The sequence below is a fragment of the Primulina tabacum genome, chromosome 11 (genome assembly GCF_025594145.1).
Source record: "Primulina tabacum isolate GXHZ01 chromosome 11, ASM2559414v2, whole genome shotgun sequence".
In the NCBI taxonomy this organism is placed as follows: domain Eukaryota; kingdom Viridiplantae; phylum Streptophyta; class Magnoliopsida; order Lamiales; family Gesneriaceae; genus Primulina; species Primulina tabacum.
In genome coordinates this window covers 5,353,978-5,465,206 of record NC_134560.1, presented here as the reverse complement: position 1 = coordinate 5,465,206, position 111,229 = coordinate 5,353,978, and the positions used below count along the sequence as shown (strand labels likewise).

The window sequence follows — 111,229 nt, the reverse complement described above, 5'->3', positions numbered from 1 at the left end:
CGAATACCTGTAATTTATTTTAGAGCTAATTCAAGTAAATAAAATAAGTTCGTGAATACCAAAACTTGAAAGGTCTGGTCTCTTCAGGTCCACTTGACATGGTACATACAAAATATCTTTTATAGTTGGAATGGCCATATCAAATTTAATTAGAATTCTAAAATCTACGGCGATGGTAGTTGATAAAATTTAATTCTTGGAACATAATAATAGAACGATGATATTTCAAACACACCCTCACTAAAATCACCAAATAAAAAGCACTGACTTACGTTCCGGAACATTTCAGCGGAATGAAACATGCACGTTGCGTGTGTGATATATAATATATGAATTATATGTCGATAATTTGAATTTTTTTTTACAAATTTTGTGTGTTGTGAAAGATAATTGACAGTATATAAAATAAATAAATATTGGGATGTATTGATTTAATTAGGAAAACATTTTTATTACAAAAATCATGAAGACGCTTTTTGAAACAATTTTTTAATCTTTTTGTGGCTTAATCAATTTTAACGTGGCTAGAAAATGTAGGAAATAGCTGTTTGTTCAGCTTTCGAGACGGTAAAACAAATCAATTTTGTGTGATAAATATTTTATTTAAGTTATTCATGAAAAAAATTATTTTTTATATAAAAAAATAAAGCTGCTCCAGTTTTTCACGACCGTGTCAGTTTGGGGACAGCCTGACCCAACTGAGAGTCAAACTTTAGGGCCATAGGCCCATAAAGAATATATGGACTTCGAACTATGAGTAGATTCATGCTAATAGAAAATGGTCGAGTCAGAATCTGGCGCTACTCGAGTTAGAATTTTAAACTTTAACTTTTTTTAATATTTTAAATTGATCTACTCAGGCTAATATCAAATTTATCCAAAATAATATAAAATTTTACATATAATTTTTTTTAAAAAAAATGGACAACCCGGGCTAAAGCCCTGGTACAAGAGGCTGTAACTCCGCCTCTGCTAGCTAATAGAGATATTTAAATTATAATATATATTTGGAATAATCGAAAAAAATTATACATATATAATTGAGACGAATGAAATATATATTATAAGTGAAAAAGAAAAAACTTATATACCCAAATATAAAATTTGAGGAATTCGTCGCTTCATTTGTTAGTCTCGTTGTCGTTAGTATATTTGTGAAGCACTAGAAAACAATATTTCAAATCACTTATTTTATTGCAATTATTTATTTTTAAATTTTAGGTTTGATCTTTTGATGAAAATATTATTTTTAGTTAGGTATGTAACATTTTTAATCAAACTTTTTTAGCCAATATACACAACAGTGCGAAATTAGTTATTAAAAATATTATTTTATTTTAAGAATAGATTAAAAAATATTTTTAATTGCACGCAAGAATTCACTATGTTGTCTCTGATAGTGAAATTGAATTGATTACGTAGAATGATTTTCAAGATTAAATGATTAGTTAATTAATATTATGATGTATAATATTAAAATAGTATACTTTATTTTGATTTTTTTCGAATCATTCATTTAAAATATTAGATTTTTTAATTTTTTGTACCAAATAAATAAATAATTTATAGTTAATATAACATTTTACACTTTTTTGAGATTGTTATCATCTCAATGTGTCACATAGGTGTCTACACTGAGTCTTAATAAGATCAAATAATATATATATATATATATATATAAACACACACACACACACACAAGTCAATATTTTCACTAATTTATTTTAAATTTTAGCATTAGGCTTCATAAATTTTGATGTTTCAACCCACAAGCTTTATTATCATGTTTGATCCATCAATAAGATCAAAAAATTCAATCCATTTCACTAATCAATTCCAAACCATTGACTTTTTTGAAAGATAAAAAATAGTGTCATTATTATATTCATGTTTCAAGCACATCAAGATTCTCAACCATCTATTTAAAAGTATTAAAGAGAACAACTCGATCTCGAATTCGACATTTTAAATAAATACCCAATGAATATGTTAGGTTAAGTGTGTATGATTGAGAGTAGTAATAAGATAAGTGACATCTTGTAAAATTCTCATGCGTCAAGTTGCTGACATTGCGTCGCTTGATTTGGTTGACTAAGTGGAACGTAAAAGAGTAGAGTCAGATCTTAACGAATAATATTATTTCTGTTGAGAACATGACTAACGGCAGAAAAAATGTAATACTGATCTCTAAGGAATATGAGACAACACCAGATAGACACACATCATACCAGATTTATGTGTAACAATCCGGCCCATTAACACTAAAGTAGGTGCACTTTGCACTCCGACAAGTATAAGGAAATAAAATAGTGTCTTGGCTAACAACTATAGCTTTTTATGATCTAGTGATAAGCGATTGATCATCACGCTCATGGATGAAATTTCATAAATATTCATCCACAACCCAATTGATAAAGTTTAAACTTGAACCAAGCATAACTCAAATTAATCTCGATTAAAATAATAAAGAGCAGGTGCAATATATTTTTACCGGTGAATCTTGATCTGAAACGCTCGAAGAAGTCATTAAAAATCATGTAAAAACATCGTTAGAACATTTTTTCAGTGCGCCTTGTTCGTTCGATGCTGGATCTATATATAGGCTAAGAGTTTTGGGATTTCGGATTTGAAAGTTTAGATTATAACTTTTCCATGCATGTTTCTTAAGAACATTTATGATACGTGAACTGGAGTACAAGCTTATTGCAGCAACATTTAAGATATGTGAGCTGGAGTACGTTTTTGAAAAGTATGATGCTATTTATTCTGGATAGGAGTTCATACCAGGAGTCTTTTATCTTTGTGAAGGCCGAAACCTCCAAGAATTCAAACAAAAAAATTCGCATAATGTTTCAGTAAACTTTTTCTTAAATATAACCTTCCATACTAAATATCTCAAACCTCGTCGTCTCATCTCGTTAAAAATCCTCAAAATAATATATCATTTTGACAATTTAATCACGAAATGAAAGTTTAAGTTTAGAAAAACAATATCTCATCAAATAAATTCATGAACCTCAAAATGTTAATGCGGAAAAATAAAATTGTTCGAATAAGTATTCTCTACCACAAACTGCGGCATCGTTAGATAGCACAACTTCAGTCTTCATCATCTGCATCGATGAAAACTAGTGAGACAAGAGGAAGTAAAATACCTATATTTAATCTCAAATATAACCATCAACATAAAATTCAACTTTTCTTAAAAAATTCATTTATATATATGTGTGTATATATGTGTGTGGGGGTGTGTGTGTGGGTAATTAAATAAGAATTTTCGTTAAAATATAATAGTACAAATATTTATTAGTTCACTAAAACAAATTTATTCGAGAAACTTAAATCTACAGTAACACGTACAAATAATAATTACGAACTATACAAGTATTTACAATTATTTTTGTAATTAATTTAAATAAATAAATAAAATTATAAATAAAAGTAATTATTTGAAAAGAAAAAAACTATTTTAAAGTTCGTTAGAATATATTTTGAAGAAAAAATACTAATAACATTATTATAAAACATTATTATTTTAAAATAACGTGTTATGATACTTAAAAATATTAGAAATCAATCATCTAATTAAATAGTGTGTCAAAATATTTGCGGAAAATTACTCAAGGTAGAAAAAAATAAATTTACCTAAATTAGTTTGAGTAATTATCTGGCAGGACGATATCACAAATCTATATTCATGGGATAACTCGACTTGATCCATATATTGAGTGAAAATAATAATTTTGACATAAAAAAATATTTTTCATTAGTCGGATCGAGCAGAAGATCTGTCTCATAAATTGACTAATAAGATGATCTCATAATTTTTTTTAAATTAGTTTTAATATTTTCTTATATTTAATAAAAGAAAATTGTATAAAAGACATTGTATTTTTATCTCAATATTTTTAAAAAAATATTTGAGGACATAATAGAAATTTTAGAGTAAAGAAATAAATATGAAATGGTATTTAAAAAAAACGGAATGGAATAACACTCTCTTAAATGTTTATATTGATCATATTATTTCATTTAATTTCGATCACGATTTTGAGTTTTGTGTTACTTAGCTTATATATATTTAGTTCTCCACACTTTTTAAAATATTTAATAAACCATAATTTTTTATATAATATCATGCTTTTCAACTTTTTAGTTATGAATGTTATCTTTAATTTTTGGTATATTGATTTTTCATATATCTATATTGTTATTATTATTCTTTAATTTGAACTTTAATGTACATATTTTTTAAAAAAAAATCAAAAAATAATTAAAATGTTTAATCAAAATTTTCATTTAATAATTTTTTTTTGAAAATATATATTTATTCTTTAAACAGACAAATAATATATGATTTTTTAATATCTTTATAATTTTTTTTTTATTAATAACAGTTTCCCTCAATCAATATATCAAATGCAATGTTAAATAAATCAATTTGACGACATGGTTGTTATCATATTTGAAAATTATCTCAAATGGAATAAATTTTTTTATATAATAATAAAATATATTCATTAAATTAATCATTTTAAGTAATTATTTAAACGTTAATACTTACTAATTTTAATATTTTGTGTGTCACACGAGTGAAATATTAATAAAAATAAAAATTCACTTGTCATTCTAAGAATTTTTTATTTCTTGTTTTCCTTTTTTGTATTTTTCTCTTATGATTTCATTGCTCACTTTTTTTCTTAATAAAGAAAGTGTATCAATAACCAAGTATTAATAATTTTCTAATATTTTTTTTTTCAGTGATGAGAAATTGATCTCTAAAGTTATAATTTTCTAATATTTTCAAAATTAAAAGTTATTTTCTTTATCAATTATATAACTGAGACCGAAAATAAATGTAAGGACCGTGTATCGTATTATCGTAAATCCTATGTTGATTATCGATAATTTACGAAATTATCATGTGATTATGTATATGATGTATATCATGACAATGAAAATGAGAAAATAAGTATTGGATATGAATTGACGTTGTAAGAGCTCGAGTGGCGAAGCCGGACGCCAATACAATGCAAAATCAATATTTAGACAGAACTTGTGGCGTCCGAGCGGTAGAAAATGACCGCCCGAGCGCCAGTGTGGGAAAAATTGAGGCTCGGACAGAACACTCCGCGTCCGAGCGGTAGTTTTTGACTGTCCCGAGCGCGGTGTAAGTAGAACTCGGTGACAGAATGTCTCGCGCTCGGGCGCGAGAATTCTACCTCCCGAGCGCGAGAGCGGTGAGGATAAGAATAAGATTTCTGTTCATTTCCTTCTTCCTTTTCATCCGTAGCTTCGAGGGAAAGTAAGATAATTCGATTTCTTTCGTCCGAATCGACTTCGAAACGCTGTCTAAACGCGAAACAAATTATAGATTCGGAATCTTCGCGTTGAGAGCTTCCTGTTGAGGTAAAGTTCTTCCAGTTTCAGCAGCTCTAAATATGAAAGTGATGGAATAGCATGTATTTGAAGTCTAGATTCATATATGTGGTAGAATAACCGACAAGAAACTCGTATTTGAAGTCGGAATTGAATTATGTTATGATTTTGATTTGATATGAATTTTTAAAGTTTCAAATGATATTTGAAACTTATATTATTGATTTTGGATCATGTTATTGATTGAAATGAGTATGTTATTGATGTAGATAAATTATTATACTGATATCTTCAAGCTACATCGACTGGAACGAAAAATTGAGGTATGTTGCGACCGGGATAACATACGACAGGTATCTGTATTATATGATATATGTTGGATTGGTTTGATTGATTGGAATGAGAATACATGTCTATATGCCTTATTTGTCGAGTTTATGTGGCATACATGACATTGTGATTTGAATATCGATGTATAAAATAAATGTTTTGTTAACACACATCGTTTGATGCATACATCGATACATGACATGCACGTTGAGCTATGATCCTTGGATACCCTGATATGATTTGATTGGATTCTGGGGTTTGTGAACACAATGCTATGTTTGGTATTACATGACCCTTAAAGCATAGACATCAGTGGCCCCGATGATTGATTGAGATTTGGGATTTGATGGCGCTTTGTCGACGCTATCATACGAGTATCCCTTATTGAGTCCGGTGTGCCAGCTCGAGCATTGATTTGATAGCGATTCGTTTGATTCTGACATGTGCTCAGTGGATGGGCATTTGACCTGATGCCTCCACGACATACATGCATTGCATACCATATATCATTATTTAGATACTTGTGGTATATATGATGGTTGTTCCATACGGAGCTTTGCTCACCCCCAAGGGGGGATGTTGTTGTCTTTGTGTGTGGACAATGGCAGGTACTCCAGGATATCAGAAGGCTTGAGAGGGTACTTCTGAAGGGAGTCACAGTTTGGGCTGAGGTTTTATGTTTTGTTCCCAGTATATATATATGTATCTATATACCGAGGCATGTCCCGAGGATTTGATGTGTTTGTATATGATTGGTTTTGATTATGTGTTGGCGAGTTTATGATATGAGATAAAATATCATTTTTAGTATTCAAATTATAGGAGAAATATTTTGGGCTCATTATAAAGAAAATTTAAACTCGTTTTCCGCTGTAATTAATTAACCCTAATCAGATTGTGTTGTAATAACGATTAGGAGCTAAGAGCCCCACAATAAATTTTATAATCAAAGAGTCAAATAGATTATTAGAATTAAATATTTTAGTGCGAAATTTTTTTCGTTATAACTGTCTAATATTTTGAATGCTGAATCTTTATTTTTGTTTTTATAGCTCTATTATATATTTTTTTATTTTTTTTGACATGTTCATTTGTGTACTTATTGACATATTATCGATTTTATGCATAAATTCAATTTTAACCCACCCAATTATAAAATCTTGTCCCGCCTCAGCAATGGGAAAGGGGGTACTCGGCAAGGCGACAGGCTAGGAACCTCGAGTGAGCCACTGCCGCGCAAGCTGCGCACAGCTCATGAGCACGGCTCGAGCCTGTGATCTCCCTGCTCGTGAGCCCCTCACCAAGCCATGAAATCGGTTCTCGCCTTCCCGAGCCCACTGCCCCTTCTGTAGCCCCTGCCTGCGCAACACATGCACACACCCACAGCAACCATTGCATAAAAATACACGCACAACCATCAAAACACACGCACACATCCATTTTCCAAAATATATATTTGTTTATATGTTTACTGAATAAACATATACACACACGCACAGATTCATTTATATTTATGCACACAGAGTTATGTATGCGTAAACACTTGCATACACACACACGTACTCATACATACATACAATAAACTTTCTTTATTTAGACATTTAATTTAATAAATTTATGGACTATCCGTGTTTATTTTTTTTGCCACGCCCCGAGCCTGGGCCCGCTCCTGCGTCTGCGTAATTGTACAATGGGCCCCTATAGCAACTACTTCGTGTTTGTCCTCGCTTTACGAAAATGATTAAACCAAGTTGCTATAGAAATCCATTATAAATCCATTATAAACTCATTTTAAATCTTTAATTTTTAAGATTTTGGACAAGACGTAACACAATTTTCTTGAGACCGTTAACCTAAAGATCAAAGGTTATTACTTATTATATATTTTAATTGTGTTAAGTAATTGACTTGACACGGAAAATGTATTTGAGGTGTTAATTTAATTTTTCCATTAATCATTTGTAAACTTTTATTTGAATTTTTACCTTTCGCGGTTGTAATTAAAGCATACGTTCTTTAATGTTTTATGTAACTGTATCATTTTGATCCACTATGTTTGGTTTTTTTATGCACTAAATTAATTTTTTTTTTCTTATAGGCATATTTTTCAGAGTGTTGTGTGTTTTTCGAAAAACTACTGAGTTGACATAGGAATTATTCTTGACTTGTCTGATGTCATGTCAGCAATCAAATCAAAACCACTAAAAATTAAAAGTATATGCTCCAAAACAAAACTTCTAAAATTTGATTGATTGAAACTCAGAATTATACAAGTTTGCAGACAAAAAAAATTATTTTCGCTCGATTGAATAAATAATTTTTTTCCTGGTGAAAAAATTAAAGTTCCACACGGAAATAAATGAGTACATCTATTTATGTTATATATTCTATTTTATTAAGTTTGAGCACATGATAGTAACTACCTAGGAGGACACCAACTTTTTCTTCCAATTTTACCCTTACATTATACTAATATTACACTTTTGTTTTTTTATTTTGTTTTGTTTTTTTAAATTTCAATACACACTTTTATTTTTATTTTTTTTATTTCAACAATTCAAATATCAATTTAGTCACTCCATAAATTATTAAATTACACTTTACTCCATCGATAATGATAAAAAAAATTTGTACACATGATAACTAGTTTTGATTAATTTTTAGGACACTACGTAGGTTACATCTTTATCAATCAGTGGCTTGTTTATGTTTCTACCATAAAAAAGTATATATAAAAAATAATTAAACACGTTCGGCACATGATGCCTGATGTTGTGGGGTACGTGACAATTGAGAAATTTGTTTTGCATGTATCCACCGGGTAGTTGGGAAAAAATGAACCATTTTTTCAAAATGACAAAAATTTTTGTCATATTGTTTCCTTGGTTAATTTTGTAAGATCAATTTTCTGTTCTGTTAGATCAATTTTTCTGTTTTATTTTGTTGTTTTATTAAGAGTCGTGTTTGTTCTGAATCAATGTTTCATTTATATATATATGACATCATTAGTTCAAGAATAGCATTCGAATTCTAATTTGATTTAGTCATCCACAAATTCAGAATAATTACATTGTATCCTGAAAGAAATTTTTCACATCCCTGTGGCTAAAGTGAGGGAAAAAACATTTCTTAAAAGAAAGCGTTACAAACGTGGCTCGGAATTCATTCATACACTATCCAAATTTCGAAATAATCTCTCAACATTTTCGAATCAATTAATGAAAAAGTATTATATTATGCTAAATTTTTTAAATTTTATGGTAAATACAGATTGAGTCAATCTTTTTTATAGATATAGACCCTTAAAGATCCTCAGACAAGAAACTCACTCTTCCAAATTTGCAAAGACGTATTATTCAACAAGCACAAATGTTAAATTTTTTATATTTCCTTGCTATTTTTTATTTAAATTTTCGTCATTCCTTAAATAATCTATTATAATGTTATATTAACCCACTGGCACTCAATTTTTAAATTTCAAAATTTATTAAAAAATCTCATGTACAACTAATTGTATAAATAATGCGCATGCAGATCCCATAAACATTACAAATTCATAATACGATATATAAAAATATTTTCTTAAAAAAATCAAACCAAAACACATGGATCACGTTCTTCAATACACTTTTCCATAAAAAAAAATTTAATATATTTCTCAAAAATATTTGAAAACACTGTTACGTACTACGTACTATTTTTGTATTGTACCTTTTAGGCCCTTGGCCTACTCAACGACCTCGATGTTTCATGTTTAGGTCCAGGTATTAGTAAATGAGAAAATAAAATTTGTCTAATTTGTATTTTGATCTTACAAATATTCAAATTGAGATCGAATTTCGTCGTATAAGTTAGGTTTTGTTTTGGCTTTTGGCTTTAAGTGTTGAGGTGGAATCTGTAAATGCAAACGTTTTAAGCTTCACATCAATGTTCCATCATAAAAAGATCAAAAGACAAAACACGACTTAACTTATATACGATCGAAGCTTAAATTTAATACTCACTGTACAAAATATAAAATATGCAAATTTAGAGGTCCATTTGGACTATTATCCCCTTTCACATATGTGACCGAAATAAAATAAATACCAGTCACATAATTAATTCTCTCCCCAAACCTACATTTTCATCATAGATGTTTAATTTGTTGGGCCTCCATCCAATCCAGCATTTACCACACACGATTTTCTTCTCGAGTTAACCGCATGCGCTCACCCACCATTCGTTGCAAATCTTAGGTCACACTATTAGTGCTGTTTACAGTTAAATCCACGCATTACGGAGAACTAGCAGCCGCTACTCGTAGGCACATACTGGATAAATTTTCGGGTTGGACGTAATAACATACAAACCACGTCAATCGAATAAAACTCACTAAACAAGTGGTTCTCCAACTTGGACACCCTCCTAGACTCTCTTTGCTTTGTTTTTCGACTTATTTAGTGACTGTATGTAATTAATCATATGCATGCACGGCACTGCCGTTAGTTTTCTGATTAATTCACGATGTTTGTTTATCAAATATCTTAATATTCGAATAAAAAAATTAATAATCACACGAACTTTTTTTTTTTTTTCCTTTTTTTAAAACTAAATCATCTATGTTTGGTGAACTAATCCGAGTATAATATTAAATGTTAAATTAGTTATCAATATTATATATGTGACGTGGGATTAACTCAGGCTTCATTCTTCCTCCAATTCCAATGTGAATATAATAAATGAAGTACTTAAATGGCTATTCCTGAATTCCCTTGGATCCATGAACATAATAGGAAAGATGAGCAAAATCACCCATGTATCATCACGTTTGAGCGTGAAGTTTATAAGTGACTCAACTATGGACAGAACAGGTGGACAGTGATATATGAGCTCTGATATCATGTTAAGATTGAGTCTATGACTCAACTCACTAACTCAAAGAGAGATGGTTGTTCAAGTCCATATATGTAACTTCCAGATATTTTATCTAACTGATGTGAGACAACTAACATCATATGATAAAATATATATATTTTTAAATAATTTGAATCCTTGTTTTATGGGGGTGTTGTCGTTGCTCCGGTTATTGATGTAGTATCACATCAATATTTCGACAATATCAAGAATTAAATTATTTAAAAACCAAAATAAACTAATTTAATTGGGCAAAATTCCCGTGCATTATATCTCGTGCAATCCCCAATACCTTCACTAGCAAGTACATATGTGTGTGTATATATATATGATAGAAGCCCAGTAAATTGAGCATTAGGTGACAAAAATCGTAAAACGTATGAGGGGTTGGTATGTTGCCAGCCGGCCCGATCGAAAAGTGGTTGAGATGCTAGTACTGTACACTTGCCAATAGTTGCAAAAACCACGTGAAACTCAGCTACCGTGTGCACCCTTGCTATTAATATCGCGCACTTCAGCCTTTATAAGTTTGTGGAATCAAGTATCAACATTTGCACCTGACTATAACCATTAACCACCACTTCGTGACCAACTAATCTTGCTTTATCCCCGGTGGAACATGGTGACCGTGGAGGAGATTCGTCGCGCTCAACGGGCGGAGGGACCGGCCACAATCTTGTCGATCGGGACAGCGACTCCGCCAAACTGCGTCGACCAGAGCACGTATCCCGATTACTACTTCCGCATCACCGATAGCGAGCATAAGCAGGAGCTCAAGGAGAAATTTAAACGCATGTGTAAGAGTTTCTTGATCCGCTAGCTTCTTATAATTTTATTTGATACTAGCATAATTAATGGGTTTTCGACTTTTAATTTGTACCAAAATATTCTTGTCGATCTTACTACATGCAAATTTTTTTTTTTCGGTCTCTCATACGCGTGAGACAAAGGTAATATGGTCATTTGAAATTAATTTTCTCAATGGGATGGTATCACCCATTTGGGAAATGATCGTACAAAAAGAGGGCATAATCTTCATAATATACTATGGATTAAGGATGATATTTTTGGTCCCTATTCGATATTTAATAATTCTTGTTCATGATATTAAACCTCGTACTGAAAATATGTTCTTATAATGAATCGTCGGTTATATTTAACCTAGGTTGTTAATTTGTTTTTTACTTTTTTGTCGATAGAATCTAGGAAACATTTAAATATGTGGTGGGGGGCAAGCATTATCTAGAAAAGATCACAAGAAATTCTTGTCGGGTGTATAGGGGAATATAATTTAGTCATGTTGTCGAATCTTTGTTTTGCAATATGTCACATCTAAAGACAGATTTGGGATTGTATTTGTACTCAATAAATAATAGGTATTCCTTAATTTGGCTTCGATCCATCTACCTTCAAACACTGTCCGAGAAGAGGCAACAATGCGGCTCATGTGTTAGAGATCAGTGTTGATTATCAATATAAATGAATTCGTTTCGAGAAAAAAGAGAGAGGAGGGTAGGTGTAGGATTAGGGATTGAGCAGAAGTTTTGTTAAATCAAAATAATGGATGGAATCGATTGAAAATTCGGATATGATCATTACAAAAATTAAAAATTTCTTATTCAATTCCTTTTTGATTGTTTTATATAATAAAAAAATGAATGGACTAGATAAAATTATTTTTTAAAAATAAAATTATACTATTTTAAATTTTTTAGTACAATATTTTGTACCATAAAATTGGAAGAATATAAAGTTCGATAAGTCCCATATAAGTGAAAGATCACAAAGTTTTAATTGGAAATAACGACTTTCTATTGTTAAAAGAATTTAATTTTATTCTATTCAAATTTTAAATAAAATTATATCTTTTCTGAAAAATATTTGGTCAACTTGGTTGGCTCGGAAAAGAAAAAGTTTTATTTGGTTTTGTATAGTTTAGTTTGGTTAGCAAATAATCGCCACCATTAATAATTTGGCATTTCAGATTACGAGTATGTCTCTTGTGAGATGGTCTCACGAATATTTATCTGTGAAACGGGTCAACCCTACTTATATTCACAATAAAAATTAATAATCTTAGCATAAAATGTAATATTTTTTCATGGATGACCTAAATAAGAGATTCGACCCACGAAATTGATCCATAAGACCGTCTACAAGAGTTTTTTTTTTTTTTGACAAATCGTCTACAAGAGTTTTTATGTCGGAATATTGAGTAAGATCATAATATTATCTGAATAATTTTATAAAAAAATTAAAACTAAAATTAATTAGTTGTATAATACCTCTTTCTTTTCTTTTAAAGAAAAATCGCTGATTTGTTAATTGTTATATATTGAAAGTTATAGTTATATTTTTATTTAAAAAATAAATGACAATATAAAAAGGGTTTACTTTCTATTCCGTCAACTAATTAATATTAATTGCGTAAACTAGAATACATTTACTCACGCGGATAGTTATATTCTATCATGTAATATACTAAGCCAATATATATGTTGAAAAATATTATAATTGTTGAAAATATGAAAAATATTTGTATTGAAAATTATAATGTTGAATGTTGAAAATTAGGTAAAATTAGGTAAAATTAGGTGTTGAATATTGAAAATTAGTGTGTGATGATGTATGTAATGATGAAATTGTTTTTGGATTGTTTTTCAAAGAAATCCTATAAATAGGTCCCCATTTGTAAAGATTTTATACAATTGAGTAGAGAGAAAAATATTATAAAGTGTGTAGTTTGGTAAATTTTGAGAGTTTGAGATTTTTACTTTTTACCATAAATTTTTACTTTTTCACAACACGTTATCAGCACGAAGCTCTAAAAGTCCTCCATACTTTTCCAAGCTCCAAACAGAAGAAAAAGGTAACAAAAGTAATAATATTTATTTTACTGTTATTTATTTATTGTGTATATATTTAATATATAATATAATGTTATTATTAGAAATAATAAAAATAAATTTTTCAAAAACTTGTTATAAATCCTGGGAGGATGTTAAGACGACATCCCACAGTCCCGGTAAGGGATACGACAAGTATAAAAGCCTATAAGGTTTTTAAACAAAATAACTTATGAAACTTCATTATAATAATGTGATATGATATACATAATTATTTAAACATGACTAATATTATATACACCATATTATTACCATAAAATTATACAAATACATACATTTATTTTTTTGTACACCAACGGTCATAAACGGCTAGTTTTTGCCCTATAAATATGATCTCACAAACTCTTTCAATCACTCCAACTTTCTCATATTCTCTAAAAATTATTCTTCATCAAATTTTTCGAAGAAAAAAGAAGATGGCTTTCTCAAGGTTATTTTTAATTATTTTGGTTATCATACTCACGAGTCTTTTATTTATCGGAGAATATCCTACTCGTGTGTTTTCTTTATTTTTACAAATGCTTGTACTTGTTGTTTATCCATTACTTTGTATTACAATATTCATTAACTAATAAAATGCATCGTAATTTTTTAGTACCACCATGTCAAATTTGACAAAGCTCGAATTTGTTGCGCTTGACATCACGGGAAAAAATTATATGCCATGGACTCCCGATGTAAAAATGCATCTTGAGTCATTGGGTCTAAGCGAGACCATTAAAGAAAATGGTATATCTTCATCACAAGAAAAATCAAAAGCTATAATATTTTTGCGTCGACATCTCGATGAAGGTTTAAAATGTGAATATCTCATCGAAAAAGATCTCATGGCTCTGTGGAAAGGATTGAAAGAAAGATTTGAACATATAAGGGAAGTTATACTTTCGACCGCCCGTGATGAATGGAATATGTTAAGATTCCAAGATTTTAAGAAAGTCAGTGATTATAATTTAGCGATGTATCGAATAATCTCGCAGCTAAAATTTTGTGGACATGATGTTACAGAATCGGAAATGCTTGAAAAAATATTTTCCACGTTTCACGCATCAAATATAACTTTACAGCAACAATATAGAGTGCGTGGATTTGCGAAATATTCTGAACTCATCGCCTGTCTTCTTGTGGCGGAAAAGAACAATGAGCTATTAATGAGAAATCATCAGTCCCGACCCACTGGATCAACATCATTTCCAGAAGTAAATGCTGTGAGTAAAAATAAATTTAAACCTGGAAACCAAAATCAAATCCAGAGACAAGGTTTTGGTCGAGGTCGAGGTCGTGGTCGTGGTCGTGGACGTGGAATTGGTCGTGGTCGTGGTCGAGGCCGTGGTTCTGAAAACAATAGAGATAGTTATTTTTATAACTCATCTCAAAAGGGCGTCACGAACCATCCACAGAAAAGGCATCATGAGAACATGAGTGTTAATGAAAATCACTCGAAAAGATTTGAAAGTTCTTGTTTCAGATGCGGCACTCCAGAACATTGGTCTCGTATTTGTCGAGCCCCTGAGCACCTTTGCAAGCTCTATAAAGAATCGATAAAGGGGAAAGAAAAAGAGACCAACTTCACTGAACGAAGTGACCGTTTGAGTGATTCAACTCATTTTGATGCTGCTGATTTTATGAATGATTTCTCTGGAAATGATCAATATGTTGGTGGGATAGAAATGAACAATATTGATGCTACAGATTTTCTCAATGATTTCTCTGAAAATGAATAATATAATGGTAGAATATAAATGTACAATAATTTATTTTTAATGTATTCATATAATAATATTTTATTGTACAATTATGATAAGTGTTATATTTCCATATGTATTGTCAGTAATTTTATTTCATTGCATATTTTTTTTGAAGTTCAAAAATATAGAAAATGCTATGAGCAAAGCTGAAGTTTGCATACCCGATAGTGGTACAACGCACACTATCTTCCGAGATAAAAGATATTTCTTTGAATTAAAAGCAACAAAAACAACGGTGAATACAATATCAGGTCCTGTAGACTTGATTAAAGGATGTGGTAAAGCACAATTTTTGTTACCTAATGGTACAAAATTTTTGATCAATGATGCTTTTTATTCACCACAATCGAAAAGAAATTTGTTGAGTTTTAATGACATATATTCCCATGGTTATGATACTCAAACAATGAATGAAGAGAATGAGAAATATATGTGTCTTATCACATATAAATCAGGAAAGAAATATGTGATTGAAAAACTATCAATGCTCCCTACTGGATTGCATTATACACATATAAGTCCCATTGAATCAAACATGGTTAGTTGATAATTCTTCAATATTAAACAATTGGCATGATCGATTAGGACATCTTGGTTCAACAATGATGCGAAGAATTATAGAAAATACACATGGTCATCCGTTGAAAGACCAGAAGATCTTTCAGAATAATAAGTTTCAATGTAAAGCATGTTCTCTTGGAAAACTTATTATAAGACCATCACCAGCCAAAATCCAAATTAAATCACCAATGTTTCTTGAACGTATTCAGGGTGATATTTGTGGACCAATCCATCCACCATGTGGACCATTCAGATACTTTATGATATTGATTGATGCCTCCAGCAAATGGTCACATGTATGTTTATTGTCAACTCGAAATGTTGCATTTGCAAGATTACTTGCTCAAATAATAAAATTGAGGAATTAATTTCCCGATTATAAAATCAAGAAAATTAGACTTGATAATGCTGGTGAATTTACTTCCCAAACTTTCAATGATTATTGTATGTCTATGGGAATCATTGTTGAGCATCCTGTTGCTCATGTACATACACAGAATGGATTGGCTGAATCATTGATTAAACGTCTGCAAATGATTACTAGACCAATGATTATGAAAACAAAGCTCCCTATTTCTATATGGGGACATGCAATTTTACACGCTGCTTCATTAATTCGCATCAGACCAAGTGCATATCATAAATACTCCCCATTGCAGCTTGCATTTGGTAAAGAACCAGACATATCTTATCTGAGAATTTTTGGATGTATGGTGTATGTGCCTATTGTACCACCGCAACAAAAGAAAATGTGACCTCAAAGAAAGGTTGGAATTTATATCGGTTATGATAGTCCATCAATCATTCGATATCTTGAACCTCAGACAGGCGACGTGTTCACAGCACGTTTTGCTGATTGTCATTTTAATGAGGAAATCTTCTCAATGTTAGGGGAAGAACAGAAATATACCGAAAAAAAAATTACATGGTATGTATCATCATTGTTATATATGGATCCAAGAACAAAACAATGTGAAAAAGATGTACATCAAATTGTGCACTTGCAAAGAATAGCAAATCAAATACCAGATGCATTTGCAGACACAAAAGGGGTAACTAAATCATATATACATGCTGCAAATGCCTCAGTTCGAATTGAAATTCCGAAGAAACAAATTGAAGATACTCATGATGTCATTAAACGCCTGAAGCGTGGAAGTCCAGTCGGTTCCAAGGATAAAAATCCTCGAAAAAGAAAATTCATAGAGAAACACGATGATCACAAAATAAAGAATGATGTTCCTGAAGAAACACATGATGATCACAAAATAGAGAATGGTGTTCCTGAAGAAACACATGATGATGAAAATGTTCTATCAGAACCACATACTGACGAGAATCATGAAATCTCTATCAATTATATTAATACTGGAAAAATATGGAACCGAAAAGATATAGAAAAAATAGATGATATATTTTCTTATAATGTAGCAATCGACATCATAAATAATAATGAAGATCACGAACCAAAATCTTTTGGTGAATGTAAAAATCGGCATGATTGGATAAAATGGAAAGAAGCCATCCAGGTTGAATTTGATTCGCTAAATAAACGTAATGTTTTTGGACCTATAGTCCTTACACCTGAAGGTGTAAAACCTGTTGGATACAAATGAGTTTTTATTCGAAAACGAAATGAGAAAAATGAAATAGTAAGATATAAAGCTCGACTTGTTGCGCAAGGTTTTTCTCGAAGGCCTGGAATTGATTATGAAAAAACGTATTCTCCCGTGATGGATGCAATTACGTTTCGGTATTTGATTAGCTTGGCGGTATCTGAAAATTTAGAAATGCGTCTTATGGATGTTGTTACAGCTTACTTATATGAATCACTTGATAGTAATATATATATATGAAAATCTCTGTAGGATTTAAGATGCCTGAAGCACAAAGTTCAAAACCCAAAGAATGTTATTCTGTGAAATTACAAAGATCATTATATGGGTTAAAGCAATCCGGTCGAATGTAGTATAATAGACTAAGTGATCACTTGATGAAAAAGGGATATGTAAATAATTCAATTTGCCCTTGTGTTTTCATTAAGAAAACAACATCCGGATGCGTAATTATTGCTGTATATGTTGATGATTTAAACATCATTGGAACGAATAAGGAAATTCAAGAAGTTGTGTCATACTTGAAGGAAGAATTTGAAATGAAGGATCTTGGAAAAAACCAAGTATTGTCTGGGTTTACAAATTGAACAAAAAGAATGTGGAATATTTGTTCACCAGACAAATTATACAGAAAAAATCCTTAAACGTTTTAATATGGATAAATCAAATCCTTTAAGTACTCCAATGGTTGTTAGATCATTAAACATAGAAAAGGATCCATTCCGTCCATGTGAAGATGATGAAGATATTCTTGGTCCAGAAGTACCATATCTAAGTGCTATCGGTGCCCTTATGTATCTTACAAATTGTACAAGGCATGATATATCTTTTGACGTAAATTTGTTGGCAAGATTTAGCACATATCCAACAAAGAGACACTGGAACGGAATTAAATATATATTCCGTTATCTACGAGGAACGACAGACTTGGGACTTTTGTATTCAAAAGATGCTAATCCAAGTATAATTGGTTATGCCGATGCTGGATACTTATCTGATCCACACAAGCCACGTCCCCAACCGGATATGTATTTACTCGTGGAGGCACTGCAATTTCTTGGCGTTCACAAAAACAAACGCTTGTAACAACTTCATCAAATCATGCCGAGATTATTGCACTACATGAAGCAAGCCGTGAATGTGTGTGGTTAAAATCAATGAGCCAACATATCCAAATCTCATGTGGATTATCATTCGACGAGAAGCCTGTGATACTATATGAAGATAATGCTGCATGTGTAGCTCAAATGAAAGAAGGATACATAAAAAGCGATAGAACTAAACATATTCCTCCTAAGTTCTTCGCATTCACCAAGGAGCTTGAGAAGAATAAATGTATTGATATTCGTCACATTCAATCAAGTGAAAACTCATCAGATCTCTTCACAAAGGCACTTCCTACGACAATATTCAGAAAGCACATATATAATATTGGGATGCGCAATCTACGAAATTTGTGAAGAATTGTTCATGTCAACATGAGGGAGAGTTTACGTGACTGCACTCTTTTTCCCTTACTATGGTTTTTATCCCAATGGGTTTTTCCTAGTAAGGTTTTTAACGAGGCAGTACAAAATCACGTAATGAAGACATCATCGTATCATGATCATTATCACAAGGGGGAGTGTTGAAAATATGAAAAATATTTGTGTTGAAAATTATAATGTTGAATGTTGAAAATTAGGTAAAATTAGGTGTTGAATATTGAAAATTAGTGTGTGATGATGTATGTAATGATGAAATTGTTTTTGGATTGTTTTCCAAAGAAATCCTATAAATAGGTCTCCATTTGTAAAGATTTGATACAATTGAGTAGAGAGAAAAATATTATAAAGTGTGTAATTTGGTAAATTTTGAGAGTTTGAGATTTTTACTTTTTACCATAAATTTTTACTTTTTCACGGCAATATTTTTCTTACTCGATTACTGTCCGTGTAATTAATAAGTGGAAACAAAAAGGAATTATGCTTTTGAATGTAAAATTTTTGTAGATGTTTAAGTTTTGGTCGGAGATCAATGTTTCGATCTTCACGATTTCCCTGTCTTATGTAGGCGAGAAGTCGATGATAAGGAAGCGTTACATGTATTTGACAGAAGAAATCTTGAGAGAGAGCCCTAACATCTGCGCATACATGGCGCCATCACTCGACGCTAGGCAAGATATTGTGGTGGTGGAGGTGCCCAAACTTGGAAAAGAAGCTGCCCAGAAGGCGATCAAAGAGTGGGGGCAGCCAAAGTCTAAGATCACTCACGTGATATTTTGTACCACCAGCGGAGTCGACATGCCCGGAGCCGATTACCAGCTCACGAAGCTACTCGGCCTTCGCTCCTCCGTTAAACGCTTCATGATGTATCAACAGGGCTGTTTCGCTGGCGGCACGGTGCTTCGAATGGCTAAGGACCTGGCGGAGAATAATGCCGGTGCACGAGTTCTGGTCGTGTGCTCGGAGATCACGGCGGTGACCTTCAGAGGGCCGAGCGAGACTCATTTGGATAGTTTGGTGGGACAGGCATTGTTTGGTGATGGTGCTGCGGCGGTGATTGTGGGGTCAGACCCGGTAGTCGGGGTAGAGCGGCCATTGTTCCAACTTGTGTCCGCCGCACAGACCATATTACCCGATAGTCATGGTGCGATTGATGGGCATTTGCGTGAAGTGGGATTGACATTCCATCTTTTGAAAGATGTTCCATCTCTGATTTCTGAAAATATCGAGAAAAGCTTGAGAGAAGCATTCGATCCCTTAGGTATTTCGGATTGGAACTCGATTTTTTGGATCGCGCATCCGGGAGGGCCAGCGATCCTCGATCAGGTCGAGACGAAGTTAGCCCTGAAGCCCGAGAAGCTACGGTCGACAAGGAACGTGTTAAGTGAGTACGGGAACATGTCTAGTGCATGTGTGTTGTTTATATTGGACGAGATGAGGAAGGCCTCGAAGAAGGAATGGCTGAGCTCGACAGGCGAGGGGTTCGACTGGGGGGTGCTATTCGGATTCGGACCGGGTCTCACAGTCGAAACGGTGGTTTTGCACAGTGTTCCAATCAATTGATGCGTGGAGGGCCAATTTGTTCTATTTACCTTCAATATTTATGTCTTTAATTTATGGGGTGTGATTCATTATATGTGCATTTTAAGTTGCTTGTAACTTCATATATTCAAATATCGCGTATGAAAATATTGAGGGAAGTTTGTGCGTGTTGTGTACATCAAATTATAAGTCCAATATTTAATGACCAACCTTTCTTATAAGCATAGGTGAATTAATGCTGATTTCAAGTTTTTTAGATATTATTGGGCAAAAAGTGAAATATGATAGATAAATTACATCGGTTGGACTACGATATTGAGAATTGTTTATATAGATTTGAAAAATCATTAATTTTTATCTACCTTTTGAGATTGAGTTAGGTCAATCAAGTCTCAGAGAGAATGTGCTACAACGAGACAATACATTGTACATGATCAGCAACAAAAGCTCTTGCAATTCTTAATGGGCTTAAATGAAAGTTATGCCCGTTTTTGAAGTCAAATTTTAATGACGAGCTCTCTGTAGTCTGTGCTATGTAAATCAAGCCTTTTCGATTATATCTCAAGTTGAATAGGTCCTTTCTAAGTCTGAAATAATAATAATAATAAAAAAGATGTCTTGACATGTGACAATTGTCGAATGAATGGTCACACCAGAGAATTTTGTTTTAATTAGCTTGTTGGATATCCCCTTGGCCATAGGCAGTAAAAGCTAATAATGGTAAGAAGAGATAGAATGGAAATGCTTACAAGGATAATCCTCGAAATCAGAAGCCATATGCAAAACTTGACCGATGTGCTTACAAGGTTCAATTTCTAGTTGAGCTCGTAGTCAACATAGCAGGTATATCTAAATCGAATTTTTTTTTCCTCGTTGGATAATTGGCAGTGATGCAAATGAACACATGGTTGGTTATTTATTCTATTACGAAACTCTAGATATGTTGTAACATTCCCTAGGACTAAGAGATTGCCAAATGGTAGTAAGACCCATGTGAGTAAGATATGGTCTATTTTGCTTACTTATTCCATCACTCTTGAGCATATGTTGCATATGTCAGATTTCCACTTCAATCTACTTTCAACATCCAAATTTACAAAGGATAATGGTTATTTTATTACACTTTATCCCTAATTTTGCTTATTTTAGGAACTCGATGCTAGGATATTAATGGGGATTGGTAAAGAATTCAACAGACTTTATCACCTTGACACAAGATTCTTCTCAAGTTTGAATTCTAGCCTAGTATCTTCTATTTCATTTCTTGATTCTCTTTGTAATAGTTTTGTTCGTAAAAACAATTATTTGATTAAAGATTCTGATGATAATATTGTTTGGCTTAAGTGTTTATGGCATATGTCTATATCTAAAATGCAATTGCTTCCTTTTCATACATAAATCCGTAAGTTTCCATCATTTTTCTATTTTTACAATGTCTAAGCGATCAAGACTTCAATTTCCTTCGATTAGCTTATCTAAATCTTCTTGTTGTTTTGCACTTGTTCATGTCGATATACGAGGTCATTTCCACACCCCCACACATAATGGTGAGAAGTGGATGATTTTTCTAAAAAGACCGTAGGTCTATATCGACAATGCACTCTAAATTTGATGTATTGGAGCTTATAAATAAAATTCCAACTTATCCAAACTGCTCAAGCAAGTGCTTGTGTGTTCATGGGTTATTCTTGCACTCAAAATGGGCATAGGTAATGAATCTTGACACTCCAAATTTTTTTATCTCGAGAGATTTTGTTTTCCATGAAAATATCTTTCCCTTTGACACTCTCATTCATTCTTTGCCAATATTTCCTTCAAATGGTGTTTCTCACCCTTACTCAACTCAATCAGATATTATTGGGGATATTTCCCCTACACATTTCAATCCTTTTATTAATCCAGCCCAACCTGATATCCCTCATGTTCCACCTGTTTCTCAGCCCCCAAAAAAATCACTGTGTATTCCCTGCCACTTGTTTGAACCAAGAATTATTCTTGTCCTTCACTGTCTCACAGAATCAGCCACCAACTCCAGCATATACTTACGTTGATTGAAATAAATATTTGCCTTGGACCGAGCCAATTCAATACTAAGGAAGTAACGCAAGGGTCCAAGGTATTTAATATGAATTTGGGAACGCAAGGAAACTTTTAAATCATATATAGCTTTCTCATTGCTCCCCGTGACTATATTATCATCCACGTATACCAATAACAACGTGATATAATCATTTTAGAGTTTGTCTCGTGCGCAAAGGTTACACACAACAAGAAGGGATAAATTATCATGGCACTTTTTTCCCTACGGCTAAGATTGTCACTGTAAGATGTTTGTTGCATATTGTAGCTGCAAAAAAGTGGCCTCTCTACCAAATGGTGTGACCAATACTTTCCTCCGTGGTGATTTGGACGAAGAGGTGTATATGAAAATTCCACAGCAATGAACGATCTCTTATCTCCGCAAAATTCCATTGCATTTTAATATCAGAGATATGTTCTGATCCTGGTCTAGACACACCGTTATGTGTTGGACTGTCCTATAAGCCACCCGATATGTCTTGTAAACTTTACGCTACAATTGTTTATTCTTGGACGTGATGAGGTGTGTTAGGTATCGGTTGGATTGAATCATTGAGTTATATGTATGGACTTGAGTAATCCTCTCCTGATTGAGCTAGTTTTTGAGATTGAGTTAGATTCAAATCTCAATCTCAACAAAATCCTTCAGATTAAGGCCCTCCACTGCTGCCCCGAGCCTTGTAAAGAGGAGAAAAATTAAAGTGATCGAACGGCCTCTTAGATGAGAGGTTCATTTTATCCTAGGGGAATGAACCCCAGAGGACTCGAGCTTTTTTGTTGTATTGTATTGAAAGAGGAATAGATAAAAAGTAAAACTACATTTGTCTTTCAAGATTTCATTTTTTTAAATGTCACCCTAAGATGAAATCACTCCTTAAAACCCACAAATAAAGAAAAGAAATGCACAAAAAATAAAAAAAAAATTTACCTTGAAATTTTAAACTACTATTCAAATATATAAAAACAAAAAAAATACAAAAATCTAATGCACGCAAGAAAAATCAAAGACATACGATACACAGCACAAACTCTCTTGCACTAGTTCTTGTCGTATACGAAACATAGAAACATGATTATAAGATAATTTTATTTTGTTATTTTATAAAATTATTTTCTAATAAAGTAGCTAGTAAATAATTTTAGAATCCAATAGTAGATAGTTGTGAATGTATAATAATTAAAAGCATTTCAACTTTAGGCATGTTGCTGAATCATAACTAACAATGAGAGTAATTGTGAATCCCACTTAATTAGTCACATCCGTCTCACACAGTAGATGTCGCCATAAAAGGAACTCTCTCACTTGAAAATACAACGCATTCCCATCATTAATTTTTCGAAGAGCAAATATGATGCCCAATGTTTTAAAAATTAAACTCACATACAACCAAAATCAAACACTCCCAGCATGGATGATACGTACATTTCGAAAACAAATTATGCACATATTTCGGACGATGCAATCTCTAGTTGTTGGTCCGATTCATGAACATAAACTTTATCTCAATCTTCAATCATATATTTGTCTTTTATCTTGCATAATTGAAAAACAACATCAGTCGTGTCATATCTTGAACACCTGCACATATTAGCTTTTACATAAATATCCTAATTTTTTCCATTCAATTTTTTTCCTGAATCAAGGCAGAACAAAAATGGTATATAAATTCATTCGTGGAGTTGTACTTATAAAACTAAAATTAATTTTTTTTATATAAAAACAAAACTTTATATAATCTACCCTGTGGTATACTATATTTTGATTTTTAATTACCAAAAAAAAAGGGAAAATAAAGTGAGACATGTATATATGTTTGTCGATCAATTATATTATGCATGCATTACAGCATGTTAATCGGTTTAGTCGATATTCCCAAAATATTCTAATTAATTGAGCATTTTGGTAATTGGCAAATTAAATCACTTATGTAAAAAATACCGAAACTTCATATCTCTCACATTTTATAGGAAAAATTGCAATATTAGTTACGATTTTACTCATTTATGATTTACATTATCAGATTTTACTCATTTATGATTTACATTATCATATTTTACTCTTTATCTGATTTGTAATTTTAGTTATTTTTTTGACATGACGTTGATGTGAGAACCCGAATTTCCAGCATTTCCAGCATTTCAGTAGCAATGCAAAATTTCCAGCAGAAGATAATATTTCAGAAGCTGGTACTTTTTCAGCAGATTAGAATCCAGCAGCAGACAACAGATAAAAATCCAGCAGCAGAAGATTAGAATCCAGCAGACATTTACTGGTTCAGCATATGACTTGTAACTGAAGCATTTAACATGGAGTAAAGGCTGTTAATGGCAGATTATAGCCATTAATTGAGAGGCTGACAGTCAGAATTGTTGCTTATAAATAGCACCCTCAAGCTCTGAAATTGTTGTTACCAAAATCTTGAGTTATCACTTGAAATTAGAGCTAAGAGAGTGCATTTTTCGAAGCTGTAAAATCCAGTAGCGAGGTAAGCAGATTTCCAGACTTCAACCGAAATTCTTTAAGCAAATTACGGTAAGTTGGCTTATAGATAAATATCTTGAAATCCGTTTGATAATTCTGTTTTAAAGTTCAGTTCTGTATGTTTGATTTCTGATATATGATCTTGAAGCACTGAAACTCCCTAGTGAACTAATGGTAGGAATATATATTCTGAACATTTCTGAATTCTGATTCTGATTCTGGCCTCACCCCTTAGAGGAGAGAACATATAGGGGACTGATATCAGTTTAGCCATGAAATTCACTAACGTGCTCAGTGCTTACTAATTCTGATTTCTGTTCCGAAACCTGTGATTTCTGAATTCTGATTTCTGATTTCTGTTCTGAAAATAAGAGTTTTATGCATATTACTGTTTTACTGTCCTGTTGAAAATGATTTCGAAAACTGAGAGTTATTCCCGCCCCTGCTTACTGAGTGACAACCATATCACTCACCCACCAAACCCATCTCAGATAAGAACGCTGAAGAAAAGATAGAAGAAGAAGAGCAGATTCAATTTTGGGGCTGGTGATGAAGATCGTTGTTTTCAGTTCTGATTTATATTTTATATCCGCTGCATCTGTTCAGACATTGTATTTCTGGTTTTACATTTCCGCTGTAAAACATTATTAATTGAGTTGTATCAGACATTGAATATTCAGTATTATGAATAAAAGACTGGTTTCTGAATTCTGTACTTTTGAGGCTTGTTGTTTTCGAATGTGAATTTGAGAGCAACGCCGGTGTCAACCAACCCCCGTTCCGGGGCGTGACAGTTGATCTCACACTTGTGTGGGGCCTTCGTTGTTCCAACACGGCTCCCACATCAACAATTCCAATGAAAAATGACTAAATTTATCAAAAATTAAAAGATACACGGTTAGAATCATAAAGATAACAAATATATAAGAACAAAATTACAGTTTCTTTATTTTATCCGAATAAATTTTTTTTCCTCTAAATAATTTGATTCGTATAATTTTATATGATGATGATATACGATAAAATATTTTCAAGAATCACAAATCCAACGTTTTAACAATGTATGGAAAAATTGAAGTTGCTAGAACACAAGACTTTGGCTGAATCTGTCTTCTTCTCCTTTTGCAATAAAAAAAGTATCCCATAATCCGATGACTCTTCTCCGCTCACTATTCAGTAATAAAAGTCCTGTCACATAGATAGTCTAATTTTTCCAGTCATTTTTTTTAATTAAACACATATTAAAAAGAAATACCTAAAATTCATTTTTAATATTTTTTTTCTTCAAAGTTTACCTAATAAACAATGAAAGATAGTGGATATGAATTCCATCGTCGTAAAACAATTTGAAGTTTTTCTTATAAAGTACAAAATATTAATATAATTTACCATTTCTTTTATTATTTTTGTTCGACCACATTTTTAAAGTTGAACATATTTATTTTTAACAATTTCAATATATTAATTGTACCACGGTAATCAAAAGTTTATTTCCGATCCTTCCTAGTAATAGCACTAAATAGACATTTTTCTCTGAATAATCTGATTAATAATTTCATATCATTTATTATTCAATAATACATTTAATAAAATAATCTGAACTTTCTATATTATTTCATAGTCTGGGAGCTCTAATATATTTGTAAATTACTGTTTGGTCCAATAATTGTTCATGTTGAGAAAACAATCGAAACATCATACTTGAGCTATTCTACAACTTAAAAGAATAGAATAGTGTCATTATCATCAACTATATTTTTTGGTAAAGCACTAAGTACTTGATTCAGTGAACGATATCACCAACTATTTTTTTTTTTAGTAAAACGATAAATGTTCGGTTCAATTGAAGTGAAACCAGCAAGAAAGTAGTAAAACAACTATCAACTTCTTATTCATTTGTGGAACGGAATCAAATTGTCCATCAATCAATTACGTCAACCTTCATCCAGCCATTCATTTTTTGTTCCGGTTTGAGTAGACTTTGAGTCCTAAGTCTTCCTTCACGGGGTCTTTTGCTCTAATAATACTTCAAAATTATTGTAGGGATTCCATCAATAATTAGCTTCAATTAATACGTAAAAAAGAATATTAATTGACGACTTCACGAATTTGGTATATTTTTAAAAGTTATACAAATAAAGTATCCTTAAATATTCAATTCCTTTAAACTAAATAATTAATTTCCATATCAATTAATTGGGTTTAAGATATTTTAACAAGAAACAGCGAAAATTCTGCAATTACAATTTTATTTTTTTTTTTAGCTTTGCAGCCCCAATCTTTATCCATTTTCATCATCACTTTGATGTCCCTTAAATTGTTCACAATTGGTGCCGGCACCATTGCTTCCAAAAGAAGACTTTGACTCCTACCCGGTGGTCACCAGTGTGCTATCCATCTTAGAAATGAGAATCCTTAAGATATTGTCTTAATATCAGTGCCCCAACTTCGATTACCTTAAATGATAGGTTAGCCTTGAAGTCTCTGTCTGTCGAGGACGCTTCAATTTATTGTAGGGACTGCATTAATCAATTGGCCCTTCCTAAAATGTAAAACTGATCATATCGAAGAACAACAAACCGATGATGGGCCAAAAGCCTGTGTAGACTAGATGATTATTGGGTTATGTAATTTTATTTTGTTTCTACTAGTCTCAAGTCAATCCATGTCTAGCACACTACATGAGGAGATCCAAAAATTGAGAGAGAATTTAACAACAACAAATGCACGATATGATGTACTAGAGATGTAGTTTCAGCAGCCCAAGAAAGAGAACTAGTCGTTGAGGTCTCAAATATTCTCTTTAGAAGAGCAAGTCTGCTTTTTTTTTTTTTTTTGGTAGTGACATCTCCTACCAAGCTCATGATCAGATCATATGAAAAGATCTCAAATGTACAAGTTGGACGACTTTTTTTCACACACATTAAGAATATTAATGAAAAAATAAATTTCAAGAACATATTTTTTTTTATTTTATTCTTATTTAATTTATTTTAAATTGGTTGCGCAACATTTAAAAAAGGTTATTAGTCAAAATTAGAAGAAATACAGCTAAACTTAGGAACTTAGTATAGAATCAGGACAACAAAAAAAGAAATACAATTGATGTAATTCGGAAGGATGTAATAAAACATTAAAACAATAAGATATGCACTCAAACATTAATCTGAATGATACACATATTAGTATTATGCTAACTTCAAAGTTCTCTGCATTTTAACTTGAATGAAAAATTTGTTTCACTTGGTATGCCATATCTTATCTGTTTGATTCATTTGTAGATGTGGGTACATGAGGGTGGGGATATGGTCTAATATCTGTGGTGTTTTCTTTTGTTTGATAATGATGCTAGGCTTGACGAAATCCTGAATTCATCGAGCCTTAGTGTGGTTCACACTTCACACTCAATAAATTTCAGAGTTTGGGGAGGAAAAGGAGAACTATTAGTTGCATTCATGTCCACAGTCCATACTTGGACAACTATTTGCTTGCTCTAGTACTCTGCTAGCTATGGTGTACCAGTAAGGATACGACATGATACGAATTTGAGATGCGACAATTTTCATAAAACCAGGATACAACCAGAAGGATATATACGTGTTTGCATGCATGCATATATCCAATAGTAGATAGTTGTGAATGTATAATAATTAAAAGCATTTCAACTTTAAGCCTGTTGCCTAATCATAACTAACAATGAAAGTAATTGTGAATCCCACTTAATTAGTCATATCTGTCTCACACAGTAGATGTCGCTATAAAAGGAACTCTCTCACTTGCAAATACAACGCATTTCATCATTAATTATTTGAAGAGAAAATATGATGCCCCAATGTTTTAAGAATTAAACTCACATATATTATATACAACCAAAATCAAACACTCCCAAGATGGATGATACGTACATTTCGAAAACAAATTATGCACATACTTCGGACGCTGCAAACTCTATTTGTTGGTCCGATTAATGAACATAAACTTGATCTCAATCTTCAATCATATATTTGTCTCTTATCTTGCATAATTGAAAACCAACATCAGTCATCTGCATTCTCTCTGTCGGTGTTTTTCTTGAACATGCCACTCCAATGCTTAGTATAGAAGCCACACACTCCTCCATCTTACTGCTCATGTCTTCTAGAATGAGGGGATCAATGATTTCCGTAACACGATTCGGCAAGGCACCATTGACGAAATTGTGGAGATTTAAGTTCTCGTCGAATGCTTGACTCGTTGGTCTTTTACCCGTGAACATCTCCAAGAGAAGAATCCCAAAACTATACACATCGCCTTTAACTGAGACCGAGTTACTTGTGCCATATTCTGAGCATTGGTTCAAAGGCATGCATAAAAAAATAAAAGGTATATTTTGCTCACATTAAGTTAATTACAGTATACTACTGAGAAAAAAATTACATTTTTTGTCAGTAATTTGTACATTTTCAATTTTGATAATTGATATAACCTTGTCGAATACAAGAATGTGAATGTTTTTTCAGAATTTATCAGTGAATTCATGAACTGGGTATTAATGATGTTAATATATACATAGTTAATGTGTTAGATTAGATATGAGTTTATTTGGAGATAATAGAATACATACCTGGAGGAACATAGCCTATTGTACCTTTGATCCCAATTGTACTGCTGCTAGAGCAGTGCTTCAAGGATGTTTGAAACTACCTTAGACAATCCGAAATCACCCACATGTGCAGTCATATCATCATCCAAAAGAATGTTACTTGGCTTCAAATCGCCATGAACAATTGGTGAATTAGTGCCCATATGTAGGTACTCAAGTGCATGAGCAATATCAATGGCGATTTTGATCCTTTGCAACATCGTAAGGCTCCGAAATTCCGAGTCATGTTCTTCTTCTTGCCCTCTATTGTGGTACAACAAATCTTCCAAACTCCCATTAGACATGAATTCATAAACCAAAGCTTTAAATTCATTTCTTTGGAAGTCTGTACTTTCACAAACACTGAATAATTTCAGGAGGTTCCTGTGTCTTATTCCTTTTAGTGCAATGCACTCTGCTACGAAGCTCTTCGAGGCACCTTTGACAAAAAGATTAAGCACTTTGACGGCCACCATTGTCTTTCCATCCTCAAGAATCCCTTTGTAGACAGATCCAAATCTTCCAGAGCCGATCAAGCTACCTTCCGAGAATCCATTAGTGGCTCTTAACAGATCTCCATAGGATAACCTCATGAATTGAGCGCCATCAAATGACCCCGTGGAAAGCTGTTTTTTCATCAAATGTTTTTGGCTATAAATGATAACACATAGTGTAATGCATAATCCTCCGACAACCAGTATTGGAATCATGATTTTAAGTAATGCTTTCTTAGAGGACTTTGAAGAAGAGCAAGGGGGGAGCTTCAAATCAAGAATTCCTCCACATAATCTGGCATTCCCTTCGATCGAGAATTTTGTTTTATTTCTAAATAATCCTTCTATTGGCACTTCACCTTCGAGGTTATTGAATGACAAGTCCAATTTTTCAAGATTCAAATGACTGAGAAAAATAGGGATTTTACCAGAAAAATTATTTCTTGAAAGATCCAATTCTTGTAATCCCTTCAGAGCACTTAGTGATGGTGGTATCTCTCCTTGAAGATAATTACCACCTAGATAAAGCATTCCTAAGCTAGTGCAACCACTTAGAGAGCTTGGAACAAGACCTGATAATCTATTATTCGACAAGTCTAAGAATGAAATGTGCGTTAAAGCGCCAACTTCGATTGGAATTGAACCCGTGAAGACATTGTATGATAAACGCAAGTAAATAGAAAGAGAGGGAAGACTCATAATTTGTGGAGGAATGGAGCCATCAAGAGTATTATTTCCAATATCTAAGAGTAACAAGTTGGTGCAATTACCAAGGCTATGAGGTATTCTTCCAGACAATCTGTTTTCATCCAAATACAAGTAATTTAACGAAGTCAAGTTTCCCAAGGAATGTGGCATCTCATCTATCAGTCTGTTTCCACTCAAGTCAAGATTTTGCAGATCTGAAAGTTTTCCAATGCTAAATGGAATACGACCCTCAAGATTGTTGCCATTAAGGAGAAGCCCAGTAAGACCGACGAGGTTCCCAATACCAAAAGGAATTTTGCCATGTATCTGAGTGTCAGAAATATCTATGGCATTTATTTGACTAGAAAGATTATACATCGAGTCTGGCAATGAACCCCTCAATATGTTACTACCAACTCCGAGATGCATCAGATTTGTGCAATTTGAGAATGATGAAATAAAACTTATATCATCTTGAATAAGATTTTTTGCAGCGAAAAAGTGCTCAAGATTTGAAAGCCTTCCAAGTTCTTTTGGCATTGGCCCCGTAAAACTATTGACGGCAGCCGATATTGTGTCAAGGGAGGTTGCATTTGAGAGTGAGACCGGAAGTTCTCCAGTAAATTGATTGTCTGCCAAATAAATGCCTTGTAACTTAGGAAGTGTGAGGCCTATGTTATTAGGTATGGCCCCTTGAAGTTTATTATCAGAGACGTCGAAACGAAGGAGAGTAGATATATTGAAGAGATCAGGAGGGATTTCACCTGTTAAACTATTGTTGTATAATATAAGAAATTTTAGGTGCTGAAGTTGTGCGAATGACTCCGGAATTTCTCCTCTCAAGTTACACTTTGCCAAATGAAGTTGTGTGAGAGATGTTAGATTTCCTAAGGATGGAGGGATAGTCCCAGAAATATTGTTTTTTCCTAAACCAAGATCTTGGAGTTTGCGAAGAGAATCGAGCTCAACAGGGATAAGTCCCGATAACCTATTGTCAATCATGTTAAGATACCAAAGATTTGGACATTGCGATATATTTCTCGGTATTTCCCCAACAAAAGAATTATTGCTAAATTCTACATACTCTAGACGCCTTAAAAACCCCATCTCTTGGGGAATTTGGCCATGAAAGCTATTCGTTTGGAGATTAATGACTCTAAGAAAAGAGAGATTACCTATATGAGGTGAAAGGCTTCCCTCCAAGCCTTGAGACCTTAGCATAATCCCCACAACTCTATCAGGGTGCTTGGCGCCACATCTGATGCCATTCCAGGTGCAGTAATGCTGTGTTTGATTCCAGGAGTTCAGAGCCCCAAGCGGATCAAGTATGGCGTCTTTAAATGCCAGCAGTGCGAGTACATCGGTTTCATTACTTGAGCATGCCGATGGAATCATTGCAGCACAACAAAACCACCCAAAAATAATGCAAACAACTTCACTTGTATGCTTTGCCATAGTTTTACACCACGCAATTATATCAACCACAGGGCTTTGTGATGCACTTGATATATATGTTAGCCATGTATATATAGCCATATCTTGTGCCTAAGCCCCACTAAATCCAAGAAAAGAAAGACTTCGTTTTTATTTAATTAGAAAAACAAATTCATTTCTTTTCTATTTATATTAAAGAAATTTAATCGAAAATGTTGCAGAATTTTTTGATGTAGTTCATAGTTTTGCAGTTCATTGTTCATGATCAAATCTCGGTTTTAGTCTCATATTCATTTAAGTGGCATATCCCGAACACCTGCACATATTAGCTTTTACATAAATATCCTAATTTTTTCCATTTACATTTTTTCTCCGATTCAAGGCAGAACAAAAAAAAATAATATATAAAATTCATTCGTAGAGTTGTACTTATAAAACTAAAATAAAATTTTTTTATAAAAAAATTTATATAATTACCCTTTGGTATAATAAATTTTGATTTTTAACTACCAAAAAAAAAAGGAAAAGAAAGTGAGACATGTATATATGTTTGTCAATCAATTGTATTATGCATGCATGACAGCATGTTAATCGGTTTAGTCGATATTCCCCACATAGTCTAATTAATTAAAATTGGCAAATTAAACCATTTATGCAAAAAACACTGAAACTTCATATCTCTCATATTTTATAGGGAAAATTGTGATATTAGTTCTATATATTTGTATCTCTACGATTTTACTCATTTATGATCTATGTTATCAAATTTCAGTTTTGATCTGATATATTTGTTATTTTTGCAATTTTAGTCATTTTTCGACAAGCATGACGTTGATCTGACACCTATGCGGCGCCGACGTGGTTCCGACACGGCTGCCACATCAGCGCTTCCAATGAAAAATGACCAAAATTATTAAAAATTAAAAAATACATAGACCAAAATCACAAAAACTAACAAACACCAAATTATAGCTTTTCCTATTTTATCTGAATAAATTTTTTTCCCTCTAAATAATTTGATTAGTATAATTTTATATGACAAGGATATACGATAAAATATTTTTAAGAATGACAAATCCAATGTCTGGAAAATTGAAGTTGCTAGACCGCAAGACTCTGGCTGAATTTGTCTTCTTCTCCTTTCGCAATCAAAAAGTATTCCATAATCCGATGATTTTTCTCCGGTGAACAGTTGAAGTGAAACTAGCAAGAAAGTACGTAGTAAAACAACAATCAATTTCTTCTTCATTTGTGGAATGGAATCAAATTGTCCATCAATCAATTACGTCAATCTTCCACGAAATTGGAGTCGCCCATCCAGCCATTCATATTTCGTTACGGTTTGAGTGAACTTTGACTCTTAAGTTTTGTTTTAAAAATATCTTAAAATATATATATATATATATATATATATATATATATATTCAAGTGTTGGGGGAGGCGAAAAAAACCACTTTCCAAGAGGGAGATATTCTATGAGTGACGGTGTATGGGCATGGGTCGAGGTCTATGCTGGACCATCTTAACGACCCATGATCAGTAATGGTATATGTGTATGAGGCGAAACCCATAGTGATTCAGCCTAATGATACTTGATTGTTACAAAAAAATTGTGGTATTTAAGTCAATTGGCCCTTGCTAAAATGTAGAACTGATAATCGTAGAACCACCAACCGATGATGGGCCAAAGCCTGTGTAGACTAGATGATGATTGGGTTGTGTAATTTTGTTTTGTTTATACTAATTTCACGGGTCAATCCAAGTCCAGCACACCACAGGCCCGACCAAGCCCAATATCAGGCCATATAAAAAGAGGGCTTGTTCGACGACTTTTTCACTCAGATTAAGAATATTAATGAAAAATCAAATTTCATAAACATTTTTTATTCTTATTTAATTTATTTTAAATTTGTTGCACCAGTTAAAGAGGGTTATTAGTCAAAAAATTAGCTGAAATACAACTAAACTTAGGAACTTAGTATATAATTAGGACACCAAAAAAAGACATACAATTGATGTAATTGGGATGGATGTAATAAAACATTAAAAAACAATAATATATGCACTCAAACATTAATCTCAATGATACACATATTGGTGTTAATTGTCCCTTAAAAAAAAATTTAAAATAAATGATCAGAATTGTGAGATATTTCAGGATTTGATGTCCGCAAATGTGACATTCTTAAAAACAAAAATTGCCTTATATCCTCAATCTTCTCAAATCTATTATATATATCTTACCAATTTTATTGGTTCGAAATATACATATGTGATTCACAACATAATTATAAATTTTACCAAAGATATTAACTATTTAATTACATGATTTTTAGGAAAAAAATTAAAATTGATTACACACAAAAATATATATAAGATTAAAATTAATGTTTTATCATTAATAAATTAAATATTTGACGTAATATAAAAAATTAAAAAATAAAACCCCTGTTACCCTTACATCAGCATAAGTGGAAACTGTAGACAATTGAAGGGAGTCCATTGCAGAGAAACCCTCCCACTTCTGCTCGATTTCTGAATTACCTGACTGTACATATAATAGTTTCGAAGAGTGGGAATTCGTAGGGAAAACCGAAGCGGCAAGATGACAGAGGCGATGATTAGAAAGAAAGCTGGGATGGCGAGCGTGAAGGATATGCCTTTACTTCAGGACGGTCCACCTCCGGGAGGGTTCGCACCGGTACGATTTGCTCGGCGGATCCCCAGCAAAGGTCCTAGCGCAATGGCCATTTTCCTCGCCACTTTTGGTGCTTTCTCTTGGGGTATGTACCAGGTCGGTAAAGGCAACAAGATCCGCAGGTAAATTTTGATATTATCAAGTGATTTTTTCAGTTTGTCACGCGTGTGATTTGAGAGTTTTTGTTATTTATCACGAGCTTCTTATATAGCACAGTGTTTTGTTATTTGATTGGAGAAGCTCGCTCGCTTGCTTTGGTGATCAAATTTCACCTAGTAATAGAAAGGTGTAATTTTTTTATTGCCTTTTCGATTTGCTTTAAATATTTTTTTAAAAATCAGCAAACTATTATCTGGTAAGTGTGTTAAGTAATGAGGGGACTGAATGGTGTTTGATTTTGAATATGCGAGAAAGGCTCCAGGGACTTGGTATTATCTGTTTATCAGTTTTGTTTTTATAAAATTTTATCTTTTACTAATTATTATGTTAACTTCAAAATTCTCTGCATTTTGACTTGAATGAAAAATTTGTTTCACTTGGTATGCTATATCTTATGTGTTTGATTCATTTGTAGATCTGGGTACATGAGGGTGGGGATAGTGTTTTCTTTTGTTTGATAATGATGCTAGGCTTGACGAAATCCTGAATTTATCGAGCCTTAGTGTGGTTCACACTTCACACTCAATAAATTTCAGAGTTTGGGGAGGAAAAGGAGAACTATTAGTTGCATTTATGTCCACAGTCCATACTTGGACAACTATTTGCTTGCTCTAGTACTCTGCTAGCTATGGTGTACCAATAAGGATACGACATGATACGAATTTGAGATGCGACAATTTTCATAAAACCAGGATACAACCAGAAGGATATATTAGTGTTTGCATGCATACGTCTGTTTTTTGTGTATGTGCATATTGTGTAATACTTTAATATGAATATTAATAATTATAAATCACCATATATTTTGGGAATGACAAAAGTCGTAAAATCTAAAACTAAAAAACCAAAAGTATTGTTTCGTATCACCTAATGAACGAACCAATGGTATGCTGTCATTGAAGTGGACTGTTTTGGTGCTGTATATTGGAATCCTCAAAGAAGGGCTTGAGTAGAGGAAAAGGAAAGATGGATGTTTTTGAGCCGACTCAGTTAAGGCAATACCATATGCAACTGAATTGATGCATTCAAGAATTGGAAATAGCCGTGGAACCAATCATCAAGTTTACTGCATAACTCATTGGTTGCTGATATTTGATGATATGATTATAATTTAAGATCTCTTCTTGTAACTTATGTCATTCACCATTAGTTTCATCCTAGCTTGAGTAAGCTGGAAATTTATCTGGAGTAACTTGCTAAAACATCCTTTATTGAAGCATAGAATCCACTTCTTCAATGTCTGAAGCCCCTGGTTCATAAACATCGAAGAATTGATCATAGAGACTTTGCTCTCTACACGAGAAAACCTTCCCTCTCGTCCCTAGCCTGAGTTTAAGAGCAAAAATTTTAGCCTAATATCCCTTCCAAACCCCCATCATACTTATATTCCCTTCCCGCTCCTTTTTTATGTGCTCTCATGGATTATATTTTGTAATATTCTGTTTTTCCTTTGCCATTTGTTGCAAAAAGACAGCCATCGATACCGATTAAGAGCCACACAATCCATATGCAACGAGGCAATTTTCAAGCATTGACTGATTTCTCTGTCTTTGCATAAACCATGATCTTAATTGACATGGACATGGACTACATATTCACATAAAGATGTTGAGTTATGTAGTTTGGTGTAAAATTTGTATAAGAGAATTCTTCTTCACTATCAACTTGAACTTACATGAAACAATATGAAATATATATAAAGAAAAACCTAACTGCATATCCCTACAATATCCAATTTATCTACTCTAAGTTTAAAGTTTAAAATTTAAACTTAAAACTAATATCCTAATTATCTTGTCAAAGATCTTCAACACTTCCGCTCAACCTTGGCGGTATATGTCTGTCATGCCAAGCTCGGTCTTCAATTCTTCAAAGTGCGGTCGATGGAGTGCTTTTGTCAAAATATCTGCCAGCTGCACGTGTGAGGGAACATAGTGGAGATCAACTATTCTCTTCTCAACCTTGTCACTTATGAAGTGTCTGTCGATTCCCACATGCTTGGTTCGGTCATGGTGAACATGATTCTTAGCAATCTTTTAGGCCGCTTGGTTGTCACACATCATCTCAATTGGATGACTATTTCCTATCTTCAATTCATTGAGCTGTATCTTAAGCCACATGCCTTCTCAAATTCCATTGGACAAAGCTCTAAATTCTGCTTCTGCGCTGCTTCGGGCCACAACATGTTTCTTACTTGTCTATGTCACTGTAGACTCGTAACATTTCTTTGCAGGCTTTCTAAAGAGCAGCCTTTTCCAGATGTTCCCTTCAAGTATCTCAGCACTTGGTATACAACCTCCATGTGTTCTTCAGTAGGTTTAGTCATGAACTGACTGACAAGACTCACGATGTATCCAATGTCAGGTCGAGTGTGTAATAGGTAGATCAGTTTTCCATCCAATCGTTGTTATCTTCTTTTGTCAACAAGTACTTGATCCTGATTCATCCCCATTTTCACATTTGGATCCATTGGAGTGTCAACTGGTTTGCACCTTATAATTGCAGTCTCTCTCAGGAGATCTAGAACATAATTTCTTTGCAAGAGTGAAAACCTATGAGATGATTTAGCCACTTCCATCCCCAAAAAATATGTAAGATTTCCCAGATCTTTCATTCCAAACTCCCTTGAGAGGACACCTTTTATGCAAGCCATTTCTGGTTCATTATCTCCTTTGAGAACAATGTCATCAACGTGGACAATGAGAGCATTGGTCATTCCCTCGATGTGCTTAACAAATAACGTGTGATATGCTTGACACTGTAAATACCTCTCTTTAGTCAACATATTTGTTTACCGATGAAACCAGGCTCGAGGTGACTGTTTAAGACCATATAAAGACTTTTTCAGCTTGCACACTTTGTGTTTCACTGCTTCTGTGACAAACCCTGAGGGAATATTCAAGTATACCTCTTCCTTTAGTTCCCCATTAAGCAGTGCATTTTTAAAAACCAGTTGGAATAGAGGCCGGTCAAGATTGACGACAATTGATAGGAGTACCCTGACGGTGTTGAGTCTTGCTACATGAGCAAAGATCTCTTGATAATCAATTCCATAAGACTGAGTGTATCCCTTCGCAAGAAGTCATGCTTTTTATCGTTCAATGCTTCCATCAGCCTAATACTTCACTGTGAAAATCCATTTGCTCCCAACAGTTCGTTCCCCGAGGAAAGTTTTGTAATCTATCATTTGTTGTTCTTTTCTAGTGCTTTGACCTCATCAAAGACGGCAACCTTCCAATTAGGATCCTTGAGTGCATCCTCGATTGAACCTGAAACTTATATTTGATCTAAAATGGACACAAAAACACGATATTCAGGAGATAATGATTTAAATGAGACAATGTTACATATCGGGTGTTGAGTACATGTCTTAGTTCCCTTTCTTAAAGTGACATGTCTATCATCAATGTCACAATTATCAATTATGGGAGAATTATTGTCAAGTTCAGCAGTACCTTGGTTTTTTTCATGGGGAACTGGCCTCGTAGAAGAGTCTTGGAGTGGTTAATTTGGTGCTGTTTTTTGTTGTCTTTCCATTTGAATGACCTTCCTTCTTAAATAAACCTTGAGTGGTGTGTTTGGGGAAGTTGATAGGTGGTTAGGTTCTGGATTGACATTGATTGGGTCGACAAATAAATTGGGATCCCAATTTAGAGATTCATTGTTGTTACCCTCCCCTGAATGGAGAAAGTGAGGTACAAAGGTTCGTTTTCGAATAAGGTGACATCAAGAGAGTGATAAAACTTTTTGGTGATCGCTGAATAACATTTGTAGCCTTTCTGGTTGGGCGAGTACTTTAAAAAGATGCAATTGATGGCTCGCGGGTCGAGTTTCCCATGATATTGGGAATGAATATAGACGAAGGCAGAACACCCAACGATTTTGAGGGGAACAGAGTTTGGGAGATGTGTTTTGAGGAAAATGTTCAAGAAGAACCTCGACAGGGGTTTTGTAGTTGAGGACATGAGAAGACATACATTAATTAGGTAAGTGGCACTAAGTGCAACATCACCCCAAGAATGGCGAGGAACTCTGTATGTGAACAGAAGAGAGCGGTTAACTTTGAGAAGGTAAATTGTTTCAGACTTGTTTTTCATGAGGAAAACCTACGATACGCGAGTATGATCATTCACAAACAAAAGGTACCAACGAGTCGTGTCACATTTTTTATTTTTGATGGAACCCAGGTGTCATTGTGGATGAGTGAGAAGGGCGTTTGTGGTTTGAAAGTGTTACATGTGTGTTTGGAAACTTGACAAAAATCACACTAAAGTAAACACGATTTATTATTACTTGATACGAATGGAAACAACTTTGCTGTGTACAAAGAGTTCGGATGACCTAGTCTATAGTGCCATAAAAGAATATCACTTTCTTTATTGGAATTGAAACCATAACAGGAAATTGGAAAAGACGGTCTTGGAATACTCAGTGGGCCAGTCTTGAAGTGAGCTCCGTTCGGAAGAGAAACAAGCCAGCACTGCCAATCGTCTTCCCCTTTCCGGAAAAAGACTATAATCAACAGAGAATTCAGTAGTGCAGCGGAGGTCGGCATTAATCTTGTTAACATACAGTAAATTAACAGTAAGATCAAGGACGAAGAGCACAGAGTAAGCAAATATCACGGGAAAGTTGTACAGAACCAACACCCAAGATCTTTGAACTAGAACCATTAGCAATTTGTACAGAACGAGAGCTCCCACACGGCTTGTAAGAGCTAAAAATTGAAAGACTACCCGTCATATGATCAAAGGCGCCCGAGTCAACAATCCATGCAGAAGACAAATCCCGATTCGAGGAAAATGCAAGGGGAAAATCACCTTAGTGTGCTGCATTACCCGCACTCAGAAGTGTCGTGGATGGTGCAGAATTTTGAGCAGAAATCTGGCCAAACAGACGATGAAGGGCATAAGCTGTTGTTGGGTGAAAGGTTGCTGCGAGACAGGAGAAGCAACATCGACAGTAGCGGAATTAGCACGACGGTCCCTATATGGTTTCCAATCTGCTGGTTTGCCATGAATGCACCAACACGTGTCCAAGGTATGGCTTGGTTTCTTGCACTTGTCACACCATAGGCGACCACTCCGCACGTGCTGACTGTTTGTGGATGCAGAATGCGTCGAATGGCGCGCACCACCATCGGGACTAGAGGGAAAAAATGGTCGAGTGGGCGCCAGGGCTGAAGCATCACTGGTAGGGGACAGGAAGAGCCCAACATCAACTTTCCTCATGGCGGTCCTCGGAGAAAGCTGCACGGAGTCTTGACAGCGGTTTAGTGGCCAAGACGTGGCCATGAACTTCATCGAGAGATGGATCAAGTCTGAGAAGGAACTTGATTACTTGTTTGGTTTCCACAATCTCCCTGAATTTTGTTTCATCCGTTGCACATTTCCAGTCGTGTGATTCGAACAAATCCAGAGTTTGGTGAGGCAGTGAAATAAGTTGTGACCGTGTCCTCACCCTGGCATATGTCATGAAGGCAGCCTTCCATGCTGAATAATTCAGAAGTGTTGTCACAGGCAGAGTATGTATCCCGGACTGCATCCCATATTTCTTTGGTAAAAGAATAGAAGAGGAAATTTTCTCCAATATCTGGGACCATGGAATTGATAAGCCAAGACATGAGCATGCTATTCTCGGCGTTGCAGGATTTGAATTTTCCATCAATAGTGGCCGGTTGTTTGGAGGAGCCAGATATGAGATCTTCCTTTTCCTTGCCGCATATAAACATCATGACGGACTGTGGCACGTAATGGATTGAAGCAGAGAGAGATCGGGAGTGGTTGGATGCGGCGGAGCCAGTGGTTGTTTATCAGAATCCGACGATGAAGCCATATGGCCGTATTTTGTCATGGCGGCGGCTAGGGTTTATTTTGGAACAACTAATACCATGTAGTTTTGTGTGAAATCTGTGTAAGGAAGAGATTTCTCCTTCATTATTAAGAACTTGAACATACATGAAATAATATGAAATATATATAAAGAAAAACCCAAGTGCATATCCCTACAATATCCAATTTATCTGCTCTAAGTTTAAAGTTTAAACTTAAAACAAATATCCTAATTATCTTATCTAAGATCTTCAATAAGTTATAAATTCTTGAAAACCTGTGTCAACAATGAAATATGTTATCAATATCCAGTTCTCTGGCTTATTTGCAGCCATTGGTATGTGATTATTAGGAAGTTGCTACTGCCACTGTATTATTAAGAGAACAGTATGGTCTTGTTTCTGTATCTCCTTCTTGGTTACACTAATCCTTATATTCTAGTATTTTTAGGTGGTTATAATGGAAATATGTCTAATTAATTAGTTTCCATGATATGAAATAGAGCTGAAAGGTTTCTCCATACAGGGAATTGAAAGAAGAAAAATATGCGGCGCGAAGGGCTATACTGCCAATACTTCAAGCTGAAGAAGATGAAAGGTGATCCTTGCGTTTCTTCATACCAGCCTCGAATATGATTTTACTTTTTGTGTGCTGGTCTGACTGTCACTTCTTGTTTTTTTTTTTTCCAGATTCGTCAATGAATGGAAGAAGTATCTTGAGGAAGAGGCTAGAATAATGAAAGATGTACCAGGTTGGAAAGTGGGTGAAAGTGTCTACAACTCTGGAAAATGGATACCTCCTGCAACAGGCGAGCTCCGCCCTGATATTTGGTGAATTTGGCGCTCTTTTATCTCTGTTCTTTCAATGGAATCCATTAAAAACGCTGTTTCTTAACTGAAAGCTGCGCAAATGTCCTCAGGCTTGCTTTCTTTCTAAAATAAATATGTTGAAAAATCTGTTGTCTTTTATGGGTAATCAATTTGGAGCCTTGATGGCATCGATTTTTTCGTTTGATTGCAGTTTCCGGATATGAAAACTATCAATTATATATACCATTGGATATGTTATTTGACAAAATAATTAAATATCCTGGTTAACATATGCATGACAATGGTTTTATTCTTCAGGTATCGATAAACTTAGCCATTGCTGTTAGCAATGCAAGAGAAAAATAGACCTGATAAGCCTACATAGTTATATATCCAATGCCTGACACTTTTGTAGATTTATGCTTGATTTAATATTCATGGATCCAAATACAACTCTTTAATTTATCCATGTTCGACAAGGGCTGGAATTGTTCTTGAATCCATTGTTTATATGTACATGGTATTTCAATCCGTATACCCAATAGCTATAAGCATATCGAAATGTGATTCATGTTGGCATGAGAAAGTTTTTGTTCTTCTCCTTTGTTGAGATGGTGTGCTTCTCCTCTCGGCACTTTAAAGATTAATGTCGATGCAACAGTTGTTTCGAGCAACAAAAATGATCAAGTTGTTACCTTGTTTGCTCGAGCAACCACCCCTTTTATAGTTCATCTTGCGGAATTAGAGAAGGCCTTTTTGTGGCTTCGAGTTTTGGCTGGACTCATCTTATCATTGAAACAGATGCCAGCAATGCAGTGAAGTCCATTCTTAATCTATCTCCTTTTGCGGTTGAAGCACCTATCATTTCTGAGATTCATCAAATTTCTTCTCTCGCTACCAACTGTTTATGTCCTTGCTTCTTTTGGGTTTTTCGAAAGGTTCCCTTGTGATTTTTGAGAGTAGTGTTGTAAAAAAATGACATCCCTGATTGATTCTTTATATAAAATTTATTATTTCCTAAATTTTTTATTTATTACATAATTAAAATCGAACTTGTGTATCAAATGAAAGATCTCATAAAAGCTTGTCTGATTTGAAAAAAATTCAAAGGGACGATTTTACATATTTTTATTTATGAGACGATGAAAATAATTTTTTTAAATAAGTTGGATCAGATCGAAAATTTGTCTTACGAAATTGTTCTGTAAAACAATCTCACATTTTTCCTGTTTTACAATTGTTTTATTTTTACAAGAACTTAATATTTATCCTCCTCAAATTTGAATTTATTAAACATATATTTTCAAACACGTAGATTGATAATATGATAAATTTGTTTTAAATCCTCACACTCTCGGTTGAAACGGTACAAAATATTAAAAATATAATACTAATATATGATATATGTGTATTAATTGTTTCACATATGATATTAATAGATGCTTTTTGAGTTCCCAAACATGTTTAGCAAATATTGATATTAATAAAATTATCACAATTTTATACTCAAAATCTTTCTTTTGTATCAAATCTAAAACAGCTAACACTTAAATATAATATATTATTACTATACTTTCAATATTCTGTATCGGTTTTAATCTGAAAGACAAATGTGTTATCAATATCGATATTTGTTATACATATTTAGATACTCAAAAATAATATATTAGTACTATACATGAAATAATTAATACTCAAATATCATATATCAATATCATATTTTTAATACTTTGTAATTCAAACCTAATTTTTTGATTGAAAGCAAGTTTTTGTTTGATTTCCGAAGCAATAGTTTATAATATCATATGATAATTTTAATTAAAAGTAAATAAATATAGAAACATATTATATTATGTTGAACGCCGACTCATCTCAACCAATAAGATCAAGGAGACAATCTTTCCACTTGTTACTTACTCATCCGATACTCACAGCACGCCACGTATCCTACGATACACGAGATGGACACTCTGAGCCCGACACGTGTCAGTATGTTTGAAACATCACAAAAGCAGCTTTCTTTATTTAATTTCTAAGGGTTCTCTTTCGTCCGAATCTCTGTCAAAACTTCCGTAATCACAGAAATCCAAAAAAACCTCCCACAAACATAATCCTTTAATTTCTTGAAGTAAAAAAGATTTTCATACGACCATCCAGAGTTACGCACGTGAACGAATCCTGGTGAAAAGAAACCCGATTCAAATTCAAGAATGTCAGCATCCCACACATGCACACACAAGCATACATACATAACATACGACGAGTACACAAAGGGTGAAACTGTGCATAGTAGCGATGGGAGATTTGTTCAGAAGTAGGGAGATGGAGGGTCAGTGCCATCTTCTCTATCAGCATCAGGTACGCTAGTGTAGCAGCATAGATGGTTGGAGAGTTCCCAGCTCCCGTCTTCTTTTCTCCGCACAGACAGCTGAGGCCATCTGTTTATTCTCACGTAGTGTTCCCTTATCGTCCCATCCTCCAGCAAGCCAGTGACAACGGTGTAGCAAGATTCATGGCCTCCCCACACCCCGTCGTCCGAATCGGCAGTAATGCTTCCATCCTGGTGGAAGTACCGACGCATCGGAGTTCCAGAGCCTTGCCAGTAGGGATCCATGTTTCGCCAGTACACGGGAGCTGCCTGCAGAAGATGATGGATGACGGTCAGATAACTGCGCCATGTAAGGATTCAACTTAGTAAATGCAAATGATGGTTCTTAATTTTTCTTTTTTCTTGAAGGGCGTGCGCCTTTGCTTGGAGTGTGCACATATTTAATCGGTTGATAAGACTAGTTAGTAATTATGTTTCTGTAGCTGTAAGTATTTTCAAGATGTGATGTCGAAAGTAAGTAATAAGAGGGTTTTCGAATTTGTAGGTTCGGCCGTGAGATTTGATACGGACGCAAGATAAAGATTAACTAGTTAAAGGGCTAAAGCTTGAACGGGATAATGCCTTCCAAACAGTATAAGTTCCCGTATATATGCCTAATGCTTTCCCCGGTCAGTGTTAGTTCCTGTATATCGGGTTGGGGATTGAATGAACTTTCCTGCATCTCAAATAAATTTCTATGCTATTCACCATGTTTATCCTCGAGAGTTTCATGAGCAGCACACATTTCGACAGGATCGAAGAACCAATGTGAAAGTGCCCAAATTCATTGAACAAATTATTAATCCGGCCAATACGAACATACAACTTACTTGTTCTAGCCAATGTTGCATTCTCATGAACACGATAAGGAAAATATGTTACTGGATTATTTGAAACTTTGATTCAGAACTAAGACAGGAATGGCTAACATGAGATTAATAGATGCACTAGAGCAGTGAGATTAAGGCCAATATAATGTCCTAAAGCAACATCATAGTTGGAGCTTTAACTATGATGTCCTAAAGAATGTGTGTGCAGACCTATTAGAGGTTTCATGTAATTTCTTCAGTAACCCTTTTTTAGGCTGGGCTTAAGAAGAAATTATACTCCTGAAGTACCTGAGGAAAATCTGTAGTCAAATAAGTGCCTGCCCTACTAGGATTTCTCTCATGCAAAATTCCTTTTTGTGATTTTCACGTTGATTTTGCACTTTCTTGAATTATTCACTCTCTCATGTGATCGGTATTAAGGGGTAACTAATCTAATTCAGAATAACAATTGGGGAAAATTGCACCGGGTTGGAAATAGCTGGGCGGTGCATGACAATATAAATGCTAATGTTGCCAGTCAGGAAACAAATCATGCCAAGATCACAATAACGAGAAACTGTTAAAAGTGCCTCGTTAATAATCTGCCCATTATTCGGTTTCGGAAATACCGACGCTAATGCAGAATGGAAATACTGGATCCGGAAAAACTTGTCTTTACCAAAGATACATGCAAAATAATTTTCAGTTGCAATAAACAATGGGAATGGGATGAGATGCAGCAAACCGATGAACTGATATTAACCTCGTGAAGTGATAAACAATGGATATATACTTTCTGTATAAGCTTCAATATACATCATTTCTTGATTGAAGCACATCATGACACAACGTACTCAGGGAACACACCTGATTTTCAACGATGTCGATTTTACTACTGAGTGAAGATATAGTATATCAGCCACTGATCTGATCTTATTCTCTTGCATCATATTGAGGTTAACTGCAAGACATAACTTCCTTCTCTAGGAAGTGAGGGGACTTTAAAGACTGGGATTAAACCCTTAAACCATAAGGTGTCTTGATTCGTTTCTGACTTTCCTGGAGTCCACAATTAGACTAGGTAGTTTATTTGAACATTGAACAGGTTATATAAGTTGTTCTTACAATACAATTTTTCCGTTCAAGCTGATTCCTACGCTGTGATATTGTCTTTTGCATTTCACTCTTTTTGACAAATAACTGACCGAAAGATCTCTTCATCGGGTGGAGGGGTTCTTTTTCTTTGACATCAGTTAGTTAGGGTATATAGTCTGCCAAAAAATTGAATCGGTTTATAGTTTTGATTTTTGAAACACTAGACTAGGATGATGAAAGGCAATTGGCTGACAAGAGCCAGAGTTCGTCTACAGGATGAGACAGGGAACCAAATTTGTCTTATCTAGAGCCAGAATTTGTCCAAAGAGGCAGGCATATATAGATCAGAAAGTACTCTACTTCAGTTTAATCCTGTTATCAATCAGTTTATAAAATCCAGCCAAAACAAAGCATAACAAATCCTTAATTCTTCACACCATAGAGGCTCTCAGCTGTAAAAACAAATGGATACAAATAAATGTCACCATGTTTAAAGCCTTAAGAATATGTACTAGATTTTCCTTAAAAACCACAAAGTATACATGGACCAATGGTGGAAATACAATGGATCGCATACCTCAGTAAAATGAAATACCCATACATGACTGCACAGATCATTCCGAGTTATTCTGGTCTGCCATCAGTAACTTTAATTAGAAAAAAGCAGTATGGATAGATCATATGCTTTGACGTATTACGTCACATATATATATTTGAGTGATTTCATATCTGCGTCACTCACTCGTTTATAATCCATGGAAGACAGTGAGTAGGCTGCCAACTTTGAAAGTCCTCCAACTTTTGTTATGCGAGGAATGTGTGCCTTCCCCATCCATAACTCCTCACACTGAAAACAAAGCCGGAAAATTGCAATTCATATCACATAAATTAATTTGGTTGATAGATAATTTTTACAGAGCAGCCAGTTAGAACTTCATCTAATTAAGACTATACATGTCATACTGGTAACCAGATGACATCATAAATCAACTTGAAGTAGCAACTCACAAGACCAATGTGTCACAAATCTAAGAAGTTCAAAAAAGCAAACTTTAGGATGGCAATTATTGGCAAAAGGATGACCTAAATTTAATACATAACTTTTAATGTAATTCTTCTAAAAAAAAGGATGGATTAAATTTAATAAATGTACTGTTATATTATGATGTAATTCTCAAGCACCATCATTTCACATTTTTTGATGTAACAACTTGCCTCAACTTCTGCCACCATAAACCCCCCTCCCAAACAGAAAACCAAAGGAAATGGATAACACATATATGGAAGCATATATATGATAAGATATATACATGCCTTTGCCATATCAACATTATATGCCAGAGGAAATGAAAACTTATAACTCCAAGAGCTGACGTATCTTAAGAGGGAGGAAAAAAGAGAACTAGCAGAACCTTGAAGACAAAGCTCAACCGTGTAGACCCTAAACAGTAACACTGTAGCTCTTAGTTCTTCAGTAGTAATCTTTACTTTTATAAAAAAAAAGGGCCTAGGAGGAGATCTGCAGTAAAGTTGGTCTAAAACTCTACCGCTCGATCTCATATGACTTCTCATTGGACAAAGGATGCGTTTACCAAGTGAAAATCTCTACTTTTGAAACGATCCAAACCTGTTTACAATTTTCAAATTGTTGCGATCTACCAACTATATATTTCAAGAGAACATAACAATCAGTTACATGAAGTAGTCCTCCACTGAATATGAAGTCGGACAAGGTTTTGGATTAATATGTAGGACTATAGTGCGGCACTCGTTGTGAAATTACGCCATATGTTATACAATTCTTCTTTCAATATTTAATTTGTTGCAAGTTTTCATGTTACATTTTAGGTAATTTACTAAGAGTGGTAAGTTCTTTTATGAACTCTTTCATGCAGATGGCCCTTGCACCAAATATCTGTGGGAATCCAACATTCTTACATTTTTGGTCATGTGATAGTAATTTCCAAGGCCGTTGTCTCTTTAGCTCAATTCTAATACCCCTAGTAGTTGACATGAGTGGTCGGTCCTAATTCCTAAGGAAGGTGATTTAACCCACCTATTAACTTGTCCAAACTCATTTCGACAATTCCGAGATACATTAAAATAAGCACCCGGAATTTCAACAAGGATTTGACCATAAATGATTAAACATGCTCATAGTGCCAAAATAAATCAACCACTTTACGACAAATCATCGGCCCCAAGTCCCAAGGAAGCTCATCAAACTCATCTTTTCCACAACCCAAATCTAAGATAAAATTAGTATCTTCCTGGTTAATGACAAATGATTGGCCCAAATGCTCATTGAATTCATTGTTCTCTCTGCAATCCATGTGATACATTCAAATAAGTAGGGGGTGATTGGAGTATGACAACTAAAACACACTTATACTTGCAAAAACAAATTCACATCTCACCATTTTAGGTTCAAGGATGGGAATGACTCTCAAGGAAGCTCATCCGACCAATCGATATATTAGGTCAAACTCTAATATCGAGTTTTGTGAGAGTATAAAAAATCATTTCTCATTTGATATCAAGAGAATCTAGATTCAAGTATAGTGATGAAAACACTTTCATACTTGCAAAGACAAATTCAAATTTGACTATTTTAGGTCCTAAGATAGACTTAATACCGAAGGAAGCTAATCCAACCAACTGATAAATTAGTCCGAACTATTATCTGGAGTCTACCAACATTAAAATAATCACTTCTCATTTGATATGGAGATACAATCTAAATTTATAATGCAACATAGAATAATTCTGCATATTAATGAGCATGTATATATATACATATATATTGCAAAGACAAATTCAAATTTGACTATTTTAGGTCCTAAGATAGACTTAATACCGAAGGAAGCTAATCCAACCAACTGATAAATTAGTCCGAACTATTATCTGGAGTCTACAAACATTAAAATAATCACTTTTCATTTGATATGGAGATGCAATCTAAATTTATAATGCAACATAAATAATTTTGCATATTAATGAGCATACATATATATATATATATATATATATATATATGATTTCTTTGTTTTATGGAGCATAAACCTTAGACAAGCACAATTACCTATTTGTTGGTAAATTACACTAGCCTTCAGAGAAATAAGTTTCATGGTTGGTAGCTTTATCCCATTCTATATTGGAAACAATTAGTTCTGTATAAACATCCAAGATAAGAGATCTAGCAACATGTTCTTATCATTCATGCAGTGCTTGAAACGAGCTGACTCATCAATGAATTCCCAGCCAGTCATCCTTAAGATAGACACAGTAGGCTAGGGGAGTAAGTTTAACCAAGAGCTAAGTACCCACGATGGTATCGGCAAAACTTAATGTATTTATTTCTGTATGAGGAAGAGACTAAAACCCAACAACACAAACCTTTGATTTCATTCTGTGTTTACTTTCTTCTTGGACAGCCTAAATGGTGGTATTTCCTTCAGGCATTGGATTAACTTGAAAGTTTAATTTCATTACATGCATTAAAATCAGTTTCTCTACAGGTTTCAAATATCCAAAAAATTCAAGAAAAAAAGCATTAGATCACTCATATTAACTCCAAATTATAGTTTCATTACATGTGTTGAACACCAAACCCAGTCTCTCAAGGACTTGAATACCCCATAATTTACAAGGAAAAATGTGTCAGAATTCCTCAAATTATGTCAATTTATTAAAAAAAATCTGCAGTTTGGATTATTTTCATTAAAACAATTTCCAACCATATTTATCAACTTTTCTGTAAATGGTTAAATTCACGATCTTATCACTCTTTTCTGCTTACAAATAGCTCAGATCATATTTGATAGAGGAAAACATTTACACGAGATAGACAGAAATTCAGTCTCTCAGAGAATTGAATGCACCAAAATTTGCAAGAAAAAATTTGTCACCAGTCCTCAAATTATTTGAATCCTCAATTTGGATGGTTTTTAGAACAACTCTTTCGCAATGCTTATCAACAACTTTTCCATATAAATTTCAATTCATAATCATACTGCTCTCTCGTTCAAAAATAACTCAGAATATTTTTGACAAAGGAAAGCAGTTACACAGGATAAAACAAAAATTCAGACAATGATGAATTCAATGGTTCATGAACTCCAATAATCATTAAAGAAATGTAAATTCATCACCAATGACTCAGTGTTGCATGGATTCCATTAAAATTATCCTAAACTTTTATATCTTAAATATCACTAAATAAACATGAAATCTCCAATTCTAAAAAATACAAATGAAGTCTAATCATCAACCATTTGGGTTGCATACTCTGTAGGATTATTTGATGGTAAAAAACATTTTTATATCTGGGTCCTATTTGAATAAACGGAGGAAGCAAAGTTGCAATTGTAAAAGAGTAGGTTAGCTGCATGGTGAAATAGATGATGAAGGTTAAACGCCAACAAGACAGATATGAGAGGTTCGATTACGAATGCATTTCTCTACTTCAGTACTTCTGTATATTTGTCAATTTATATGCCTCTACTGGTTGTGATGGTACATTGACATCAAAGACTAGAAGTACAACACATTAGGATAAAGATCATTCATGAATAATAGTGAAGTTAACCTATTTCTGGTACTGATAAGCTGTTAGACAAATTTCCAGGGTATGGTGTAATATTTATCAACACCAAGGTTAAAGTTGTTACAAGAATTGATGTTAAAAAATGGGACAAATAGTGAAGCAATTATAAGAGTTGTTGCAAGGTTCTTAATATTTTATTCCTGATTCTAGTATTTAGTATTTTGGAACTTATTTGTTCAAATTTAAGGGGGGTGTTCCACTTTATTCTACAATATAACATAATATTATCATTTTAATTAATAAGAGAGCTATTTTCTAAAAAGCAAAAGAGTAGGTTAGCTGCATGGTGAAATAGATGATGAGGGTTAAACGCCAGCAAGACAGATATGAGATGTTCGATCACGAATGCATTTCTCTACTTCTGTATATTTGTCAATTTATATGCCTCTACTGATTGTGATGGTGTAGGAGGCCACAACCATTGATATCAAAGACTAGAAGTACAACACATTAGGACATGAATAATAGTGAAGTTAACCTATTTCTGGTACTGATAAAGCTGTTAGACAATTTCCAGGGTATGGTGTAACATTTATCAAGCTCAAGGTTAAAGTTGCTACAGGAATTGATGTTAAAAAATGGGACAAATAGTGAAGCAATTATAAGAGTTGTTGCAAGGTTCTTAATATTTTATTCTTGATTCTAGTATTTAGTATTTTGGAACTTATTTGTTCAAATTTAAGGGGGGGAATTCCACTTTATTCTACAATATAACATAATATCATTTTAATTAATAAGAGAGCTATTTTCTAAAAAGCCAAGCTATTTTATAAATTTTAAAGCAACACGAATGCGCTAATTGATGTATTTTATGGTAGTAACATGCATTTGGAAATACAACAGAAGTAAATTTCCAATCGTTCTACTTTTGCAAAACTAGATCAACATTTTGTGAAGGCAACATATATGATCGGTATTGTTTCAGTTTCAATAATTGTTTTCTTGTAGGTGACATCATTCTTCAACAGAATACACCTATGTTATTGTTGCATGAAATGCAGAATAGAATAATAGAGAACAGAACCAATGAAGGGTTGAAGCTTGTGTCCAAAGGCAGCTTCTAGGAAATTGCCAAGCTTCTTTAGAGTTTCTGACCCCAAAATGCCTGATGCATATCCAAAGTATATACTAATGCAATATTAAATGTTGAGCACATCCAGGATATTGGTTCATTTAATTGCTCAATTAAGTTGAGTTACTAGAAAATAAATCTAAGGTTCAATACCTTTACAACAAGAAAAATGTAGTAAGAAATACAATCCAATATAGGTGTCAACTTACTGTTCCTAGAAATGAAACATAACACCAGCACTTATATCTATACAGAAACAAAAACCGTTTTAGGTTTTGGACAATGCAAGACACTTAATTTTGGGAGATTTACAAGAAACTAGAAATGAAACATAACACCAGCACTTATATCTATACAGGAACAAAAACCGTTTTAGGTTTTGGACAATGCAACACACTTAATTTTGAGAGATTTACAAGAAACTTAACGATGTCATTTATGAGAGCACATATCGAATTCGGAAAATTTGAGAGCGATTTTGGAAAACTTTTGGAACAAGTTTATTTTCGCATTCTTAAGAAACAAGAACATATTCTTTCTTAAAAAAATAAGTGTACTTCAATAAAAATATTTGTGAATCTCTTGCGATTTATTAAGTTTGGGCTTAATAGAACCAAAAAACTTGGTTTCATGGTCTTTTTTAAAAAAATTCATAACTTCAGAATTCCTGTTTAGTCTCTTACTAATTTTCACAATTATGGTACGACCCTCATTGAAATATAATCAATAAAATTGCAAAATTGCAGTATGACTCGTTGTTAATTTTTACAACTATAATATTACTTATATTTGAATGTAAATCAAATTAATTATAAAAAAGACTGTACAAACACACAACACGTGCCAAATATCACTAGTAGTAACGAAGATTTACTAAATTTGAATTTGCAAGATTTTTAGGATTTGAAGGTTAATTTGGTATATATTTGTGTCAATCTAAAATCTGCAGGAAATCGTTAAGATCAGGAAATGGAGAACTTTTAGCCCTCAAAATCCTTCCCTATAAATACCACAACAATAATAAATTACGCAGTTTCTCCACAAAACTTCTGCTAATTTCGGCCAAGGAATGGATAAGGTAGCTTAGGCAAAGAATACTAAATTTTTTTAGCTTCTTTCACAACCAAAGTTCATCCCCTATCATTTGTGCAATTAAACAGCAAGTATTACTTGTATTTTTTCTCATGCTTTTATTGTCTCAATGCCCAATCTCGCAAACTATTTTTTAAACACTTGATTCAGTTATGAACTCGTCTGATGAGGTTAAATTAGACAAATATGACCCAATCCGGTACGGCTAAACCTAAATTCGATGACCTCTTCTATACTAAAAGTTGTTTGAAAATTTAATAGTATGTTGTATGTAATTGGTTTTTTAATTAGATTAAGCTGGAAAACAAGAATGAACTAAAGGAAAAGGACCAGTTCGTATTTTGAGGTCGGTGAAATCGATCATGACAAAAAGGGCCATACTCGGATTTGTTTTATTGCTATTTCCATTGCTTTTTATTATTTTGGTGATTATTATTATTTTAGCTAAGCTCTCTTTATTGTAATAGATATTTTGGCTATGAGAGAATGGTAAATGCTTTTAGTTTCAGAAACATTTGTGCTGTTGAAAAGAAGTCTGGTAGTTTTATATTGTCGAGACTTAATATTGCCAATGATCATGTCTCATAGTTCGGGACTAACAATATGAATCTTGACGGTTCTATCCTAAAACATTAGATCGCAAAGAATTTTGACAAGGGAGTGAAGTCACACTCATGTTACCTCATATGAAAAAGATAAAGGTGTTGTGCTATTGTGGATCTCAAGATCATCGATGTTCTTGTGTGATCAACATAATCGTAATCACTTATCAATAGTTGTGATATTATACTTATCAAGATAAAATGGTGAGTTTTATAATGAAAATAAATATATTGAGATAATATATTTTATAATTGTATTCAGCAATTGCACCGTATAAATAAGGTTCTCAGTTATGATTTTTATGATATATTAATTGATGATCAGCACAATATGACTTTATATTGATAATCTAGTAAGATTTGTGATCAAAGATGTAAGATCTAACTAAGGTTTAAATTTTTTAATACTATCAAAGAATATTGATATGATATTTGTTTGGTACAATAATTGTCTCTGCTAGAAGAGCGATCGAACCGTGGTGCTTGAGCTGCTGTGCGATTTAAAAGATTTGAGTTGCACAATTACCACTTGTTATAGCTTTTGGTAAATCGGCAAGTGCTCGATCATACAATTGGTATCAGAGCCAAGGTTACGGGTTTGACTCCCATTGATTGCAAAGAGTGCAATTATTGGTAAGGAGATTGTTGAATAATAGTCCATGCTAGAGGAGCGATCGAACCGTGGTGTTTGATCTGCTGTACGGTTTAAAAGATTTGAGTTGCACCATTACCACTAGCTATAACTTTTGGTAAAGCGGCAAACGCTCGATCCTACATATTGTTATATTTATGGGGAGTACTAATAATAGATCTAAGATTTGACGATATATGTTAAAACATATATTTGTTGTTAACGTTCTATTTCTTCCTTTGTTATGACTTTTCCTTCATGGTTTTCCATGAAAAGGTTTTTAATTAGGCAGTTCATAAAAGCGAGAGAATGTCGTACTCTTTTTCATTCATTAGGTTTTTGTCCCACTGGATTTTTCTAGTAATAATTGAACGAGACACGTCCATATCTAAAGGGAAATGTTGTAATATTGTGGATGCCAAGATAATAGACGATCTTATATGATCGAAATAATCATACTCATTTCTCAGTAATTGTTATATCATACTTATCAAATTAGATTCGTGATGAAAATAAATATATTGAGATAATATTCTTGTAAGGATGTGTATTATGCAATTATGATATACCTTATAAATAGAGGTTAGCGATAAAAATAAAATAGTTTTTAGTCCATCTGACTTCACTCTTCTCTCTTTTATTGTCATGCTCAAGCCTTTTGGGTGCATATAATTGTTAGTTACCATCATATGAAAAAGATAAAATAGTTGGTGAAAGAAAAAGGTAAAATAATTCTAAATTGTCCTGCTCAAGTATTTTGGGAGCATTTACGTGGAAACTTCCTTCTTGCAAGTTTGTAGGCTTGAGGCTTGACATCTACATTCCATATACATTACCTATAGTCCTTCAACTTCTTCTTCATAAAGCCTACTCACATCTAAATGTGCCAAATAAATGAAATTTCTAGTAGCAAAAAATGAAGCAACAGTGACACACGTTAAAACTTGAAGGAGCGGAGGATTTAAAGTCTTGTTTTGCAAGGAAACTAATTCGGACACATATCAACATGCCTAGCGATATTTTTATTTCCTTACTCGCGATTGTGAAATTATAAAATATGATTTCAAATGTAAAATAGCATTTGTACAACAAATACTATAAAAAAAGTGACGAAATGTTTTTAAAACCGATAAAATCAGTTCAAAATATTGCTCATGACATTCATATATCATTCAACGTTTGCTAAACTTCGACAGAGATTCATCAATATCTTTTGTATTTTAGCATAGTCACTAAAGGTTTCACGAGTTCTATATCATGTTCACTTCCAAAAAAACCAACTAGGAAAAATTAAGTTAGTTTGGAAGAAGCCAAGCCAACCGGTACCATTGAGATTTTTGCATAATAATAACTTCCAATCTCATGAGTTCTCTAAGAACAGTAAAATTTTGTTAAATTCACGAGGAAATCAACCAAAATAATCAAGTTAATTGGAAGAAGAGAAGCCGCTCGTGCATCATGATAAACGTAAAAAATATCAATGACAGCAAACGTAGCAAACAAATAGTATAAACTATTTACTTGGTCGATGGAAGAGAGATGAAAGATAATTACTAGATATAAACTACTGAGAAAGACGAGAGAAAGGTATTGCCTATTCCAGCAGTAGCATGTGAGAGCTACGCACATGGGTCACATCTACGATAGTAGCTTGCCCATAAGTAAGAGTATGAGCGTAACAAAATTTTACGAGATTCGTATGAACAAAATTGAGAGATACTTGGCTGATTTTCGGAATGAATACTACTCATCATCCCCAAGCTAATGAACGTTTGGACACTAGACATCCCACAAATTAACAAAGACTAAAATAGAAAAATTGTCAATGCAACTTTTAGCGCCATATATCACCCTAAAGCATACAGAGTCTGATGTATAACTAAACTCATGGAGAAATAAAGAAATAAAATATATAAATTCATGTTGCGGATCGGGAATTCTAGAACGTCTTTGATTTCATAAGAAGTTTACAAAGTTTAACTATTCTAGAATTTTTTTTCATGACGGCCTAGCCTTGCTAAGTAAAAATAGGCATCAAATTGAAACTTTGATACCCCATGTAGCCAATAGAATCGAGTTCGTCCCGAAGCGCTTCCCCATTTACAGAAATAAAAGGGCCATCATCTATATATTTAAGGTAAAAGTCCAATCCCAAAATCTTACACAGAGTCTGAGCTGTTCTTTACTCGAGAAATATCAGTCGCACAAGATGGAATCACCGAACAGCCGAGCTCAGACCATGATCGCCCAAACCGAGCTCACTCACACAGTCCTACTAATGCAAAATACCTAGGTAAGACCCGCGTAAAGTAAAAAATCCAGTGAAATCAAGATATGTAGTACATTTTAAATTTGTAATCAACTAAAGATCATGTCAGATCACTACAAATCTACTGTATCACAAATTTTCTTCACCAGGAGTCCCTCTACTAAAAGGTATCTAACTTCTCTCAACTCTATAAATGTCAGGTATTCCCCATGGTCTTACACATTTACTTACTGCTATCACTAGCACTGTTATATTTGAACTCTTAAGCTTGGTCCCAGTAATGACATAAGCATCGGAGGTCTACGCCGAACACTTTTGACGCCCCCAACCTCTGTTCATATGTTCAGATCAAAACTGAAGCTCTGCTCGGCCAACATCATAATAGCAAGTAGTATTATATTTGGCTCACCGAACTGAACCCTAGATACCTGAAATTTTTTTATATCATCAAACTTGATGATATAACAATGTTAGGACGAAAGCATTCTTTTGTTTCTTGTACTGGTGTCTTATGTAATTTCCAATTTTTACCCTTAACCATCAAATAAGTAATCTTGTTTTTCATGCATCTTATGTACAATTCGATAAATCTTTCCCTTACTATTGAAAGTACCTCCCCCATTTCGTACTACATGAGTTACTTTGCCCCGACGATGGCTGATAGGTGCCGATTTTACGTGTCTGAGTACTTCGTTTTGAGTATGTTGTTGCATGGTTTTGTTGTGTGACGTTTGTATTATGTTAATTTCACAGTTTGTGTATATGAACCACTACTCAATTTAATTGGTTGGTTAATAGGTAAAAGTTACAGACGAACTCAAGAACGTGGATGCAAACTGGGCAGCAGAAGTGTTAGGGTCGCAAAAAATTACAGCCCTAGCACGAATTGAAGGAAAAATTAGGCTAGAAATAGAAGTAGACGTGTTGGGCCTACAAAAAAGATGGCTCCAAAGCAAGTTGAAGAAAAAAAGAAGCAAACAGAGCATCTCGCGCTAGGGCAGCCAAAACTTACCGCCTCAACGTGAGACTTAAGAACCAACACGATGGGACATAACAAGTCACGTTGACCGCCCCAGATCGACTCGAAGATAGAAACAAATTCAAGGACTCCGTGGATATAAAATGAAAAAAACCTAGAAAGATAGCCTCCACAACCATCAACCTCCAAGGAGAGACATCTGAAGCATGATCAACTTCGAAGAGTTTTTTTTGTTATAATCGAGACAAGCATGAGATTTTATAACATGATAGGACGACATAATCCATAGATCTACAAATTTCATAGACATATGAATTTTGAATCCATGTTATATTCATAGTCCAATAGATCGAAAGCTAGAAAATTTCGCTATTTGTTAATGCGATTACAATAGTTAAATAACACAAAGACATTTGATTACTGCATTTCGTTAATTAGATTAACATATCTCGACATAGTATATTGATAGATTAAGGAAACCTATCAAAAGCATGACTTATGGATTGAAATTCAATTATTATAGATGATCAAGGAGTATGTGAACCAAAATCCTACCAACTGTTTGTTTATTATTTTGATTTATATTATTTATATTGCATTTGTTTCATCTTTTTATTTCAATATTAAATTATTTTATTAATCAATTCTGTCATCGTTTTAGTTCACTAAAGAATTTTACTTGAGATAAATTTGTCATATATCAATCTCTTTAAGAAAGATATTCATACTTGTTACACTAAATAAAAAATGGACTCGTACATAAGGATGGCAATGAGCTGAATTAAACAAGGTTTCGGGGCGGATCCGAGTCAACAGGTGCAATGGTGGGTCGAGGGGTCTCGGTTTTGGGTGAACCAACCCGTATATATATTATGTATATTATATATGCACATTATATATATACATATTATATATAATATGTGTATAAATATTTATATATATATATTATTAATAATTTATTTAAATTTTTTAAATTAAATGTATAGCGGGTCCACGGGTTCAATATATATTATTAATAATTTATTAAAATTTTTTTAATTAAATTTATAGTGGGTCGGGTTGGATTTGTCAAGTTTTGAGGCGGGGCGGGGCGAATTTGGGTTCAAGCCCTAATTTTCCTTGGCGGGGCGGGGAGGAGCGGGTTAGCCCTAATTTTCCGTTGCAGGGCGGAGCGAGTTTGCCATCCCTACTCGTACGCTTGTGGTATATATTGAGCATCCTGAAGAGATTTAATTATTTTAAATTATTTTGTTAGAAAAGTTTGATCAAGTTTTTGGCTCAATTATCAGGGATTGAAGTTGGCAATTTTTTTTAAAATTTATTTAGTTAATTTTTCCTATTTATTGTACTTCATTTCTGATCTACCGATTTCTATTATATTTTTTCAAAAATTTCTTATGTAATACTTCGAGATGTTTCATCAACATGTATTCACAAATTTTGCCAAACAGTATGGAGTTATTCTACGTTGCATGACCTCAACTACTTTCTTCACCCCTTGACATCGAACCACCTTCTTTGCCAATTTTGAAGACTATCCACAAGGTGGAAAAACGTATGTTCATATAACTCCATTTATTTAAAGCATCAAGGTGGTGAATCTCTCGATACTCGCTAATTTTTTTTCTCCCTTCAAGCATAACATTTTGTAGATAGAAGTGATGCTTAAACTATCTCTCGAATTCATCGTACATGTCAATTCAATATAAGTCCATTTTCGTGTCGACGTGTCTGCGGAGAGAAAGACTTGTTGCACGTACCTTTGTCATGGAGGCCTTCAAAATGTAGTTCCATCCGCCACAAGAAACTATCGACCCATTTTTTACATCTCGTGCCAAAAAGCCCAAGTGCTATCCCCATTAATCACCACCTACACACCAGAACATCTTCAAGGTTGTATGGCCCTCCAATTGTGCAATGTGTTCGTCTATCACATCTTGTTAAACGGTATACATATATCTGTTTTAGTTATGTTACCCACCATCTCTTGTATGCTTGGCTCAAATGACTCTCTGGCCCATAACTCAATCTCTAAGATTGCCTTAGTCCCCCTTCCTTTAGGCTTATTAAGTGTAAACCTTCTTCCATCATCATTAAAGTTCTCAATCCTTTGTGCGACTATGTTTTACTGACAATAATTTAATCTAACCACTTATATAGACTCGGACCTTCTAAGCTCAAATGCAGCCCTTTGCCCACTGACTCTGCCCCAACGAAGTGATTGTGGATGGTGTTCAATATATAAACAATGAATAGAACTGATCTTAAAACCACACAGTATTGGAGTATCAAGTTTGATGCTCTTGATATAGTATGGGCTATTGGAAATCTCTCCCCGGAAGATCTCTTTTATGAAATTGTTGGGACAAGCTTGCTTCTTCTTGCGGATTGTCTTTCTCTTCGCACCTTCACTCTTCCTTACCTAGAGCTACAAGTTAGGTGGTCCCAATCCTCTACTGTTTGTAAGAGATGACCCGGCATCCCTAGTAGGTGGAAAAATTTCTGATAACCATTAAAAAAGATGTCCAACCCGCCTTTAACTTGCCTTTGGTTTGTTATTTCAACATCTCGTTTAAAAAAAAGTATGACCGTCGGGATTTTTGTGGTGTGCTCTCTGATTGCATCAATGAAACTCGGATGCTTCCAGCTTCCAATAAAAAGCCCCAAAAAGTATATCGGGATGGCTACATGCAAGCACAAGGTGCTCTTGTCCAACATTGCTCTTAAAAGCAAATCGAGTGGTACATTTCCTCGCCACTTAAGGGCTTCAATTTGAAACTAATTTAGATTTCATAGATTCTATTCCACTAAAATCAATTTTGCCATAAATTTGGCTAAGATGCACTATTGCAAAATGCTTATTGACACACTAGAAATAAAACTTTCTTTCTCAATTTCACACTAATGATAAAACTTTCCATCTTGAATTCTTATTTCAGTGGGATATCAAGCCTTGTAGTCCACAAATGATAACAAAAGATGAGCTAAACCTTAGCCTCGCCAAGGTGGTAGTGTCCAATATAGCCACAAAAGTTGTTTTTTCAATTTTCCCACATCTAACGTGATTCTCCAAAATGAAAAAGTATGAGTAACAACTTTGAAATTTTAGAAACCAAAAAATTATAAGAACCAAGTGTATTCTAGTGGTAAAATATAAAACTAAATTGTCCCCCAATTACTACTTCACAATGTCTTTGGAAGAAAATGGTGCTATTCTACCCGCATAATAGGGTTACTACTAATCAAAACATGATCCATCACAATAATTAATCAACCATCGGCCTCGTACAATCAACATTTCTTAAGAACCATCTTCACTTATTTAAGTCAAATGTATTTATTTACTCTTAGTTAATCTATATATTTGAGTTGTAACCAAGTTTAAAGAACAAATTTTCAACAAATTAAGACTTACTAGTAGAGGTTTAGCTATTTCACTTGACAGTTAAAACATAAAGTTATCTATTACTATTATTAAGAATTTACCTAATAGAGACAAATTGGTCTGGTTTTTGTTTTCCCAATTTTGCCCTCATTTTATATCAAAATTACATTTTTGTTTTTATTTTTTTTTTCGAAAAACATTTTTGTTTTTTTTTTTTTAAATTACAACGATTCAAATAGCACTTTAGTCCCTCGATAATTTGTCAAATTTCACTTTAGTCCATAGATAATTATAAAAAAACTGTACAAAAGTAGCTAGTTTTTCTAATGTATCCTAGGGATGTCCTTTTATTACCTCATGTGGAGGTCTTGAGAATATTAAAATTCATTTGCTAGTTTTCATATTACATTCCATTTTTCATCATCTTCCTCTACTAAATAGGTTAATTGTCAAATTTTCCTATTATATAAAGATCTAGTGATTTTAAAAGGTGTTGTGTGCAAGTTTTGTAAGTCTATAGTTCATTTTTAGCCCCACAACACGCTTCATCATATTTGCATAGAAGATCAAGTCAATTATACAACTGCTAACGAACTACATACAATTATCTGTTTACACTGACAAGCACAAAAACAACTCTTACGAAATTCTATGTTATTGCTATTGTATCTTCACCCTCGACCGAATTTTTTCCTACATGAAATTATCTTGGGAGCTTGTGTTCCTCTCATATGTCTTTGGATGTCCTCTTTTCCTTGAACCATAGGTAAACTTTCACATTCTTACCAAAGAGGGCAACTATCTGATCTTATCGGTTAAGTTAGTTGTTAGAAGTACTCAAATGCAATAATCCTAGCCTTTTTTTTTATATATATAGATATTGCAAATGCTTTTCAAAGAACGTTCATGCATTGTTACACATCATAAATCGTTTATGTTGATTCCACTAAGAAGTCCGTTTGACTATCCAAGCAATAATGAGTAGCTCTACCCACCAAGAAGCCACTTGATGTGGTTGTTCGAGGCATTCATTATGTTCAGTTATCCTTCATGATGCTACAGATATAGTCCACTATGTTCTGTGTTCGACCTCTTTTTGTTGATTGGGTAGTTTTTTTACTGATGCTTACCTCGAAAATATTAGCCTTGTCTTGTCATTTCAAGCACCAGAGTATCACCAGACAAAGTTTCGAGATTTACTATATATGTACCTTTTTGTATCACTAGAAAAAATGTCGAGATTTACCAAATATGTACTTTTTTTTAGGTGTTATACCTTTTCATTTGTCAGCTGCTTCAATCCTCGTCAATCCTTGGCATGACTTGGTCGTACCAAGTTTTTGATCCTCTAATTCTTGAATAATAGTCGGTTACACTGTTGTGTCAGCAAGATTTCTTGTACAAACCTTTTACTAGCACTTTTCCTTCATCATCTATCCTCCATCTTACACCTTTTTGTTGGCTAGCACCCTTCGAGAAACCCTCCTTTCTAACTCTAATATTGAAATGGCTAATAAAATATCTATTTTCTCATATGCTATCGCTCCAACCTTGCCTAGCCCTTCGACGATCAACTGATGCAAACATCCACCTAATCAATATGAAGAATCTCGAACTACTCTTTGAACACTTAATAATATTAACTCACTTTACCGTGTTTATTGAAGTAGTTGTGCTTTCCCGTTGATTTGATCCCAACATACTTTTAAATAAATCCTTACAAACACCTCCGAAGAAGTGATCCACGCTTTCTCACGTCACTCTCTCACAATTCTACATCCACGAAGTCATGAAAATATCAAATAATTGAACGATGGATATGTATTCCAGTCGTTTCATATATAACAGCCACCAAGTGAAGAAATTTGTTATATTCCCCTCAAAAACATTGTTTATATCCTTCATGTATTCTAAACATTGGTTTTGAATTCTATATATCAACCCACTTTGAATTTCAATCCCCACCCAATCTTATTTTGGCTTGCTATCTCACTTTAAACAAATCCTTGTGGCTTCCATTCACATCAATTTACACAACGTGTTCTACATGTATTGATTTTTATTCTTTTATTTCTACGAGGAAAAATTTCATCTTCGTTAGTGGACATAGTAACAACCCTTTTCAACCATTTCAAAAAGTTAAAAGTTGCTCTTTAGAACTCACCCTCTAGATCGAGTAAAGACTGCTTAGCCCAGTCCATGACTGGCTAAGCACTTCGAAAATATCTTTTGCATAGATGCAAAGTAAGTCTGAAACTTGCGAGGGGGTCTTTAAAATATAATAATGCACTGAATATATTTATTTTATTTTATTTTATTTAATAAAATATAAAGCTTTATAGTAAAAAATAATTCCAATTTTTTTTTTTACAAATATTGGTGGATGATGGATATTTAATAAAATATAAAGCTTTATAGTAAAAAATAATTCCTAATTTTTTTTGTTTGTTTACAACTATTGGTGGATGATGGATATTTATTTCATCCAAACATATAGATCAATCTTGCAAAACTTTTTTTTGGAACATTTATCATAGAAAAAATATAAAACAATCTACTCAACCGTTTTCTATCCAATATTGTTAACATGAATCCATAACTTCTTTCTATTGAGGACATCAACGTAAAAATCTCTTAAATCTAGGCATTGATTGGTTTGTGATAATATTTCAATCATTTTCATATTTTGTAATATTTTCTTCTCTTTGTATAATATCTAATATTGTAATAGAAAATGCAAAATGAAAAAAAATAATAGAACAAATTTTTTTCTTAGTTCTCTCATATGGTATATTAGGAGGGTTTGATGATGGACTTTAAAGCTACCATATTTCGTTCATCCTCTTCCACTATCAACACCTTGTTACTAGCAAAGGCTCCGCTATTTGTTGTTTGTTCCAAAAAATGGTTAGTTGTATGAACAACCGTTCCAAATTACTATCCACAAATTGAACGGGACCAATTAGTTTGAATGTGATTAGTCGGTCGGTCTATTTGGTTATCAATGACGGACAAACTTGGATATTTGAGTGGAGCCATCAAACCCCTCATCAATCATCTCTTTTACCCACGGTCAAAAAATTCTGGGATGCGTCCAAGAGGGAAATTCTTGTTAAGATAATTACTCCCAAATTTATGAATTAACAACTTGATCTGTAAGAGGCGACAAAGTACACGATCAACCATCTCTAATGAGCTTCTTGTATTCTGGCAAGAACTGGATTTCTTTTGAGGGTGCAACTTGGATTTGGAAGAGGCAACAAGGTACATGATCAACCATCTATAACGAGCTTCTTGTATTCTAGCAAGAACTTGATTTCTTTTTATGAAATGGAAAATGAGAGCATTTGATGCTACTCACTATTAGCAAAAACTGAAAGGAGCAGCTGGTTTGTGTTCTTGGTTGGCCTCAAACAAACCTAGATGAAGTATGTGGTTGTCATCAAGGTCATGGGACCACCCAATCTTCATTAGGGGTTTTCGGAGAAGGTACACGAAGAATCATGGCATCTGGCCATGCTTAAACATATCCTGCTAATTCATATATTTTTGTTTTGTTACTGAAACGTATTTTTTTTTCTATAACCCTTTCTTCTACAGTTTCAAATAACTCTTGGCTATTAGAATCCAAAGCTACTGATCACATTCTTTGCTCTCCTTGATCTTCTTTTAGTCCAATACTCCTTGTGCAAACACATCATCTTATTTGTAAGTATGTGTCACTTGACAGTTTCTATACTACATATCGTTCCTATATTTCAAAATTAGACCAGGTTCGGTTACCATCCACCATTGAAGAAGCTCTCGGTGAGCCAAATTAGAAATCTATCGTCCTTTATGAAATAAAGACACTTGAAAAGAACAACACATGGCATATTATTGATCTCTCAAAAGAGAAAAAAGGATACAAATGGATCGTCACAATCACACATTAGTCTAACAAATCAAACATAAGTCTGACAAAAGCATTGAAAGACTTGAAGCACAACTTGTAGCCCAAAGATACATGCAATCATATGTCATCGATCATCAAGACACATTTGCTCCAATGGAAAGACTCGACATAATTCGAGTTTTTTTATCAGTTGTTGCAGTTTATATCAATTTGATGTCAAGAATGTATTTCTTAACGGAGATCTTGAGAAGGAAATGCACATGGACATTCCACCAAGTTTTGAATCTAAAGCGACGAAGAAGGCATGCAAATCGAGGAAGTCATTGCATGATCTCAAACAATCCCTCAGGGTTGAATCTATCAATACCCCAATGTATAGAAAGAAGATGGTGTTACACAATGTCAATCTAATAACACTACTTGTGAAACGCTATGAACTGGGTACGGTCATGGTTCTCATAGCATATATGGATGATATTGCTACTTTAGGAAATCATGAAAAATAAATTATTCATACAAAGTCTCTACTTTCAAAGAAAGTTAAGATGAAGGACCTCAAGACACCTTAGGAATATCATGGAATGGAAGTGGAAGATCATCTTTTAATATCTCGATTTATTAATGAAAGTATGTCCTAAACCTCTTGAAGGAAACCTTTGGGGTGCAAGCCAATGGATACACCAATAGACCCCTACATTAAGATCGGAGTGAGAAATGATAGTCCGCCATTTGACAAACGAAGTTACAAAAGACTTGTGGGCAAACCTATTTGTCTCACAAGACCGAATATCAGATTGTTGTGATTAGCCAGTTCATGAATAATCCAACTGAACAACACATGCATGTGGCTTATCAAGTGTTGCGGTACTTGACAATAACTATGGGGAAAGGACTAGTGGGTCAAAGTTTACAGTGATGCACATTGGGTCAGTCCCCTACGGATAGACGCTCCACTTCCGGGTACTGTACATTCGTATGGGGAAACCTTGTAACTTGGTGAAACAAGAAGCAATCAGTGGCTTCTGACAACAGTGCTGAAACATAATTTCAAGATTTAGCTCATGGAATTTGTGAAAGAATGTGGCACTCATGAAATTACTTAATGAACTAAAGATGAAAGATTGTCGACCTATGAAACATATGTGACAATTAGGCTTCCATTAGTGTATCAAATCCATCATGATCGAACCAAATACTCCAAAGTGGATCGTCGTTTCATAAGTGAGAAGATCGAAAAAATAATAATTGACCTCATATATGTTCCTATTCCATTACACATTGCAGACATTTTAACAAATGCGCTTTTCCAACCTAACATTGAAGAATTGTGTCCCAATACGAGCATATTTAACATCTAAGACTCAATGTAATGTGGAGTAATGAAATTGACATAACATGGATATAATCTAATAGTTAGACCATATAGAAGTTTATCTATAATTTTATATTTAAATTTGATAGATTAACACCCGATAGGGTAAAAATTTTAAAATACATTGTAAACCTTCTACATAATCATTGAATATTAAGAACAATTTCCTCGCGCTATTTTTCTTCCAAAACTAAAATAACTAGACACTAGTATTATTTAGTAACATTTCACATTTCCACCGCCATTTATTTTCATTGGTCTAGTCATTTGTTCAAGAGACACACAGAGAAGAATTGAACTCTTCTTATTTATTAAGAGAATGTCATCATGAGTTTTGATTTTTAAAACTTAAATGGATTTTTAAATAGATATTTCTACATAACATCTAATTTTTTATTTCACCCCTAAAGTATACGTTTTGTTGTGTTTGTACGTGTACGTAAAGAATCATCATGATATATAAGAACCTCATGCTCATAAATTACTTTGATGGATACTCATCAATGCATATAAAGAAGAAATGTTTTGACCCAATACAAGAAGATTTTGTTTCCCCACGGATTTCATTATATTTTTTAAATCAAATTTTCTTTCACACTCCTCGGGGAGGACAAACTCGAAGATCCAATGTATCCAACAAGGGAAAAGAAACTCATTTGATGCTACCAATAACTAAAAATCATATAACAATAGATAATGATGAGAAAAGAATGTTGAAGCAAGTCTATACAAAGAGGAAACACCATCCAAGTAATAGAAACTCTATGAAGACAAATATGAATATCAAATCAAAAGAAAAATGGAATCTTCTCTTCGATCGAGATACAGCTGTTACCCTTACAAAATGTGCTATATAGATCATATCATCAACACCCTCTCTCAAACCATGTGATACGACAAGTCGTCTAGTTGCATTATAACTTTTTTCTCGCAATTACGTCGGAAAGATCCAAATGTTCTAGAACATATTGTCACCAAGGAAATTGATGTTTTAAAAAGAGAATATGGAAGATCGTGCACTCACCTAAAGTGAAAAGAAAATTGCAACTGAATTTTATTGTAAAATTCAAATTACATGGGTCATTCGATCACTACAAACCGACATTTCGCAAGATGTAGATGCAACCTTGGAATTGAATATCTTAAAAAAATTGCTCTAGTAGCTAAATTGAACACAATTTGGATATTACTTGCATTTGCGGTAAATTTGGATTGGCCATTGTGCCAATTAATTTTCAAATTGTGTTCCTCAAATGGAAATTCGGAGGAAGAAATATTTATGGATGTTCCAGCAGCTTTTGAGGTGGTTTGGCATACATGCTAAGAAAATATCTCTACGAGCTAAAGAATCTCCACAAGCTTGTCTCAGAAGATTCTCCAGGTAAATGAAACAAATGGGATATATTCAAGAATAGTCATATCATACAATGGTTGCGAAATTGCAAGCAATGCCCACATGGCTATTCGAAACATCTACGAAGGAAGTTAAGTAAAATTAATAATCCATGGATATATAAATTTACATTCTAATTACATCTTTTAATGTTCTTTATAGCTTGTCGATCAGAAGATCGTCATCTTTTAGTGTATTATATTAGTGAGATCCAGTTACTACACAAAGGGACTGCCCCAGCTATAAGACAAAATGAGCACGAGTATAACTATGTAAGATGAAATTGTATAATGTAAGAAAGTAGTTAACGAACTTTAAATAGGCAAGTGAACCCAAAAAAAAAAGATTGTCATAATACCTTCGTACTAGTGTCACACCTTTATCCCCTATATTTTGAAGTAGACTTCGTGTTTGAGAGTACTAGCATTGTGACGTGGTCAAAAGAGAGGATTTTGGAATGGCTCTTAGAGAATTTTTTAGGTTCTTGTGCATGACAAAAAAAAATGGACTGCTATCTCAAGCTTTGTCAAGTGCTCAAGTGCTTGTGCAACTAACACCACTAAATAATTTTTGTACTAGAAAAATATGAGTAATTGTTGTAATATTTTGAATTTTTGATATAATATTTAAGAATAATTTGCAAATATAAGTTCGATTTGGTTATACATGATCTTAGGGAATAATTTTGCAATGTAAATCTCGAAAAAGTCCATCCATTATTTTAACAATTACATAGAACATCAAAATCAAGAGTTATCCAACTTGGGCACAACATTTGGTATCTTACACCATTTGAAATCGAATAACATCACGTTAATGTTTCATGCATTTAGATACATACATGTGACACAAGAACAATGTCAAGTAAAATTTTACGTGTTGAGGTCTAGTATGCTGGATAATAAATCATTTTACCCAAACCGGAATTACCAAATCTTTTTGGTAATTATATTATATTAAATATAACTTCATTTTTTCTTTAAAATTACTAGTTAATCTTATACTCTCACAAGAACAAATGACAATCAAATATGATTTTGATCATTATTTTGATGTTTTTGACGGGTAAAAAGAAAGCCTAACCCTAAGTTGCTCGAGAAGATTAAAGTTCAGCTACTTGACTTTTGATTTAGGATGATAAGCCTTTTTTCTCAATGATACACGGAATTAACATAACTCAATGGTAGAGAATCACCTTGACAGGGTGAACATTATCAACTCGAGCCTTGTATAGTTTTACCCCCTATGAATTTATCTATTACATACATTACCCTACCATAATACATGCGGATGTGAAGATCATTGGATTGATTGGAGGATTAAGTATGATCAACTTCAATATTTGATAACTTGATAGCGATTCAAGACAAAGCTAAAAGAATCAATCTTGTTTGTCTATTAGTTTAGCGGAGTTCTCCTCAAAGCGAGACAGTGAATCTTTGTAGCTTTTTCTGAGAAGCAACCCCATCATCCAAAAAAAGAGTTATTTTTTTCTAAATTGTTGTGCAACAACTTTGCCAAATGTAGATCTAATATTTTTAAAAGACTATTTCAATCAAACCTATTTTTCCAAATAATTGTGCAACAACTTTGCCAAATGATTATGCCTAGGCATCAATTGAACCGCAAATTCATCTTACTACTACTGACAATAGCTTTCCACTTTAATATAGATTTCTCAAATTTTTGCTGCTGACAATACATATCCACCCTAAGAAGAAAAAAAGTGATGTATTTATGCTTATCTCGAGAAGTTTCTTTTATCGGCTTTGATTTCATACTCAAGATAAATAAGAATATGTAAACATTCAAAGATTGATAAATATATTTATCATGAAACAATCTTCTATTATTTTGTAACAATTTTGTTAAATATTATTTTTGGTTGGTTTTATTTTTTAGATTATTTTGTCAAGGAAATTTAAAATATTGATTTGAATATTTTGGAGATAAAGAGATAATTGAAGAAAATATTTGTTTGAATATGTTTTGTTATGTATTGAAAATATTTGCTTGAATATTGGATGACATTATCTTGTTGGATATGGTGCGAAATTTGAAGACAATTATTCTATATTGGATATGATAGGGTTCTTTATACATTAGAGCATTCATTATGAAGATTTCCAAGAGTGGTCATATGTGCTCGAGGAAGGCCGGTGAGTTTATATTGTCAAATCTTTAAGAATTGGTTGTATGCTAATTTTGTAAAGAAAAACACTACTATTCATTCTTTGTCGCGACAAGCTGTGAGACAAAATTCTCTTGATATCACTGCAATCATTCCGATTTCGACAGTTTCAATTGACAGTGGTACACACACACTCAATTCATCGTGATTCATTCGGAGAGGAAAATGACGTTCTAAGGAGAGAACAATCCACAGTGTCGAAGAAAATTCGAGTTGGCAGATATTGAAGACGAGTGATGCTCGTCAAGTGAAGTCTACTGAACGTTTTCATCATAAAGACATCATAAGAAAAGAGTCTTAATTGTTTGTCCTTGTATGATTGTAAGATTATTGAAGTTTAGTTGATTTGCTTCATAGTTGGGCGTGTCCCTGTGTATATAGGTGGTTGAACTGGACCACATTAAAATTGTGTGTTTATTTTAGCTTTCAGTTTTACATTTCTTAATTGAGTTAATTAAGAAAACTAAGAAAACTAAGAAAAAACTGGATTAACAAATTTGAACATAATTATCATGAATAATCAAGTTTTTAGCCGTTAAACTGGGGATGGATTATTTGGCAAAAGCTTGGATCAATTTTTCAAACAAATGATAAAATTCTTCTTAGATCACGTATTAATACGCAAAAAAAAAGGTGATTGAAAGTAAAACTCAGCATTTAATAAAAGTGGCGAGATCCTTAAATGTTCATTGCTGGCATCCCTAAATATTTTGGGAAAACTCATTCTCAGTGCTACCAATTTGATAAATCGAAGTTGTCAGAAGTCTGAAATTTAGAACACCCAAGGCATCTTTTTAAGAAACACTTTAAATGTTCCCAAGAACCTCTGATTTGCCCGTGAAAATGGGATCAGTCATTGAAATGTATCTTCCTAGGCTACTCTCCCATGCAAAAAAGGTACAAACTCGGATAAATTATGATATTGAAATAATAGCAGTAAAAGGGTGTCTTGCATCAAAATTTGAGGTTAAATACCTGATGTTGTTTCTTGACAACGGACATCGCTTGGTAATAGAAAATCAAAGAAAATCGGTATACCATAGAAAGACACTATAAGTTCTTCTTGATGAAAGAGGGATAAGTGTTTGCAGACCAAGTGAAACTCTTATGCAAGGGGACTTTAGTTACAAAAGACATATACAAACATCTTGTCAACAAGTTCACATTGAATTGTCTTTGTTGACAGTAATTCAATTTATATACTTATCTTATGAAAACCGAGGAGGCATTCTACGAAAAGGGAATAGATTATTGTAGTCATTAGGGTGTACGCATTATAGCGGCTAAAGTTGTCACGCCCTGAGACCGAGGTTGGGAGACGTCGTTTCACAATCACATAATCGCAAAACAAGTTTTGCAATAGTCAAACAACGCGTCTATTTCATAAAAAAGATAATCATATATACAAATTAAGAACAAAATGCGGAAGAGTACGATGATGAATAAAAGAAAACTTTTTCTTCACGAAATGGGGCTCGATCACCAACCCCAAAACTGATCTTGTTCTTCACCCTCCAATTATTCTTCACTCAAATCTGGGAGGGAATAAAGGGGTGAGGATTTGGGGAAATACTTAGCAAGTTGGGACCGGTCGAACACAAAAAAATATATACATGTAATCTTTCAAAACGCTGAATCTTATCTTTAAAGTATTGACAAGCATGATATATTCATACTAAGTTTTGATCTATTATCAAGAAACATATTTCAAATTACCAGTATCACTGAAACTCATATCATACTCCATGTCGTTACATCAATCCTTATATATAATTGCTCTAAGAGGTGAGGCCATAAATCGATTATTCTTACCCTTAGGGTCGTAGCATGATTACTCTTACCCACCATGTAAGGGCGATAGTTCGGAATATTTCCTTTACCATTTCAAATCAAGTTGTAAGAGTCTCAAAAAATATATTTTTATCATGCTTGCAATAAACAATACATATCTTAACAATAGAACTCTTCAAGAATTAATGGTTCGACATTCAAATAGTGATTCCAAAAAAAATTTCAAATTGACGGTTCGAAATAAGATTCAAAGAGCAAGAGACCATATCATGGTCGATCGAAATAAATCATACATATGAGTTTAAAGCAAAAGCCCACTTACTACGAGCAAGTATGCCAAATTTCAAAAATACCAGAAAAACACTTACTAAGAACAAGTGTCAAATTTCATGTGTACGAAAAATCCACTTACTAAGAACAAGTGAGCCAAATTTCATATATACCAAAACCCACTTACCGTAATTGGTTCGAAACGTGGAAAATCTAGTCGTTGGTCTGCGAGGTTCGGGATGGATGGACAGAAACGTGATGCACAGAAAGATCGAGATGATGTTGAACTCTAGCCGCTGGTATAATAAACTCATCTAGATTCTCACAGCTCATTGGTTACTCATACTCGCGGTTCGGACAGAGTTTTTCTGCTAGTGTTTGACAATTGAACAGAGTCTCACCACTGAATGCTATACGAATTTTGAAAGAGCTTGGGAGCTTGAGAGGTGCTAATTTCTGAAAGCATCGATCCTACAAATTTATTTATAGGAGAGGATTCGGAGTCACCGATTGTCATTTATTGGTCATTACAACCTTCTTAAATGAATTAAATGACCATAACTCCAACTGTTATGCAAGGTGGTCAAAGTGCCCTTTAATTTGTTATTTAATCCAGCCGTTGGCACTGGAAACCGCGTAAGTCATCAGGCATCTATTGAAATGCTAAAATCGAGCTGGTAAAATTCAAGACGGATGAATTCTCGCCGATACAAGTCTCATCGATTATAAGTCCAGTCGCAAAGATGTCTCGCCATTTGCATTTCCAGCAGTTTGCAAGTCTCGTTGCTGGCAAGTTGAGCTGCAATGTTCTAGCCGCTACATTTACAGCTGCATCAAGTCTCGCCACTTGACCTCATCGTTTAAAATTTGAGCAGTTAGCTATAAATTTTGTGTTCTTCACATCTCTCCTTCTTTATTTGAAGTTTCATCATCGAAACTTGAATTTGTTTGATCTTCAAAAAGGTAGGGGTACTGTTTATGCATTATTTATTCTAGCTCCCAAATTGTTTCTCGTTCACTGTGGTTAGACCATTGCACCTTGATGTAAGAGATAATACATTACCTTAGAACTTGATTATTGGTGTCCAAAATTCAAATAGGGACTTCTTCATATCTCAGCTCTTCGTTCAAGTTTTCTTTGATAAGAAGTGGTCCAGTTTCAAGAATATGGTTCGGATCTTGAAATTATTTCGTCAATTATACAACGTGGAATACATTGTGCATTCTTGACATGTTGGGTGGTAAAGCTAGTTTATAAGCCAGCACTCCCGCTTAATCTAGAATTTCATGTGGTTTGAAATATCTGGGATTTAGTTTCCCAGCATTACTGAATAAGACTATCCTTTCCTTGGGGAAACTTTTACACACGTTTTAACACCTACTTCAAATTTCATGGGTCTTTTTCTAAGATTCGCCAACTTTTCTGTCGATCTTATGATGCCTTGAGTCTGTCTTTTATTATTGACACCTTGGCCATTGTGGCTTGGACTAGCTCAGGCCTAGTAATGTTTTTTTCCCTACTTCATCTCGTGATCACAATTTTCTTCCATACAAGGCTTCGTATGTGTCATTCCAATACTATTGTGGTATCTGTTATCGGAAGCAAACTCAATTAAGGGCAAGAGTTCACTCGAATTACGACTAAAGTCTAGGGCTCATGCTCGTAGCATATCCCTAAGAGTTTGTATTGTTCGCTCTGTTTGCCCATCAATTTTTGGGGGTGATAGACTGTACTTAGAGTGACCTTAGTTTCCATAGCTTCTTGATAGCTCTTCCAAAAACGAGATACAAAGCTTGGGTCTATATCGGATATGATGTAGCCCTACAAAGTTGTTCATGTACAAGATAGCCAATTTGTCCAAGTTATAGTTCATGCTGACGGCCATGAAGTCCGTAGATTTTGTACGTCAATCTACAATCACCCATATCCATCATTACTTTATCTTAACTTGGGTAAACCTACCACGAAGTCCATAAAAATATGTTCTCATTTCCATTCCAGAATTTCCAAAGGTTTGAGGAGTCCCTCAGGTCGTTGATGCTCGGCTTTGACCTGCTGACATACTTGGCATCTAGAGACGAATTTTGCTACATCTCTCTTCATTCCGCTCCACCAAAAAATTTTCTAGGCCTCTGTACATCTTTGTACGGCATAGGTGGATTAAGAATTTTGACTTTACGCTTCAGGCATCACCTCTTGGCAAAGGTTATCAGTGTCGGCTACGCACAACCGTCCTTTCATACATAGATTTGTCAGCAATCTGAAGATCTCGAAACCTCCCTTCTCTGACTTGTTTTTTAAGCCTTGTCAAAATAGGGTCTCGATCCTGATTAACTTGACGGTTTCCGGTAGACATGGCTGAGCAGTGAGTGAAGTTAGGATCACTTTGCTCATAATCTAAGTACTTAAGCCTGGAGGCCTGAGTTCGAGAGTTGGGGAGGTGAAGGAACCACTTTCTAAGGGTAATATATTCTGTGACTGACGGCCCATGGGAAAACCCGTAAGGAGAAGGCCCTAAAGGGAGTCCAAGTTCGAGATAACTCATGGTCATTACAAAAGCTAGTTCTTTAAGAGTTAAAAATGAACGTGAAAATTCTAATAAAACTGTGATTTGATAACAAATCGACAATAAATATTGTGAATAATCCTGTACAAATGACGGCACAAAGCATATTGAGGTTGACTCACATTTTCATTAAAGAAAAAAATGGGAAGTGATGCCCTACGTATCGTTCATCACATATGAACAAATGACTGATGCATTTCATGTCATCATTATCTCTTGTTATTTCGTATTATTTGTTTCCCAAAATTTATGATCTCAAGGATAGATATCCGGTTTAATTAGTCCAACTATGTATAAGTACAACCCTTTTGTATCTCAATTATTCATTCAAATTAAGGAAAGGAAATAAAAGGTTATCATTATCTCCTATTATTTTGTATTATTTGTTTTCTAAAATTTATGATCTTCAGGATAGATATTCAGCTTAAGGATATGTACAAGTATCACCCCTTCGTATCTCAATTATTCATTCAAAAAAGTAATACAGTGCAACGTAGAGTTTTTCCATGCCTCTACATCGTATTTCTGCTTCATGTTTGTACATAATTACCATGTTAATGGAAATGCTAAGTATACGGCTCGTTCAAAAAATTTCTTCCTCTATTTCTCTTTAAATCAAGAGGTTCGCCACCACTCTTTACTTCGGTATTGTTTGCTTATGGATAAGAGATCGAAATATAGACTTTCATGCACATAAAAGTTTAGATCCTCAATTTTAGCATGGTTACTCTTACCCACCATGTAAGGGCGATAGTTCGGAATATTTCCTTTACCATTTCAAATCAAGTTGTAAGAGTCTCAAAAAAAATATTTTTATCATGCTTGCAATAAACAATACATATCTTAACAATAGAACTCTTCAAGAATGTCACAACCAAGGTGCAGTTCAATATTAAGCAATTTAATGGTTCGACATTCAAATAGTGATTCCAAAAAAAATTTCAAATTGACGGTTCGAAATAAGATTCAAAGAGCAAGAGACCATATCATGGTCGATCGAAATAAATCATACATATGAGTTTAAAGCAAAAGCCCACTTACTACGAGCAAGTATGCCAAATTTCAAAAATACCAGAAAAACACTTACTAAGAACAAGTGTCAAATTTCATGTGTACGAAAAATCCACTTACTAAGAACAAGTGAGCCAAATTTCATATATACCAAAACCCACTTACCGTAATTGGTTCGAAACGTGGAAAATCTAGTCGTTGGTCTGCGAGGTTCGGGATGGATGGACAGAAACGTGATGCACAGAAAGATCGAGATGATGTTAAACTCTAGCCGCTGGTATAATAAACTCATCTAGATTCTCGCAGCTCATTGGTTACTCATACTCGCGGTTCGGACAGAGTTTTTCTGCTAGTGTTTGACAATCGAACAGAGTCTCACCACTGAATGCTATACGAATTTTGAAAGAGCTTGGGAGCTTGAGAGGTGCTAATTTCTGAAAGCATCGATCCTACAAATTTATTTATAGGAGAGGATTCGGAGTCACCGATTGTCATTTATTGGTCATTACAACCTTCTTAAATGAATTAAATGACCATAACTCCAACTGTTATGCAAGGTGGTCAAAGTGCCCTTTAATTTGTTATTTAATCCAGCCGTTGGCACTGGAAACCGCGTAAGTCATCAGGCATCTATTGAAATGCTAAAATCGAGCTGGTAAAATTCAAGACGGATGAATTCTCGCCGATACAAGTCTCATCGATTATAAGTCCAGTCGCAAAGATGTCTCGCCATTTGCATTTCCAGCAGTTTGCAAGTCTCGTTGCTGGCAAGTTGAGCTGCAATGTTCTAGCCGCTACATTTACAGCTGCATCAAGTCTCGCCACTTGACCTCATCGTTTAAAATTTGAGCAGTTAGCTATAAATTTTGTGTTCTTCACATCTCTCCTTCTTTATTTGAAGTTTCATCATCGAAACTTGAATTTGTTTGATCTTCAAAAAGGTAGGGGTACTGTTTATGCATTATTTATTCTAGCTCCCAAATTGTTTCTCGTTCACTGTGGTTAGACCATTGCACCTTGATGTAAGAGATAATACATTACCTTAGAACTTGATTATTGGTGTCCAAAATTCAAATAGGGACTTCTTCATATCTCAGCTCTTCGTTCAAGTTTTCTTTGATAAGAAGTGGTCCAGTTTCAAGAATATGGTTCGGATCTTGAAATTATTTCGTCAATTATACAACGTGGAATACATTGTGCATTCTTGACATGTTGGGTGGTAAAGCTAGTTTATAAGCCAGCACTCCCGCTTAATCTAGAATTTCATGTGGTTTGAAATATCTGGGATTTAGTTTCCCAGCATTACTGAATAAGACTATCCTTTCCTTGGGGAAACTTTTACACACGTTTTAACACCTACTTCAAATTTCATGGGTCTTTTTCTAAGATTCGCCAACTTTTCTGTCGATCTTATGATGCCTTGAGTCTGTCTTTTATTATTGACACCTTGGCCATTGTGGCTTGGACTAGCTCAGGCCTAGTAATGTTTTTTTCCCTACTTCATCTCGTGATCACAATTTTCTTCCATACAAGGCTTCGTATGTGTCATTCCAATACTATTGTGGTATCTGTTATCGGAAGCAAACTCAATTAAGGGCAAGAGTTCACTCGAATTACGACTAAAGTCTAGGGCTCATGCTCGTAGCATATCCCTAAGAGTTTGTATTGTTCGCTCTGTTTGCCCATCAATTTTTGGGGGTGATAGACTGTACTTAGAGTGACCTTAGTTTCCATAGCTTCTTGATAGCTCTTCCAAAAACGAGATACAAAGCTTGGGTCTATATCGGATATGATGTAGCCCTACAAAGTTGTTCATGTACAAGATAGCCAATTTGTCCAAGTTATAGTTCATGCTGACGGCCATGAAGTCCGTAGATTTTGTACGTCAATCTACAATCACCCATATCCATCATTACTTTATCTTAACTTGGGTAAACCTACCACGAAGTCCATAAAAATATGTTCTCATTTCCATTCCAGAATTTCCAAAGGTTTGAGGAGTCCCTCAGGTCGTTGATGCTCGGCTTTGACCTGCTGACATACTTGGCATCTAGAGACGAATTTTGCTACATCTCTCTTCATTCCGCTCCACCAAAAAATTTTCTAGGCCTCTGTACATCTTTGTACGGCATAGGTGGATTAAGAATTTTGACTTTACGCTTCAGGCATCACCTCTTGGCAAAGGTTATCAGTGTCGGCTACGCACAACCGTCCTTTCATACATAGATTTGTCAGCAATCTGAAGATCTCGAAACCTCCCTTCTCTGACTTGTTTTTTAAGCCTTGTCAAAATAGGGTCTCGATCCTGATTAACTTGACGGTTTCCGGTAGACATGGCTGAGCAGTGAGTGAAGTTAGGATCACTTTGCTCATAATCTAAGTACTTAAGCCTGGAGGCCTGAGTTCGAGAGTTGGGGAGGTGAAGGAACCACTTTCTAAGGGTAATATATTCTGTGACTGACGGCCCATGGGAAAACCCGTAAGGAGAAGGCCCTAAAGGGAGTCCAAGTTCGAGATAACTCATGGTCATTACAAAAGCTAGTTCTTTAAGAGTTAAAAATGAACGTGAAAATTCTAATAAAACTGTGATTTGATAACAAATCGACAATAAATATTGTGAATAATCCTGTACAAATGACGGCACAAAGCATATTGAGGTTGACTCACATTTTCATTAAAGAAAAAATGGGAAGTGATGCCCTACGTATCGTTCATCACATATGAACAAATGACTGATGCATTTCATGTCATCATTATCTCTTGTTATTTCGTATTATTTGTTTCCCAAAATTTATGATCTCAAGGATAGATATCCGGTTTAATTAGTCCAACTATGTATAAGTACAACCCTTTTGTATCTCAATTATTCATTCAAATTAAGGAAAGGAAATAAAAAGTTATCATTATCTCCTATTATTTTGTATTATTTGTTTTCTAAAATTTATGATCTTCAGGATAGATATTCAGCTTAAGGATATGTACAAGTATCACCCCTTCGTATCTCAATTATTCATTCAAAAAAGTAATACAGTGCAACGTAGAGTTTTTCCATGCCTCTACATCGTATTTCTGCTTCATGTTTGTACATAATTACCATGTTAATGGAAATGCTAAGTATACGGCTCGTTCAAAAAATTTCTTCCTCTATTTCTCTTTAAATCAAGAGGTTCGCCACCACTCTTTACTTCGGTATTGTTTGCTTATGGATAAGAGATCGAAATATAGACTTTCATGCACATAAAAGTTTAGATCCTCAATTTTAGCATGGTTACTCTTACCCACCATGTAAGGGCGATAGTTCGGAATATTTCCTTTACCATTTCAAATCAAGTTGTAAGAGTCTCAAAAAAAATATTTTTATCATGCTTGCAATAAACAATACATATCTTAACAATAGAACTCTTCAAGAATGTCACAACCAAGGTGCAGTTCAATATTAAGCAATTTAATGGTTCGACATTCAAATAGTGATTTCAAAAAAAATTTCAAATTGACGGTTCGAAATAAGATTCAAAGAGCAAGAGACCATATCATGGTCGATCGAAATAAATCATACATATGAGTTTAAAGCAAAAGCCCACTTACTACGAGCAAGTATGCCAAATTTCAAAAATACCAGAAAAACACTTACTAAGAACAAGTGTCAAATTTCATGTGTACGAAAAATCCACTTACTAAGAACAAGTGAGCCAAATTTCATATATACCAAAACCCACTTACCGTAATTGGTTCGAAACGTGGAAAATCTAGTCGTTGGTCTGCGAGGTTCGGGATGGATGGACAGAAACGTGATGCACAGAAAGATCGAGATGATGTTAAACTCTAGCCGCTGGTATAATAAACTCATCTAGATTCTCGCAGCTCATTGGTTACTCATACTCGCGGTTCGGACAGAGTTTTTCTGCTAGTGTTTGACAATCGAACAGAGTCTCACCACTGAATGCTATACGAATTTTGAAAGAGCTTGGGAGCTTGAGAGGTGCTAATTTCTGAAAGCATCGATCCTACAAATTTATTTATAGGAGAGGATTCGGAGTCACCGATTGTCATTTATTGGTCATTACAACCTTCTTAAATGAATTAAATGACCATAACTCCAACTGTTATGCAAGGTGGTCAAAGTGCCCTTTAATTTGTTATTTAATCCAGCCGTTGGCACTGGAAACCGCGTAAGTCATCAGGCATCTATTGAAATGCTAAAATCGAGCTGGTAAAATTCAAGACGGATGAATTCTCGCCGATACAAGTCTCATCGATTATAAGTCCAGTCGCAAAGATGTCTCGCAATTTGCATTTCCAGCAGTTTGCAAGTCTCGTTGCTGGCAAGTTGAGCTGCAATGTTCTAGCCGCTACATTTACAGCTGCATCAAGTCTCGCCACTTGACCTCATCGTTTAAAATTTGAGCAGTTAGCTATAAATTTTGTGTTCTTCACATCTCTCCTTCTTTATTTGAAGTTTCATCATCGAAACTTGAATTTGTTTGATCTTCAAAAAGGTAGGGGTACTGTTTATGCATTATTTATTCTAGCTCCCAAATTGTTTCTCGTTCACTGTGGTTAGACCATTGCACCTTGATGTAAGAGATAATACATTACCTTAGAACTTGATTATTGGTGTCCAAAATTCAAATAGGGACTTCTTCATATCTCAGCTCTTCGTTCAAGTTTTCTTTGATAAGAAGTGGTCCAGTTTCAAGAATATGGTTCGGATCTTGAAATTATTTCGTCAATTATACAACGTGGAATACATTGTGCATTCTTGACATGTTGGGTGGTAAAGCTAGTTTATAAGCCAGCACTCCCGCTTAATCTAGAATTTCATGTGGTTTGAAATATCTGGGATTTAGTTTCCCAGCATTACTGAATAAGACTATCCTTTCCTTGGGGAAACTTTTACACACGTTTTAACACCTACTTCAAATTTCATGGGTCTTTTTCTAAGATTCGCCAACTTTTCTGTCGATCTTATGATGCCTTGAGTCTGTCTTTTATTATTGACACCTTGGCCATTGTGGCTTGGACTAGCTCAGGCCTAGTAATGTTTTTTTCCCTACTTCATCTCGTGATCACAATTTTCTTCCATACAAGGCTTCGTATGTGTCATTCCAATACTATTGTGGTATCTGTTATCGGAAGCAAACTCAATTAAGGGCAAGAGTTCACTCGAATTACGACTAAAGTCTAGGGCTCATGCTCGTAGCATATCCCTAAGAGTTTGTATTGTTCGCTCTGTTTGCCCATCAATTTTTGGGGGTGATAGACTGTACTTAGAGTGACCTTAGTTTCCATAGCTTCTTGATAGCTCTTCCAAAAACGAGATACAAAGCTTGGGTCTATATCGGATATGATGTAGCCCTACAAAGTTGTTCATGTACAAGATAGCCAATTTGTCCAAGTTATAGTTCATGCTGACGGCCATGAAGTCCGTAGATTTTGTACGTCAATCTACAATCACCCATATCCATCATTACTTTATCTTAACTTGGGTAAACCTACCACGAAGTCCATAAAAATATGTTCTCATTTCCATTCCAGAATTTCCAAAGGTTTGAGGAGTCCCTCAGGTCGTTGATGCTCGGCTTTGACCTGCTGACATACTTGGCATCTAGAGACGAATTTTGCTACATCTCTCTTCATTCCGCTCCACCAAAAAATTTTCTAGGCCTCTGTACATCTTTGTACGGCATAGGTGGATTAAGAATTTTGACTTTACGCTTCAGGCATCACCTCTTGGCAAAGGTTATCAGTGTCGGCTACGCACAACCGTCCTTTCATACATAGATTTGTCAGCAATCTGAAGATCTCGAAACCTCCCTTCTCTGACTTGTTTTTTAAGCCTTGTCAAAATAGGGTCTCGATCCTGATTAACTTGACGGTTTCCGGTAGACATGGCTGAGCAGTGAGTGAAGTTAGGATCACTTTGCTCATAATCTAAGTACTTAAGCCTGGAGGCCTGAGTTCGAGAGTTGGGGAGGTGAAGGAACCACTTTCTAAGGGTAATATATTCTGTGACTGACGGCCCATGGGAAAACCCGTAAGGAGAAGGCCCTAAAGGGAGTCCAAGTTCGAGATAACTCATGGTCATTACAAAAGCTAGTTCTTTAAGAGTTAAAAATGAACGTGAAAATTCTAATAAAACTGTGATTTGATAACAAATCGACAATAAATATTGTGAATAATCCTGTACAAATGACGGCACAAAGCATATTGAGGTTGACTCACATTTTCATTAAAGAAAAAATGGGAAGTGATGCCCTACGTATCGTTCATCACATATGAACAAATGACTGATGCATTTCATGTCATCATTATCTCTTGTTATTTCGTATTATTTGTTTCCCAAAATTTATGATCTCAAGGATAGATATCCGGTTTAATTAGTCCAACTATGTATAAGTACAACCCTTTTGTATCTCAATTATTCATTCAAATTAAGGAAAGGAAATAAAAAGTTATCATTATCTCCTATTATTTTGTATTATTTGTTTTCTAAAATTTATGATCTTCAGGATAGATATTCAGCTTAAGGATATGTACAAGTATCACCCCTTCGTATCTCAATTATTCATTCAAAAAAGTAATACAGTGCAACGTAGAGTTTTTTCATGCCTCTACATCGTATTTCTGCTTCATGTTTGTACATAATTACCATGTTAATGGAAATGCTAAGTATATGGCTCGTTCAAAAAATTTCTTCCTCTATTTCTCTTTAAATCAAGAGGTTCGCCACCACTCTTTACTTCGGTATTGTTTGCTTATGGATAAGAGATCGAAATATAGACTTTCGTGCACATAAAAGTTTAGATCCTCAATTTTAGGAAATTTATTGGTCTGAACTTTGTTAACATCAAAGCATGCCCAAACGACAGTATTAAAACAACCGGAGCCCAAAGAAAAATCATTGTTGATTCTTCTTGGGCTTATCCAATGCCCACATCTTCTTCTAGAGGAAATCAACCATCGGTCATCATTCTTGACCCCCTAGTGCTTTTCTCACCTTTTTTATCCTTGCTTCATGCATCTTAAAACCTACTTAGATGCCACCCTTACTCCCATAGAGTTTTCTTGCCCCATATTGGTTAAACAATAACTTTTATATCCCCCCTCACCTAGTCCTATCAACTTAGAGATGACTTGGAAAGAAAACTACAGGAGTCTTCAAAACATATCAATAGTTCATTCGAGTCTTACATCCATCAAAACGTGATCCGTTAACATGGAAACAAGTTCAATGGTATAAAATTTATATTTTCTCAAACTTCAAAAGGTTTTAAAGAGTTAATTATTATATTATATATTATATAAATAAACATGTGAAATCCCAAAATGTTGAAATCCACTATGAAAAAATATCTGACACCCCATGTTTTTCAAGCCGAACACACGTTCGCCTGAAAACACATACAAAGGTGCATGTGCTCAATATTTGAAAACATGAAAAGTTAATAGGTCATTTTTTTCATGAGATGTTTTCAGAAATGTCGAGATTTCACAAAGTAGTGTATGCAATTAACCCTAAAGTAAAAACAACCAGCATAATGACTTAAGTAATAAGTAGATTTAAGTTTCTAGGTTCACACAAATAAGTCACGAGTATCCAATCTGCGTGATTGTAAAGAGCTTAAAAACTAAATGAAAAATCATCAATCACCTTTACTTTCCAAGAGTACTACCACCTTAATAGTGACTAAAAAATTAAATTAGGGTATGGATGGTTGATGTGAAAATTAAAAATTTTTTTTAGTATTATGTGGTAACTAGATAAAATGAGATAGGTCATTAACGCAATTAAAAAATAAACTATAAGTGGAAAGACAAAAAGTTGACTTCTCAAAATATCAACCCGAAGAGGATGATATATATTATTTGCTTGATAAACTAGACTTTTGTTGTGATCTCTATTCTATTAGATCGGGAAACTGAAATTAAGACAAAAGGAAAGTCGTTCAAAGGAGTTTCTGCTTTAGCTTTCAATCACATGATGAAAAAAGATTTTCCCATGACTTATTCAATTCAATAAACGGTCATTCACTCAATTGAGAGGGATGGCTTTTTTTATACCTGTGCTTAGTGATTGTCTATGGTTTCTAACCATCACTAAAATTAGAAAATATCCAAAATACCCTCCATTGTAGTTGTTATTAGAAAAAATATCATGAATATTCTTCAAATATTTTACAACCAAGATACGAATAACCTCTTATAATTTTTCTAAATAATTTGCAGGTTCTTCGGGATAAAAAAAGGTGAGATGATTGATTGCTACATCAAACAAAACCTACCAAGTAAAAAGACCAAAAATACCCAAAACTAAAGTTGTAATTACAACACAATATATATCCTTTGAATATTTTACTACCCTTCCAAAATTAAATTTTGTTCATAAAAATACCCAGCAATTTTTTAAAAATTTGTAAAACAAATATTCTTAAGAAGATTTTTTTGTACTTAAGTATTTAAACTATGTTCAAAATCTTTATCTTTATTAAAAAAAAAAGTTGGCATAGTAGCCTTGGAGGAGCTCAAATCTAGCAAAACAACTCGTCAGCAAACATGGGCATCCAACCTCGACCACACAGTTTCTCTTTTAATCCCTTGCATAGGCCTAACTAGAAATCTAGCATCCGTAGAGATTCCATCTATTGACTAGTGTGCATAAATATATGGATTTTCGAGTGAATGGATAATGGACTTCATATGTTAGAGGCACAAAAAATGATACTTCTTTAAAGAAATTAATTCCTTCCACCCAGTCGTAAGTGGTTAACGAGTAGGAATGACAATAGATACGAGTAGAATAGATACCGATCCAAACGCAAACTATTTGGATCGGGTTTGGGTACTTTTAAATGGGTGTAAGCCAGGTAATGCGCACTCAACTTTTGCACTTGGGTGAGTATGGGTCAGTAACGGACAATACCCGATCCATTTGGGTTTTTATTAAGATAAATAAATAAATATTATTTATATCAATTCTAAATACACTACTTCACTTCTCCTTTGAAGATTTTTTATATATGAGATTTTGTGGTTAAGTTTTAAACGCAATTAATATTTTGTGCGATTTATATAAATGATCCGAGTGCATTAGAACTTTTGTCTTTAATATCTAATTGCAACTATGTTATAACCTTTTTTAGAATGTTTTTTATCCCGTTTTATGTTATAAATATACAACTTTAAAATTTAAAATGTCAAAAATATGTTATAAATATAAATATATCTCCGCGTCCTGCCTGTTTGCTAAGTAGACTCACTCTACCGAGGGGAAACAAAGGCTGGGCCTGCCTTTCTTTCAAGATCAAGATACTACTCCTATGATTTCATTACAAGGAAAAGAACTTAAACCTCTCAAACTCGGAAAAGAAAAATCGAATCTTTCAGTTTAAAATAACAAACGTCAAAAAATATACAAATATCCAGATAAGGTCAGGACGGGTATGGGTTTCTATTTAGACAAGTCGGGCAGGACAGGACGAGTCTCAGCTTTAAATTTGTAGCGGGTCGGGTCTCGAGTCCTAGTAAACACGCCACATTGTCATCCCTATTCAAAGGAAATACCCTTTTAAGATACAAAGTATATATCACATAAGCTCCGAAAATTACACTCCTTCGACATGAAAAGGAGCTAACACCTCACTTTAGGTTGCTGTTTGCTGACAATGTTAATTTGAATTTTTATTTTGTGGATTTTATAAATTCAATTCTTTTCTTACAAAGATTAATTTAAAATGATAACATTCAATTGCACTTCCATTTTAACTCAACTCAAAAGGTTCGAGGAAATTATAATGACCAAAAATTTTGAAATGATTTGAAACTTGGATAGCACTTGGACACAAATTTGGAAACCAACGTAATGTTTTAAAAAATAGAGTAATGACTATATAAAAACATTAAAAATATGTAGTACTTGTTATGCTTTGAAATTTTTTCCTTTTTGAAATATAAAATTATGGGTGCAGTAAAAGTTTGGAAAAAAATTTGAACGCAGGTGCAAAAAAATAAATATATGGTTGGACTCGTGACTCAAGCAATTTTTTTACGAAAGCTATACTCTCGAGTTGAATCAACATTCAACCACAAGTAATCATTCCATCCCCATCCTCCTTAGAAAATGCTAAAAAAAATAGAAGTCTAAATATCCTCAGTTCTTGGGAACAACAAACATCTTCCCACTTAAGCAATTGCCCCTCCGCTCAACTGACTTGGAAAAGAAACGTATTATCCTGACATTAAAAAGAACTCAAAACTTCAGCTTAATTTCAATTACTGGAATGATGTTCTTTTATTGTGAAGACCAAAAAAAAGAGAGAAATTTCGAAAAGTTGGCTCACTTCAATTTTGAAATTTTTTAATTTGGGATCAAGATCTCTTTCGAATTTTGGCAAGATAAAACAATCTTGATATAAGTATAACAAGATAAAGACTTTGGAGACAAGTATATCAAGAAATAAAATAACTTTAAGATAAGTATACCCTTATGATTAGACTCAAGATAAAAATTTCAAGATATCTCTACGATTTTCGAGATAAGAAGTATCCATTATTTTCGAGATAAAGGATATCTAGCTTATCAACATTGGCAACCGAACATCGAAATTTGAACGTATGAGATAGCATTTTATCGAGATAACATGATAACACTTCTCAACACCTATAAATAACCCTTCAAGGTTGGAATATATTCACACCCAAATTTTCGAGTAACACTCCCTCTACAACATTATGAATTTTCGAGTGAGAGAGGATTTCCTAGCAAAGAAGAAAATCTAAAATTTCGAGCGTTTCATCAGCAAGTAGAAGGTCAATGTCCGGGATCTATTATCGTCGACACAAAGATCGGAATTCGGTCTCCATCGTTCATAATGTACCACATGATGTTATCAATATGCTATTCAAATTTCAACACAATCCAAAGGCAAGAATTCAGCAAACGACTTTCGAAAAAGACGATGCAAATTGTATACGAGAAAACAACAGTTATTGTGTGATCCCGAAACTGTTTCGAATTACCTCAAAACCCGATCTCCACCGTCCAAAATTTAGTTCCCTTTCTTATGAACGTGCTTAACAAATTCCATCTCGATCCGATAATTCAATATGTCGCAAAACTCTTCTTCAAGGTGACCAATTTGAAGACATGCAAACCCAAAAATTCATTTCACACTCTTTCTTTTCTGCATTCTTTTGATGGATTGTTGTCTCAAACTAGTGCAAGATACACTCTATTTTGTTCTCCATATGGGATCGTCCTATATGGGCTTTGGCAATCTCCACACAAGGAAACTCACCCAACGGGCACAATGCTTTTGACTTCTTGCAAATTCGAAGCTATCAGTAAGTTTTGATCGGGTTCATTTGGAATAGGTAAGTGGAGTTATAAGATCGTGGTTCTATGATTTTGTTTCCGAAAATTTTCGTTCGAGCATGATTCTTTGTGCGTGTTCTGTTTAAAAATAATATGTTTTCAAGTTATGATTCGACTAGATATGAGAAATGATTTCCGAACTATGATAAAATACAGCTCTTATACAGTGAGATTGTAACCGTTGTATAACCCTTATACAGTGATATGCTTATGATATGCCCAGTTTTCTGTCAAGATATGCCCATATTTTTGAAAAAATCTATGTATTTGTTATATATGCTCGATCGAACCTCATTTGCTTAGTGTTTCCCCAAACACTCATCACCTTGCTCTCCCTCATTTGCCGAGTGTTACCCAAAAACACATCACCTTATCCATTCGAAATATTAATAAAGCTAAATTAATGTTTGAATGTCAGAGCACTAATTTTAATCATAACATTAATAAAGCTAAATTGATGTTTGGATGACTGAGTACTGATCTTAATCGTGACCCAAGTCATATTGATAGTCCTAATGCAAATTCTAAACGATAGAGATCAATGCTAAACGACATATTGAAATGAGGAGTTGCACCTATTTGGTGCCAACGAGTTGGTTTGTAAGACCGATGGTCCAAAGATTCATATGCCTTGCTATTAGTGTTGTCACAGATCACTGTAGACATCAATCTTCTCTTCCTTGTCGCTGATGTTGTCTCCACAAACCAACCTTACCAATTATGATTTTGTTTCTCCAAACAACCTCGTTTATGGCTCACGCAGCCAATCAGATCATACAGCATCATCAGCTTAACGCACCCATTACTTCCCTCCCCCCACAAAAATAGAAGTACGTCTATGCTTTTTGGGAGACTCGATTCCATAATCTCGCTCCGATACCATTTCTTAGACATGTCAGCGCTGATACCAATTCTCGGACATGTCAGCACTACAATTGCATCAAGAGCTATAGCTTGTAGTGTAGGCTACAACTTTTAATCTTCATATTAGCGGCACAGAGCCTTAAACTAAACTACAGACATGAAGGGCTCCACCAATTTTGGTGTCAATGGGTGGGGCTGTTACGCTCATAAGTGAGAATAGTAATATGTTTTACTACTACTGATACTCATATGTCACACAACAGAATCAATTTTATCCTCCTTTCGTACCGATTTCTTTCCCATAGAACAGACTAATATCGCCCACTAAGATCTAACATCTTACCAGTCCATGCATCATCAGCCGCATGACGCAACCTACCATAAAAACTTCTCAAGAAGTCACTCGTTCCAATGCTTCTCCCTCAAAAACACGCCTAACCCAACAAACTTAATTTGAAATTTGTAAAAAAAAAAAGGTTTCAATTGTTCCAAATTCAGCGTAATTTTTTGGAAATGACATTATCATTACTTTGTTTGATTTATAAAAGTGGTTATATGCAAGTCCATCTCCATCGGAATCATATTTTTTATTTGATTTAATTAAAAGGCGCTATTTTAGAAGTAACCATGATTTGATTTGGTTACAGTACGATAAATTAGCATATATTAAATTTATCTCACACGTAATTAGATAGTTACTACAGTATTGACTTTGAGAAAAAAAATTCTCGAATGCTAATAGGCCCTTATAAGTAGAAGATGGGTCAAACCACAATTTTCATTCCGTGAAACTATATAATAAAAATTAAATTCATTCTAATTTCCTTTTGGCATAGCTACAAATTCTATCATGTTGACTTCATTCACAGTATGCTACTTCTATTGCTCACGTAAGTGGAAAAGCTACCTGATGAAGTCCATGTACTAGAAAAAACTATTTTCGTGCATCGATTTCGATTACCATAAATCTTTCATTCGTTTTCGAAAGTTTCCCTGACTAAATATTTATTTTCAGACATGCCCATATATAAATATTTTCCTTCCCAAACTGGCCTTAAAATTTCTTTTAACATATTCTTCCAAAATTGTCCTGACATGAGTATTCCTTCCTTCTCAAATGCCCCTTCGCAAATTTTCCCAAGTGTGACCTTCCTTGATTTTTTTTATCCCCAAAAATTCCCTAAACTAAAATATTACTTCAAATTAACCACAAAATTCCGTTTAGGATTAAAAAACCTATCTAATTGCTCTATAAATATTACCTTAAATTAGAAAATGTCTTTCCAATTTATTTTCTAGTGATACACATATATGACCCTAAATTTTCTCGAGTGGATTTTCCTATAGTGAGTTTTCCTGTACTTTTTAAAGCAGCGGCCACCTTTCCTACATTTGGATCTAAAAATATTGAATACCCGTTATCATCATTTTCGTAAATTACTGATCTACAAGAATCGAGTTGAGGCTTACTTATTCACACTAGGAAAGATCATAGTAAAAAGTTTTTACAAATTTTGGTCCGACTTTGTATTAGAACTGGTGATATCAACGAGTGTATCTTTCTGTGATTTAAAACTCCGTCAAAAGATCTCTCAATTTAAAGAGTATTTTTCTTAAACATAACAGTAAAATAAAAGTCCAGCTTACGACTGATCTAGCTTTGCTTTGTGAAGAAAATGTGATGAGGATATTGATAACAGGTATTTCTCACAAATATTTGATGTTACGAAAATGTAACGAACCCCCCTATGAATTGATATTTTACAAAAACCAGGGGTGTTTCAGAGTCAACATATATTATGTAATGGGATGGTTGGCCAAATCTTCTTGCTTATGATATCTGCTAGGATTTGCAAAACTCTTGATAAAATTTTGTGGCTGCCAACAAAGGATGCTGTGCCTCAAAACTTTGATTCACGTGGGAAGTAAAGGTCACACGGAATATTTCACGTTTTGATGAATAAATAAGTAAAAATCCTTGAAACCATGCCGAAAAGCGAACCTCATTAGGTCATTGAGATTAGAATAACTAGCATATCGCCTTATAACTCTCAAATAAAACTAATCTTATACCAAATTATTATATGGTTATCATTTAGTCTTGGTGAATATTTCACAATACAATGCCATACCTTACTTTCAAGTAATGCATTGAGAGGGCCTTACAAGAAGGGAACCGAGCATTCATTAATGAGAAAAGGAAGTGTACCTAATTTCTGAGTCTTGTTGTAATCTAAGCACTGTTCAACATTGGGGGGCCACAAGAGTACAAATGTCATGGATATCAATGTGACTTTATTTATGGGGAAGTACCCGACTAGTGGAACGTATTAAATCTAAGGAAACATTGAAAAACTTGTTATGGAAAATCTCTGTTAAGTTGAGAAAAATCAAGCCAGGTGGAAATAAATTTGGTGAGTGCATGAAACAATCAGGTCATGGAGAGGGATGAAAACATGAACCCCATTTATCACTGGTTTCTTTGCAAGAACAGTGAATGCTAAAAAAAACTCGCACCCCTAACAAGCTTAAGTTGTGAATAAAAGCAAGAAGATAATATCTAGGTTAAGTTGCACTGAGGACACCCAATTTGATATAAACGTTAAATGTCAACACCGACGTAGAGAAAAATGTGTGTAAATTCTATCAACTTAATTTTAGATCTTGACTTCCAATAAAGCATGCCCTACTAAGGGAACAGTCTAATTCCCGCAGCTACTACTTCCACAACAGTATGGCCTGGGGTACTGCATTCCTAACCTGGTACAACCCATAGGATTCACACAGCTATTTGATGTTCCTTTTAGTCCACCAAATGTATTTTGAATTAATATCCATGCTTCAGGTCCCAAAGCGTCAATTCTTGCAACTTATTCTGACTTTGCACCTTACATCTTACATGCAGTGGCATAACAAACTGGACAAAGTTTTTATATAATGAACAAGGAATTCCAAGGGTTCACAGCTCCTTAGCTAGCCAAGCTGTATTACTGTCATTAAGCATCATACCTTTTGTATTTATCATTTCCTAGTTTATTTTGCAGATATTTTTTGTTTATCAATCTTGTTGTCTTAAAATCCATACGTGCTATTGCTTTGGGCGAACCATTTCCAAACCAACCTAAGATTTGTGAATCTTTCCCCAATCAAATATAATATTACTATTTAACATACTAGACAACTTTATGGCTGGAAAAGACTACTGAAATACTTGGTTCCAACAAGGGCTTGTATCAGATTGTTTGCCCTTGCAATACACCAAATTGTGGAGGATATGATCCACCGAAAGGAATGATATGAACAGCTTGCCAAGAAATAGATTTTTAGCACAAGTTATTAACATACATTTTCAGGATATTTTATGGTCACTCCACATCCACCACGTTTGAGGTCTTAGACTTAATTAACTAACCCAAAATCTGATAGAGCTTCCACTCAATTTAAAACGACAAAGTTATGACACACTTCACGGCCTTGGTTAAGGGCTCAAGGTTCTAAGCATGGCGAGGCAAGATCTTTGGTCATTGTGAAATTAAAATTTTGCACATTTTCACTTAAAAGTGGTCCGAATCAAACCCAATGAACAATGAAACTGAATTAGCAAAAAAATTTGAGGGCTATGGTTAAGACTCCTTTTGGGAGTCGAGAACTCCCTTTCCGAGTAAATTGGAGAAGACACCAACAAAGATATGATTCAAATTATGGACCAGTTCGAAAATGATGAAGAGCTAATAGATGTCCCTCAGCTCAACTCTGTAAACCAACTTAAAAGCCTTTCGGATATATACTTCTTTGCACTATTTACCGCCACAGAAGCCAATAGAGTATCCTGTAACTTTCATATCTCCAAGTCAGGTTTCTACAATGGACTTGATGCCTATTGAGTTCTCTCCCATATACACCGTGAAATTCTCTCATCTAGTAAGCAAATACAGGGAAGATGTAAAACTATCCCATGCGACATCACCTTTTCAGTGTCATCCTTTCACCAAAAAAGCCCTTCCAAATATTATGATCCAACAGTTCTGATAGATTCACGTACAAACTATCTTAGTCTTTCATAGGTTACTTGCCAGAGAAATCCAATTGCGCTTGAAAAATTTTAATACTAATTCCAAGTCTCTGAATGCATTAAAACTCTTACCATTTTCGAGACCAAAATGCTTCTGTATGTTTCCGGTAAAACAGCAACTAGCACTTCTCCTCCTGATACATAAAGCGCTTAACCATTTAAATTTCAGTAAAATCCCTGCATTTCATGGAATAGATTTCATCAAACCGTCGAACTCCATTGTTGACAAAAGCTTACAGAAGGTTTATACCAACTCAAACAAATAAACAGTAGATAACAATAACTCAGAAGAAAAAAATTTCAGCAACTACAAGTGTGCTCATGGCAACTCTCCCACATCCTATTGTAACTGTCATGAAATCCTTGTCCCCCTCATTCTGAATGGACAAATATGGGGACGCAATAGTATCCGCACTCACTATTTAACCTTGTACAAACAGCATGATTTTCTGGCAAGCACACATAATCCTACAAGTTTTGGACAAGTCTTTTCCAAATCAGCAATAAACCAAGATCAACAAAGTTCTACCCTAACATAAATAAGAGCACAACAATGTATGTTGTGTTCAGCAGCCACACAATACAATGTTCAGGGTAATTAGATACTTTATAACACGAGTCCAAAGTCAAATTGATGCCATGAACCATAATAGGAACTAGTGCCCGGTACAGGCGTTGCGTGCTTGTATGGTCTTCTATTTGTTGAAAATTTTCTTTGGCGTTTACTCATTTTTCTGTAATTAGTTTTGAGTTATATTATAAATTATGGTAATATTATAATTATTTTAAATTGAGAAGGTGCATTATGGCAATCAAGCGGGAAAAAACCAAAATAAAGTAGGGAAAAAACAGCCACACCACCGTACTAAGGTGGGCGCAACTTTAATATAGACAAAGATAAACCGAGTTGTCAACATGCATGTTAAAATCTTAAATTAGAATATAACAACTAGTATCTTCCATTACCTATAACTTGGTATCAACAATACAAAAACATTTCAACAAATTACTTAGAAAAACAAATTTCCAGAATTCATTCGAGTCAGGGAATTCATTGTTCACGTCTTTTTCTTCCTCATGTACACCAGCACATTCGAGTCTTCGAACTCTATTGAGAGCCCATCACAAACAATAGTATCTTGTTGATTTATTGAGGAACTCCAGCTCAGTAAATAACCTCAAAGAGAAAACACCTTTTTCTTCCTTATTTCACCCTAATATGTTGTAATAAACATAGAAAAAAGTAAAAAAAAAAAAAGATCTCTGGTGGCCGATCCCTCATGGTTGGCAAGACATCGTTCCCAAAATGGTGAATCATAATCCTCCATGCAGAGAAGCAGAAGATAAATTTGGATTGGATTATCATTTAATATGACATTTCTGAACATATGAAAGAGATCCTGTAACAGGTCCATTCATAGGATTCGCAATTTCAGCCAATAACAAATGTAGAACAAAATAGGAGAAATCAAATAAACAGTGAAATGATCCTTCTCTCTGCTGAGTGCAGATTTTACAAATTTCACTAATCAAACATGAAACTCAAAAGGTAAAATGCTTCCACACTTGTCATCCTTGAGTTTAAGATTCTATAAAACACTACTGTTCATGTTATGGAGCAATATCAGAGTAGTTCACAATACATATATGTATTCAGGAAAACATTGTTCCAATTTAGTTGAACAACTTCTACTATGTTGGAAATTTAAAACTAATATGTTTCTTTATCATATAGAAGTGAATCATAACATGCACTCTACATTTCTACTTTTCACATGGCAACGGAGCTTTAGAGATTTGAAGACAGCCAGGAGAGAAAACAAAACAGCGTCAAAACTAATGCCGATATCTTGGCACTTGACCAGGTTTTAATTATTCAAACTACTCTCAAGCCGATTAAGGGAACTTCCAGTCAAATGGATGGACACAACAAATCCAAATTGAAATACTTAAATATTTACGATATCCAAATCGAGTGAAAGAACCAAAAGAAGAACAAGCAAAAGTAAATTGTGGTAATGTTAATTTGAACTAATGATTCATTTCACAAAGAAATGACCCGGTTTTGCGACTTAAACTACTCTTGAAGCAATTAAGTGATAATTTATCTTTTCCCATTAAATGGATGGATATAACAAATCCAAAGTAAAAACTTGTAAATTTCCGATATCCAAATCGAAGTTAAATAAAAAAAAGCTGGTGGAAGGTAAGAGATCGTGGGAATGTCAAGACTTAAACAAGTAGAGAAGAAATTCCAAAGAAGATAGTCCTCACGGACCGAGCATGAAAATCTCAGACAGAGGATAGCGTGAAAGCAGAGGATTGCACAGCTACCCTCAAATAAAAGAAGGGACCAAGGGCTTGTTTAGTTGAACAGTGATATATAATTTCTGTCTTTTACACGTTTATATATCATTGTGGAAGATGATTCATATAGTGGAAGTCCATTAAAAAGAAAAAAGCATTTCTTGAGTGCCATCATATTCTTATATCCCGCTTAAGAGTGATTCTGACCAGCATCGCTGTAGCATATTCTATCAACTGCTACAGAATTGAAAAACTTCGATTATTCGCAGCTAAACAGGGTTCAACACAAAGTTCAGGAGACCACCAGAGCGAGCTACAGGAGAACGTAGATAGCACAAGGTGACAAACTGGAATTCGGAAAGGGGTCAGAAACGAAACTCAAGAGGATAAGAACATCCCCGAATTAGTCTTCAATGCTTCTGACCAAAACACATCTTCTCTCACACTTTCTAAGATATTTTGTATATATTCCAGTTAAAAAAAGCCAGATTCATGTTCTACTTAACTACAGATAAAAAAAATTTAAAATTAATCAATAAGATAACCTGAGACCGAAAAGGTTATTTTTTAAGCAAAATAAATAACAGCTGTAAGGCTGTCCAAACCAAAAGACACCTAGAAAATGAATGGTTCGACTAAAACCCTTTCGCAGGACTACATAGTGTAAGGATGCTACTATTGGAGGTAGGGAAACCAACGCCCTATATATTATTACTATAATCAGCAAGAATTGGAATGGTACCAAGTTCCAAATGCATTTTTAAATACGATGAAACAGAGTCAATTAAAGACCTAACGACCTAAAGAGTAAGAAGCCTAAATTTCAAAGATGGCATCAATTTAAGCACAAGAAAGGCCAAGAAAATACAAGGGAAAGAAGTATATTTGAATTCAAAAAACCTCCAGCCTAATTTATAGTCCAATAAGGTGAAACGGAGCAATTCAATTGCCAAAGAATAAGCAATAAAGTAGAAGAAAATAGCAAATAATCAGCATGTAAAAACAGAAAGGATAGAAATAGGAACCTTGGGCGCCCAAATTTTATCGCTGGAAGCAACTGCACGCCATTCACGAGAAACCAAACGAGCTTGTGTCACACTGCGTGCGTCAAGTTTGCTCACTATAATCATCATGATTCCTAAACCAAACACCATCAACGGGTCCAACTCCTCGTCCAGTCCGCCGTCCTCTTGCTGCTTCCATGCACTTACAACAGAATCTTCAATCCCTCCATCAGGGACGTTTTCCATTCCATACCACGGAGGAAAGGGCAAAGAACGAAAACACGAAGGGCCGTCTCCCAAATCACAAGTCTTGGCCTTTTTTTGGCCATGTACACCAAATTCACCGGAGTTTGAGACGGACATGGTACAACAAGAAGGGAAAAAAAACGAGGGTTTAGTCGAAGGCGGTTAAAGTCAGACACCCAAGGATAAAAATGGAAAGTTTCTAAAGATTGATTGACGAGGAAATGGGTATATGCCCGCGGGTACACTTTTTGTGGGTGTGAGTGCGTTTCCTTCAGTGATAGAGAGAGAAAAAGTTAGAGAGAGATTGTGGAAGATAAGGACATAAAAATGGCCGAGATAAACCGTAAGACCATTTTTAAGCGGTTAGCTTCGCAGGTGATATGTAATGGCTTTTTGGGGTTTCGTGCCGCAACGCTTGCGGTGATCAGACAATAACTTTAGTCAAGTGGCGGTTCAATAGATTATACTAGTTATTTTGCATATGTATGTACGGTTATTATTATCGATGGACTAAAGTGAAATTCCATAAATTATGGAGAAATTAAATTGATATTTGAATTGTTGAAATAAAAATAATAATAATATTAGTATCATATAAAAGGTAAAGTTGGAAGAAAATATTGGTATCTTTCCTAAGTAATTACTATCATGTCCTCAACTTTACGCTGCCCAATCACTAAACACACGTCGTGTTTTTCTCTTACCATTTTATTTTAAAAAAATATATATTTAAATACACTCAAATAGAAGAACAGACATATTATATATTATAAAATCTAAATACACATAAAAATAATATTTATCTACAAAAACCAACAGTGTAAAATCACAATTGTACATATTTTTATATGCAAGTTGCATGAATAATAATAATTATGATGTACCCCGCACGAAAGACGTGGAAATATGGGAAATTTTGGAATATAGATAAGCATCAATGAGCAACTCATCAACATATATATATATATATATATATATAGAAATTAACCAGTAACCAATCGGTTTCGCGTGATTCGCAGTACTATATAATTTTTTATATGCAAGTTGCATGATAGACGGTGGAATTGAAGTCTGAAGAGTAACTCAACCAGACCCAGCGGATTAAGATCGGTAAAACCTCAACCTTTGACCGTCCATAATTGTTTAAGATGGTTACGGTCCGAGTTATGAATGTAGAAGAACTGGACCCGGTTAATCGCTAGGTATGAATCAGGTTCAGTCTTTTTGTTTTTTTTTTATTAATAATATATTATTTGTTAATAAAAAAACAGAGTTTGCACTTGTATAGTTATAATTATATAAGGTGCTTATGTGTTTTCTTTTGTTGTAGAGGAACTAAAGCTCGCATAGTTCGCTTATATTTACATAGTTACTTTTAAAAGTGACGTTCCTCAATCACTCGTATTTCCTCTCGTCATTGTTTTGGAAGTTTTCTCAGCTTCGTCTTGGTCTTCTTCATCACTTTTAATATCTTATGTTCAGGTTTGCGGATTTTGGTCAATCATTGAGAAAACATTGGGATCCAAATTTTCTGACTTTGAGCCATAACATCTCTCATCTAATGTATTCCACCGATACTAAAAGTTTGTTCAATTGCAAACGTTGAAAATGGACAAGCTAGAATTTCTTTTACCATTATAGACAAAGTTGGATATACTTGTGTTTTTTGCGAGTATCATCGCAATATGTCGAAAAAAGTCCTCATTTGCATAACTGAAATAAAAGTAGTGGTAAAATAGTTCTCAAATTACTGACTGGAACGTGAATATCTTCGTGGATGTTTCGTCCATTCTCTTAATAGAAGTTTTGCTTTAGTAAGTTTAGAAGTGATATAACTAGTGGTTGTGGAATGTGCTTCAAGTAGAACAATTTGTCAACCATATTTGATATTATATTCATTATAAATGAGATTTAATACTAAACAAAATCAATTAGGTAGATGTAGGGGTGTGCAATCGGTCTATTCGGTTACCGATCGAACCGAATAGACCTATAACCGATTTAACCTATTTTATTTTCGAATAATCGAACCGATCGAAAAATTCATTGAAACCGAATTAACCGAACCCATTTTCAAATCGGTAACCGAAATAACCGATATTTTTTTAAAAAATGAAAATTTTAACGAACAAAAAAAACAATGGAGAACTTATAAATAACAAGAAACATTGAACAAAAAATATCAATAACGAATAAAAATATTGAAAATAAAATCATTGAATGAATGAGCTTCCTTCTAATGTATGAAAAGTTGGGTTTCCTTCTAATGCATTTTTAATGCTCATATACAATTTAAATTAATATATATACTAATTCGGTTAATTCTGTTTAACTGAATTTTTCAAATTAAAACCGAAATCAAACCGAATTAACCGATTGTTTAAAATTTCAAAACCGAACTTCCGAATTAACCGAACCGAATTTTCAAATTAATTCGGTTCGGTCGGTTAATTCGGTTTAACCGAAGTTTTGCATACCCCTAGGTAGATGGAACCGTTTCCGTAGTAGGGCCCAAAGAATCATAATATAATGTTAGCATTTCTTGAAAATGTCTAATTTAAATCTATGATATAAAACAAAGCACATAAAAAAATTTCAGGAATTTCTAAAAAAAATTCTCATTTTGCTTTCATGACATAATACATTAATCTAAATCATCTTCACTATATTTAATAAGTTCAATAAAAATATATATAATGTTACAACAATGTGTTAAAACTAAATGAGAAGTATAATAATAAACACTGGATAATTGGTCAATAGTATCATTAAACACTTTTAAAACTTCACAAATACTAGTTCATATGTTCATTGGTTTGAAAACAAATAAATAACACGAGCTTGAACAAGTTGATGGAAAAATATACATAATAAATATTTATATTCAAAAGACGATAATAACAATTTATATGTTGAATTCTAACATGTTGGAACGTCCCTGTGCAAATTGTTTAGGCCTCATACCATTGATTTTACAAACTTTGCCTCATTGTTTCATAACTTGGAGATGTGTCCATGGATAATGGATTATGGTCATGATTGGTTTAATATGACATTCTAAAAATGTTAGTTCATATTAAACACACAAATTTAAAATATGACATGTGCATATAATAAGAAAAAATTTACCACCTAGGGCTTTTGATATATTTTAATAAGTTCACTCACTAAAAGTATTTACACTAGCATTATCAAAAGAAATTGAAAAAATTTGAGACGTTAAATCATATTCTTATAAAATAACAAATATAAGTTGAGAAATATTTTGTGTTGTATGTGGTTCTTAAAACATCTATATGCAAGCAATCTTTTTTGAATTTTCCAAATCTATCAATCTAATGACATGTTATATCTATATTTGAACAACTTTGTCAATGTTAACTTCAAATATCCAAATACAAAGAAAGCTTATTATTTAAATTAGCAAATTCTTTAATTAATTTTTTTTTACAAAAAATTTATTTGTGTGTGTGAGAGTATTTTATGGGATACGTTGAAGGATTTGAACTTGTTGAAAGCCAATTTTCAAAAGATAATTTATCGCTAAAACTAAAAGAAAGTCGTTCAATCGTACAATATGTATGTGATAGAATTGTCCCACATTGATTAAAAATAAAATCTTAAATGGTTTATAAGAGCTTACAATAGACTCATATAACAAATTAGCTTAACAATTTTTGTAAAGAGAAGAGGAATACAAAGTACTTTTTATAGAGGTATTTTGTACAGTCACGCAGGCCCGGGCCTGGGTCTGGGCCCGATGCATGACATTAAAATGGTGTCAGAGGCCGTCACTAATAGGAATACCGGAAAATATGTGCTATGCAAGGAAAAGTGCTACGTGGGTGTGAGTCACATCTTGAACATGTGGGGCAAAGTGCTACATCACAGTGTTAGAACTCGATTTCCCAGCTCAAAGATACTCAATTCAGCTTATTGGAACTCGAGGTGATGCAAGCTCACAAAAATCAAAGTGAGACAACTCGAGGGTACAAACCCCCCGCTCATGCATCATAATATCTAGCTCAAATAAGCTTATCCATTTGTCCTAAAATGACAATAAAATGAAGCCAAGGGACGAGCTTGGAGTTGGACATTTTTTGGTGTAAAAGATGACCCTTTAGTAATCCAAATTGACATTTGAAGTGGTGGAACGACTTGACCATCACGGAGGTTGTTTGGGCTCCAAGTTTTCGGCCATATATGGCCTTTGATATGCCATTTTTTAGACTATAAATACCACCCATGGCCTAGAAAATTCACACTCCAAAAAATCTCCACGAACTCACTAAAAATTCGGCCTTTCGTGCGAGAAAGTAGTTGTGCTCTTAAATTTTGGGCAGCAAGTACGCATTATCTTAAGGTGTTAATCTATCCAAATAATCAATTATAGTCAAGCCAAGAAGTTTCCTCAGTAGATGAACATCAACAAAAAAATCGAAATCGAGCTTCATTCGAATCGTTATACTTCGGCCTCCTCAACTAATTAGTTGCCGAGATTGTGTGCTTCCAGTTGAGTTATACAGGCTCTAGACAAAGTTTTAAGGCGTTATTTTGCTCGTAAATCACGTCCAAGTCCTGCTTGTAGTGCTGTCCAATTAATGTCGTTCAATTATTTCCAAGTTCGGCCAAAGTTCGTCCAAAATCCAAGCAAGTTTGAACCGTATTTCCAGAACTTTTTTTACATATTTTTGTGCTTTTATAAAAAAAAATTCATGTGTTTTTTGTTAATCTTATATAAATTTTAAAACATTCATGTTATAAAAAGATAAATTAATTTTGATACAAAATATTCAAAATGTAATAATAATTATATAAATATATTGTCGATAGTGTGAGTACCAAAATTTAGATAATTACAAGGGTAAATGATGTATAGATTAAGGATATTACTGTTATCTTACTAAATATTAAGCTTAGAATTGATTTTCTTCAAAAATTCAAATTTTAGCTTATATTAGTTTTAGACTTTTATTTTCAAATATTTCCTACTTTCGCTTGTCACTCATTTCAAAATAATATCTAAAAAAATCATTTTAAAATAAGCAAAAACTCTCCCAAACATTTTCTTAGTGGTTCCAAGTAAAAAAATAGAATAAAACAAAAAACAAATCTAAAATATTGGATAAAAATGAACTTAAAATTATAATTTTTCGGTATTATTATATAGCATTGATGTTTTAAAAAAAATATAAAATAATTTATAATATGCATGGCGTTTTTTGGTAATTTCATAAATGACACACAATAAGATTTTAGTTATATTTTTATTCTCTATTTTTAATTCACTAAAAAAAATCTAACATCTTAATTATTTTTTCTTTCACACATCAAATATTTATGTTATTTTTGCAATTCCAACATGATCCAACTAAACTGAAATATTTTTAAAAAAACACTCTGTTGCTTATAATATCTAAATTTTAAATTTGAAAACAACTTTTTTTAAAAATGTTAAATCTAAAATAACTTTATGAAACAAATGTTTTTAAATAATTTATCTTAAAAAATAATAATTTTTTTATTAATTATTAATAGTGGGTCGATCGAGGGGGGCGGGTTTTGGTCGGCCCACCATTATTTTAAAAATAATATTAATTGTTAAGCATGATTGATTATTAAATAGTTATTATATGAAATTTTTTAGAGTATATTATAATAATAAGGTGAGATTTATAAGTGTAAAAAAGTTAAGTACGACTGATTTCTTTTTCTAGTATTTTCAAAATTAAATTAGGAGTGTTCAAAGATAAAATAAAATAAAAATAAAAATCTTTTGTGAAGCAAGGTATATAACAAATACTATAAGTGGGGGAAAAATTAAAAAGTTTTAAATTTATTTATTATCATCGCTCATAATTAATTATTTATGTCCAAAATAATTTTTCAAATCTTATCAGGAAACTCATTAAAACAAAGACAACCCCAAAAAAGCCTAATGCAGTCAGGAGAGGAAGAAATAAGCTCCCAAGATATCTTGATGGTAAAGAATGATGAACGTCTGTTAAGACGTTAGAGATTTAATCTCACTATGTATCTTCCATCCAAGCTTCGAATATGTAATACAGAACTTGTACAGTGTGGTTTATCTGATCAATGTAGTTTGCAGGTTGCTATATTAATAATTTTGATTCATCTAGAGCACACTAAAAATAACAGCAACAGCAGATTCTAAAAATTAAAAAGAAAAAGAAATAAAAAATTACACATGATTCAGATAAGTCATACTTGGAAAAGAAAATAAAAACACACGCTTTTGTGTATATATGTGTGTGTATGTATATATATATTAGTATAATATAATATTGTAGACAAAAATTATAAGGAGAACACTGACGTCACTTGAAACTCACGATATGACATTACTGAGCAACTAATAATTGTTAAATTACCGATTTCGAAATGCTACACATTTCCTATAATATCACACTTTCTAAAAGTGGCTTACATAATTATTTGTCCAATTTACATGTAGCATTTTTATACGTAGATTTGAATTTATTTACACTGTTTTCCAATGAGATTTCCCAATTTGATTTTAAATGTTTAGATATAGTCCAAATTTGATCCTTAATATTTTAACTGAGTCCTAGATATTTAAAATTATGCATAATTTAGTTCCTTGAATTAATTTTTTTCAAAAATTTTGATACTTATTTTTACAATTTGGTTTGGATGCAACTAAATTCATATCATAATGAGATCAAGACATGGTATGTATTGGGGACTCTTGCCTCCGTTTATACTGTATCACCCAACTTCCCAGAAATTTTAGCATTACCAATGTGAATTCAGAAAGTTGTTCATGAAAATGAGCAGACGATGATTATTTGTGTAGGGGAGATATTGTGAAGCTTTACTTTTTTAATGCAGCACTAGAATAAGTAGGAAATGACACAATAAGCATTTCACTCTATCAAGCTAATAAGATTAGACATGAACATTCAGAAGTTCATCAATGATCTTCCAGAAAATGAAACACATCTTGTTTCATCATTCACTGAAGACGACATCTCCATTCGAAGAGCATGAAGATTATGGTTTTGTGATTTTGTCTTAGATAGATGGACGAACTGGAGTTTTCATTTAAGGTTTAACCAAATTTTGTAAATGTATCATTTCTGTTAAATATCATGACATGAAAAAATACAAGTTTTGCAGAAAATATGTTTGAAATGAAAAGAAATCCCATTTGGAGCAACGAGCTACCGAGGAGTAAAGAAATTCGTCAGAAACTCTGCAACACGACTCATGTTGGAAAATGGTCAGAAGGCATATACTCAGAGTACCTGAACCAGAAAGAACCATAATTCGAGAAAGGTTTTCTGTGAAGATTTGACCGAAAACATACATAATAAATAAGTCCAATTAACGAAGGTCCACACAAGTCATGTTTTTGCGATTTCTCAAAAAAAGCAAATAAGACATAAAATCTGACCACTACAACAATGGAGCATGGACCACTCAACCACTACAAAAGGCGAACCACTAACTAGTGGTTGATATGGCCACTACCATAAAATGTTGTCGGCCACAAGTGACGATAATCTGAAGATATAATTCAACTCTGAAGTCCGAATTTCAAAACCATCAAGGTTTCTATATATATCAAAACAGAGAAAAGATGAAGACATCGATTTTTTTTTTTTTCAATTTTCTTTCAAATAAATTTATAATATTTCTCTTTCTACTTTATGTGTTTTATATTCCAAGTTACGATAAGTAGCTAAACAAGTTTCTCCTCCTATACAGAAGATTAATATTCTAATAATATTTAATATGTATGAATAAAATTTCTTAGTTTTCCCACCTTTGTGTATTATTTTAAAAATAAATCTTTACTATAAACCTTGAGATAAGAAACGAAACAAAGTTGTGCTTAGTGTTGCTGAAGGAATCTGCGTTAAGAATCATCAGTTGCGATTATGTCGTTAGGCCTTGAGAAGCAGTCTGTAAAATACGATGGACACAAACCGCATAATTTTGGTAAAAATAAATATGACATTTATATATATATTAAGGACTAAATTGGGTACATGTCAAAACATTAAGGACTAAATCGAAAATTTTCCCAGATTTACCTATCATTTTATTGAACATAATTTTCTGAAAATTTGAGAGTCAATTGTTTTTTAGGATGATAATTATTCGTCAATAATACTTATTATATTTAGGCAGTGTTTGGTTGCCTTGATTAGGTAGGTTTATTTTTTTTTAACCCACCTAATCACTCGTTTGGTACGTTTTTTATTTAACCAAGTCAATCCCTCCTATGAATGATTAGGTTATATTAGATAGGTTAAAATAATACCTCCTCACCCTCTAGGATAATTTATCCAACTCTTAATCCATCCTATTTTTTCAATTTTACCCTTCTCCTAAATCCAAACTCACCACCACTTCCTTCCACCGCCCACCGCCAACCCCTGCCGCCGGCCGACCACCGCCGACAACCGCCGCCGGCCACCGCCAGTCGACCGCCGCCTCTTCCGGCCGCCGCCGCCTCTTTTCGGTCGACCGCCGACGCTTCCGACCGACCGATCGACCGGCCGCTACCGCCGACGCACAAATGGAAGGGCAATTTTGTCTATTCATCAAAAAATTATTAATTATCACATTTTTATCCATCATAACAAACATAATATTATTTTATCATTATATATTATATTTCTACTTCAATCATTCTTTTTATCATTTCTCTCTTAATCATTTCATTATTTTATCTTCCAAACCAAACGCAGCCTTAATATTTAATTTTGAGTATAGAGATGAATAAAGTCTGTCAAACTTAAATTTAATATAATTATTCATAAACAAGAAAAAAGAAGAAGTTTTTTAGTTATACACATACAGGACACTGAAATCCAAGTAAAATATTTATTAAAATAAAAGATAAAAAATGCCAAATGGTAGACCCAATCAAAAAGTTTATTTCAGAAAAAGGAAAAAAGCACAACAAATGATATATTATTTAGGGAATTTGGTGGATGTGATTATGGATGAAGGGTCCATTTTGTGGAGGTTGGTTGGACCATATGATATATCAATGAAATATTTTATATGATTTATGTAGGGTTTTAACTATATAATTGATTCCTTTCAAAAAAAAACTATATAATTGATATATCAAGTTACAAATCGGGATTTATAAGAGTATTTGTGATCAATTTGTCACATTTATACTAATAATTTCTTGGATGAGTCCTGTAAATTCTAGTGTGATTGACTTTATTGACCTGATTTGCAAGTTACTGCGTTTAGCTCTGGAGCTTATCCGGCGCACACACTTACGGATAGCCATTGCGGGTTCCCCCGTTTCCAAAAAAAAAAAACAATGATACTAATTGACTGCTCATATATTTCTTATTAAACCTATCACGACACTAAGTGAAATTACATGTTGTAATTAAAATAAGCTAAAATAAAACTAGCTGGTGTTAAAAATGAGATATACTCGAAATAAGTAACAACATCAATCAGTAATAAAGCCCCCATCCCAGCACACTGAACCAAAATCCTTTTAACACGCAAGTTCTAGGTTGGATTGGCCCAGAAAATATATCTAATCTTGGACATTTTCCTAACCCAAATAGTTCACTGATACTCATTGAAACTTTTTAAGGTTCGGTTCCAGCAGGTGATAACAGTTCAAATGCAGACCTCGAATTTACTCTAGGCCTGAAATCACGAAGGAGACCGTTCGAAGGAGGTCGAGAAGGTGTCCCGACGTAGCCCCTCTGACGATCAAGTCAGAGACTGAAAATATAATGAGAGAACATCTAAGGGTGCTGCTTAAAGTCAAGACAGTGAATGAATGAATTGAACGCTTAAACCTAGTATTTATAGGAGAATGTCTGAGATTGTAATGAGCCACCTACTTAGAGAGTAAATTCGAGATCTGCATTCAAACTGCTATCACCTTCTGGAACCGAACCCTAAAGTTTCAGTGAGTATCAGTTCATCATAAAGCCCCATCCCAGAGCACACTTGACCAATATTTAAAAGAGAAATATCATTAATTTTTCCATCAGAAATGGAAGTACATGGGGAGAACTTTAGGACAGTATCTCAATCATATATCTAAGAGTTTATATCTAAACACATAGTTAATATAAATGCTGATAGTGTTTATGTGGCAAAGCACAGACCATTATCAACAGTAGTTTGAACTCAACCGAAAAAAGGATGGATGATATTGAAGTAATCAAATAAACAAATATATGCGATTTTTCTACCTAATCAAAGTGCACAATAACTTCGTATTCATCATCTTATGTAATATTTGATAAATTATTTTAAAAATTAAATTATAACCAAATACCATTAATTTTTAGAAGTTGGTATCTTGATCATATATAGAATAATTTTATAATAATATATTTAGCTATATATTTTTTTATATATCCAACACTAACTACAAAACTGAAATTTATTTGCACATTCTAAGAATAAAAATTTCGAATTCCGATTTCATTTAAATGAATGTTCAAAATCAATAAATGAAAAATTGTTAATACAAGGTATAACTTATTGAAAAAAAATGTGTGTTATGATCTAATGCGAAATATAATGTGACGTTTCGTAGCGTTTTAAGTATTTTGGAGAAAAAAACTACTGTGAAAATAAGTTATTTGGTAAATTTCTTTGAAATTTTTGATTTAATATATAATGAAAAAATTAAAAATAATGAAACAGCACTTATCACAAAGTTTACCACATATCACTATAGAGTATTTAGGCATATATATTAAAATATCCCTCAGTGATATGATATCTTTATGATTCTGAGAGCATTAATACACTAAATGAAAAGTATTAATTAGGAATATATGTCCAACATTGGTCAATGGTGTGAAATTAAAATTAATAATAAAGCCAATAATTTTTTTAAAATAAAATAAAATAGAATAGATTACCTTAAAAAAAATTCTGTTTCTTTCTAAAATTTTATAATTACATGCACGAGTATAATATTTTTTTGGGTAAAATCTAAAAAAAAACTCACATTTTTTTAGGGTAAAAACTTGGGTGAGACAGTCTCACGCGCAGGGGCGGAGCCAAGAACCTGGCTCTACCCGGGCTAGAATTTTAAACTCTAAAATTTTTTAATATTTTAAATTGATTTGTCCGAGCTAATATCGTTTTAATTCAAAATTATACAAAATTTACATGTAAATTTTTTTTAAAAAAATTGGACCACCCGGGCTAAAGCCCGGGTATCATTGACTATGGATCCGCCCGTGCTCACGGGTCGTATTTTGTGAGACAGGTCTCTTATTTGGGTCATCCACAAAAAATTATTATTTTTATGCTAAAAGTATTACTTCTTATTGTGAATATCGATAGGGTTGATCCGTCTCATAAATAAAAATTCTTGAGACCGTCTCACAAGATACTTACTCTTTTTTTAGTTACTACCATTTTGTTTTTTCCATACTGCTTAAGAATATCATTAAAAGTCAATTATATGAACAAAATTCATATTTTATTCTTATTTAAAGAGCATTTTAAATATAAAATATAATGCAAATTAAATAAGAGAATATTAGTAAAAGAAATATAAAAAAAATTACTACTAAATATAGAAATTTAACTTATATATTTGAAATAAGCGAAAAATGAACTGTAGTCTACATATATATATATATATATATAACCAAAATAATACTTAAAATGATACTCTTAATTTTAAAACTCTTAAGTTTTAGGTTAATCATCTATAGACTAGACGTGTAAAAATTGCATGTGTTCTAAACCAAAAAAAATTGCCATCAAAAGATTTCAACATCTTAATTCAAAACACTAAAAAACATTGGTTTTTTGAGTCGATATTCTTTGCTACACCACGAGATCTTTTCCTCTGTAATGGCAGAACTCACTCCAAGATTTCATACTTTTTGTCCGTCCAATAACCATACATGTGACGGGGGTAAATCTCTCGGTATAGCGTACCTAGATCCTAGTTTATAAAATCGATATTCTTGCCAAATAAAAGACCAATGTACTCTGAAATAATCTATAAATAAATTCCTGTTTCACTCGAGTCTAAGCCTATGGGGATTTTACGTGTACTACCTTAACAAATGCAGTGAATAGTCAGCGTCACATTGAATAGAGAGTATGGATGCAAGGGAAGATATGGTCCACTATATTTAATGGGTCCCTATATGGACCAATTTTCTGGTCATAGATCCTATCAGTTTCCTGCAGTAATAAACAAAGAGCTGGACCGAAACGAGACAACGATCGAGAGAAAGGGACTCGCGCGTTCCATCTAACAATGTGAAGATCGACATGCTTCATCAGTTCACCACTTGCCTTTCTTTTTGTGCAGTTTCCCTATAAAAAAAATAATAATGGAATTTTACTTTTGCATGATACCCCAACCTTTTTTCTGTCTGAAAATTATGCCAAAAGCTTCGGGAACTTCTAGTATTTGATTTAATTTAATTTCTTTCCTTCTTACATACAGCCAACTCGATTGATCTATCAATACCCACTGCCAGTTGAAACTACAATCAAGAAAGGAAAATAACTGAAGACTCTACTAACATCTTTGATGGCAGGAGACCCCGATCGAATGGTTTTTTTGATTTGTTTCTTTCCTCCACATTTTGTTGACATCTTGTGCAACTTTGATCGCATCTAGCGTCGCACCGGATATACCTTTTCTAGCGAAGCCAACGGCGTAAAGTCCGGATTTTCCTTTCCATGCATTTGGAAATCCGTCACGAGAAAATAATTCATTTTCCTACGAAATACACCAAGAAAATTAGGTGAAGAATGTTACCCTGTAAATAAGTTTCTACGAATTAGAAAAAATATACAAAATATGAAAAATGGTAAAAAAAAAAAAAAGAAAGAATGACTAAATGAAAACAAGTTGTTTGATTTTGCTGATGTTAACAGCAGGTAGTTTTTTCAAAACAAATGTGTCCATTTATTTAATTATCATATTGGAAATTAAAATCAATCATTCTTCGAATGGGAAGGTTACTAATTAAATCTCTGCAAATCTGTTACCAATAATTATAAGATCATGTTTGTTAGCATAAAATAGATATATACAATACAATCCGACTTGTGACAAGATTCGAAATATTAGATCAAGGACGAAACTTTCTCTACTGTCACTTTGAATCAAACTAAATTTTACAAACATATACATACAGATACTTGCATATGCATGTATATATATGTATATGCATCGCACATACTTGTGACATATATGGGCAACAAGATCCTCACCTTTAACCATGATAGAACATTGCTAGTGTATCCCGTGGCGAAAATAACCGAGTCGATTTCGAGAACTTCCCCATCGACAAGTTCAACTCCTTCATGCAAAAATTTGTTGATTCCAGGAACTATTTTGATCTCACCAGATTTAATTCTTGAAAGTGTGCCTGTATCCAGAACTGGTGTTTTGCCTTCACTGTTTTTGAGCTGCAAAGGACCCAAAGCTGGCCTGTTTAAGCCATACTTTTGTGTGTTCCCAAGAATCAGTGTTGCTGCTGACAGCAGTATTTTATCCACAATCCAAAGTGGCATCCATTTTGATAATGTAACTGCCAACTCAAATGTTGATTTTCCCAAGATTTCCCTTGGCAACACATGGACCTATATATATATATATATATTCCGTCAAGAAACAAAAAAGAAAGTCCTATTTAAATGATTTTCAGATATTCTGCCATATCTCATTTTAAATCCGCTGATTCATTGAATTTCATTATTATTATATATGCACCTTATTTTATTTCATAGTGTATAAAATAAAAACATAAATTTATTTTCTCTCTCGTTTATATGAAGCATGTTTACATGTAAACATGTATAAGAGAAATTATGCTAGAAAGAGATCAATTAAAGAACATAAATATATTTATAATTTTGTTATATTCGAATTTTGGGATAATTTTTCATGTAAATAATGGTTAGAAACAAAGCTTTTCCGTAAGGAAAAAATTACTCACAGGACTGCGAACCACCATGGATGGAATCGCATTATGATGGCAAAGATCGAGGCTAATTTCCATCCCAGAATTGCCGCAGCCAACAACCAAAACACGCTTTCCACTGTAAACTTCCCCCGTTCTGTAATCACAAGCGTGGGTTACATTCCCTTGGAACTCCTCGAATCCTTCGAACTCCGGCACAACTTTCTCCGCATTCTCCCCAGTAGCCACCACAAGCCACCTGCATATGTACTCCACACTCGATTCATTCATCTTCACCGTCTTCACACGCCACATGCCACACGTTTCATCGTACCTAGCAGACTGGACCGATTCATTGAATCTTGGATCAATCTTAAAATGCTTGGCATACGATTCAAGGTATCCGATGAACTGATTTTTCGTGGGGTATTGCGGCAGGTTCTGAGGGAAAGGGATGAAGGGAAGCTCACAGAACTGCTTTGGAAGGTGAAGTTTCAGACGATCATACGTCCGGTTCTGCCACAGCGAGGCAATGCAGTTATCTTTTTCAAGAACTACAAAGGGAACTTCTTGTTTTCTAAGACAGGCGCAGACCGCTAAACCTGAGGGGCCTGCACCGACAATTACCGGGCCGTTCACGAGTATGCAACGGCCCGAAAAATACTCGTCTTGATCCAATCTTCGAGCCATATTTGGCAGCACACTATGATCGCAATGGTTCATCAAGATCGTTGTATGTTCTTGAAATGATCCGAACTTACAAAAATAATTTAGTATGAGGGAGATATGTTACGAATGTGGAATGTTTGAGTGGCGAAGGGGACAGAAGAGGGAATAAAAGCAGTGAAAGTTTAGTTTGAAGGAATATGTGGAGGGGGGATTACAGGTATGGAGAGGTTTAAATAAGGATATATTGTGCTCTTAAAAGAAGCTTCGTAATTAGGATTTGAAAAAATCGTGTCGTTTTCGGATGATTAATTTCTCATCAATTATTCACTTCCTACGTGTCTCAAAGTATCGTAGAATTTTGACTCGTTAATTAATTTCGCAAAATGGTCAAGCGACCACCACAAATTACGATTTTAACTAACAAGGTTTAATAGGTGATGGATGGTATTATATATTTTTTACTCAATATATCTGGGGCCGATAATTAAGAGCGCTCACGTTTAGATTGTCGTATAATTTAAAAATTTGGAATACATCACTACTATTAGCTATAGTTTCTAGGAAAATGACAAGTACCGTATAAAATTCAAGAATAAGATGCAAGGTTGTCTTCGATTTTCATGAGTTGTAAATGATTTCATCGATGAAGAAAATTGTTGAGAGCATTAATTGTCATACTGTAGAGCGATCGGAATATGATTTTTAGGTACCATATGATGCTGAAGATTTTCGAGTTATATCGTTATGCTCATTTATAATTTTTTTATGTGGTTTAAATGTGTGTACAAATAAATTTAAAGCAATACAATCAAAAATTTATGAAACTTAGAATTTTTTTTGTAAGTACGAGTATTGGCGATCAAGTATGCACGTTGAGCACGGAAATTTGATGATTATATAAATGTTTTTTAAAATGATAATAGAACTCATAGTCGCAATGTTAGTCAGGTAAACTACACTAACAAACTTTTATGAGAAAGAATCATTAGAAAAAATGTTGGTTTGAGCAATCAAGTTCGTTACCCCAGTCAAGCTCTCACATGCTCCACTAACTCGAACATCTATATAGACGATTGCATAAATTTTTTTTGTTGAATATGTATGTGTAGATAGACATATATACGTATGGTTGAGGGAAAACTTTGAAAAAATATCACAAGGATATATATATATATATTTTTAAAAAAAAGAGTCATATTATCACTAGGACCTTATAAGGGATATTTCAAATTAATTAATAAATCAGTTTGATCTTTTATTAATATTTTGAGCATTAGAGACCCCTAAGTGAAAACTATATTTGTTTGTAAAAGGCGTGAGTATGAAATTTTCAGTTCTAATGGAACAATTCAGGACGTTCTACAAATTCATATCAATGATAAATAAAAACTTGTGTGAGACGGTCTCACGGGTCGTATTTTGTGAGACGGATCTCTTATTTGAGTCATCCATTAAAAAATATTACTTTTTATTATGAATATCGGTAGGGTTGACCCGTTCACAGATAAAGATTTGTTAGATCGTCTAATAAGAGACCTACTCTGATTATATGATATTTTTATTTTTCAATATTTTTTTTTCTAAGATAATTCTTAATAATTAATA

At 33.8% G+C, this 111,229-nt stretch overlaps 5 protein-coding genes across 6 annotated transcripts; 2 read left to right on the top strand and 3 right to left on the bottom strand.

The window, feature by feature from the left end:
* Positions 1 to 11,149: 11,149 nt before the first annotated feature.
* Positions 11,150 to 20,549, top strand: LOC142519056 (chalcone synthase-like). The gene is made up of 2 exons (XM_075621948.1): positions 11,150 to 11,402; positions 19,486 to 20,549. The coding sequence occupies exons 1-2, from the start codon at positions 11,225 to 11,227 to the stop codon at positions 20,478 to 20,480; spliced, it is 1,173 nt and encodes a 390-aa protein (XP_075478063.1). The 5' UTR covers positions 11,150 to 11,224; the 3' UTR covers positions 20,481 to 20,549.
* Positions 20,550 to 28,988: 8,439 nt separating this feature from the next.
* Positions 28,989 to 32,344, bottom strand: LOC142519192 (receptor kinase-like protein Xa21). The gene is given in 3 exon segments (XM_075622131.1): positions 28,989 to 29,343; positions 29,624 to 29,676; positions 29,678 to 32,344. Coding segments are annotated over 3 exon segments (2,991 nt in total). The 5' UTR covers positions 32,278 to 32,344; the 3' UTR covers positions 28,989 to 29,005.
* Positions 32,345 to 34,715: 2,371 nt separating this feature from the next.
* LOC142518017 (NADH dehydrogenase [ubiquinone] 1 alpha subcomplex subunit 13-B-like) lies at positions 34,716 to 41,941 on the top strand. Its single transcript, XM_075620592.1, has 3 exons — positions 34,716 to 35,076; positions 41,470 to 41,541; positions 41,634 to 41,941. Exons 1-3 carry the CDS (start codon positions 34,862 to 34,864, stop codon positions 41,776 to 41,778), a joined length of 432 nt encoding a protein of 143 aa, XP_075476707.1. The 5' UTR covers positions 34,716 to 34,861; the 3' UTR covers positions 41,779 to 41,941.
* Positions 41,942 to 43,623: 1,682 nt separating this feature from the next.
* On the bottom strand, positions 43,624 to 95,347 carry LOC142518132 (uncharacterized). Of its 2 annotated transcripts, XM_075620826.1 has the most exons (5): positions 94,791 to 95,347; positions 46,768 to 46,872; positions 46,603 to 46,659; positions 44,015 to 44,391; positions 43,625 to 43,931 (listed from the first exon to the last, which is right to left on the bottom strand). In XM_075620826.1, the coding sequence occupies exons 1-4, from the start codon at positions 95,130 to 95,132 to the stop codon at positions 44,062 to 44,064; spliced, it is 834 nt and encodes a 277-aa protein (XP_075476941.1). In that variant the 5' UTR covers positions 95,133 to 95,347; the 3' UTR covers positions 43,625 to 43,931; positions 44,015 to 44,061. The 2 variants fall into 2 exon arrangements, with proteins under 2 accessions (XP_075476940.1, XP_075476941.1); XM_075620825.1 differs by having other exon boundaries at positions 43,624 to 44,391; positions 94,791 to 95,346.
* Positions 95,348 to 106,994: 11,647 nt separating this feature from the next.
* Positions 106,995 to 109,802, bottom strand: LOC142518617 (putative indole-3-pyruvate monooxygenase YUCCA7). Its single transcript, XM_075621408.1, has 4 exons — positions 108,992 to 109,802; positions 108,264 to 108,635; positions 107,568 to 107,766; positions 106,995 to 107,527 (listed from the first exon to the last, which is right to left on the bottom strand). The coding sequence occupies exons 1-4, from the start codon at positions 109,676 to 109,678 to the stop codon at positions 107,505 to 107,507; spliced, it is 1,281 nt and encodes a 426-aa protein (XP_075477523.1). The 5' UTR covers positions 109,679 to 109,802; the 3' UTR covers positions 106,995 to 107,504.
* Between the last annotated feature and the right edge of the window lie 1,427 nt (positions 109,803 to 111,229).

Coding starts and splice junctions, on each gene's coding strand:
- LOC142519056 (XM_075621948.1), top strand. CDS start 11,225: ATGGTGACCGTGGAGGAGATTCGTCGCGCTCAACGGGCGGAGGGACCG. Junction 11,403..19,485: donor GGAGAAATTTAAACGCATGT/GTAAGAGTTTCT, acceptor TGTCTTATGTAG/GCGAGAAGTCGATGATAAGG.
- LOC142518017 (XM_075620592.1), top strand. CDS start 34,862: ATGACAGAGGCGATGATTAGAAAGAAAGCTGGGATGGCGAGCGTGAAG. Junction 35,077..41,469: donor AAAGGCAACAAGATCCGCAG/GTAAATTTTGAT, acceptor TTCTCCATACAG/GGAATTGAAAGAAGAAAAAT. Junction 41,542..41,633: donor CAAGCTGAAGAAGATGAAAG/GTGATCCTTGCG, acceptor TTTTTTTTCCAG/ATTCGTCAATGAATGGAAGA.
- LOC142518132 (XM_075620826.1), bottom strand. CDS start 95,132: ATGTCCGTCTCAAACTCCGGTGAATTTGGTGTACATGGCCAAAAAAAG. Junction 46,873..94,790: donor ATAAAATTTGGGCGCCCAAG/GTTCCTATTTCT, acceptor CTTTGTTTTCAG/TGTGAGGAGTTATGGATGGG. Junction 46,660..46,767: donor CTTCCATGGATTATAAACGA/GTGAGTGACGCA, acceptor TACTGATGGCAG/ACCAGAATAACTCGGAATGA.
- LOC142518617 (XM_075621408.1), bottom strand. CDS start 109,678: ATGAACCATTGCGATCATAGTGTGCTGCCAAATATGGCTCGAAGATTG. Junction 107,767..108,263: donor ATGTTCTATCATGGTTAAAG/GTGAGGATCTTG, acceptor TGTATTTCGTAG/GAAAATGAATTATTTTCTCG. Junction 107,528..107,567: donor GGTCTCCTGCCATCAAAGAT/GTTAGTAGAGTC, acceptor TCTTGATTGTAG/TTTCAACTGGCAGTGGGTAT.